The sequence below is a fragment of the Coregonus lavaretus genome (genome assembly GCF_964263955.1).
Source record: "Coregonus lavaretus genome assembly, chromosome: 15".
In the NCBI taxonomy this organism is placed as follows: Eukaryota; Metazoa; Chordata; class Actinopteri; order Salmoniformes; family Salmonidae; genus Coregonus; species Coregonus lavaretus.
Window position 1 is genome coordinate 50,983,768 of NC_140002.1, and position 132,059 is coordinate 51,115,826.

The 132,059-nt window shown below is 44.1% G+C and overlaps 1 protein-coding gene across 1 annotated transcript; it reads right to left on the reverse strand.

The window, feature by feature from the left end:
• Positions 1–50,169: 50,169 nt before the first annotated feature.
• Positions 50,170–120,310, reverse strand: st6gal1 (ST6 beta-galactosamide alpha-2,6-sialyltranferase 1; the record flags this gene model as incomplete). The annotated part of the gene is made up of 7 exons (XM_084178488.1): positions 120,101–120,310; positions 119,516–119,890; positions 116,814–117,078; positions 107,112–107,209; positions 66,814–66,915; positions 55,619–55,793; positions 50,170–50,447 (listed from the first exon to the last, which is right to left on the reverse strand). Exons 1-7 carry the CDS (start codon positions 120,290–120,292, stop codon positions 50,170–50,172), a joined length of 1,485 nt encoding a protein of 494 aa, XP_084034614.1. The 5' UTR covers positions 120,293–120,310.
• Between the last annotated feature and the right edge of the window lie 11,749 nt (positions 120,311–132,059).

The window sequence follows — 132,059 nt, forward strand, 5'->3', positions numbered from 1 at the left end:
GAGAGAGTAGCGGGAGAGAGAGAGCGAAGGTTGTGACGGCACATTACCATCTGTGTAGGGGCAGAGTGAGTAGTGTTGGAGGAGAGGGAGAGAGAAAAGGATACAAAGTAGTGGTCGGAGACTTGGAGGGAAGTTGCAGTGAGATTAGTAGAACAACAGCATCTACTAAAGATGAGGTCAAGCGTATTGCCTGCTTTGTGAGTAGGGGGGGACGGTGAGAGGGTGAGGTCAAAAGAGGAGAGGAGTGGAAAGAAGGAGGCAGAGAGAAATGAGTCAAATATAGACGTAGGGAGGTTGAAATCCCCCAGAACTGTGAGGGTTGAGCCATCCTCAGGAAAGGAACTTATCAAGGCGTCAAGCTCATTGATGAACTCTCCAAGGGAACCTGGAGGGCGATAGATGACAAGGATATTAAGCTTAAATGGGCTAGTGACTGTGACAGCATGGAATTCAAATGAGGAGATAGACAGATGGGTCAGGGGAAAAATTGAGAATGTCCACTTGGGAGAGATGAGGATTCCTGTGCCACCACCCCGCTGACCAGATGCTCTCGGGGTATGCGAGAACACATGATCAGACGAGGAGAGAGCAGCAGGAGTAGCAGTGTTTTCAGTGGTAATCCATGTTTCCGTCAGCGCCAAGAAGTCGAGGGACTGGAGGGTAGCATAGGCTGAGATGAACTCTGCCTTGTTGGCAGCAGAACGGCAGTTCCAGAGGCTGCCTGAGACCTGGAACTCCACGTGGGTCGTGCGTGCAGGGACCACCAGGTTAGAGAGGCAGCAGCCACGCGGTGTGAGGCGTTTGTGTAGCCTGTGCGGAGAGGAGAGAACAGGGATAGGCAGAGGCATAGTTGACAGGCTGCAGCAGATGGCTACAATAATGCAGAGGAGATCGGAATGAAATGAACTAAACATCTGGGAAAGGAGAGAGCGGGGCCTCCCTCACCACAACTCCCAAATATAACTCTCCCAACTTCCACCTCAGAAACTATAATTGTTGTAAACTACAGCGGTTCAATGTTTTCTAGGAATAGACTAACTTAGTTTATTCAGCTAGCTAACTAGGTGCAGTATTATTCCGTGAAAAACGTCCGGGCATCTCGTCATAAGACGCCACAGCCAGCTAGCATGCCGGTCTCCAACAACACGGTTTAGCGCCAATACTCCAGTGTATCAACACGCAAGCAGATCGTTCGTGTCCGTGTCTAACGTTGTGGGTTAGTCCCAACAGCTTGAGCGAGTCCGTCGTCAACTTATTCAGCCAGTTAGTTAGCTAGAATAGTTAGCAAACTAGCTAGCCATTGCTTTCAGACAAAGAAGAACCCCTCCTTTCACGGCACGAACACACAGAGAGAGCCAAACTAACGTTAACTAGTCACCCATGTCCTGAATTCCTTGAACGACTCGGGCTATCAATATGTAGAAAAAATAAATAAATAAACACAAGTGTAGGTTATGACTTACCCCTAGCAGTGACTGTTAGCTAGCCAAGTGCAAAGCTAGCCACTGAATTGACTCAGCCAGTTCGCGTCTGTTTGCTCGGTCGTTCCAGCTATTGTTTACTAGTAGCTATCCAGGTAGCAACAAGCTAGCTAAATTTCAAGCACAGTAGCCACTTGCTACCTAACGTTAACGGTTCAGACAATGAGGTTAGAAAACAGCTGAATGGTAGGCAATTATTGTATGTAATTATTGTAGGCAGCCAGCTGGCGTAATTACAGGCACTCTCAGGCGTGAAACAACTATACCGTTGCTAATAGCTACTCGCCAGCTAGTCCAGGTGGTGAGTTAGCTAGCTAGCTAGCTTCGTGCTACACCCGGCACAGCCGAATACAATACTAACCTACAATAATTACATACAACAACCCACGATACCTACCTACAATACCTAACTACAATCTAAATACATAGTTTAAGCATTACTCGACAAAGCCCATGCTATGTATAAAGCCAAGCTTACCCGACGCCAAGCTTACCCGACGACCTCCTCCTTCAAGAAATAAAAAGATGCGCTTGTTTTGAGATCAAAGCAAGAGCTGCATGTAGCTAAGTGTGTACATTTGTTTATATTCTTTGCTAGTAAGTGAGTTATTAGCCAAGTTATAGATACATTCTAGTCAGCAATGGGGGAGTGGTTGCCTCCTACAAGAGCACCAAATGTGTGCATTTCTAGCCATCTTTCAAAAGCAAGTCAAGTGAAGAGCTTTTTTTCTGTCTTAAAGGGGCAGTGTTGTATTTTGAGACGGTCTTGAATAAGCTACGTAGCCAATAGGCAGAGGGTAGCATCATTTGTCTGATTCTCTGTAATAATGGTATGGGAATAATAAAGCATTTTATTTTGTAAAGTGGTTTCTTGCATCAAACAACAAAACATTTTCAGTCACCTCCTGGTCTGAAGGACATGTGGATAAACAGGTTAATGTCAATCCCTACATGTCTCATGGAATGTAGGCCTACATTGAACACAACACATTGGTGTAGACTGAATGATAGAACAGCTATTTCCATGTGACAATGTTATGGGATGCATTTTCTCCATTGTGTTTTATGATAGGACACTCTGGTAGGCCTACATTATGATCAAATAGCCACAGTAGTCTACTAGGCGACTGTTATAACTGTAACTTAAAGCCGGTACAGACTCAGTGTTTACAGTAAACACGCGCCAGAAGTTGCACAGAATTTCCACAACATTCAAGTTTGCGCTCAGCAGACCTGAAATAAGCTTAGTGCTGGAAAAATTTGAGGGAACATTGTCAGTGAGTGGTTCTCACTTTTGAATACGTTTATTTTTTTATTTTATTTCACCTTTATTTAACTTGGTAAGCCAGTTGAGAACAGGTTCTCATTTACAACTGCGACCTGGCCAAGATAAAGCAAAGTAGTGCAATAAAAACAACACAGAGTTACATATGGGGTAAAAAAAAAACATAAAGTCAGAAATACAACAGAAAATATATATACAGTGTGTGCAAATGTAGCAAGTTATGGAGGTAAGGCAATAAATAGGCTATAGTGCAGAATAATTACAATAGTATTAACACTGGAATGCTAGATGTGCAAGAGATTATGTGCAAATAGAGATACTGGGGTGCAAAAGAGCAAAATAAATAACAATATAGGGATGAGGTAGTTGGGTGGGCTAATTTCAGATGGGCTGTGTACAGGTGCAGTGATCGGTAAGGTGCTCTGACAACTGATGCTTAAAGTTATTGAGGGAGATAAGAGTCTCCAGCTTCAGAGATTTTTGCAATTCGTTCCAGTCATTGGCAGCAGAGAACTGGAAGGAATGGCGGCCAAAGGAGGTGTTGGCTTTGGGAATGACCAGTGAGATATACCTGCTGGAGCGCAGACTACGGGTGGGTGCTGCTATGGTGACCAATGAGCTAAGATAAGGCGGGGATTTGCCTAGCAGTGATTTATAGATGGCCTGGAGCCAGTGGGTTTGACGACGAACATGTAGTGTGGACCAGCCAACAAGAGCGTACAGGTCACAGTGGTGGGTAGTGTATGGGGCTTTGGAGACAAAACGGATGGCACTGTGATAGACTACATCCAATTTGCTGAGTAGAGTGTTGGAGGCTATTTTGTAAATGACATCGCCGAAGTCAAGGATCGGTAGGATAGTCAGTTTTACGAGGGCATGTTAGGCAGCATGAGTGAAGGAGGCTTTGTTGCGAAATAGGAAGCCGATTCTAGATTTAACTTTGGATTGGAGATTCTTTATGTGAGTCTGGAAGTTGAGTTTACAGTCTAACCAGACACCTAGATATTTGTAGTTGTCCACATACTCTAGGTCAGACCCGTCGAGAGTGGTGATTCTAGTCGGGTGGGCGGGTGCTAGCAGCGTTCGATTGAAAAGCATGCATTTAGTTTTACTAGTGTTTAAGAGCAGTTGAAGGCTACTGAAGGATTGTTGTATGGCATTGAAGCTCGTTTGGAGGTTTGTTAACACAGTGTCCAATGAAGGGCCAGATGTATACAAAATGGTGTCGTCTGCGTAGAGGTGGATCTGAGAGTCACCAGCAGCAAGAGCGACATCATTGATATACACGGAGAAAAGTGTCGGCCCAAGAATTGAACCCTGTGGCACCCCCATAGAGACTGCCATAGGTCCAGACAACAGGCCCTCCGATTTGACACACTGAACTCTATCTGAGAAGTAGTTGGTGAACCAGGCGAGGCAGTCATTTGAGAAACCAAGGCTATTTAGTCTGCCAATAAGAATGCGGTGGTTGACAGAGTCGAAAGCCTTGGCCAGGTCGATGAAGACGGCTGCACAGTACTGTCTATTATCAATCGCGGTTATAATATCGTTTAGGACCTTGAGCGTGGCTGAAGTGCACCCGTGACCAGCTCGGAAACCGGATTGCATAGCGGAGAAGGTACGGTGGTATTCGAAATGGTCGATGATCTGTTTGTTAACTTGGCTTTCGAATACTTTCGAAAGGCAGGGCAGGATGGATATAGGTCTGTAGCAGTTTGGATCTAGAGTGTCACCCCCTTTGAAGAGGGGGATGACCGCGGCAGCTTTCCAATCTCTGGGGATCTCAGACGTTATGAAAGAGAGGTTGAACAGACTAGTAATAGGGGTTGCGACAGTTTCGGCGGCTAGTTTTAGAAAGAAAGGGTCCAGATTGTCTAGCCCAGCTGATTTGTAGGGGTCCAGATTTTGCAGCGCTTTCAAAACATCAGCTGTCTGAATTTGTGTGAAGGAGAAGCGGGGGGGGCATGGGCAAGTTGCAGCAGAGGGTGCAGAGTTGGTGGCCGGGTTAGTGGTAGCCAGATGGAAAGCATGGCCAGCTGTAGCAAAATGCTTGTTGAAATTCTCGATTATTGTAGATTTATCGGTGGTGATAGTGTTTCCTAGCCTCAGTGCAGTGGGCAGCTGGGAGGAAGTGCTCTTATTCTCCATGGACTTTACAGTGTCCCAAAACTTTTTGGAGTTAGTGCTACAGGATGCAAATTTCTGTTTGAAAAAGTTAGCCTTTGCTTTCCTGACTGCTTGTGTATATTGGTTCCTAACTTCCCTGAAAAGTTGCATATCGCGGGGGCTATTTGATGCTAATGCTGTACGCCACAGGATGTTTTTGTGCTGGTCAAGGGCAGTCAAGTCTGAGAACCAGGGGCTATATCGGTTCTTAGTTCTGTATTTTTTGAATGGGGCATGTTTATTTAAGATTGAGAGGAAATTACTTTTAAGGAACAACCAGGCATCCTCTACTGACGGAATGAGATCTATATCCATCCAGGATACCTGGGCCAGGTCAATTAGGAAGGCCTCCTCGCTAAAGTGTTTTAGGGAGCGTTTGACAGTGATGAGGGGTGGTCGTTAGACCGCGGACCCGTTACGGACGCAGGCAATAAGGCAGTGATCGCTGAGATCCTGGTTGAAGACAGCTGAGGTGTATTTAGAGGGTATTTTAGTCAGGATGATATCTATGAGGGTACCCATGTTTACGGATTTAGGGTTGTACCTGGTAGGTTCGTTGATAATTTGCGTGAGGTTGAGGGCATCTAGCTTGGATTGTAGGATGGCTGGGGTATTAAGCATATCCCAATTTAGGTCACCAAGCAGTACAAACTCTGAGGATAAATGGGGGGCAATCAATTCACATATGGTGTCCAGGGCACAGCTGGGGGCTGAGGGGGGTCTGTAGCAAGCGGCAACAGTGAGAGACTTATTTCTGGAAAGGTGGATTTTTAGAAGTAGAAGCTCAAACTGTTTGGGCACAGACCTGGATAGTATGATAGAGCTCTGCAGGCTATCTCTACAGTAGATTGCAACTCCACCCCCTTTGGCAGTTCTATCTAGACGGAAAATGTTATAGTTGGGGATGGAAATTTCAGAATTTTTGGTGGCCTTCCTGAGCCAGGATTCCTGAGCCAGGATTCAGACACTGCTAGAACATCAGGGTTGGCAGAGTGTGCTAACGCAGTGAATAACTCAAACTTAGGAAGTAGACTTCTGATATTTATGTGCAAGAAACCAAGACTTTTGCGATTACAGAAGTCATCAAATGATAGCGCCTGGGGAGTAGGAGTGATACTGAGGGCTGCAGGGCCTGGGTTAGCCTCTACATCACCAGAGGAACAGAGGAGGACTAGAATAAGGATACGGCTAAAGGCTTTAAGAACTGGTCTTCTAGTGCGTTGGGTACATAGAATAAAGGGGGCAGATTTCCGGGTGTTATAGAAAAGATTCAGGGCATTATGTACAGACAAGGATATGGAAGGATATGAGTAAAGTGGAGGTAAACCTAAGCGTTGGGTAACAATGAAAGAGATAGTATCTCTAGAGGCATCAATTGAGTCGGTCTCTGAGTGTATGGGGGGAGGGACAAAGGAGCTATCTAAGGCAGGTTTAGCTAGGCTGGGGGGTCTACAGTGATATAGTACAATTAGAAATAACCGAAACAACAATAAACTAACCATGTTTGGGCTGAGGCTAAACATAAACAGGATGTAGTACCGTAAAAAGGAACAGTCCAGCTGATATCAGCTGTATAGCTGAGTTATCATAAGGTCCGGTGGTGAAGCGCTAGTGAGTAAGAGGCCACGGCTAGCGTGTGCTAGCGGGCCAGGGCTAGCAGATGGATGGAATCTTCGTGGTTAACGTCTTAACCACATCAGACGATTTCGTCGGCAGACCAGTCGTGTAGGATCGGCGGGGCTTCGTGTCAACACTAGGTGGTCCCGTCCAGTTGACAGAGAGGTAGATAGCCGGGAGATGGGCCTAGCTCAGGATGATTAGCCAGACCACAGCGTCCGTTTTGTTGTAGCCAGCTGGTAGCGATGAATCCGGAGTTAAAGGTCCAGTGATTCAGTGATTCCGGCGGAAAAACTGATATGTTCTGGGTCGATAACGCGCTGTGCAGACTGGCCGAATATCCGGTGATCAATGTCCAGTGATTAAAATTAATCCTGCGGAAAAAAATCCAATGTTCTGGGTGAAACACCGCTAGCTGTGGCTAATAGCAAGTAGCTAGTTCAGTAGCTAGTTCAGTTTAGTGAGTAAGAGGCCACGGATAGCGTGTGCTAGCGGACCAGGGCTAGCAGATGGATGGAATCTTCGTGGTTAACGTCGTAACCACATCAGACGATTTCGTCGGCAGACCAGTCGTGTAGGATCGGCGGGGCTCCGTGTCAACACTAGGTGGTCCCGTCCGGTTGACAGAGAGGTAGATAGCCGGGAGATGGGCCTAGCTCAGGATGATTAGCCAGACCACAGCGTCCGTTTTGTTGTAGCCAGCTGGTAGCGATGAATCCGGAGTTAAAGGTCCAGTGATTCAGTGATTCCGGCGGAAAAACTGATATGTTCTGGGTCGATAACGCGCTGTGCTGACTGGCCGAATATCCGGTGATCAATGTCCAGTGATTAAAATTAATCCCGCTGAAAAAAATCCAATGTTCTGGGTGAAACACCGCTAGCTGTGGCTAATAGCAAGTAGCTAGTTAGCTGGCTAGCTAGTTTCAACTGGAGATTCTAGATTCTAAATAAAGGTAAGTCAATAATAGAATCCGTTCCACATTGAGTGAGGCGGGTTGCAGGAAAGTATATTTTGTAGAAGGATGAAAAGTCTGATAGGGAAATATGTACGAAAAATACAAAAAACAGGGTATTTACAGGCTATTTACAGACACACGACAGAAACAGGACTGCACTACTTCGCCATCTTGGATTGGATTGTCATCGCCCGATTGAAAACACATTTGATCTTCATTATTAATCAAATTGAATGTTGATGCAAGGATATCAATGAATCTACCAATGTCTTAATAGGGTGGCTGATAGAGGCATCCAATTACCACTTTTTTACCACCCAGAAAATTACAGGAGGGGATTTCTATGAAAAGAGATTCAACATCAATGTTATCAGATGTAAGTGAGAGGTCCTCTCTTACAAAGAATTGAAAATGTTTATGAACAAAAATGGACACTCCTCCCACTCTTGAGGTTCAACAGTGGTGAATAGCATTATATACAGTGCATTCGGAAAGTATTCAGACCCCTTGACTTTTTCCACATTTTGTTACGTTACAGCCTTATTCTAAAATGGATTTAAAAAAAGAATAATCTCATCAATCTACACACAATACCCCATAATGACAAAGCAAAAACTGTTTTTTAGAAATCTTTGCAAATGTATTAAATATAAAAAACTGAAATATTATATTTACATAAGTATTCAGACCATTTACTCAGTACTTTGTTGAAGCACCTTTGTCAGTGATTACAGCCTCAAGTTTTCTTGGGTATGACGCTATAAGCTTGGCACACCTGTATTTGGGGAGTTTCTCCCATTCTTCTCTGCAGATCCTCTTAAGCTCTGTCAGGTTGGATGGGGAGCAGCACAGCTATTTTCAGGTCTCTCCAGAGATGTTTAGATCGGGTACAAGTCCGGGCTCTGGCTGGGCCACGCAAGGACATTCAGAGACGTATCCCGAAGCCACTCCTGCGTTGTCTTGGCTGTGCGCTTAGGGTCATTGTCCTGTTGGAAGGTGAACATTCGCCCCAGTCTGAGGTCCTGAGCGCTCTGGAGCAGGTTTTCATCAATGATCTCTCTGTACTTTGCTCCGTTCATCTTTCCCTCGATCCTGACTAGTCTCCCAGTCCCTGCCGCTGAAAAACATCCCCACAGCCTGATGCTGCCACCACCATGCTTCACCGTAGGGATGGTGCCAGGTTTCCTCCAGACATGACGATTGGCATTCAGGCCAAAGAGTTCAATCTTGGTTTCATCAGACCAGAGAATCTTGTTTCTCATGGTCTGAGAATCCTTTAGGTGCCTTTTGGAAAACTCCAAGTGGGCTGTCATGTGCCTTTTACTGAGGACTGGCTTCCGTCTGGCCACTCTACCATAAAGGCCTGATTGGTGGAGTGCTGTATAGATGGTTGTCCTTCTGTAAGGTTCTCCCATCTCCACAGAGGAACTCTGGAGCTCTGTCAGAGTGATAATCGTGTTCTTGGTCACCTCCCTGACCAAGGCCCTTCTCCCCCGATTGCTCAGTTTGGCCGGGTGGTCAGCTCTAGGAAGAGTCTTGGTGGTTCCAAATGAATGAGGCTGTAATGTAACAAAATGTGGAAAAAGGGAAGGGGTCTGAATACTTTCCAAATGCACTGTAAGGAGATATGTCATAAAGCATGGCTCTCTTTAGTCAACCATGTTTCTGAAAGGGCAACAATGGAAAATCCATGACTGAGAGAAGACAAATAATGAACAAGGTGGTTATGATTTTTAGGAAGACTGGGAATGTTCAAATGAAAGGTAGAAAATAAGCTTGTCTTGGAATTAGATAAACTGCTATACAGGTTGTTAAATTGCTTAACATTATAGTCATCACAAGTGATAGACTCATCTCTGGTAAATCTCAGGAAATCAGAATCTGGCTCAACACAATCATTATACAGTCGCGGTCAAAAGTTTTGAGAATGACACAAATATTACTTTTCACAAAGTCTGCTGCCTCAGTTTTTATGATGGCAATTTGCATATACTCCAGAATGTTATGAAGAGTGATCAGATGAATTGCAATTAATTGCAAAGTCCCTCTTTGCCATGAAAATGAAGTTAATTACAAAAAATCTTTCCACTGCATTTCAGCCCTGCAACAAAAGGACCAGGTGACATCATGTCAGTGATTCTCTCGTTAACACAGGTGAGAGTGTTGACGAGGACAAGGCTGGATATCACTCTGTCATGCTGATTGAGTTAGAATAACAGACTGGAAGCTTTAAAAGGAGGGTGGTGCTTGAAATCATTTTTCTTCCTCTGTTAACCATGGTTACCTGCAAGGAAACACGTGCCGTCATCATTGCTTTGCACAAAAAGGGCTTCACAGGCAAGGATATTGCTGCTAGTAAGATTGCACCTAAATCAACAATTTATCGGATCATCAAGAACTTCAAGGAGAGAGGTTCAATTGTTGTGAAGAAGGCTTCAGGGCACCCAAGAAAGTCCAGCAAGCGCCAGGACCGTCTCCTAAAGTTGATTCAGCTGCGGGATTGGGGCATCACCAGTGCAGAGCTTGTGTGAGTGCATCTGCACGCACAGTGAGGCGAAGACTTTTGGAGGATGGCCTGGTGTCAAGAAGGGCAGCAAGGAAGCCACTTCTCTCCAGGAAAAACATCAGGGACAGACTGATCAATATGTAAGTCGCTCAGGATAAGAGCATCTGCTAAATGATGTAAATGTAAATGTAAATATTCTGCAAAAGGTACAGGGATTGGACTACTGAGGACTGGGGTAAAGTCATTTTCTCTGATGAATCCCCTTCCCGATTGTTTGGGGCATCCGGAAAAAAGCTTGTCCGGAGAAGACAAAGTGAGCGCTACCATCAGTCCTGTGTCATGCCAACAGTAAAGCATCCTGAGACCATTCATGTGTGGGGTTGCTTCTCAGCCAAGGGAGTGGGCTCACTCACACTTTTGCCTAAGAACACAGCCATGAATAAAGAATGGTACCAACACATCCTCCGAGAGCAACTTCTCCCAACCATCCAAGAATAGTTTGGTGACGAACAATGCCTTTTCCTGCATGATGGAGCACCTTGACATAAGGCTAAAGTGATAACTAAGTGGCTCAGGGCACAAAACATCGAAATGTTGGGTCCATGGCCAGGAAACTCCCCAGACCTTAATCCCATTGAGAACTTGTGGTCAATCCTCAAGAGGCGGGTGGACAAACAAAAACCCACAAATTCTGTCAAACTCCAAGCATTTATTATGCAAGAATGGGCTGCCATCAGTCAGGATGTGGCCCAGAAGTTAATTGACAGCATGCCAGGGCGGATTGCAGAGGTCTTGAAAAAGAAGGGTCAACACTGCAAATATTGACTCTTTGCATAATTAATGTAATTGTCAATAAAAGCCTTTGACACTTATGGAATGCTTGTAATTATACTTCAGTATACCATAGTAACATCTGACAAAAATACCTAAAAACACTGAAGCAGCAAACTTTGTGAAGACCAATACTTGTGTCATTCTCAAAACTTTTGACCATGACTGTATTTATCGTTCGCTTCATTAATATCTAGTGGGTTAAAGACCATGTTATCAGGGTTGAGATCCTGCCCAACTAAGAGAGATACACAGTCAGAATCATCCAGAGAGTGGAACGGAAACATAGAAGTGTATGCCTCACATATCCAATACAGCCATACATTTGTGTTAGTTTTATCAATAGGGGTGCCCTTCCTATGGAATGCACATTGACACAGCACTGAAGACTTCAGAGGGTTATGACATTTAGAGCAATATGTGTTTTTGGTCATGAGGTTAGGTGAAACACATGAACAAAGTATAATAAATGTGTGTGGGTGTGTGTGGGTGTTTGTGTGTCAAATCAGTTGACTATAGGGACGGGTGATATGGCCTAAAAATCATATCTCGATTATTTCAAGCTTATGGGCGAATCACAATATATATTTACATTTTCTTTTTTTCTTTAAAAAAGCATTGTTGTACAATTAAAGGTCAAATACACTGCATTTCAAACAGTCAGCAATAATCTAATGCATTCACGGCTTGTGAAGTTATACCTAGGCTAAATATAAGTCTTCCACAACCATAAGACCCACTAATAATAATTTAATGATTTAATCAAAATAGTTTAACCTGCTTTTTTTTTTGCAATAATCAATGATCTGGCTTTCAAGTCTGTCTATGAAAATGCTCTTTATTGTTACAAATTTAACTAGAACCATGCATATTGCACATTCACTAATAATGACTATCTTCTTTAAAAAAAAAATGTATTTCACCTTTATTTAACCAGGTAAGCCAGTTGAGAACAAGTTCTCATTTACAACTGCGACCTGGGCAAGATAAAGCAAAGCAGTGCGATAAAAACAACAACACAGAGTTACATATGGGGTAAAAAAACATAAAGTCAAAAAAAAGTACAACAGAAAATATATATACAGTGTGTGCAAATGTAGCAAGTTATGGAGGTGGAGGCTATAGAAAATCTTGTAGCAGGCATTAGGCTATAGAAAATTAACACAGGTCTCATCAACAATCTCTTAAGCCCACGTGCTAGTGAGTAGCCAGCTAATCTTTATATATCAAGTTTAGCCTACTTGGAACTATACTGAACAAAAATATAAACACAACATGCAAAAATTTCAAAGATTTTACTGAGTTACAGTTCATATAAGGAAATCAGTCATTTGAAATGAATTCATTAGGCCCTAATCTATTGATTTCACATGACTGGGCAGGGGTGCAGCCACAGGTGGGCATTGGCAGCCAGGCTCACCCACTGGGAAGCCAGGCCCAGCCAATCAGAAATAGTTTTATCTTTATTACAAACAGAAATACTCCTAAGCACCCTTCCTCAGACGATCCCACAGGTGAAGAAGCCAGATGTGGAGGTCCTGGGCTGGCGTGGTTACACGTGGTCTGCGGTTGTGAGGCCGGTTGTACGTACTACCAAATTCTCTAAAACGACGTTGGAGGCAGCTTATGGTAGAGAAATTAACATTCAATTCTCTGGCAACAGCTCTGGTGGACATTCCTGTAGTTAGCATGCCTATTGCACACACCCTCAAAACCTGAGACATCTATGGCATTGTGTTGTGCAACAAAACTGTACATTTTAAAGTGGCCTTTTATTGTCCCCAGCATAAGGTGCACCTGTGTAATGAGCATGCTGTTTAATCAGGTTCTTGATATGCCACACCTGTGAGGTGGATGGATTATCTTGGTAAAAGAGAAATTGTCACTAAAAGGGATATAAACAAATTTGTGCGCTAAATTTGAGAGAAATAAGTGTGATGAGGTGGTGTTGAAGGAGTCAGGTGCAGGAGGGTAAATCACAGAATAACAGGCTTTAATCCGCAAAATACAGGTTTACGCAGAAATGCGTCAAACATACTCCAGGGCACAAAACAGGCCCACTCGTTCCACCCGGACCCAGCTGCCAGAGTTCGAAACTCCAATGCGAATCCCTGCTGCAGTGTGTGCAAACCTGGTCAAGACCTACAGAAAACGTATGATCTCTGTAATTGCAAACCAAGGTCTCTGTACCAAATATTAAGTTCTGCTTTTCTGATGTATCAAATACTTATGTCATGCAATAAAATGCAAATTAATTACTTAAAAATCATACAATGTGATTTTCTGGATTTTTGTTTTAGATTCCGTCTCTCACAGTTGAAGTGTACCTATGATAAAAATGACAGACCTCTACATGCTTTGTAAGTAGGAAAACCTGCAAAATCGGCAGTGTATCAAATACTTGTTCTCCCCACTGTATATACCTCTGGCGCAGGGACTCAGTGACATATGTTTCCATAGCCACCGTTTCAGCCTGTAACAGGGGGTATATATGACTCCTGGGAGGTACAGCGTCTACCCGGAGGTTTATCGCGCAAACCCCCGCCTGATGAGGTGATAATTTAGTCGCCTGTGTTTAAGAGAACGCTTGCGCCAGATTGAGGTATTCAGGGTGAATGCACATGGTGGAAGTACTGTCTGGACTTTCCACCGTGGTTGCACCAACGGAAACACCTAGACACCTACCCTGACACCCCGTGAGAACCCTCTGCGGCCATGAGAAGGTGGGGTTGTGGAGTGCTAGCCAAGGGATACCTAATACCACAGGGAAAGAAGGAGACTCAATAATGGAAAAAGTAACCTGTTCACAATGAGTCTCCTGGGTAATCATGGTGACTGGTGCAGTAACTTCCTTAACCAACCCGGACCCTAATGGTCGACTATCAAGTGCTCTGATGGGGCGTGGAATGGATAGGGGAATCAATGGAATGCCTATACGGTGTGCGAATGCCCTGTCCATAAAGTTCCCAGCTGCGCCTGAATCGACTAGCACCTTACACTGGGGAACTACCATGCGCTCAGGAAAGGAGATGTGTATTTTACAGTGCGCAGCAGAGGGCTCTGAATGAGTGTGGGTGTTCGATACCTGGGGTGATGCGAGAGTGCCCTGCCTGCCGCCTCCAAACCCAGAAGAGCATTGATGAAAACGTGTGGTGAAATGTCCCTTCGCGGCACCAGTATGGCACTGGGGCTGTCGTTCTCCGCTCTCTCGGCTAGCGGTTCCACCCATCTCCATCGGTTCTGGATCCGAGTCCGCCGGGTTGGAAACGGGCAGACCCCTACAAGGACGTCCTCTGGCTGCCAGCAGGTTGTCCAAACGAATGGCCAAGTCCACCAGTTTCGTGAAGGACAACATGGTGTCACGGCAGGCTAGCTCCCGTCGGACGTCCTCTCGCAGATGGCCGATCAGGGCCCCCTTGTTCCACCCGGACCCAGCTGCCAGAGTTCGAAACTCCAATGTGAAGTCCTGCACAGTCCTCATCCCCTGCCTCAGGTGGACCAGCCGCTCGCCCGCCTTTCGACCCTCGGGCGGGTGATCGAAGACCGCCCGGAAGAGGCGAGCGAACTCCCCATAGTTCTCCAACGCGGCTCCTCCTTCGTTCCCCACCGCGTTGGTCTTTTAAAAATGTCACGGGGGTTTGGCTTTGTATTTTTGTATTTCTAACACAAGCAATTGCCCAATGATCACTGACTTCATTACAGAATATCCCAGTCTATGTGTATTTGTGAGGGGTGTCCAACAGCGTTGATATGTTAGGTGCTCTGGGATTCGTCTTGTAGGTGCATTAATTAATTGCGCGAGATTCAGAGTCATTCAGAAAGTCATACTTCTTAGCAATACAATGTCACATCGATCTTACTCTGGTAGGTTGAGGAATAACTTCCGCCAAGAGCAAATATGAACACACCAATTTCGCGGGATTCACTAAAAGGGCTGTCCCACAGAATTGAACATTCTTAGCACAGCACTTGCTTTACATTTGGCCTCATATCAGTAAATATCAGGGGTGCAATTTTCACTGGGACGGGGGGGGTCATGTCTCCCCCAGATTCTGAAATTACATTTTTCAATGTCATACAAAAAGTGGCAACGGTGTGCTTTAGGACCATGCGGACGCCTCCGAGCGGTCGGGTAGTTTGTTTGGAGTGTATAGCCAGCTGGATGAATAAGGTGAATGAATAAGCTACACTAGCTAGTAGCTACCACAGCCAGGTCAGCTCTGGCGTCTAGTTATCTGTCAGATAGTAATAATAGCCACCTCATATCGCTATGTATGCCTGCGGGACCTGCGGGTCCTGACAGAGATCATTGCGGTAAGGTCTGCATTTTTCATGCTGTGGGCGGGAGCGGGTGGCCAACAGATTATTTGGAAATGGTCCTCTTTCTGCTCTGTCTGCGTTAGCCTACCTATTGAATTAAAAACACATATTTTTTGTATTATTCACACACTCAGAATTCGCTGCTTCAACTTCTGTAGCCTACCTCTCATATTTGGGCCTAGTATGTGTGGTCTCATTGAATTAGAGTAGGCTGCATACATGAGCGGAGAATCAAGTGGCAGTTAACTTGAATATTAAATTAACTTAAATATGATTAGACTGTAGTTTCCTACAGTGTCTGTAAATAAATATTGATAATGGAAAGAAGTGGAGGGCGCTCAACCAACGTGAGTCGAAGTGCAATCAAAAAATGTAATTTTAATTGGAAAAGGCACAACGCGCACATAAACTCAGCAAAAAAAGAAATGTCCTCTTACTGTCAACTGTCTTTATCTTCAGCAAACTTAACATGTGTAAATATTTGTATGAACATAACAAGATTCAACAACTGAGACATAAACTGAACAAGTTCCACAGATATGTGATTAACAGAAATTGAATAATGTGTCCCTGAACAAAGGGGGGGTCAAAATCAAAGTACTGCAGTGCATCTCCTCCTCATGGACTGCACCAGATTTGCCAGTTCTTGCTGTGAGATGTTACCCCACTCTTCCACCAAGGCAACTGCAAGTTCCCTGACATTTCTGGGGGGAATGACCCTAGCGCTCATACTCCGGTCCAACAGGTCCCAGACGTGCTCAATGGGATTGAGATCCGGGCTCTCATGCACAGAACGAGCAGTATGGCTGGTGGCATTGTCATACTGGAGGGTCATGTCAGGATGAGCCTGCAGAAAGGGTACCACATGAGTGAGAAGGATGTCTTCCCTGTAACGCACAGCGTTGAGATTGCCTGCAATGACAACAAGCTCAGTCCGATGATGCTGTGACACACCGCCCCAGACCATGGCGGACCCTCCACCTCTAAATCGATCCGCTCCAGAGTACAGGCCTCGGTGTAACGCTCATTCCTTCGATGATAAACGCAAATCCGACCATCACCTCTGGTGAGACAAAACCGCAACTCGTCAATGAAGAGCACTTTTTGCCAGTCCTGTCTGGTCCAGCGACGGTGGGTTTGTGCCCATAGGCGACGTTGTTGCCGGTGATGTCTGGTGAGGACCTGCCTTACAACAGGCCTACAAGCCCTCAGTCCAGCCTCTCTCAGCCTATTGCGGACAGTCTGAGCACTGATGGAGGGATTGTGCGTTCCTGGTGTAACTCGGGCAGTTGTTGTTGCCATCCTGTACCTGTCCTGCAGGTGTGACGTTCGGATGTACCGATCCTGTGCAGGTGTTGTTACATGTGGTCTGCCACTGCGAGGACGATCAGCTGTCTGTCCTGTCTCCCTGTAGCGCTGTCCTAGGCGTCTCACAGTACGACATTGCAATTTATTGCTCTGGCCACATCTGCAGTCCTCATGCCTCCGTGCAGCATGCCTAAGGCACGTTCACACAGATGAGCAGGGACCCTGGGCATCTTTCTTTTGGTGTTTTTCAGAGTCAGTAGAAAGGCCTCTTTAGTGTCCTAAGTTTTCATAACTGTGACCTTAATTGCCTACCGTCTGTAAGCTGTTAGTGTCTTAACGACCGTTCCACAGGTGTATGTTCATTAATTGTTTATGGTTCATTGAACAAGCATGGGAAACAGTGTTTAAACCCTTTACAATGAAGATCTGTGAAGTTATTTGGATTTTTACGAATTATCTTTGAAAGACAGGGTCCTGAAAAAGGGACGTTTATTTTTTTGCTGAGTTTAGGTTAGGCTACTATGGTGAGCGAGCATTGCACCTTTCCATTTTCAATAAGTATTGATTACCCATTTATTTGTCTCTGCCTTTAAATCATCCTCCTAAAAGTTAGGCTATATCCTATAGGCCTATGCAAAACGTAGCAAGTGTCGCTGTCATCATTCTTGCTGCTTCCAGTTCAGTAGACATACCTGCAAGATCAGGTGCGTGTGTGGTCTCAATTAAACAGTTTTCGTTCTAAGAAAATGTAGGCCAATAATTAGGCTATAGTTTACTACATTGCCTAGAAATAGGCCTAAATATTGGTCACCCATATTTCTCAGTCTGAAAATCATTCCACTCCTAAAAGGTAGGCTATACAAATAGCTCAAGAGAAAGTGCAAGTCTCTCCAACTCTGCACTCTTCAAACTACATCTAGCATATTGGCTGATATAGCCCAGTAATACAATATAAGGGCCATGTGAGAATCTTTGTAAATGTAACCTATTTTGTAAGTTATTTTTGCACATTTGATATTGACTATAGGGCGCAAAATTGCTGGATCCATGTCTGGCAAGTGAGCTGCGTCACATATGCCTAAAATAATATTGTGGGACTGCGGTTGGGTTTGGGACCAGTTATTGCGGTAGCGGGCTGCGCACCATGACAGTGAAGCCTGTAACGTTAGAGCTGTTTATTACTGTGTCAGTGTGAAGAGTAGGGAATTAGATAGGGAAACTGACAGATCAATAACATTACATTGCCATACTGACTAATAAAACTCACATTGCACTGAAAAAATGTCAGAATATCAATTTTCAATCATTTGGCCGATGGTTTCATTGTTTGATTCAGGTATAGCTAGTGTGATTGAGGCAACAAGAATAGCTAATTTTAGCCAACTTTTGGCCAGCTCTCTCTCTAACAGTACTTCAACTGGCGAAAGCTAGCCAAGTTCATTTACTTTGAAACGGGACAAAACAAAGGCTACAAAACATTTCCGTATAAACAACAACTGTTAGATAGCGATATGAGGTGGCTATTATTACTATCTGACAGATAACTAGAGGCCAGAGCTGACCTGGCTGTGGTAGCTAATAGCTAGTGTAGCTTATTTATTCACCTCAGGAATGGAGCCCTCTAGTACAGTCAGTACACAACAATATGCTCATCATGTCTTAGCAGGATCAGATGGTGACAGGGGTACCAGCAGGGTCAGACAGCCAGGGAAGACCAGTCTACGGAGCTCAGGGGAACTTTGCAGTAGGCCTACATTAACAATATCAGTGAATGATACAAAGTTCCATCCTGAATTGATGGGTAGACCTACAGTAGCTACAGTACAGCAGCTTAAGCTTAAAGCTACAGTCTGGGATCTGGGAATATTGGTCATTTCAATTATTGAACCATTGACTCTATTCTTGGATAATATAATGTATAAATGTACACCAAGGTAATTCTTTGTCATGCATCATTTTAGGAAGATCAGATGGTGACAGGGGTCTCAGCAGGGTCAGGCAGCCAGGAAAGACCAGTCTGTGATGGAGGTAAGCTGATTTTTTACAGATACAACACTTTATTCTCTCTGTGCAGCAAACACTGGACAAGCCAGATGTTATTTTAAGGCAGTCTGACAAACCTCCAAAGTTGATTTCCAAACTGTATCAAGGGTTGATAGAGCCTTTTCCCGATGACACAAAACATGTGGTCCTCTGTAGCTCAGCTGGTAGAGCACGGCGCTTGTAACGCCAAGGTAGTGGGGTCGAACCCCGGGACCACCCATATACAAAAAAAAAAATGTATGCACGCATGACTGTAAGTCGCTTTGGATAAAAGCGTCTGCTAAATGGCATATTATGTCAAACAAAAATGTGAGGAAGACCTGGTAGAAGCTATTGATTATGATACATGGATACAGATATGATTGAATGCCTAGTCATATTCATATAATCTCAGACATAAATTACTACAGTTTAAGGCCATCCATAGAACATACTATATGCCAGTGAAACTGAATTACATGCACTCAGTAATGTCATTCCTCTGCTGGAGGTGTAAAACACAAAAGGGGACATATTTGCATATGTTATGGTCTTTTGAATGCTGGTAGAATTCTGGCAAACAGTATGTCCTTTTATCTCAGCATGTCTACAGATTCTCCCTTCTCCCTGTTTTTGTTTGCTTGGAAATGTTGATACTGGAGACTGTTATTAGAAGAAACGGTGTAACCTAGCATTTATAACGGCTAAGAAATGCATTGCCATTAATTGGAAGGTTGGTTATCCTTCCACAATGTCAAGTTATGTATCACTAGATTTGATTTATTACAAGATTATGGGTATACTGGGCAACTTTCATAAGGTCTGGATGCCTTATATGGAATACAGTACATCCTGTGGGTTGTCACTCTGGCCTTGGCCTAACACACCCAAAACCAATAATGAATGTTTCACTAAGATCCTAAAGCGGAGTGCGGTGTGTTGGATTGGGACGCTGCAGGTTTTGGACTCCTAGGGACAGGTCGGGGCGACCGAGCTATATTGTGTGCAAGTAAAAAGAGCTCTACAGCACTATTAGTACTATGCAATTAATTATATGGAGGATTTTCTGTTTCTGTGTTTTAATGTTATTTGAGGTGTATGTGGGGGTTTTTCAATTAGTTTTTTGTTTCCAAACCATTCCCTTGGGAATTAAAAACATTTAAGATGTGAACTGGGAAGGAAATTGTTTGGGAGATAGTGGAATTATTGACTAGACTGGTGGGGGTCAGGCGTGCAGGCAGCTTGGGCTGGCTGGTCAGTCTGGCAAAAAAGTTGATATAGAGGATGTCTTAACAAAGACAATCTAAAGCCTTTGTATTTTTTCAGGTGTTTGGTTAAAGGTGCAACACAAGGTTAATTATTGAATTACCTTTGATCTAGTTTAGTCTTATTAATCACTTAAACATATTTAATAATGATCTCTTCCCTAGCTTGATGAATGTGGGCATTCTTGCTTACTTTTTGTTCTAAATGGAGACGGCATATTGGATTGTGTAAAAATGCAGGAAATTAGCTTTAATTGCCCAAAAACATTATGTGGGAGGACCTCTAGACCCCCCGCCAGGTTATGTCCCCCCACTTCTAAAACCAAATATCATAACACCCAGTACAGTAGTGTAGCCAGAAATTCGTTGGTGGGTGGGCCGGCAGAAATTTGTGGGCCAAAAAAACCCAGCTAACTTCCTGCAATTCCACACATTCTGCCAAGAGAAAAATGTGCAGTTTTATAGCTAATCTCATGCTATTTTACACATTTTGCCATGGGGCTGAGAATTTTTTTTGCATTTTTTAAGCTAAAATATAGGTGTGTTGACTGTGATAAAGGCACTGGATTATGAGCTGTCTTGTTTGCTAAATGAACAAATGAAGTAGGCAGTGGCATGGTGCATATAGCCATAGAAGCACAGTGACATAATATGCTATCATATTCGTGGCTTATTGGCAGAGGTGGGTAGAGTACTGAAAATCTGTACTTAAGTAAAAGTACTGTTACTTTGATTGTAATTTACTGAAGTAAAAGTAGCCCTCTTAAGAAACTACTCAAGTAAGAGTAAAAATGTATACGGTCAGAAAACTACGTAAGTACTAGCTACAAATTTAGTTTGGTATTTTTTTACTCCTTATGGTAAACTGTGACAGCAAACAAAAAGAACAACAACTTAGTGCAATTAATTTGGCATTCATGTATCATTTAAGCCTACCAGCACCATCTTGCAGATGTCCTCCAATTAACACTGTACAGTTTCAATTATGGTCCTATTCAAAGTTGACTTAAAGTGGAACTGACAGCGTTTTAACTACTTTGTAGATATGAAACAAAGAGACAATCATAATATCAGTGAAAAATATCAAATTTATAAGAGGTTTTAAAAATAGGTTATATTTAACTCAAATTCCATGACGTACAGTAAGGCATTGTTGGCAGAATAGATGGATGCAGTTCAATGCATGATTAATATAATTCACTAATACATTTCTTGGTAGTCCAAATTTTTTTTGCTATCTGGTTGTAAATCACAGCTGGCCTGGTACAGTATGAAAATGTATGCACTCACTAACTGTAAGTCGCTCTGGATAAGAGCGTCTGCTAAATGACTAAAATGTAAATGTACATTGTTTGCTGCCTCCACCCATTCGGGATGCACCGTTTCAGTTTCAATTACTCAATATTTTGAACAAAAACGGCCGACTGTAAGGAAGGATGGGAATGTCAATACAATCACACTAGCAAGGGCAATGATCACAAGTCAGTCATAACATGGCTAATAGGCTAGCGCATGTGACACATTTATATCTGGCCGGCGCAATGATTTGGGTTGTCAATTCATCTTGTCCTGCTACCATACCACCCGCGATGCGCTGCACTACAAGTCACAAGCGAGTATAAATTAGTCAATAGTTGAGTCATCTACTTTATGAAATTACAGCCTGATGTGCTCGCATTGGTGAGTTCAACTTCAATTGTGCTTCTTTCGTGTGTCCCGTTTACAGCGCGCAGAGGGAACGTGTACAGACATGCCAGTCCTAGGTAGGCTACTAAAATGTTGCAGCTTTGGTTTTTAAAGCTTGACAATGAATAACCAAAAAACTAAACCTGCCACAAAAAACCATGCAAAGGACAAACATGTAGGCCTATTACAGCAACATTTGAGCAGTAGCCTCGGCTGGCTACTCAACTACATGACATTTTGAGTGAACCATACAGCAATACTGCGCTGATTTGAGTTTGACACCCCTGGGGTATCTATTTATGTCGCTATTTATTTAGCAAGCTAAAAACACGGTGCCTAACATTAGCTGGGAGGATGTCATGTCATTGGAGGAGTGGGTGACTGACCGACTTTTTCCCCTCATATCGTTTTTCAGTGGCTACAGCTAGAGATGCAGGTGTCATTTGGTTAGCTAGCAAGACATTTGAATCGCTTTGCTAGTGTGGTATCTGGACAATTTATGACTTTGCTAATGGTTGCAAATGGTCTTAGAGGATGTTGACTCAGCTTAAGGGAGTATCTGGAGAGTAGTTCTATAGGGGCACTCTAAAGCAGAGGAAGTCTGTTAGGTGGAGTCCTGGGATTAGTCTGTAGGGGAAAACACCCATATCAGGTTACATAGGATATATACTATGGTTTGGGACAAAGGACGGGGAGAATAACATATTAGAGATTGGAGCCGGTTATTCTCCAGATATCGGCAGATATCTGTAAATTGACGCTGGAATCCTTTGATATAATAAACCTTTATAATCAAAGTACAGTGTCAGCGGAACTCTTGTTCTCACAGCATCTCAGCATAGTTTTCTCGACACTACACTAGCTAGCTAGCTATGCTGAACTTGAACGACTGTTATCCACAGTTAGCATATCTCTTAGTTGTCAATCAAATGTATTTGGCATCAATCAAATGGGCGGGCAGGCAAGTTCCCATTCAGTTGTCAAAACGTCGGATGGGACAAGCTGCAGAAGGACGAGCAGGCTACTATTCCCCATTGTTTATTAGTGCAATTTTGACGGCCAACTAGCTGAAAAAGTTTGAGAGGTTTATCTAATAATGTTCCCTCGTTAGATTTTAGCTTATTTTGTTCTGGCTAGCATTAGTTGTTGATATTGTTGTTCTTGATGTGCATAGGCAACTGAGGGAGATAGAGCCTACCTTTTCATGGTTGTTTCATCAATAGGACCGTGAAGTTCCCAATTGTAAGAGCACTCCCATGGTATTTACATATCTGCAGACATCCATCCTGGTGTATTTTGTGGCTTTTGGCGAATTCGTTCTAATGACCTAAAGTGGTGCTGTTGCTACTGCCTGTAAACACACAGTCAGTCCAGTTCAAAGTGAATTATGGCTTGCCTGTGTGGCAAATGGCTTATTTGCATATAGGCCTACTGTAGCTCTGATTGGCTATGGCACACCGGTCTGAGTAGATTCCGGTCCTGGACAAGACAGATGTTTTTTATTAGGTTTAATTTACTGCAGTGTCTATTAATTATCCAAACGCACGACCGCTTTCCCACACTATATTGCTATAGGATTTTCACAAATGCCTTACTATACGTCATTCCCAAACATTCTATGAATTCATGCAAACAAGTAAATGACCTTATCTACAGTGTAAGTGCTCGCTTGTCAGAAAATCTTCCTGGGGGTGTATATCAACAGATTTGAATAGGATTTCATGTTGCTAAAATGCTGTCGGTTCCACTTTAATATCTATCAAATGTGCTTTATTTAATAAAAAGGTAAATGGTGGTCGAGACATTGGAATAATTTCACAATTTCAATAGCATTAATAAAAATGTGTTCCACAATATCATTTCAAGTACATGTGATGGTGAATGCGTACTAAAAAGATTTACATAAAGTGTGATGTTTCATTTTTTACTCAGAATGAGGATCAGGTAAGTGTTACAACAGTCAAACAACAATCAATATCAACATTTCGCTATCAATCATGTTACTAGTATGCAAATCAGACACATTTCAGCATGGAATTAAACGTCAAGGTAGGTATTCAGGTAAGAACCATGTGATAAGTCATAAATAATCAAACAGTGCAGATGTCAATTGTCATAGTCAACTCAATCATGTTACAAGTATGCAAATCATCAAGACACATTTCAGAATGGCTAAGAACCCACAAACAAAAATCTCCTCAGGGTCAAGTGGGTCAAGTGAAGACATGCGCTTCACTTCAAAAGCCATGGTGGAGATACAGGGTTTGACAGACTTTTAATCATGTTACAAGTATGCAAATCATCACGATACATTTCAACATGGAATTAAACATCTAGGTATGTATTCAGGGAAGAATCATGTAAGTAATAAATCATCAAAAAATGCAGATATCAATTGCCAGTCATCTCAATCATCTTCTTCTTGCCAAGGTAGGATTTACCCTCCATCCTCCTCTTCCAAACCTCTCCTTTCCATTTTGAAGGGTATTTTCTTTTCTTGGCTGGCCCATTCTCCTCCCCCTCAGTTGTGCCGCTAGAAGCTGTAAATAAAAAGAGACACACACAAAAACACTTCAATTCTAGTAGCTAGCTATATGGCACAAAAAGCTTGCTGAGATGATGCACTGTATGACAGGTGTGCTTATAGGCCTTGTCATAAAAACAGAATGACATTTAGACAAACACACACAGTGAGAGAGAGCAATGGCATGGGGGGGATGCTGCGCTAGGCTGACCTGTTGATCTAGCTAGCTAACTTTACATGGTTGACACTGCAGCTACCTAGCTTAGTCAGCATATCTAGTGGCAACCTAATGATAACTAATTAGCTATTGCCACACACGTGATTAATCTGTTCACTCTTTATGCCAATGACAAGGTGGCTAGTTCCCCAACAAGCAGAGATCATATGGGGAGCTAAAAACAGGAGATTAAACTTTGTCTGTCAGATTCTGGGTTGGCCAAAGCTAACTACAGTGGGGGAAAAAAAGTATTTAGTCAGCCACCAATTGCGCAAGTTCCCCCACTTCAAAAGATGAGAGAGGCCTGTAATTTTCATCATAGGTACACATCAACTATGACAGACAAAATGAGGGGAAAAAATCCAGAAAATCACATTGTAGGATTTTTTATGAATTTATCTGCAAATTATGGTGGAAAATAAGTATTTGGTCAATAACAAACGTTTCTCAATACTTTGTTATATTACCCTTTGTTGGCAATGACACAGGTCAAACGTTTTCTGTAAGTCTTCACAAGGTTTTCACACACTGTTGCTGGTATTTTGGCCCATTCCTCCATGCAGATCTCCTCTAGAGCAGTGATGTTTTGGGGCTGTCGCTGGGCAACACGGACTTTCAACTCCCTCCAAAGATTTTCTATGGGGTTGAGATCTGGAGACTGGCTAGGCCACTCCAGGACCTTGAAATGCTTCTTACGAAGCCACTCCTTCGTTGCCCGGGCGGTGTGTTTGGGATCATTGTCATGCTGAAAGACCCAGCCACGTTTCATCTTCAATGCCCTTGCTGATGGAAGGAGGTTTTCACTCAAAATCTCACGATACATGGCCCCATTCATTCTTTCCTTTACACGGATCAGTCGTCCTGGTCCCTTTGCAGAAAAACAGCCCCAAAGCATGATGTTTCCACCCCCATGCTTCACAGTAAGTATGGTGTTCTTTGGATGCAACTCAGCATTCTTTGTCCTCCAAACACGACGAGTTGAGTTTTTACCAAAAAGTTTAATTTTGGTTTCATCTGACCATATGACATTCTCCCAATCCTCTTCTGGATCATCCAAATGCACTCTAGCAAACTTCAAATTGTGTTTCTGGTGTCCTTTGACAGCTCTTTGGTCTTGCCCATAGTGGAGTTTGGAGTGTGACTGTTTGAGGTTGTGGACAGGTGTCTTTTATACTGATAACAAGTTCAAACAGGTGCCATTAATACAGGTAACGAGTGGAGGACAGAGGAGCCTCTTAAAGAAGAAGTTACAGGTCTGTGAGAGCCAGAACTCTTGCTTGTTTGTAGGTGACCAAACACTTATTTTCCACCATAATTTGCAAATAAATTCATAAAAAATCCTACAATGTGATTTTCTGGATTTTATTTCCTCAATTTGTCTGTCTTAGTTGACGTGTACCTCTGATGAAAATTACAGGCCTCTCTCATCTTTTTAAGTGGGAGAACTTGCACAATTGGTGGCTGACTAAATACTTTTTTCCCCCACTGTAGCTAGCTAGCTAGTTAGCTACCTAGCCATTTCATTTGCACTCGCCCTCATAACACAATTTCAACAGCAGAATTATATCTGAGAAATACTTATCATACTTCAGAAATACTGTATATAATATTACAAAGGCAGAAGGTAATTACAGTGCAACCTACCTCTGATCGCGTCTGGCTAACAACCCATGAACAAAATACTCCTCCGAGTCAAGTGAAGACGTGCACTTCACTTCAAAAGCCATGGTGGAGATACAGGGTTTGACAGTCAACTTTGAAAGCCAATGGACTAATACATTTAATTGGCCAAGTGGTCGTGAAAGGTTCATACAGACATAAAGGGGAACCAATAATATCGGTTAATGTAAAAAAATAAAAGTCACTACATTTGGAGGGTTTCATCTAACAGCAACGATATAATAATATAAATCTATGAAACTGAAGTGATTTGGTCAAATGTAACAGAGTAAAAAGTAAGTTACTTCCTTCTGAAATTACTTGAATAAGACTACAAGTACAGCCCACAAAGAGTAACTAGAAAAGTACTAGCTCCTCCAAAAGTGTACTTAAGTACATGTAACATGTTCACCCCGCTGCTGCAGTGAGTGAAGTGAATATATTAAATTGGTTCCTTGTTCAAGGCATTAATAATATGCTAGTACGGACTGTAAATTGTTCCGGGATTCATCCGATAGCTTTGAGGAGTTTACCACAACAGTCACAGGCTTCATCAAGAAGCGCATAGACGATGTCATCCCCATAGTGACTATAAGAACGTATCCAAACCAAAAACCATGGATTACAGGAAATATCCGCGCTGGGCTAAAGGCTAGAGCTACCGCTCTAAAGGAATGGAACACGGACATAGACGCATACAAGAAATCCCACTACAACCTCCGACGACATTTCAAACATGCAAAAGGACAATATAGGAGGAAGGTGGATGTTAAAGGAGGGGGTCGCAGTTCCGGAGCGACCCACTAAGTGTCATCCTCCGACAACCTTAGGCACCTTCTCACTCACAGTCTGGACTAATCATCATCCTATTGGTGTCACCTGTGTCTACCTGTTCACCTGTGTATTTATGCCCTCACTTCCCTGTGTTCCCTTGCTCAGTTTTCTCTGTTAGTTTCTCTATGCTCAGCTGTACTAATCAGTGTCTGATCGGAGAAGTATGTACAGGTAATCGAAGAGTGTTCTCCCTGTTTCTTTATGATTTCAGTCGTAGTTACTATTTCATATTTTGGCTGTCAGCCTGTTTTTGGAGACTTATTTGCTCCACCTTTCTTTTATCATGTTAAGGCCGTTGTTTTGTATCCTGGCCTTGGGACCACCAGGAAAGATCCTTGTTTCACCATCTCTGCCTACTGTCTATCCTGCACCGCACCTGGGTCACACCTCACACCAACCCTTACAGAAAACTGAGCCAATATGGACCCAGTGGAGGCAGCACAGTATCGGAGCTCATTGGCAATGCAGGGAGCTATGCTGAACTAACACGACCACAGCCTGCAGCAGATCACCGAGAATCTCCGCCAGCTGATGATCGCCGTGCAGAGCCGGGTGGACACCCGACCAGCCCCGGCAGCCGCCGGAGCGGAAACCCCGGCAGTGGCATCTCCAGTCTCACCTGCGACATCGCTGGAACCCCGCCTACCACCTCCGGAGAGGTATGAAGGACGTCCAGAGGGCTGCAGGGAATTCCTCACCCAGTGTTCCCTGGTATTCAGCCTACAACCCTCCTCCTTCCCGACGGAGCAGGTCCGGGTGGCCTACATCATCACTCTGTTGACAGGTCGGGCCCTTTCCTGGGCTACTGCTGAGTGGGAGAGCCAAACTTCGGCGTGAGCCGACTCCTACCAATTCCCCCGGGAGCTACGCAAGATGTTCGACACCTTTCGGGTGGTGTCGGCAGGGTGACCGTTTAGTGGCAGACTACTCCGTGGAGTTCCGGACCCAGGCTCAAGAGGCAGGATGGGAGGAGGCCGCCCTGGTCATCCTTTTACGTGCATCGGAGGGGATGAAGGACGAACTCTCCTTCAGGGAGCTGCCTGAGCGACTGGATGGCCTCAACGACCTCCTGGTGTGAGTAAACAATTGGCCACATGAAACCTGATGGACGCAAGGCTGGCCCAAGGGTGGAGCGTTCCGTTACTCTCCCTCTCTGAGCCAGTTCCGGTCATGGGCCTGGACGGACGGCCATTGGGGTCGGGCTTCATCACCCGGCGCACTGTACCCGTGCGTGTCCAGGTGGCAGGGGGGCTATGGGAGGATATTCAGTTTTTCATTGTGGACTCTCCGGAGTGTCCCCTTGTCCTTGGGCACCCCTGGCTGGTCGCCCACAAACCCCGGATAGACTGGTCCAAGGGGCGGCTCATCCTGGAGGGAGGATCCGCCCCCTGTCCTGTTACGGTCTCCACTGACCACTCATCAGCCCAAACCACCGTCCCAGACCACCTACCAGTCCTCACTTCTTCCTCAGGTCCCGCACTCCAAACCGCCTACTGCCCTAGCGGCGGTTGCAACCTGGAGGACGGCGGCTACAGACTCCGTCACCGGCCCAGACCTGGCAGGCGTTCCCCAGAAGTATTCGGATCTGGGGGAGTTGTTTAGTAAGAGGCGTGCCAAGGGTCTACCTCCTCATAGGCCATACGACTGCGCTATCGATCTCCTGCCGGGCGCAATGCCCACACGAGGGCGATTGTTTTCCTTGTCCCGACCAGAGACGCCTGCCATGAGGGAGTATATCAGCGAGGCACTCGTCAAGGGTCACATCCGCCCATCTACCTCACCCGCGGGCACGGGCTTCTTCTTCATGGGGAAAAAGGACAATGGCCGTGCATTGATAACCGGGCGCTCAATGACATCACAGTTAAGAACCGCTACCCACTCCCCCTGATGATGACGGCATTCGAGTCGTTGCAGGGAGCTCGGATCTTCACCAAGCTGGACTTACGAAATGCCTACAACCTGGTGAGGATTCGGGAGGGGGACGAGTGGAAGACGGCTTTTAACACACCCAGTGGGCATTACGAGTACCAAGTCATGCCGTTCGGTCTAGCCAACGCGCCTGCGGTGTTCCAGGCATTGGTCAATGACGTGCTCCGGGACCTCCTCGACCACAGTGCCTTAGTGTATTTGGATGAAATCCTAATATTATCAAAGGACATGAGTGAACACCAGCAGCACGTTCGGCAGGTCCTCCAACGCCTTCTCCGTCACCAGCTCTACATCAAGGCGGAGAAGTGCATGTTCCACACGGAGACAGTCTCCTTCCTGGGGTGGACCCAGCCAAGGTCAGCGCGGTACTGGATTGGCCCCAGCCCTCCTCCCTCAAGCAACTACAACGTTTTTTAGGGTTCGCTAATTTTCATAGGTGATTTATTTGCAATTTTAGCTCCCTAGCCGCTCCCCTGACAGCCCTCACCAAGACGAGCGTGCGCTCCTTCGCTTCCAGAAGTGGGGAAAGCATTCGATGCGCTTAAGCTGCGCTTTACAATGGCCCTGGTCCTAGGGCATCCTGATCCGTCCCTACCATTCATTGTGGAGGTGGATGCTTCAGACGTTGCAGTGGGAGCAATCCTGTCCCAGCGGTTCCTCACGGACGGTAAGACTCACCCCTGCGCGTTTCTCTCCCGTCGGCTGTCCCTGGCGGAGCGTAATTACGACATGGGGAACCGTGAGCTGCTAGCGGTCAAGCTCGCCCTGGAGGAGTGGAGGCATTGGCTAGAGGGGGCCGCCCATCCATTCGTCGTGTGGACTGACCATAAGAACTGTGCCTACATTCAGGGGGCCAAGAGGCTCAACTCGCGCCAGGCCAGGTGGGCGTTGTTCTTCACCAGGTTCCGTATATGGGTAAGAGACCTAGCTAGCTACATTTTCAGATATTATCTGTTTCTAATTTAGTCAGAAAGTCATTTTCATTGCAAGTTAATGCGTACTGTTAGCTAGCTAGCTAACGTTAGCTGGCTGGCTCGCTAGCTAACGTTACGTGTATGATCTGTGTAGTAATATTATTTGTATCTCAGAGCCATTTACATTGCTAGTTATAGCCTAATGTTAGCTAGCTAGCTAACACTGAACCTAGTTGGTTAGCTACCTGCAGATTCATGCAGGGTAGTAACGTTATGAGTTAGGATTATGGTTCATTGTTTAGCTAACTAGCTAGCTACATGTCTAAACAAAAGACTCCACTATGCAATTAACCATTTCACTGTACCGTTTACACCTTCTGTATCCTGTGCATGTGACAAATAAACGTTGATTTTATTTGATATACTATATATTTACCAGAGATGGTAATGTGAAGAACAACATGACCTGCACCAAAGTCAAATTAGGATATAATGTTAGGCCACCGAGACAGTGTCCAAGTTCTACAATTCTCCGGTAGAATGCCCTGCTTTTATTTCGTCACACTCACAACCGTAAGCTATTTTCTGTAATTAGCTTGCCATTAACTTGTAGTTAATGATGTTGGTGGGAGTTTATTTTCCTGTAATACTGAATACAAATGAGCTAAAGTTAAGATGTAGTCAGCTATATGATATGATAGATTGACATATACTAAATTCATTTTTAAACGGATGGTTATATTGGTGTTAAAATAAAACAGTTATGCTATTTTGGACCACCAGGCTGCTGATGTCACACGTGAATCCTTAAAGAGATGGGTGGGGCTAAGGCTTGTGAACAACGTTGAATGGGTGTAGACAAAGAAGAGCTCTTCAGTAGGTGTACCAAAGCATTCAAGGGCCATTTTCTCAAAAGTGGGGTTAGAAGTTTATCAACTTTCAAAGCAGAATAACTTTCCCATTGTTCCTGAACTTTAGTGTATGCTATACCATTTTCTAGCTCTGAGTCTCTACTTTTATCCAATGTAAAAAAAACTACATAAAACCGAATCAAGCCGGTTGGTCCCATTTTTTTGTATTTTAAGAGAACGGAGTTGAGCATTCTTCAGCTACTGTATTTCATGCTCCTGTCAATATATCACCTATTTTAGCACATGCATAAGGATGATCGCGCAATCTGATTTCCTAACAAAATCAGAATCATTTTTTGATGATAAACGAAGTGATACGTCATCATTTCAGCATGCCCACGTTACAACTGATAACCTGTAATTCAAAATATCCATTTTTCGCTGCGAGCAGGGTTCGAACCTGCGCGGGAAGATCCCATTGGATTTCAAGTCCAACGCCTTAACCACTCGGCCATCGCAGCTTATATTCTACAACGCTGTAATGATAAATAATGAACTACCCTTTTATGGCGTTGATGATTGCGTAAACATTATAAAACCAGGCAGTTTAGCTAGCTACTTTGATTATAGGCTACCATCCAACACAGTGGATCATATTTAGCTAAATAGCAATTGCACTGTCTGACAACAAAGAGCATGAACATCGCTGATCTAGCTAGCTACAACGTATACAGTAGCAAGCCTTGCTAACTTAACGTTAGGCGTCAAGAAGCTAACTTCAACAGTCTTCTGTTGTGCGCCACTGTGAACCTTGTTGACATCAGATATTGCAAAAGTGAATGTAGAAATGAAAGACTAAATGCATAAGGTCCTTACCAACCTGTTCAACAAGGTGCTATATCGGATAATGGGACGTTTTCGACAACATAAAACCTTCAAGCCAGACACTTTACAGGGACTAGTTTTAAATTGCTGAAGTACTGCTTCGATTACTATCACGTGGGGATGTAGCTCAGTGGTAGAGCGCATGCTTCGCATGTATGAGGCCCCGGGTTCAATCCCCGGCATTTCCATATTTTCCGAAGATGATATTTTTCTAATCTTCGTTACGTTATTTTACCAAAAAAATCACCATGGAATAAAAACGACAACAGAAATCCACATTCAACAAACTGCAATACTGTTATTGCTATTATTATTATTGTTACACAGACAAACTTTATACACGTCATTTAGGGTTCGCTTTGCTTGACCGTTTTTTAGACTATGCAGCATTTTCAAATAGCCTACAATTCAAGTTCAATTTAAAAAATGAAGACTCTTGGCTTTTCTTTTGCCCACTTGCATTTATGTATGTAATATTTACCATACATAATTAACAGCAAAACTGTTTAATCTTTAGTTTGACAAACATAAACGTCATAGCTACATTCAAGATTCAAGGCATTCACAGGGTTCATACACATTTGACAGATGGCATTTCATGATTACTTCTCGATAACTTTTAACAAAATGTCCATGACCAACAATTGGCGACATCTCTATGTACAAATAAAAAAGTAAGCATAATGTGGTATCGACACCATGGGTGGCTGCTCTCTCATCCCATGTACCACCTCATGTCACTGAGCAAGGCACTTAATCCCTCATGGTATAAAACATGTGGTCAATCCTCCATTTATGTCTTTTGAAATAATTTGCTCATTGAATATATCAAAGATGAAATGGCTATGGTAGGCTACATATCTTTTTATTCAGCTGAAGCAAGCCCACAGATTTTCTTCAGGAAATGTTCATTTTCTAGTTTAGTCATTTTTATTTTAGCTACCTCATAAAGATGGCGCCATACTGGATGGCTGCCGTTTTGAAAGCTCCGACCCAACTTCACTATTTTGTGATTATTATTTTTATTTTTACTTTATTTTCACTAAATGTATCCGCTATCATTTCTTACAACCAACAATAACTTTTGAACATCAGATCGGTAGTTACTTACTTCAATTCCGGCTTTGACTCTTCTGCCCTGGGCTCTCTCTGTAATTCCGACCCAATTTTCAGGCTACCCATGAGGAAACGCGGGCGTTACAAAGGCAAAAGGGCAGGGATCCTGGTGTGATTAAGGCGAAGGGAAAACCGGCCAACTGCAATATTCTTTGCTTTTCTGAAACATGGCTCTCGGACAAGGTACCCCCCATGGCTATCCAACTCGATGGATTCTCCATTCACCGGGTGGACAGGACAGTGGAGTCAGGGAAATCGAGGGGGGAGGGGTTTGCCTCTACTTCAACACCAACTGGTGTGCAAACTCCAGCGCGGTGGAAGTGTCGACCCACTGTTCATCAGTCTTGGAATACCTGCTGGTCAAATTCCGACCCTTCTACCTCCCAAGGTGGTGGTGCGGACAGCCCAGTACATCACTGGGGCCGAGCTCCCTGCCATCCAGGACATCTATATCAGGCGGTGTGGAAGGAAGGCCCGGAAAATCGTTAAAGACTCCAACCACCCAAGTTATAGACTATTCTCTCTGCTTTCGCACAGCAAGCGGTACCGGTGCATCAAGTCTGACACCAACAGGCTCTTGAACAGCTTCTATCCCCAAACAATAAGACTGATAAATAGCTAACAAAATAGCTACATCGACTATCTGAGTTAACCTTGTATCTTTATTGACCACACTCACAGGGCCCTACACACTCACACTCACTCCATCATCTGCTCACTCACACATAATATGCACATACATTTATACTGACTCTACCCACACGCACACCCACTCACATACAAGCTGCTGCTATTCTGTTAGTCTTATATCCTGTTGCCTAATCACCTTACCCCTATACATATATATATACACCTACATCACTCCAGAGTCCTTGCACAATATAAATATGGTATTTGAAAGGATGTAGCTCAGTTAGTAGCGCATGGTGTTTGCAACGCCAGGGTTGTGGGTTCAATTCCCACGGGGGCCATAAAAAATAAAAAATGTATGCACTCACTAACTGTAAGTCGCTCTGGATAAGAGCGTCTGCTAAATGACTAAAATGTAAATGTAAAATGAACTGACCCCGTATATAGTATGCTTACTTACTTTATTGTGTTCTATTCTTAATTTTAGTGTGTGTTTTTTTAGTATTACGTTGTTTTTGTTTAAAGTATTGTTGAGTTTTGAGTTTGCAAGAAAGGCATTTCACTGTACTTGTGCATGTGACATTAAAACTTGAAACTTGAAAGTGTTTACTTTGCAGGCTGATTAGCATCTATACATTGGATGCCCAAATCTACTGGAAGTATCTACAAAACAAGTTTTGAAGCCACATAATCCAAAAGAAAGGCTACATCTAATCTTTTTTCCTAAAATTAATGTTCAGAACTCACAAATTTATATTTTGATTCACATGATTCGATTCATCAAGATTGAACTGAATCCCAACTAATATAATGGCGAAGTGAATCGTTCGTTTCGTCAAAACGAATCGTTTAAATGAATCATATGAATCGTTCAAAATAGTAAATCAACTTTGTACTGCCTTTTTCGCGAGTGTCGGTGGAAAGTTTTTTGGGACATGACATGACGAAAACATTAATACATGCTACCAAACGCCAAACAGTTAACTACAGGGTAAAATATTTGTTTTGAATTGGCAACCTAGTTAGTCTGCTCTCTATCATACAGTACTTTATAGACTAGGCCTACCTGCTGTAGTCTCTCTCTCCTTGAGCAACAGCCTACTCGTCAAGCACACACGCAGGTGATGCTCGCAAACACAGGCGTGCTTGTGTCAAATCAAATCAAATCACATTTTATTTGCCACATGCGCCGAATACAACAGGTGTAGACATTACGTGAAATGCTTACTTACAGCCCTTAACCAACAATGTATTTATTTTTTAATAAAAAAGTAAAATAAAATAACAGTAGGGAGTCTATATACAGGGGGTTACCGGTGCAGAGTCAATGTGCGGGGGCACCGGCTAGTTGAGGTTGTTGAGGTAATATGTACAGTGGGGGAAAAAAGTATTTAGTCAGCCACCAATTGTGCATGTTCTCCCACTTAAAAAGATGAGAGAAGCCTGTAATTTTCATCATAGGTACACGTCAACTATGACAGACAAATTGAGAAAAAAAAATCCAGAAAATCACATTGTAGGATTTTTAATGAATTTATTTGCAAATGATGGTGGAAAATAAGTATTTGGTCACCTACAAACAGGCAAGATTTCTGGCTCTCACAGACCTATAACTTCTTCTTTAAGAGGCTCCTCTGTCCTCCACTCGTTACCTGTATTAATGGCACCTGTTTGAACTTGTTATCAGTATAAAAGACACCTGTCCACAACCTCAAACAGTCACACTCCAAACTCCACTATGGCCAAGACCAAAGAGCTGTCAAAGGACACCAGAAACAAAATTGTAGACCTGCACCAGGCTGGGAAGACTGAATCTGCAATAGGTAAGCAGCTTGGTTTGAAGAAATCAACTGTGGGAGCAATTATTAGGAAATGGAAGACATACAAGACCACTGATAATCTCCCTCGATCTGGGGCTCCACGCAACATCTCACCCCGTGGGGTCAAAATGATCACAAGAACGGTGAGCAAAAATCCCAGAACCACACGGGGGGACCTAGTGAATGACCTGCAGAGAGCTGGGACCAAAGTAACAAAGCCTACCATCAGTAACACACTACGCTGCCAGGGACTCAAATCCTGCAGTGCCAGACGTGTCCCCCTGCTTAAGCCAGTACATGTCCAGGCCCGTCTGAAGTTTGCTAGAGTGCATTTGGATGATCCAGAAGAGGATTGGGAGAATGTCATATGGTCAGATGAAACCAAAATAGAACCTTTTGGTAAAAACCCAACTCATCGTGTTTGGAGGACAAAGAATGTTGAGTTGCATCCAAAGAACACCATACCTACTGTGAAGCATGGGGGTGGAAACATCATGCTTTGGGGCTGTTTTTCTGCAAAGGGACCAGGACGACTGATCCGTGTAAAGGAAAGAATGAATGGGGCCATGTATCGTGAGATTTTGAGTGAAAACCTCCTTCCATCAGCAAGGGCATTGAAGATTAAACGTGGCTGGGTCTTTCAGCATGACAATGATCCCAAACACACCGCCCGGGCAACGAAGGAGTGGCTTCGTAAGAAGCATTTCAAGGTCCTGGAGTGGCCTAGCCAGTCTCCAGATCTCAATCCCATAGAAAATCTTTGGAGGGAGTTGAAAGTCCGTGTTGCCCAGCGACAGCCCCAAAACATCACTGCTCTAGAGGAGATCTGCATGGAGGAATGGGCCAAAATACCAGCAACAGTGTGTGAAAACCTTGTGAAGACTTACAGAAAACGTTTGACCTGTGTCATTGCCAACAAAGGGTATATAACAAAAGTATTGAGAAACTTTTGTTATTGACCAAATACTTATCTTCCACCATAATTTGCAAATAAATTCATAAAAAATCCTACAATGTGATTTTCTTGATTTTTTTCCCCTCATTTTGTCTGTCATAGTTGATGTGTACCTATGATGAAAATTACAGGCCTCTCTCATCTTTTTAAGTGGGGGAACTTGCGCAATTGGTGGCTGACTAAATACTTTTTTCCCCACTGTACATGTGGGTAGAGTTAAAGCGACTATGCATAAATAATTAACAGAGTAGCAGCAGCGTAAAAATATGGGGTGGGGGTGGGGGGGCAGTGCAAATAGTCTGGTTAGCCATGATTAGCTGTTCAGGAGTCTTATGGCTTGGGGATAGAAGCTGTTGTGAAGCCTTTTGGACCTAGACTTGGCGCTCCGGTACCACTTGCCGTGCGGTAACAGAGAGAACAGTCTATGACTAGGGTGGCTGGAGAATTTTGAGGGCCTTCCTCTGGTCCTGGATGGCAGGAAGCTTGGCCCCAGTGATGTACTGGGCCGTACGCACTACCCTCTGTAGTGCCTTGCGGTCGGAGGCCGAGCAGTTGACATACCAGGCGGTGATGGAACCAGTCAGGATGCTCTCGATGGTGCAGCTGTATAACATTTTGAGGATCTGAGGACCCCTGCCAAATCTGTTCAGTCTCCTGAGGGGGAATAGGCTTTGTCGTGCCCTCTTCACGACTGTCTTGGTGTATTTGGACCATGATAGTTCGTTGGTGATGTAGACACCAAGGAACTGGAAGCTCTCTAAATGTTCCACTACAGCCCCGTCGATGAGAATGGGGGCGTGCTCAGTCCTCTTTTTTCCCCCTGTAGTCCACAATCATCTCCTTTGTCTTGGTCACGTTGAGGGAGAGGTTGTTATCCTGGCACCACACGGCCAGGTCTCTGACGTCCTCCCTATAGGCTGTCTCATCGTTGTCTGTGATCATGCCTACCACTGTTGTGTCGTCGGAAAACTTAATGAAGGTGTTTGAGTCGTGCCTGGCCATGCAGTTATGGGTGAACAGGGAGTACATGAGGGGACTGAGCACGCACCCCTGAGGGGCTCCGTTTTGAGGATCAGCGTGGCAGATGTGTTGTTACCTACCCTTACCACCTGGGGGCGGACAGTCAAAAAGTCCAGGATCCAGTTGCAGAGGGAGGTGTTTAGTCCCAGGATCCTTAGCTTAGTGATGAGCTTTGAGGGCACTATGGTGTTGAACGCTGAGCTGTAGTCAATGAATAGCATTCTCACGTAGGTGTTCCTGTTGTCCAGGTGGGAAAGGGCAGTGTGGAGTGTAATAGAGATTGCATAATCTGTGGATCTGTTGGGGCGGTATGCAAATTGGAGTGGGTCTAGGGTTTCTGGGATAATGGTGTTGATGTGAGCCATGACCAGCCTTTCAAAGCACTTCATGGCTACAGACGTCAGTGCTACGGGTCTGTAGTCATTTAGGCAGGTTATCTTAGTGTCCTTGGGCACGGGGACTATGGTGGTCTGCTTGAAACATGTTGGTATTACAGACTCAGTCAGGGACATGTTGAAAATGTCAGTGAAGACACTTGCCAGTTGGTCAGCACACGCTCAGAGTACACGTCCTGGTAATCCGTCTGGCCCTGCAGCCTTGTATATGTTGATCTGCTTAAAAGTCTTACTCACATCGGCTACGGAGAGCGTGATCACATAGTCATCCGGAACAGCTGGTGCTCTCATGCATGCTTCAGTGTTGCTTGCCTCGAAGCGAGCATAGAAGTGGTTTAGCTCGTCTGGGAGGCTTGTGTCACTGGGCAGCTCGCGGCTGTGCTTCCCTTTGTAGTCTGTAATAGTTTTCAAGCCCTGCCACATCCGACGAGCGTCAAAGCCGTTGTAGTACGATTCAATCTTAGTCCTGTATTGACTCTTTTCCTGTTTGATTTTTCGTCTGAGGGCATAGCGGGATTTCTTATAAGCGTCCAGGTTAGAGTCCCGCTCCTTGAAAGCGGCAGCTCTACCCTTTAGCTCAGTGCGGATGTTGCCTGTAATCCATGGCTTCTGGTTGGTGTATGTACGTATGGTCACTGTGGGGACGACGTCATCGATGCACTTACTGATGAAGCCAGTGACTGATGTGGTGTACTCCTCAATGCTATCTGAAGAACACATGTTCCAGTCTGTGCTAGCAAAACAGTCCTGTAGCTTAGCATCTGTGTCATCTGACCACTTTTTTATTAACTGAGTCACTGGTTCTTCCTGCTTTAGTTTTTGAATATAAGCAGGAATCAGGAGGATAGAGTTATGTTCAGATTTGCCAAATGGAGGGCGAGGGAGAGCTTTGTATGCGTCTCTGTGTGTGGAGTAAAGGTGGTCTAGTTTTTTTTCCCTCTGGTTGCACATTTAACATACTGTAGAAATTAGGTAGAACGGATTTAAGTTTCCCTGCATTAAAGTCCCCGGCCACTAGGACCGCTGTCATTCCAATCCTGGCTGATATGCCGATTTTTATTTGATTGATAAAATATTTAAAAACTGTGCCTGAATAAATTACATTAACAGAAATTATTAAATACATTTCCATGACTTTTCCAAAACTTTTCGGATTTGATCATTTTCCAAACCTTTTCTAGGCCTGGAAAACACCATTTTAAATCCCATTACTTTTAGAGGATTTTCATGACCATATGAACCCTGCATTAAATTAAATTAATGTTCATGAATGTTGCATTTTACCTAATGAAACCCATTGCGTGTGGTAACTGTAAAAAAGTATATATTTATTTTTTACAGTCTATGACTTTACCCCAGGATACACATTATGGGCGGTAACTATAGAAACAAAATAGCTTTATTCATGTCAGGGGAATATAGCGAAACAAGGTTGCTATATTCACATCAGGGGTATTTAGCGAAGTGTCTACCTATTAGCGATGCACCTCCTTGTTATTGCATTTCCATTTTCGTGTGTTGCACTTACGTTCAAGACATTATGAAAGTGTTCATACTTATTTTAAATGTATGTAGTTCTGTCCTTGTGATGTACTTGTCTAATAATATTATGTATTATGTAATGTTATATGTTTTGTGTGGACCCCAGGAAGAGTACTGCTGCTTTAGTAGCCCAAAGGCCAGTTGATGGCGATATTGTTTCATTTCAAATCTTATCATCAAAAGGGCATCTATGCAGCTAGCTATACACTCCTATCCCCTATGGACCGGTTCGTACATAACACATTATCCATTCAGGCAGCAAATGTGTCGATTTCCTCCTTAACTCGATTTAATGGCGAGAAGGCAGGAAAAATATGCATACTTTCTTTATGAAACACAATTTTCCACCACATTGCTTACAACAATCAGACCAAAGGTAAACAACAGACGGCTGCAACCTTAGCCACTCTAGCATGGTGGTGGAAAATTATGTTTCATAAAGAATGTACGGTAAAACTATAATTAATAGCCCAGGCATTTATTTGCTTCAATCACTGAACACAACCGGCGATTATTATAGACAGGCTTCTATTTGAGCCAGGCATCTATTTCCTTAATGCACACAGATTTTGCTCAATAAAATGTTAAAAAGACTACCACACTGTTTATTGCGAGCAGTATAAACATTATAATAACAAACCCATCGCTGATCAGACGTGCTTTTAATTTAAGTTTTATGGTATGCATATTTTACAAAAATGTTCCAGTCTTCTCGACATTAAATCCAGTTAAGGAGGAAATGGATGCATTTGCAGCCTGAATGGAAATTGTTTTATGTACGAACCGTCCACAAGGGATCCGAGTGTATAGCCGGCTGCATAGATTCCCTTTGGATGGTAAACTGAAACTACTCAATATCGCCATCTGCAGGCCTTTATAATAATAATAATAATATAATAATAATAATAATATGCCATTTAGCAGACGCTTTTATCCAAAGCGACTTAGTCATGCGTGCATACATTTTTGTGTATGGGTGGTCCCAGGGATCGAACCCACTACCTTGGCGTTACAAGCGCCGTGCTCTACCAGTTGAGCTACTACTTGTTGACCTATGACTAACAATAACCTCTGTGCATATCAATAGCAAACTCTGTGTTAAAATAGTGTAGGCTGCCACCACCTAAGTAGAAACATGTATTAGTAATATTTTTATGCATCACATAACGTATGTATGTAAATTAAAAACATGGTTCCACTGGGGCTCGAACCCAGGACCTTCTGCGTGTAAAGCAGACGTGATAACCACTACACTATGGAACCACATGATTCGTAGCATACCGGTATGGGGTAAAGTATGCAATATACGGTAGCGCTTGCAAACGTAGCTACACATTTTTGAGTATTAATTCCACGTGGCAAGATGGATAACTAACTACTATCTAATTACTGTAGCTAATTAAGCCATTACATGCCATGAACACACAAATGTAAAGACATATATCCTTAGCTAGTTATTTCGGAGCTACCATAGAAGTAGTTAACACATGTGCATCTGCTGGGACACCAGCTATCTAACTAGTGACCGGTATCTATCTTGGCGTTAGAGACCTCTTTAACGCCCATAAAGCTCCGATTCAAACACCCATTCACCAGATCTGCAAGCATTTTAATGTCGAAATACGTTCGTTGATCACCAAATATGGAGTTTCGTTGGGCAACTATCTTCATTACTCTCGTTATGGCCTGTACTTCCAAAAAAGGTCTAAATAAAAATGAACAACAAACCAAAAAAAAGAGGCTATTCGGCCCCTCCAATCACTCATTACTGCCGCACCCAGGTCGGAAGTGAACAACAGTTCCAAACAATGGAACGCCGTTTGTCTTTGCGTGTCAAAAAAGATACACGTCAACGTGACAAATAAGTTTGTTGACCAATCAGGACCTGAATATGACTAACGTCACATAACAATTTAACACGTTCATACAGTTTTTACGTTGTTATTACACTATCACTCGTATTTCATGTCACGACTCATCGATATCTATGCTATGATGCTGGTAAAGTTTTGTCTCGCGCACCTGCCCTTCCCCAAGCTCTGGACAGTGCTGGTCATAAAAAAAAGCTAGCTATCGTTAGCTGATGGATGCAAACAATGTTCTTCCCCAAAAACATAGCAAAACGACATAATCTGTTTCAGTAGCTATAGTTAGCTAGCTAACTATCTAGCTAGGTGTCATCATCTAAAATACCCCTAATTTATAAAACTGTTCTTATTTGATTAATGGTGGTCGGACCCACCTGTGTGAAGCTAATAAGAACTAACCACAATAGTGGGATTTGCGGTTAGACTTCAAAATACAAGTCTGTAATTGACAGTGACGCAAATGAATAGAAATAGTGGAATTATGCCATGGATCATGCTAAACGAGGTTGGATTGTTATATAAATTCAACAAAATAAAATAATTTGTTAATTTGACAAAAATCTGATGAAATCACACTGGTTGTATTAGAGTTTAGAATTGCATTGAGGTCATATTTCTTTCACTGTACAGCCTTACCTATGGATTATGGATCAATGACATGGGGTATCAGTCGACTCAGTGACACCCAGAGAACATTGTGGGACTCTGAAACCACTGTGAATTGAGCCACATTTGTTGTACCAGTCACCCTACTATGTGTATTGAACACTATTCCAAAGGAAAAACAATACAACCTGGATGTTTTGGAGTCTGATAACTCTGAAGAGGACGTTGGGAAAAAAGCTCTTGGTACTGAGTAGACTGACACCCCATTTAATTGATCCCCAATCCTTAGGTAAGGCTGTACAGTGCAAAATGAATGTCAATACGCACAATAGGTTGACTGGGGAGGTGATTTCCTACAGTCACAGTCCCAAGATAAGAGCTACAACGCTAATATTTCCGTAAACTCTTCACAGTTGTGTTCTGTGGGTGTCACTGAGTAGACTGATACCACATTTCATTGCTCCACATTCCAACCTTGTTTAACATTATCTAGTCTAAATAATGCATGATTTCACCAATTGTAACAGAATTGCAGAACGCTGCAGCCCGTCTGGTGTTCAACCTTCCCAAGCTCTCTCATGTCACCCCGCTCCTCCGCACACTCCACTGGCTTCCAGTTGAGGCTCACATCTACTACAAGACCATGGTGCTTGCCTACGGAGCTGTGATGGGAACGGCACCTCCTTACCTTCAGGCTCTGATCAGACCCTACACCCAAACGAGGGCACTACGTTCATCCACCTCTGGCCTGCTAGCTCTGTCATGAACCCTGCGTCCTGAGTCGGTTCCTGCCTGTGTTGCCGTTTTTTCTGCTCTGAATCTCCTGTTTCCTGAAGGTTCTTGAACGCTCCCTGCCTGGTTGCCGGGCGACGTTGCTAGGCGGGAGATCTCCCGATTACCCGCACCTGCATCTCATCAGCGATCGGCACACCTGGTCCTGATCATCACCCTTCATAAGCTCTGACCTGACATCCATTCCCTGCCGGATCGTTAGCCATGAACAGTATGTTTGTCAGCGTATCAGCCTCTGAGTTACTAGCGTTAGTTTTGTTGTTTTGCACCTTGCCGTGTACTTACCTCCGTTTGTTTCTATCTACAGTCATTCTCCCGGAACCTTCACCCAACCCCTGCCTGGTTGTCGGCGGCTGCAGAGCCATTATTGGATCTGCCACTGCACCTCCACCAACTCATCTCCGCCGCCCGCTCTGTCCCCTGGATTATTCTGCATCGTTTTTTGAATCTGTTAATAAATACTCACCTTCGTTCAACTCACCTTGTCCTGGTCTGCTTCTGGGTTCTGGCTTAGAAAACCATGACAGAACGATCCGGCCAGAAATGAACCCAGCGGACCTGGACTCTGTTCGCCATGCCATTACCCATCAGGAGAAGATGTTGGGACAACATCGCACGGCGCTACAGGAGATAGCGTTGTCAGTTCGGAACTTTTCTACCAGTCTGACGAAGATCCAGGCTCAGCTCAGTTTGCTGGTGGAGAATCCACCACCGGTTTCACCCATCTCGCCTGCCGCTTCTGGAGCTGTGCCCTTCCGGGCTTCAGCCGTATGGGAACGACAGGACACCTGCATGGCTTCATACCAGGAGTTCACGGCAGAGATGAGGAAGCTGTTTGACCATCCAGTCCGAGGTAAGGACGCAGCTAAGCGCCTGTTTTCTCTTCGCCAAGGAACTCGCAGCGTTGCCGACTTCGTTATCGAATTCAGGACATTGGCTGTGGAGAGTGGGTGGAATGAGGAGTCACTGCAAGCGGCCTTTTACCAGGGGCTGTCGGAGCAACTCAAGGATGAGTTGATCTCCTATCCGGAGCCTAGTGACCTGGACAGCTTGGTAGCCTTGTCTATTCGGGTGGATAACAGAGTTCAAGAGAGAAGGAGGGAGAAGCAATGGGGCCCGTCCAATCAATCAGCTTCTCAGTTTCCAGTCGGGTCAGGAGGTGGACCAGAATGCGTCGATCATTGTCCACCACACAGGATTAGTGGAGAGGTCCTGCCTCCAGATTCTGAACCCATGCAAGTGGGGCGGCACGGGTTAACCAAGGAGGAGCGCCAACATAGACGTAAGACCAACCGCTACCTCTACTGTGGTAGTTCGGGACATTACATCTCCACTTGTTCCCAGCGGCCGTCAAACTGCTCGGCTCGCTAAAGTTGGGAGGACTTTTAGCGAGCCAGTTTCAACCTCTCAATACCCCTGTCAGACCCCGTTTCCCGGCTACCCTCATGAACAGGAATCAGAGTTTAGCGATTAACGCTTTCGTCGATTCAGGTGCCGATGGAAGCTTTATTGATGCCGACGTAGTGGAACAGCTGGGGCTTTCCAAGGAGCGATTACCGGAAGCCATTGAAGCTACCACTCTGAACGGCAGTAGTCTGGCACGTATCACGATGAGGACTGAACCGGTTAAGATGCTGTTGTCAGGGAATCATTCTGAGGTTCTCATTCTTCATTCTGCCTTCTTCCCATGTTCCTCTGGTCCTTCGATACCCCTGGCTGAAAGAACACAATCCCACATTCGATTGGGTGACTGGCAAGGTAACTAGTTGGAGCATTGATTGTCATGCTAACTGCCTCAAGACTGCCTGTTCCCATTCTGTTCCCAGTCAGGTGATTGAGGCTAAACCTGTTTTTTCTGCTCTGAATCTCCAGTTTCCTGAAGGTTCTTGAACACTCCCTGCCTGGTTGCCGGGCGACGTTGCTAGGCGGGAGATCTCCCGATTACCCGCACCTGCATCTCATCAGCGATCGGCACACCTGGTCCTGATCATCACCCTTCATAAGCTCTGACCTGACATCCATTCCCTGCCGGATCGTTAGCCATGAACAGTATGTTTGTCAGCGTATCAGCCTCTGAGTTACTAGCGTTAGTTTTGTTGTTTTGCACCTTGTTGGCTTGCCGTGTACTTACCTCCGTTTGTTTCTATCTACAGTCATTCTCCCGGAACCTTCACCCAACCCCTGCCTGGTTGTCGGCGGCTGCCGAGCCATTATTGGATCTGCCACTGCACCTCCACCAACTCATCTCCGCCGCCCGCTCTGTCCCCTGGATTATTCTGCATCGTTTTTTGAATCTGTTAATAAATACTCACCTTCATTCAACTCACCTTGTCCTGGTCTGCTTCTGGGTTCTGGCTTAGAAAACCATGACAAGCTCCCCTACCTCTACGGAAGCACAGTTCCCGCTCAGCCCACTCAAAGCTATTCGCTACTCTGGCACCCCAATGGTGGAACAAGCTCCCCCACGACGCCAGGACAGCGGAGTCACTGACCACCTTCCGGAGACACTTGAAACCCTACCTCTTTAAGGAATACCTGGAATAGTATAAAGTAATCCTTCTTCCCCCACCCCCCATAAAAAAATAAAATTAAAAAAAGGTGGTTATAAATGAGGCCCTGTGGTCTCATCAAACACCATCACCACATTCCACTCCGACACATCACTACTCTTGCTTCCTACCTTGGCCCTCTTTATGCTTTCTTTACTAGACGATCCACTGCTTTCTGTATCATTATCTTTCTTCTTCCTATGTCTTTCCACTTCCAACCATTCCGGCCCTTGACCCTCATCCTCCCGCTTCGTACCATCAGAACTGACACCCATCTTGTCCTCACTACTCGCCGCCATTTCCGACTATCCGACCCACACCTTTCTTCTAAATGCCCCTTTTCAATCGACAAAAAACTTGAAGACAGAGTGGGCGGCAAGAATTGGGGATCTGGAATCCAAGATGACTGCCTGTGATTGGCTGACCCCATGGTGTGATAAGGCACCTGGCAACCTGGTCCCTAACAGTTTGGTTAGGGCCAGAGATGTGAAGGGCCAGTTACATATTTTGTCTCTGTGAGAGGGCTGTGAGATGGTCTGCTAAGAGTCACTGGCTGGTAATTCTGTAACACCATTTGTAAAGCCGAAACTTGTATGGCGGTGATGGCTTGCGTCAGTTCCATTGAGGGTCTGGTTTGAATAATTTGGATTTAGTTTGATGTTTCTATTACAATCCATGAAAAATGTATTGAGGATAAGAGATATGTGGTCCTCTGTAGCTCAGCTAGTAGAGCACGGCGCTTGTAACGCCAAGGTAGTGGGTTCGATCCCCGGGACCACCCATACACAAAAATGTATGCACGCATGACTGTAAGTCGCTTTGGATAAAAGCGTCTGCTAAATGGCATATTATATTATTTAAATGCAATTTTATATAACCTGATTATTTCTATCAAATCAACATGACTTTTGATGCAAATCAAAGGTTGTAAAAGTAGGCCAGATGTTTTTAGAACAATTTGCACTCGTGTTGATGTTTCTATGACAATCAATGAAAATGTAATTGCGAACGAGATTTGAATGCATTTTTATATGATTTGATTATTTCTATCAAATCAACACTTTACTTTATCTGTCCGGTCCCTAACAAAAACATTCGCTCGTGAACGATCCTTCATAGTAATCAGAGAGGAATGGAAATTGTTGTCAACCTTTAAATAGGCTAACGGCGAATTTCTGTTGAATGTCTGATAGAAAACCTACTTTTCCTTGGTGGAAGACCATGCAGTTTATTAGGCTACATATGAAATACCTTTATGAACTTCACACGGTGGTGAATGAGCAAGGTGATGAGCTTGATGCTCCTTTCCAATAAATATTGAGGGTCTTATTCTGGTGACATGATGATCAATGCTTGGCTGCCATTTGACAAATATAAATAATATCGCTCTTATCCATAATAATCTCAATGTACTGTAGGTAGCCTACCCAAACCGCATCTTCCAGCTGTTGGCTAGAGCGCATGTGCCAAGACCAGAGTGGGCACATTTGCTATACAATACAACAGTTTTTGTGACAACCATCAGTAGAGTTGGAAATGCGATGGGAACCCATTGAACTTCATTCGGTACATGGGAATTTAATGGTAAAAGTTATTTTTATGTGCACTACGTCATCACACACAGCCTTTTATCCACAAATAGTCAGTTTGATGGAAACACATCTCTGGTGGGAAAATGCGCACATTGTTTCATGCAGATTTGTGAATATTCGCATGATAATCTGTCACAAATTGGATGGAAACCTAGCTAATGAGGCAAGTTGGGGAGAAGTTCAATCAACTTAAAATGTGGAAAAAATTTGTTGATGTGGAAATTATTTTGAAATTGAAATATAGATGTTGTAAAAAATTAATTTTGTTAAGACAAGTATATTAATGTTGTACGTAAAGTCCCTTTCGACACCTTTTTAGTTTGTCATGATCCAATTAATGGACTGGTCAAATCTGTCTTGACTAACCACGGACCATACAAACATGTACAACAATCTGAGGGCGGTAGGTAGCCTAACGGTTAGAACGTTGAGCTAGTCGCTAGTTCAAATCCCAGAGCCATCAAGCTGAAAAATCTGCCGATGTGACCTTGAGCAAGGCACTTAACCCTAATTGCTCCAGGTACGCCGTTGTTAATGGCTGACCCTGGCTGGGACCCCACTCTTCGAGCGTGTCTCAGGGGGTCTTGGGGTATGCAAAATACACATTTCCATTTCACACACTTGTACAAATATAAGCACCCACCAAATTTTTCAGGCATCGTATTTCAGTCTCTGTTGTATGTTTTAATTGTACACTAGTCCCTGACAATTAAATGTAATAACATTAGTGAAATATAATTTGCAGAAAGGCACATTGGGAAATGTGCATTTTCAGACAACAGTATTGTAAAGTGCGGCCCCAGCAAACTCAACTTTTTTCTATTTGAGTTGCAAAGGTTCACACAACAATTTGTTATTTTAAATTCTTTTAGCAAAATTATGTGGGTTAGTGGAGCATTCCATGTCAGCCAACTTGGACATTTAAGCTCTTTGGACTTTTTCAAAGTTGCATTTTTTACAGTGTAGCTAGCACATTATACTGTAGTATATATAAAGGTTGAAGCGTTAATTCACACTGTAGTTGAAGATATTTTATTTTCCAATGCCGCTAGATCTCGAAATGCATCTATGTATCTTTTCCCAGCATCTACATATGTTTCATTCTATACTGAACAAAAATATAAACGCAACATGCAACAATTTCAAAGATTTTACTGAGTTACAGTTCATATGAGGAAATCAGTCAATTGAAATAAATTCATTAGGGTCTAATCTATGGATTTCACATGACTGGGAATACAGATATTCACCCGTTGGTCACAGATACCTTAAAAGAAATGGGCCTCACAATGAGCCTCAGGATCTCATCACGGTATTTCTGTGCATTCAAAATGCAATTGTGTTCACTGTTCGTAGCTTATGCCTGCCCATACCATAACCCCACCGCCACCATGGGGCACTCTGTCCACAACGTTGACATAAGCAAACCGCACGCCCACACGGCGTCATACACGTGGTCTGCGGTTGTGAGGCTGGTTGGACGTATTGCCAGATTCACTAAAACGGCGTTGGAGGCGGCTTATGGTAGAGAAATTAACATTACATTCTCTGGCAACAGCTCTGGTGGACATTCCTGCAGTCAGCATGTCAATTGCACACTCCCTCAAAACTTGAGACATCTGTGGCATTGTGTTGTGTGACAAAACTGCACATTTTAGAGTGGCCTTTTATTGTCCCCAGCACAAGGTGCAGCTGTTTAATGATCATGCTGTTCAATCAGCTTCTTGATATGCCACACCTGTCAGGTGGATGGATTATCTTTGCAAAGGAGAAATGCTCACTAACAGGGATGTAAACAAATTTGTGGCCAAAATTTGAGAGAAATAAGCTTCTTGTGCATATGGAACATTTCTGGGATCTTTTATTTCAGCTCATGAAACATGGGACCAACACTTTACATGTTGCGTTTATATTTGTGTTCAGGGTAGTTACAAAGCAGCACCTTGTGGTACAAAGAAACCATAAAACAACATCTGTAAACATTCTATTGACGTTACTAAGCGTTAACACTGCAGATGTATGGGGGGGAAGGCTAGGGGTGAAAAAAACACCCCTAGCCTTGGTCTAAAAATAACAAAAACAGCAGATGGAATGTTATTGTGAAAGCTTTATTTTTTTTTTGCCTTACTTTCCCAATGTTGTGGCAACATTAGGAGAATGTTCTGTGCTGGTTGGGAAATGGTGGAATGTGGTGGATGTATGGATAGGCAGTGCTACAAGGCATACACCAGAAGCACATTCATTCAGTTGGTTTAACAAATCATCTGAACACAAATGCAAAGTCAATATACATTATTCGGATCATTCTTACTGTAGTATTTATGTTGAAAATGTATCGGCAACCCTACCATATTGGCAATGTTAGCAACCATTTCGTGCAATACTGGGTAGCAGCGTTTTGTAACGTAGGGGCGGCTAACGTGTGGGCAGTGTTACCGAGGTGAGCAGTGGTTTGTTATTAACAGGAGTCACATTAATGGTTAATTGTCACTGTAGAAGGTTGACTGGGGTTGTCTGAGCAGGATGGTATAGAATTAGCTTATGAGGGCAGAATGATGAGATAGAGTGTGTGAGTGTCTGAGTTAGTGTGCAGAGTTATCAGTTAATAAAATATACACTTTCTCCAAAAGATAATGTCACATCAAGAAGATAACAGGTAGATAGTCTGATGCTATGACACTTGACACGTAACAGGCAGGGTAGGGGAGAAAGGCTGGCAGGCAGGGAGCAGAAGTGCAAACAACAAGGGGTTTGACTGTCATTCTACTTATTTTTCCAATATTATGACATCAATGATTCTAAATCTATAAAGCCTCCTTGGAAGTGTAAATTAAGTTATTATGCATCTCAGTAAAAATGCAACCTAAAAATATTAAAAATAAAGCATTATTTGGTTCTCGTAGAGTAGGTAAATAAGTGCACAGTCCTAGATATCCTTTCTTCATTTGATTAGATCAGGGTTGCCATTTTGGATGCAGACCAGGGCTTTTTATTTACCAAAACATATTTTCTTCCTCCTGGAAGGAAATACAACAATCCAGTTTCGTTGTTCACCCATAAGGGGGCATTAGATGCCCACGAAATCCTCAGCCAATCCAGAACAACTGTTCTCAGTTCTCATTGGTCCATGGTGTGCTGGATGGTTGGCTCATTCATGAGCGAGAAGACTGCTAGTCTAGCTAGTCTGTGTGTGTGTGTGTGTGTGTGTGTGTCACCGCACAACCTCTGTGACCCAATGTATCTGGAGGTCCATGTTTGATGCAGTAATTTCTAGGTCGTCCTTAGTTGTCACGCATCATGGCATGAACTCCAGTCACTTCCTGCAATTAACCTTCACATGTTGCTCAGGGATTTATCTCCATCTGGTCTATGGTCGACTATATAGCATATCCAAGAGATGCCACTCTTCTTCTCAGAGCTTCATGCGGTCTCCTCAGTTTCTCTTCAAGTCCATTTTCAACTAGTCCATGTAGGGTACAGTAGGTTCGGTGTGTGGTAGTGCAGCTGAAGGCAGGCATGCAGAGACAATCTTCAGTAATGAGAGAGGAGCTGCTCTCTTCTCTCTGTCCCTCAGCCCTCAGTCACAACCTGAGAGAAAGAGACAGGACAACAGCGCCTCACAGTGGAGTGACTACGCTTATAGTTTATCTACACATAGGGGAAGAGGAATATCGCCATAGGAACTGTGTGTTTGTGGGTTTTTTGCAGACAGTCCATTGTATGATGTATGTGTGTGATTCCTTGCATGTGCTGTCACAAGAAATTCTGTGCACCTGTGCGTGTTTGAGCGAGTAAAGAGTATTTACATTAGTTGCAAGATTCCATTTAGCTATGGCAGTGTCAGACATGTGTACATGTCTGTCAATGTCCATCAGTCCATGATTTAGAGATTGTCTGAAGGGATTGCACATGATCAATTCGTCAGTTATATTGTTATACATGCTGAGCTTGCGTGTGAATATGATTGTGTTTTCTGTATTTACGACCTGTTGTGTGTTTCTGACTGTAATATGATCTCTCTTATTATCTCAGTCAGTCCTTGCTGGTACACTTTCAGCTCCCCGGGTGCAGTTGAGAGTGCTGAGCCCAGGCAGGGTTACCCGTCCGCGGGTGTAGATGTCCCTGTCGAGCCCCTGGTTCATCCTCTTGACCAGGTTCTTCTCGTAGAGCAGGGGGTGGTAGGCCCCCAAAGTGCAGGCTGCGTCGTAGAAGCGTTGGTAGTAGTGACACAGTTCCGTCTTCCTCTGAGATGGCAGGAACTCGTACAAGTGTACTACCTCACACAGGGACATCATCAAAACCGTACCTGGAGGGAGGGGAGAGGGAGGGGGTGTAGAAGAGAAAGAAGGGGGGGGGGGGGGTTCAGTTGAAAGTAAACTGGGGATAATCCGGCTCGAAGGACCATAAAGAAAAAATATCCAGGTTGGATTGTATGATTTTTAAAATGCAAATCAATTTATAACATTTTTGACATGCGTTTTTCTGGATTTTTTTGTTGTTATTCTGTCTCTCACTGTTCAAATAAACCTACCATTAAAATTATAGATTGATCATGTCTTTGTCAGTGGGCAAACGTACAAAATCAGCAGGGGATCAAATACTTTTTTCCCTCACTGTATATAGTACCAGTCAAAAGTTTGGACACGCCTACTCATTCCAGGGTTTCTTTATTTTTACTAATTTCTACATAATAATAGTGAAGACATCAAAACTATGAAATAACACATACGGAATCATGTAGTAACCAAAAAAGTGTTAAACAAATCAAAATATATTTTATATTTGAGATTCTAAGGAAGTCAATTTATAACATTTTTGACATGCGTTTTTCTGGATTTTGTTGTTGTTATTCTGTCTCTCATTGTTCAAATAAACCTACCATTAAAATTATAGACTGATAATTTCTTTGTCAGTGGGCAAACGTACAAAATCAGCAGGGGATCAAATACTTTTTTCCCTCACATACCCCTACCAGAAGCCATGGAATACAGGCAACATCCGCACTGAGGTAAAGGGTAGAGCTGCCGCTTTCAAGAAGCGGGACTCTAACCCGGATGCTTATAAGAAATCCCGCTATGCCTTCCTACGAACCATCAAACAGGCAAAGCGTCAATACAGGACTAAGATCGAATCGTACTACACCGGCTCCGACGCTCGTCAGATGTGGCAGGGCTTGCAAACTATTACAGACTCCAAAGGGAAGCACAGCCACGAGCTGCCCAGTGACACGAGCCTACCAGGTGAGCTAAATTACTTCTATGCTCGCTTCGAGGCAAGTAACACTGAAACATGCATGAGAGCATCAGCTGTTCTGGACGACTGTGTGATCGCGCTCTCCATAGCCGATGTGAATAAGACCTTTAAACAGGTCAACATTCACAAGGCCGCAGGGCCAGATGGATTATCAGGACGTGTACGCCGAGCACGCGCTGACCAACTGGCAAGTGACTTCACTGACATTTTCAACCTCTCCCTGGCTGAGTCTGTAATACCAACATGTCTCAAGCAGACCACCATAGTCCCTGTGCCCAAGAACACTAAGGTAACGTGCCTAAATGACTATTGACCCGTAGCACTCACGTCTGTAGCCATGAAGTGCTTTGAAAGGCTGGTCATGGCTCACATCAACACCATTATCCCAGAAAACCTAGACCCACTCCAATTTGCATACCGCCCCAACAGATCTACAGATGATGCAATCTCTATTGCGCTCCACACTGCCCTTTCACACCTGGACAAAAGGAACACCTATGTGAGAATGCTATTCATTGACTACAGCTCAGCATTCAACACCATCGTGCCCTCAAAGCTCATCACTAAGCTAAGAACCCTGGGACTAAACACCTCCCTCTGCAACTGGATCCTGGAATTCCTGATGGGCCGCCCCCAGGTGGTAAGGGTAGGTAACAAAACGTCCGCCACACTGATCCTCAACACGGGGGCCCCTCAGGGGTGCGTGCTCAGTCCCCTCCTGTACTCCCTGTTCACTCATGACTGCATGGCCAGGCACGACTCCAACACCATCATTAAGTTTGCTGACGACATAACAGTGGCAGGCCTGATCACCGACAATGACGAGACAGCCTATAGGGAGGAGATCAGAGACCTGGCCGTGTGGTGCCAGGACAACAACCTCTCCCTCAACGTGACCAAGACAAAGGAGATATTTGTTAACTACAGGAAAAAGAAGAGGACCGAGCACGCCCCCATTCTTATCGACGGGGCTGTAGTGGAGCATGTTGAGAAAGTCCTGTTCCTTGGTGTCCACATCACCACCAAACTAACATGGTCCAAGCACACCAAGACAGTCGTGAAGAGGGCACGACAAAACCTATTCCCCCTAAGGAGACTGAAAAGATTTGGCATGGGTCCTCAGATCCTCAAAAGGTTCTACAGCTGCACCATCGAGAGCATCCTGATTGGTTGCATCACTGCCTGGTATGGCAACTGCTTGGACTCCGACCGCAAGGTACTACAGAGGGTAGTGCGTACGGCCCAGTCCATCACTAGGGCCAAGCTTCCTGCCATCCAGGACCTCTATACCAGGCGGTGTCAGACGAAGGCCCTAAAAATTGTCAAAGACTCCAGCCACCGTAGTCATAGACTGTTCTCTCTGCTACCGCACGGCAAGCGGTACTGGAGTGCCAAGTCTAGGTCCAAGAGGCTTCTAAAGAGCTTCTACCCACAAACCGTAAGACTCCTGAACATCTAATCAAATGGCTACCCAAACAATTTGCATAGTTCCCCCCCCCCCCCCCCCCCCCACGCTGCTGCTACTCTCTGTTTACTATGTATGCATAGTCACTTTAATAACTCCACCTACAGTTGAAGGCGGAAGTTTACATACACTTATGTTGGAGTCATTAAAACTAGTTTTTCAACCACTCCACACATTTCTTGCTAACAAACTATCGTTTTGGCAAGTCGGTTAGGACATCTACTTTGTGCATGACACAAGTAATTTTTCCAACAATTGTTTACAGACATATTATTTCACTTATAATTCACTGTATCACAATTCCAGTGAGTCAGAAGTTTACATATACTAAGTTGACTGTGCCTTTAAAATTCCAGAAAATGATGTCATGGATTTAGAAGCTTCTGATAGGCTAATTGACATCATTTGAGTCAATTGGAGGTGTAACTGTGGATGTATTTCAAGGCCTACCTTCAAACTCAGTGCCTCTTTGCTTGACATCATGGGAAAATCAAAAGAAATCAGCCAAGACCTCAGAAAAAATATGGTAGACCTCCACAAGTTTGGTTTATCCTTGGGAGCAATTTCCAAATGCCTGAAGGTACCACGTTCATCTGTACAAACAATAGTACGCAAGTATAAACACCATGGGACCACGCAGCCGTCATACCGCTCAGGAAGGAGAGATTAATGTACTTTGGTGCGAAAAGTGCATATCAATCCCAGAACAACAGCAAAGGACCTTGTGAAGATGCTGGAGGAAACAGGTACAAAAGTATCTATATCCACAGTAAAACAAGTCCTATATCAACATAACCTGAAAGGCCGCTCAGCAAGGAAGAAGCCACTGCTCCAAAACCGCCATAAAAAAGCCAGACTACGGTTTGCAACTGCACATGGGGACAAAGATCGTACTTTTTGGAGAAATGTCCTCTGGTCTGATGAAACAAAAATAGAACTGTTTGGCCATAATGACCATCGTTATGTTTGGAGGAAAAAGGGGGCTGCTTGCAAGCTGAAGAACACCATCGCAACCGTGAAGCACGGGGGTGGCAGCATCATGCTGTGGGGGTGCTTTGCTGCATGAGGGACTGGTGCACTTCACAAAATAGATGGCATCATGAAGAAGGAAAATTATGTGGATATATTGAAGCAACATCTCAAGACATCAGTCAGGAAGTTAAAGCTTGGTCACAAATGGGTCTTCCAAATGGCCAATGACCCCAAGCATACTTCCAAAGTTGCGGTCTCCTAGACTTGAGTCAAGGTATTGGAGTGGCCATCACAAAGCCCTGACCTCAATCCTATAGAAAATTTGTGGGCAGAACTGAAAAAGCGTGTGCGAGCAAGGAGGCCTACAAACCTGACTCAGTTACACCAGCTCTGTCAGGAGGAATGGGCCAAAATTCACCCAATTTATTGTGGGAAGCTTGTGGAAGGCTACCCGAAACATTTGACATAACATTTGATTTGATTTGATTTGGTAGCCATGCTGGTTAAGTGTGCTTTGAATTCTAAATAAATCACAGACAGTGTCAACAGCAAAGCACCCCCACATCATAACACCTCCTCTCCATGCTTTTCGGTGGGAACTACACATGCAGAGATAATCCGTTCACCCACACAGCGTCTCACAAAGACACGGCGGTTGGAACCAAAAATCTCCAATTTGGACTCCAGACCAAAGGACACATTTCCACCGGTCTAATGTCCATTGCTTGTGTTTCTTGGACCAAGCAGGTCTCTTCTTCTTATTGGTGTCCTTTAGTAGTGGTTTCTTTGCAGCAATTCTACCATGAAGACCTGATTCATACAGTCCCCTCTGAACAGTTGATATTGAGATGTGTCTGTTACTTGAACTCTGTGAAGCATTTATTTGGGCTTCAATTTCTGAGGCTGGTAACTCTAATGAACGTATCCTCTGCAGCAGAGTTAACTCTGGGTCTTCCATTCCTGTGGCGGTCCTCATGAGAGCCAGTTTCATCATAGCGCTTGATGGTTTTTGTGACTGCACTTGAAGAAACTTTCAAAGTTCTTGAAATGTTCAGTATTGACTGACCTTCATGTCTTAAAGTAATAATAATAAATAATAATATGCCATTTAGTAGACGCTTTTATCCAAAGCGACTTACAGGATGGACTGTCGTTTCTCTTTGCTTATGTGAGCTGTTCTTGCCATAATATGGACTTTGTCTTTTACCAAATAGGGCTATCTTCTGTAGTCCCCCCTACCTTTTCACAACACAACTGATTGGCTCAAACACATTAAGAAGGAAATAAATTCCACAAATTAACTTTTAAGAAGGTACACCTGTTAATTGAAATGCATTCCATGTGACTACCTCATGAAGCTGGTTGAGAGAATGCCAAGAGTGTGCAAAGCTGTCATCAAGGCAAAGGGTGGCTATTTGAAGAATCTCAAATATAAAATATATTTTGATTTGTTTAACACTTTTTTGGTTACTACATGATTTCATTTTTGTTATTTTATCGTTTTGATATCTTCACTATTATTCTACAATGTAAAAAATAGTAAACATAAAGAAACACCCTGGAATGAGTAGGTATGTCCAAACTTTTGACTGGTAGTGTATATATTTTTCTCTCTGCATTGTTTGGAAGGGCCCATAAGTAAGCATTTCATTGTTAGTCTATACCTGTTGTTTACGAAGCATGTGACAAATAACATTTGATTTGACAGACTATTGAGATCCACCCCTGATCTGCCTTGATCTCTATATGGTAACCAGAAGGTTAGTAGAATTCACTGTATAGTTTACCTAGCAGTCCAGAGGAGGGCGGGTTCTTCTGGATGGGCTCGGCCATGTTGTCCTGGATTCGCTGCCATAGCTGCCACTCAAAGCAGGGGTGCAGGATGTAGAAGGGCTGGAGGGGGTGGAGCCTCCTGTACCGCTGGTACTGGGCGAAGATGGGGTAGTCAGTCTTGTTGTACCACTGAAAAAGGGCAATGGGTGGGGGCGGGGGGGTGGTAAGGGAGAGAGGGAAGGAGAGGAGAAAGTGACAGGGAGCAAGTTGAGAAGAGAAGAAGAGGTTTTTGTGTTGGTACTTTCTGTCCATGTTGTTTAAGTTCAATATTCAACAACATCTACCACTCCCTGGTTAGGATTTGGCACCCTCACTGCCGCGGCCCGGGTTCGATTCCCAGTCAGGGAACTACTCTTTTAAGCATTATTTTATACTGTGTACACACTACGCTGTATCCTGTGCACATGACAAGTAAACTTTGATTTTATATTCATATTACTTTTTCACACACATAAGGACACACATTTATTTCTTTGGATATGAAAAGTGGTAGGAACATTGTAAACAAAACGGTGGACTCGTTTATTTAACCTTTATTTAAGCAGGGAGTCATGCTGAGTCCACGGTCTCTTTCATAGATGAGCCCTGCATGATATGGAGGACCAAAGCTGCTGCAATTAGAATGAAAGGAATAAATAGATAAATGCACATAAGTAGATAAAAACATGAATAAGTAACTAAATCCACACATAGATATATACATATTTTTAAATAACACATAAATAGATAAATAATTATTGAAATAATTAATCCCACTTTCTTTAATTTGATTCATTTATATTATTTCTTCATTTATTTATTTATTTATTTCTGTATTTCTTCCTCCAATATGATTATGTGGGGGTGTCAAGCAAACATATGCGGGTGTTATCTAACACACCATTGGTTGATCAATACCCCGACGCGATGATCGATTGCATTTGCCTGGGCTGCATTCAGTATGACAGAAGGTGTTCAAAGTTTAAAGGCCATGTTTCACATTAGCACCCCACAAACAATAATGTGTAGCACATATAGCTATGTATAAATATGATATGTCACTTTCTGGAGGGAAATTGGAGATACAATCTATTATATGCTGCTGTGCTGCACGTGCATCATAAAAATACACAAAAATAACAAATTGAACACTGAGCCATTAGGTGCAGCTTTGGAACACTGAGCCATTGACTGCACCAGGTGGGTGTGTTACGAGTGGGTTGCTTTTGACAATAAGGCACCGGACTACAACCATATAGTTTTGAACCTAGAAGAAGACCAAGAGACGAGAATAGGCAAGAAGGAGTCGACTGGGATTGGCGAGACGAATGTCCTGAAAAGCATGGTAAGCTAACATTACTGAGTATCAAGCTAGCTAGCTTGGCCACAACTGATAAAGTGGAGTTATCTAGCTAGCTGCGTTTTACAGCCAGACTCAGTTTTACACTTAGCTAGCTAGCTAATGAACTAAACTGCAATTATCATAAACCATTATTTTCTAGGTAGCGGGGAGGGGTTGGGTTGTGGGTTCAAATTGCACTGCTGCCCTTTAAATACTTGCTTCAAGCGCCACCACGGCACACCCACCAAAAATGCTTCAAGCGCCACCACGGCACACCCACCAAACGGAGCAAATGTATCTCAGTCTGTTCAAGAACGTACAAGAATGTTTTGGGGAAAACGCATCCCTGGTGTGGTGCCTAGTTGAAACTAAATCCTGCAGTACCTGCGGCACTCCAGGAACAGGGTTGTCTACCCCTGCTCTAGGGTCCTGTGGTGAAAGGACTGCTGTGCAAGGTATTGGGCAACAGCTTTCTTCCAGGGCCCATATTCACAAAGTGTCTCAGAGTAGGGATAGTGATCTAGGATAACCTCCCCCTTGTCAATGTAATTGTACTCGGTGTGAAGGCAAAACTGATCCTAAAATCACTACTACTCTGGCCTGTCAGCAATGCCACTCCACCTGAAATGCCACCAAAACATGAATAAGAATGATCTTAGTCAGTCAGTTAATTTAGTTAATGAAACACTCATGTAAATGTGCACAAGCCCCCTAATCAGCCAAATTATATGAAAACAACACAGCCTATTTGCAGTAAAACAAGGACGGGCATTTTTCATGCCAACTTTCAGCCACAAAAGCATAAATAAACAGGCAAGGGAACAAAGTAGTTTGACAAAAACTGCTCAAATTGTCAGTAACTAGCTACCAATATAATTACCAATTATCTAGCTAGTTTTTCTATTCTAGAAACCTAGCTAGAGTCGACTTAGCTAGCTAGCTAAAGTTAACTGTTGGTGGGAGTAAGCTAACGTTAGCTAGCTTTCCCCCAGCAGTTTCAAGATAGCAGGCTAGTTAATGGCATTTTTATCAACTTTATCAAATCAGATGAATAGCTATCAAATATATTCGTTCACCTATGTGTCCCTTCTTCTTCGATGAGGTTTAATGGAGGTTGGCATCAAATAAATGTTGCATTACTGCCACCTACTAGACTGGAGTATACCTCCCTTATACTTTGCTTTAAAAAACAAAAAACAAAAAAATCTACAAATACCCTACAATCTAACCCTACACTCACTAAAAACCCACCACCCACTCCACTAATTAAATCTATCTAGTCCTACCTCAGGCCAACAGCCTGAAAGGACGGGCACCACCACTCAACACACCCTGTAACTCTTCTGACGTCAAGTCTCGTACACACACATTCCTCTCTGCAGCTGCCACCACAAACTCAATTTTCTGCGACTTACGTTCCATCCCTGCAATACAGTTGATAACCATTGTTATAAACGCTAAAAATCTAATCTTACTGAAGCATTTATAACTTGTTGGCCTATCCCTCTGTACTGGTACAGAGCTACTACTCACATCACTCCTCTCATGATCCCTCCCCCTTGCCCCATCTTCCTATACTTTCTTCACTGCCTCAGCAAACAATAACTTCTGCACTACTCTAACCCTGGAAACTTCAACATGCCTCTCTCGCACGGGACATTTCTGATCCCCAGCCCCATGAGCACCCCTACACTTAACACATACCACTACTCTCTCCAATGCTACAAATTCCTTTGCCTCATGCCCTTCTGCACACTTCTCACACCTAGGAACATCCCTCCTACACACTGCTGCCACATGCCCATAAGCTTGACACCTGTAACAACGTAATGTATTCGGTACAGGATAACTTATATACCCTAACATCACTTTGTCAGGCTTTCTTGAGAGCAAAACAATTCACATCTCTTGTCCCCATTCGTTTAACACGGAGCACCTGCTCCCTCTGACCAGCAGAAACACAAACAATTATCACCAGATCACTTCTGGTTACCCTCACTGATTCCACAGCACCCAACTCTGTTTTCACCCAACCTGAAACCACAAATGGATCAGCCAAAAGGTAAGGGTCCACTCTTTCCCGAAATGTCATTTCTACCGTCAGACTCCTCTTCATCCTGACCCTCGGTGCGAGCCAAGGGCCCCGAAAACTTCACCACACCTACCACCTCCGATACTTCGCCTTCACTCGCTTCCATTTCTCCACCTGTCTTCAAATCGGCATACAGCTCACTCTGCTTACACGTTCTACCATTCTTCTTTAACAAATTCAAATTTTTCCCGCAAATTTTAACCGATTCAAGCTCACCCTCTTCCTCCCTCTATGCGACCTCCTCTGCCTCTCTTTTTCCCTCCATTCCTCCCCCGTATTCCAAGTTTACGTCTCCTTATGATAATACTGTACTTCTCCTGACATACATCTTGTTCTTGCCCACTCAAGGGATGCCATTTTCCCCTGGGCTAATCCTTTCTCCTCAATAACTCTGCACGTGCACTGGCTATGTGTCCCTTGTAGCAGCTAGCTGACCCAAGCTTTTGATGCATGCCTCCACACGGAAAATCAGCTAATCTGGAGATGCGTCGTTTTCAGCAGCGGCCAGCACTGTATGTGAAGTTAACCACTCTAAAGATTAGCCACAATAGTGGAATTTGCGGTTAACCTTCAGAATAAAGGTCCTGCATTGAAACGGACACAAATAGTGGAATTATGCCATATTTGCACTAGATAATGCTTAACAAGTTTGGAATGTTATATAAATTCAGCAAAAGACAATTGATTAATTAATTTCAAAGGACAAATCAGTTTAAATCCAAATGTGGATGTATTAGACTTCATAATTGCATTGGGGGCATACGTATATTTTACTGTACAGCCTTACCTATGGATTGTGGATAAATGAGATGGGGTATCAGCCTATTCAGTGACACACACAGAACACAACTGTGAAGAGTTTACACACATTAGCGTCATAGCTCTTATTGCAGGACTTTGTGGGAAATCACCTCCCCAGTCAGTCTGGTGTGCGTATTGGACATTCTTAATGCAATTATCCAGAGCAACTTACAGTTAGTGCATACATTATTCTTTATACCCCCCGTGGGAAGCGAACCCACAACCCTGGCGTTGCAAACGCCATGCTCTACCAACCGAGCTACATCCCCACCGGCCATTCCCTCCCCTACCCTGGACGACGCGGGGCAAATTGTGCACCGCCCCATGGGTCTCCCGGTCGCGGCCAGCTACGACAGAGCCTCGATTCAAACCAGGATCTCTAGTGGCACAGCTAGCACTGCGATGCAGTGCCTTAGACCACTGCGCCCCTTGGCCTTCCCAGAAGAGTGGAGGCTGTTATAGCTGCTAAGGGGGGACCAACTGCATATTCATGCCAATGATTTTGGAATGAGAAATTCGACGAGTAGGTGTCCACAAACTTTTGGTTATGTAGTGTATGTCCCTCTCTCTCAGGACTGGTGGAGAACTTATCTGATCTGTGTCTGGTGCCACAGAATTATAAATCTGACTGCATGCGGGAGCACCCAGGACAGTCTATGAAACATCTAGAATCTCTCGCCATGGCTTAACAGTAGTGCGAACTATGAAAATGCAGCGTTAAAGTGTGCATACAGGCTATAGGAGTTAACCATCTCTAAAGAATAACATTACTTCAAAACACTGCTGCATCCAATGCAATACAGGCACTTATAAATGACATGCACATGGAGTATCTGAAATATACATAGACTGCAGCAGTACTATACAGCTACAGACTTACATTTTACATTTTAGTCCTTTAGCAGACGCTCTTATCCATTTTTTTTCATACTGGCCCCCTGTGGGAATAGATGTAACAAGGTAATTGCTTGCAGTCAATCACCATAACGTAGCATGAACCTTCCCGACAATAACCCCCACAACTCACTTCTTGAATGCACACACAATCTTCCTAAAATAAACACACTGATAACTTGGTCGGCAGCCAAACGTCCGACGTCTTCTTCTTCGGGATTGGGTTGGCGGATCGCATCCAACTTTTAAGGTGCATAAACCGCCACCTACTTTATTGGAGTGTGAGGCCAGTCACAGCCTACCTACATTACATTCTCTTCATTAGTCCTGTTCCTCTAAGAAAGTTAAAGAACCCTAGACACCACTTCCCTCCCCTTTCCTCTCCCCACTACACCACCCAAACCCCAACCCCGTCCAGCCTCTGTAACCCTTTCACATAATCTCTCTCTATCTACATCACACAGTTCACAAAATATGCTCCACCGTTTCCTCCACTAAACACTCATCACACAGACAGCTTGCGTCTTCATCTGCCGACAACGACCTGGTGTGGGAGTGGTCAGAGTCCAAATGTGCATCCGGGCACTCTTATTGGTGGAAACCAGGAAGCTGTGATAGAGCGATTTCTCCCCTTCTCAGCTGTCTAACGGGACTGTGGGGAATGTCACGTGCACAGGCATGGCTTTTTTTTTCTTTGGATCCATGAAATGGGGTATCAGCCTACTTAGTGACACTCAGAGAACACAACTGTGAAATGTTTACACATATTAGCGTCATAGCTCTTATTGCCGGACTTTGGCTGGGAAATCACCTCCCCAGTCAGTCTATTGTGCATATTGGACATTTATATTGCAATGTACAGCCTTACCTATGGAATGAGGCTGATACCTAATTTCATGAACCCAAGATCCATAGGTAAGGCTATACAGTGCGTTCGGAAAGTATTCAGACCCCTTGACTTCTTCCACATTTTGTTAAGTTGCAGCCTTATTCTAAAATGGATTGAATAAAATGTTTTTCCTCATCAATCTACCCACAATACCCCATAATGACAAAGCGAAAATAGGTTTAGACATTAATGAAACGTTTTTTTATATATTTTTTATCTGCAGCATTGAAGATCCCCAAGAACACAGTGGCCTCCATCATTCTTAAACGGAAGAAGTTTGGAACCACCAAGACTCTTCCAAGAGCTGGCCGCCCGGCCAAACTGAGCAATCGGGGGAGAAGGGCCTTGGTCAGGGAGGTGACCAAGAACCCGATGGTCACTCTGACAGAGTTCCTCTGTGGAGATTGGAGAACCTTCCAGAAGGACAACCATCTCTGTAGAAAACAGGGCTTTATGGTAGAGTGGCCAGATGGAAGCCACTCCTCAGTAAAAGGCACATGACAGCCCGCTTGGAGTTTGCCAAAAGGCACCTAAAGGACCCTGGCCATGAGAAATAAGAATCTATGGTCTGATGAAACAAAGATTGAACTCTTTGGCCTGAATGCCAAGCGTCACGCCTGGAGGAAACCTGGCACCATCCCTACGGTGAAGCATGGTGGTGGCAGCTTCATGCTGTTGGGATGTTTTTCAGCGGCAGGGACTGGGAGACTAGTTAGGATCGAGGGAAAGATGAAGGACCTCAGACTGCGGCGAAGGTTCACCTTCCAACAGGACAATGACCCTAAGCACACAGCAAAGACAGCGCAGGAGTGGCTTCGGGACAAGTCTCTGAATGTCCTTGACTGGCCCAGCCAGAGCCTGGACTTGAACCCGATCGAACATCTCTGGAGAGACCTGAAAATAGCGGTGCAGTGACACTCCCCATCCAACCTGACAGAGCTTGAGAGGATCTGCAGAGAAGAATGGGAGAAACTCCCCAAATACAGGTGTGCCAAGCTTGTAGTGTCATACCCAAGAATACTCAAGGCTGTAATCGCTGCCAAAGGTGCTTCAACACAGTACTGAGTACAGAGTCTGAAATGTGATATTTCCGTTTCTTTATTTGTAATACATTTGCAAGAAATTCTAAAAACCTGTTTTTGCTTTGTCATTATGGGGTATCACTAAGCTAAGGATCCTGGAACTAAATACCTTCCTCTGCAACTGGATCCTGGACTTCCTGATGGGCCGCCCCCAGGTGGTAAGGGTAGGTAACAACACATCTGCCACACTGATCCTCAACACGGGGGCCCCTCAGGGGTGTGTGCTCAGTCCCCTCCTGTACTCCCTGTTCACCCATGACTGCATGGCCAGGCACGACTCCAACACCATCATTAAGTTTGCAGACGACGCAACAGTGGTAGGCCTGATCACCGACAATGATGAGACAGCCTATAGGGAGGAGGTCAGAGACCTGGCCGTGTGGTGCCAGGATAACAACCTCTCCCTCAACGTGACCAAGGGAAAGGAGATGATTGTGGACTACAGGAAAAAAAAGAGGACTGAGCACGCCCCCATTCTCATCGACGGGGCTGTAGTGGAACAGGTTGAGAGCTTCAAGTTCCTTGGTGTCCACATCACCAACGAACTATCATGGTCCAAACACACCAAGACAGTTGTGAAGAGGGCACGACAAAGCCTATTCCCCCTCAGGAGACTGAAAAGATTTGGCATGGGTCCTCAGATCCTCAAAAAATTCTACAGCTGCACCATCGAGAGCATCCTGACTGGTTGCATCACTGCCTGGTATGGCAACTGCTCGGCCTCCGACCGCAATGCACTACAGAGGGTAGTGCGTACGTTCCAGTACATCACTGGGGCCAAGCTTCCTGCCATCCAGGACCTCTATACCAGGCGGTGTCAGAGGAAGGCCCTCAAAATTGTCAAAGACTCCAGCCACCCTAGTCATAGACTGTTCTCTCTGCTACCGCACGGCAAGCGGTACTGGAGTGCCAAGTCTATGTCCAAAAGACTTCTCAACAGCTTCTACCCCCAAGCCATAAGACTCCTGAACAGCTAATCATGGCTACCCAGACTATTTGCACTGCCCCCCCACCCCCATCCCATCTTTTTACGCTGCTGCTACTCTGTTCATTATTTATGCATAGTCACTTTAACTCTACCCACATGTACATACTACCTCAACTAGCCGGTGCCCCCGCACATTGACTCTGCACCGGTACACCCCTGTATATAGCCTCCCTACTGTTATTTTATTTTACTTCTGCTCTTTTTTTTCTCAACACTTTTTTGTTGTTGTTGTTTTTTTTACATTTTTATAAAAAATAAATGCATTGTTGGTTAAGGGCTGTAAGCATTTCACTGTAATGTCTACACCTGTTGTATTCGGCACATGTGGCCAATAAAATTTGATTTGATTGTGTGTAGATTGATGAGGTGAAAAAACAATTTAATCCATTTTAGAATAAGGCTGTAACGTAACAAAATGTGGAAAAAGTCAACGGGTCTGAATACTTTCCAAATGCACTATACATTGCAATTTGAATGTCCAATACGCACAATAGACTGACTGGTGAGTTGATTTCCCACAGTCAAAGTCCTGCAATATGAGCTACACACTAATATTTGTGTGAACTCTTCAGTTACGAACAGTTCATGGATCCAAGATCCATAGGCAAGGCTGTACAATGCATACAGTATGCCCCCAATGCAATTCTTACTTTTTGGCCAATTTATCTAATTATTTGCTTTTGGTGAATTTATATAACAACAATCCAAACGTTTTAAGCATTATCCAGTTCAAATATGGCATGATTCCACTATTTGAATCTGTTTGCGGCAGTTTCAATGCGGGACTTTTATTTTGAAGGCGAACCGCAAATTCTACTATTGTGGCAAATCGTTTTTGTGGCTAGCTTCACATAGGTGGTGCAAAATCAGACGAAAGCAGTTGAGCAACATGCCGTGACATTGATTAACCAATGGTGTGTTAGATACCACCCACAGCCTTTTGATTGACACCCCTTCATTATCATTGTGGAGGAAGTAATACAGAAATTATAAATATATAAATGAATAAAATGAATTAGTTAGAATAATTCAAATCAAACTTTATTTGTCACACGCACAGTGAAATGCTTACTTACAAGCCCTTAACGAACATTGAAGTTCAAGAAAGAGATAAGAAAATATTTACCAAATAAACTAAAGTAAAAAATTATAAAAAAGTAACATAATAAAATAACAATAACGAGGCTATATACAGGGGGTACAGGTTAGTGTGTGGGGGTACAGGTTATTCAAGGTAATTTGTACATGTAGGTAGGGGTAAAGTGACTATGCATAGATAATAGACAGCGGGTAGCAGCAGTGTAAAAACAAATGGATGGTGAAGGGGGGGGTGTCAATGTAAATAGTCCGGGTGGCCATTTTATGAATTGTTCAGCAGTCTTATGGCTTGGGGGTAGAAGCTGAATAATTAGATAATACATTGATTCATAATTAAATACAGATATGTACAGAAAATGAATACATTGTCAGTATTTGTGTATTTTCTTGCTCATTTATTTAATCATATATTTAGTTATATTTATATGTGCATTTATTTATTATTAATATTTATGAATTTAATTCTAATTATGGCAGGTTTGGTCCTCCATAGTATGAACCCATCCATAAACAATTACACATTATTACATATCAGTGGAGGCTGCTGAGGGGAGGACGGCTCATAATTATGGCTGGAACAGAGAGTATGGAATGGCATCAAACACATGATGTATTTGATACCATTCCACTCATACTGCTCCAGCCATTACCACGAGCCCGTCCTCCCCAATTAAGGTGCCACCAACCTCCTGTGATACATATCTATATACACAATACATGAAAAGCAAACAAAACACGAACAGCTAAACACAATCATATGAAACAAACACATTCTTCAGTAAAAAGGCCCTCTAACATGAATTGCCCTAGAGGCACCAACTCCACCAACTTCAAGGAGTTTTTGAAATCATGCCACATGAGGAGCAAAAAAACTAAAAGCAGATTTAGCCAACTCGGTGGAGATTGAAGGGATCTCCAGGGTTAGCCATCCCTGAGTCTGGGTCTGGTAACTTATATGTCTGAAGGTTAGCAATGAGGTAAGGAATGGTGGAAGTTTATGCAAGAGGGCTTTATAGACAAAAAGAGTGCAATGCATCGAACTACGAGACTTCAAAGAAGGCCAGCCTACTTTCTGATACAAAACGCAATGATGTGTAACAACCTATTGCCCTATTTCCCGTAATAAAGCGCTATGATAAACTGCATCCAATCATTTCAATTCAGTGGCATCTGCATTCATATAGACAATATCGCCATAGTCAATAACCGTAATGAATGTTGACTGAATTATTTGTTTTCTGCTATTTAACGAAAGACAGGACCTGTTCCTATAGAAGAAACCTATTTTAATTCTTAATTTTTTAAATAACTAATCTTATTGAAATATGTTTTTCATCAATCCAGATGCCCAGATAGTTATAAGCGGCAACACGATCAATGAGGGCACTATCCAAAGTACGTATGCATAAATCCTCAGATATATTTTTACGTGATTTGGGAAATAACATATACTTGGTTTTACCTGCATTAAGTACCAATTTCAGTTCAACAAAGGCTTTCTGCAGGGCAATAAACACAGATTGAAGCTCTGACAGAGCCTGGTCAGCTGTGGGGGCAATAGCATACACCACAGTGTCACCTGCATACAGGTGAAAGTTTATTTAATTTATTACAGATAAACCAATATTGTTAATGTAAATAGTGAAAAGAACCAGACCAAGAATCGATCCCTGTGGGACACCCTTTGTTATGTCCAGAAAACCTGATTTAACACCATCAGTAAATACACACTGTGTTCTGTCCTTTAATAGCTTAAACAGACAGATTTTGATGGGGATTTTTTTTATTAAGCTAATTAGATTTCCGCGGGGCACGGACATTGACTCTAGGGGGTAATGATCTTTACTGGTCTTGAATAGTCTTGACTGGTCTTGACTGGTCTTTTCACTCAATCCTTAGAGGTCTTGAATAGTTGTTACTGGTCTTGAATAGTATTTACTGGCCTCTAATGATCTCTACTGGTCTTTACTCTCCCCAGTCTCACCTGGCTGAGGTCAGCAGAAAAGGGGGCAGGGTCCCAGGCCACCAGAACACCTGTGCTGTACAGAGAGCTGGACAGGAAGCGGTGGTCGTCGGACGCCATCACCTGCAGGACAGGTAAAAACACAGCTTTGTATCACCTATTACAGGTAAGAACAAAGCTTTATATACATTTACATTTGAGTAATTTAGCAGACACTCTTATCCAGAGCGACTTACCTTGCATTCAGAAAGTATTCAGACCCCTTGACATTTTCCACATTTTTTGTTACGTTACAGCCTTTTTCTAATATGGATTAAATAAATAAAAATCCTCAATCTACTCACAATACCCCATAAAGACAAAGCAAAAACAGTTTTTTTGAAACATTTGCAAATGTATAAAAAAATAGAAATACTTTATTTACATAAGTATTCAGGCCCTTTGCTATGAGACTTGAAATTGAGCGCTGGTGCATCCTGTTTCCATTGATCATCCTTGAGATATTTCTACAACTTGATTGGAGCCCACCTGTGGTAAATTCAATTGATTGGACATGATTTGGAAAGGCACACACCTGTCTATATAAGGTCCCACAGTTGAAAGCGCATGTCAGAGAAAAAACCAAGCCATGAGGTAGAAGGAATTGTCTGCAGAGCTCCGAGACAGGATTGTGTCGAGGCACAGATCCGGGGAAGGGTACCAAAACATTTATGCAGTAGTGAAGGTCCCCAAGAACACAGTGGCCTCCATCATTCTTAAATGGAAGAAGTTTGGAACCACCAAGACTCTTCATAGAGCTGGCTGCCAGGCCAAACTGAGCAATCTGGGGAGAAGGGCCTTGGTCAGGAAGGCCAAGAACCCAATGGTCACTCTGACAGAGCTCCAGAGTTCCTCTGTGGAGATGGGAGAACCTTCCAGAAGGACAACCATCTCTGTAGCACTCCACAAAATCAGGCCTTGATGGTAGAGTGGCCAGATGGAAGCCACTCTTCAGTAAAAGGCACATGACAGCCCACTTGGAGTTTGCCAAAAGGAACCTAAAGGACTCTCAGACCATGAGAAAGAAGATTCTCTGGTCTGATGAAACCAAGATTAAACTATTTGGCCTGAATGCCAAGCGTCACGTCTGGAGGAAACCTGGCACCATCCCTACGGTGGAGCATGGTGGTGGCAGCATCATGCTGTGGGGATGTTTTTCAGTGGCAGGGACTGAGAGACCTTGATGAAAACCTGCTTGACAGCGCTCAGGACCTCAGACTGGGGCGAAGGTCTCCAACAGGACAACGACCCTAAGCACACAGCCAAGACAACGCAGGAGTAGCTTTGGGACAAGTCTCTGAATGTCCTTGACTGGCCCAGCCAGAGCCCGAACCCAATCGAACATCTCTGGAGAGACCTGAAAATAGCTATGCAGCGACGCTCCCCATCCAACCTGACAGCGCTTGAAAGGATCTGCAGAGAAGAATGGGAGAAACTCCCCAAATACAGGTGTGCCAAGCTTGTAGTGTCATACCAAAGAAGACTTGAGGCTGTAATCGCTGCCAAAGGTGCTTCAACAAAGTACTGAGTAAAGGGTCTGAATACTTATGTAAATGTGATATCAGTTGTTTTATTGATAAATTAGCAAACATTTCTAAAACCTGTTTTTGCTTTGTCATTATGGGGTATTGTGTGTAGATTGATAAGGGGGAAAAAAACAATTTCATCCATTTTAGAATAAGGCTGTAACATAACAAAATGTGGAAAAAGTCAAGGGATCAGAATACTTTCTGAATGCACTGTAGGTAACACAGATTTATTTAACTGCTAGCATGGTAACAATACAGTAACATTACAGTAGCGCTAGCATTTGTTTTCATAGGTAAGAGAACTGTAAAAGTTGGTGAGATCTAAAATATCATGCAATCTGCTTACGCTACCAAGGTTAAGTTATTGCCCATTATTGTAAATGCTATTCAGCTAGCTAAGTTCGTTAGCTAGCAAACGTTAGCTAGATGGCTATGTAAACAGCTTACAGTATGGTCCCGCATATCATTTGCTAACGTTACAGTAGCATTCACTTTTAATGGAGGGAGCTGTCAGAATTAGTGTCACCTGCTTTTCTTTTGACTAGCTAGCTAGGTAGCTATATTATTATGCCAGCTAAGTTCGATAATGCTTTGATATCCAGGGGACGAACCTCTCCCTTGTTATAAACATGTCTAGCCATAGATAACGTTAGCTATATACCTATGTATTTGTTTATGAATAAAACAAATCAGTCAGTCCATGATATAGCCTAAATAGGCTCTATGCACGCATCACTTCCGCATTGGCGTAAGGATGCTTGGGCATTTCCGGTTACCGGAAAAAAACATTAGACAGTGACAGTAGACCGTTATGATGGCAGAGATGAAGTTTACAAGGTGTTTGCTGGAGTTGCCTAAAGTATCTGTTAATGATATACGGAGGGTCGTCCGGACATCCAGTACGACACCACGTAGCAAACTGGATAAAGGCTTCAAATTTTACGTTTCTTCTTTTCTTTGCAACTTTGAAGGTAATATGCTAACGCTAGCTAGCCTGAGCTAGAAGCCTTGCTTTGGTGTTTTAAGTCATGACTCCGTCCTGCTTCAGGTTAATCATGCTTTAAATAAAGTTTAATTATGTGTATATACCTCTCACTTCATGTGTTTGTACTTTTATGAAAGTATCAGGTAAAAACAGGGCTACAAATGAGATCTCTGTGAGAGCCCACTGCTACCGCTCAATGAAGAAACTAAAGCCACCCCACCAGCTGAGAGTAGGACTAGATTAAGTGACACGTTCAAAGTTCTGTTGAACTTGTTCAAGGTTCCGTTCAACACATGTTTTACTCGTTTAATGTTACCACAGCTTTGATTGCCATTGCTAAGAGAACACTTTATAACTTTAGTGGTTTTCACAATAGCTGAACAGTGGTAGCCTAATACAGACCAGGGTAGCTGAGTGGGAATTGCCATGCTTTGTTTTTGGGTCTGTTGTAAACAAATTGGAGTTTAGTTTGAAATGTAAACAATAATGAGATTACTACTTTTTCCTGACTTGATGACTGCAATGACAGTAACATATTCCACTCAGCTATTCTTCAAACTGCTGATGTTCTACTCAAAACTGTCCTGTCATCTTTACTTCTTTCTTTATAAACATATGGCCCAACTTCCTTGCTTTTGTACTTGATGTTTCTACTTTTCAAGAGGAATTAGGAGCAAAACCTTCACTCTACTGTTGTTATTGGTACTAGGCTACAATGTTGCACCACTCACCTACTGCTCTGCCAATACTGTTTGAAGGTAGGTAAATGGCACAAGACAATAGGTAAGTGGTGGGAGACAGTATAGCCAAGTGGTGCAAGACAGTAGGAAAGTGATGCAGAAAGCACAAAAGTGACACGAGACAGTAGATAAGTTGCTTACACCAGTAAAAAGTAGAAATAACAAGTTTTGCTCCTACTCCTGCTGCTGTAAACCCTCGTCTTTCAAAACCCATTAAATTATGCTTCTGTGTATTTCAGATGACATTGCGTGATTCACAGCCAGTTGTGCTTGTTAAAAGCTACTGTTCCTGTGTGGCTGGGTGTAGGATATGCAATCATTTGGTTGCATTAGCCAGTAGCCATTGTGTGCCGGGTGTAGCACGAAGCTAGCTAGCTAGCCGTTCTTCAAACAAAGTCAACACAGTGGCCATTGCTAGCTACCCAACACGACCAGCTAACTGTACTGTAGTAGCTAAATACAATATACTTGTCCTAGCTAGCCAACGTTTAATCATTGCTGCGTCATGAAAGGAACTTGACACAGACACGAATGATCTGTTTAGTGTGTTATCACACTATTGGTGGTTTGTTGTGACCAAGTGTTGGTGCTAAACTGTGTGTTACTGGATGCTAGCATGCTAGTTAGCTAGTTAACACACTATTGGTGGTTTGTTGTGACCAAGTGTTGGTGCTAAACTGTGTGTTATTGTTATTGGATGCTGGCATGCTAGTTAGCTATGGTGTCATAGTTAGCTAGCTGAATAAAGTGGGTTGAGTCTATTCCTTTGAACATTGAACCGCTGTGGTTCACAACAATTCTGATTTCTAAAGGTGGAAGTTGGGAGAGTTTTTGTTCGGGTGGTTCAGTGAAACAATTTTAGTTTCTGAGGTAGAAGTTTTTGGTGAGGGAGGCCCTGCTCTCTCCTCTCCCAGATGCTTAGCTCATTTCATTCCGATCTCCTCTGCATTTTTGTAGCCATTTGCTACAGCCTGTCAACTATGCCTCTGCCTATCCCTGTTCTCTCCTCTCTGCACAGGCTACACAAACGCACCACACCGCGTGGCTGCTGCCTCTCTAACCTGGTGGTCCCTGCACGCACCCCACACCTGGAGTTCCAGGTCGCAGGCAGCCTCTGGAACTGCCGTTCTGCTGCCAACAAAGCTGACTTCATCCCAGCCTATGCCAACCTCCAGTCCCTCGACTTCCTGGCGCTGACGGAAACATGGATCACCACTGAAAACACTGCTACTCCTACTGCTCTCTCCTCGTCTGACCATGTGTTCTCGCATACCCCGAGAGCATCTGGTCAGAGGGGTGGTGGTACAGGAATCCTCATCTCTCCCAAGTGGACATTCTCAATTTTTCCCCTAACCCATCTGTCTATCTCCTCATTTGAATTCCATGCTGTCACAGTCACTAGCCCATTTAAGCTTAATATCCTTGTCATCTATCGCCCTCCAGGTTCCCTTGGAGAGTTCATCAATGAGCTTGACGCCTTGATAAGTTCCTTTCCTGAGGATGGCTCACCCCTCACAGTTTTGGGGGATTTCAACCTCCCTATGTCCACATTTGACTCATTTCTCTCTGCCTCCTTCTTTCCACTCCTGTCCTCTTTTGACCTCACCCTCTCACTGTCCCCCCCTACTCACAAGGCAGGCAATACGCTTGACCTCATCTTCACTAGATGCTGCTCCTCTACTAATCTCACTGCAACTCCCCTCCATGTCTCCGACCACTACTTTGTTTCCTTTTCTCTCTCGCTCTCCTCCCACACTACTCACTCTGCCCCTACACAGATGGTAATGCGCCGCCGCAACCTTCGCTCTCTCTCTCCCACTACTCTCTCCTCTTCCATCCTATCATCTCTTCCCTCTGCTCAATCCTTCTCCCTCCAATCTCCTGATTCTGCCTCCTCAACCCTCCTCTCCTCCCTTTCTGCATCCTTTGACTCTCTGTGTCCCCTATCCTCCCGGCCGGCTCGGTCCTCCCCTCCAGCTCCGTGGCTTGATGACTCATTGCGAGCTCACAGAACAGAGCTCCGGGCAGCAGAGCGGAAATGGAAGAAAACTAAACTCCCTGCCGACCTGGCATCTTTTCACTCCCTCCTCTCTACATTTTCTTCATCTGTTTCTGCTGCTAAGGCCACCTTCTACCACTCTAAATTCCAAGCATCTGCCTCTAACCCTAGGAAGCTCTTTGCCACATTTTCCTCCCTCCTGAATCCTCCCCCCCCTCCCCCCCCCCTCCTCTCTCTCTGTGGATGACTTCGTCAACCACTTTGAAAAGAAGGTTGACGACATTCGATCCTCGTTTGTTAAGTCTAATGACACTGCTGGTCCTGCTCACACTGCCCTACCCTATGCTTTGACTTCTTTCTCCCCTCTCTCTCCAGATAAAATCCTGCGACTTGTGACTGCAGGCCGCCCAACAACCTGCCCGCTTGACCCCATCCCCTCCTCCCTTCTCCAGACCATCTCCGGTGACCTTCTCCCCTACCTCACCTCGCTGATCAACTCATCCTTGACCGCTGGCCATGTCCCTTCCGTCTTCAAGAGAGCGAGAGTTGCTCCCCTTCTCAAAAAACCAACACTCGACCCCACTGATGTCAACAACTACAGACCAGTATCCCTTCTTTCTTTTCTTTCCAAAACTATTGAGCGTGCCGTCTTTAGCCAACTCTCTTGCTATCTCTCTCAGAATGACCTTCTTGATCCAAACCAATCAGGTTTCAGGACTGGTCATTCAACTGAGACTGCTCTTCTCTGTGTCACGGAGACTCTCCGCACTGCTAAAGCTAACTCTCTCTCCTCTGCTCTTGTCCTTCTAGACCTGTCTGCTGCCTTTGATACTGTGAACCATCAGATCCTCCTCTCCACCCTCTCCGAGCTGGGCATCTCCGGCGCGGCTCACTCCTGGATTGCGTCCTACCTGACCGGTCGCTCCTACCAAGTGGCGTGGCGAGAAGCTGTCTCCGCACCACGTGCTCTCACCACTGGTGTCCCCCAGGGCTCAGTTCTAGGCCCTCTCCTTTTCTCCCTATACACCAAGTCACTTGGCTCTGTCATATCCTCACACGGCCTCTCCTATCATTGCTACGCTGACGATACACAACTAATCTTCTCCTTTCCCCCTTCTGATAACCAGGTGGCGAATCGCATCTCTGCATGTCTGGCAGACATATCAGTATGGATGACGGATCACCACCTCAAGCTGAACCCTGGCAAGACGGAGCTGCTCTTCCTCCCGGGGAAGGACTGCCCGTTCCATGATCTCGCCATCACGGTTGACAACTCCGTTGTGTCCTCCTCCCAGAGTGCGAAGAGCCTTGGCGTGACCCTGGACAACACCCTGTCGTTCTCCGCTAACATCAAGGCGGTGACCCGCTCCTGCAGGTTCATGCTCTACAACATTCGGAGAGTACGACCCTGCCTTACACAGGAAGCGGCACAGGTCCTAATCCAGGCACTTGTCATCTCCCGTCTGGATTACTGCAACTCGCTGTTGGCTGGCCTCCCTGCATGTGCCATTAAACCCCTACAACTCATCCAGAATGCCGCAGCCCGTCTGGTGTTCAACCTTCCCAAGTTCTCTCACGTCACCCCCCTCCTCCGCACACTCCACTGGCTTCCAGTTGAAGCTCGCATCCGTTACAAGACCATGGTGCTTGCCTTTGGAGCAGCGAGGGGAACGGCACCTCTGTACCTTCGGGCTCTGATCAGTCCCTACACCCAAACGAGGGCATTGCGTTCATCCACCTCTGGCCTGCTGGCTCCCCTTCCTCTGCGGAAGCATAGTTCCCGCTCAGCCCAGTCAAAACTGTTCGCTGCTCTGGCACCCCAATGGTGGAACAAGCTCCTTCACGACGCCAGGACAGCGGAGTCACTCACCACCTTCCGGAGACATTTGAAACCCCACCTCTTTAAGGAATACCTGGGATAGGATAAAGCAATCCTTCTACCCCCCCCCCCCCCCCCCCCACCCCACAGCGGAGTCACTCACCACCTTCCGGAGACATTTGAAACCCCACCTCTTTAAGGAATACCTGGGATAGGATAAAGCAATCCTTCTACCCCCCCCCCCCACCCCCCCCCCCCAAAAAAAAAAATTGTAAAGTGGTTATCCCACTCGCTCTGGACTAGAGCGTCTGCTAAATGACGTAAATGTGCCCTTGAGCAAGGCACTTAACCCTAATTGCTCCTGTAAGTCGCTCTGGATAAGAGCGTCTGCTAAATAACTAAAATGTAATGTAAATGTATATCAGACTGCCCATTACTCTGAATGTGGCATGTATGTCGTCTCTCCTGTACTTTCGTACGTTTACACGTCATTGTGTTATAAGTCAAGACGAAGTATTACAAGTAAAAACATTAACATAAACATTAAGATAAACAACAACAACTACGAAAATTAACCGTTTCGGATGTTTTTGACGACAAGCATTCAATGCTAGCATACGGTAGCACGGCGTTCTACGATAACCGGAAGTTTACATCCGTCCTGAGATTTAACCGGAAATACGTCATGCTCGCCTGTGCATATCGCCTATTGACTAATTTGCCATGATACTTGATTTGCATTAATTAACATAAACCCATTTAGCATCTCCAGGCCTCCACACATACAAGCCGCTGATGCGCGCCTTTGGAACATCTACATTTAATCAATTTAATATACACCACCAGAATAAGTCCATTATTTATTTTGGATTTTATGTTGTATAATTACACAAAATCTTAATAGTTCCCATGCTTGATATTAGTGTGCATTCCTTTTGTTGTTGTATGTGCCCTTCTTAATGTTGCACACTTCCTTCTACTCCTGTATTCCCCCTCATAAACATCCCCTGCCCCCCTTACCTTTTCCCGTTCTACTGTATCCATGTGGAAGAGGTAGGTTAATGTAAAATTGGCCCATGAAAATCCTCATCAATCCAATGTTAAAACACAGATATTGAGTTTATATAGTCACTGACATTGTAATATTATGGTCTTCTACCAGTATATTGTGATTTTATGCATTTCATGCATTTATGAACTTTTTATCTGTTGATTTGTGAATGCTGTACATGCTAGCTAGTTACTGTACTTTTCTCTGTACATGTCGTCATTGGGCTAGCATGGCTATTCATGTCCCCTGTTAATTTGTACTTTAGAGGAGTTGGTGCATAAGGGCAGCACAACATTTCATTTATGGATGTTTGTTTCTTTATCAGGTATGTCACATGTTTTTGTTTGTCTAGTTATGTTGACAATATTTACTGTCCATGGTTAGCTAGGTTTGCAAGTGCATGTCACTAACTGTACGTTATGCCTGGCTGTCATTTATCAAAGTTTGCTAGCCCAGGCCCATAGGCTCTACTGTACATTACATTATACATTTTATACTGTCTATTGCACTATATTGTATATCATTGTCAAACGGGATTATTGTTATTTGCGCCCTTTCTACTGTATCTACAGTGAGGGAAAAAAGTATTTGATCCCCTGCTGATTTTGTACGTTTGCCCACTGACAAAGAAATGATCAGTCTATAATTTTAATGGTATGTTTATTTGAACAGTGAGAGGCAGAATAACAACAAAAAAATCCAGAGAAACTGATTTGCATTTTTTAAATGAGGGAAATAAGTATTTGACCCCCTCTCATCAGAAAGATTTCTGGCTCCCAGGTGTCTTTTATACAGGTAATGAGCTGAGATTAGGAGTACACTCTTAAAGGGAGTGCTCCTAATCTCAGCTTGTTACCTGTATAAAAGACACCTGTCCACAGAAGCAATCAATCAGATTCCAAACTCTCCACCATGGCCAAGACCAAAGAGCTCTCCAAGGATGTCAGGGACAAGATTGTAGACCTACACAAGGCTGGAATGGGCTACAAGACCATCGCCAAGCAGCTTGGTGAGAAGGTGACAACAGTTGGTGCGATTATTCGCAAATGGAAGAAACACAAATGACCTGTCAATCTCCCTCGGCCTGGGGCTCCATGCAAGATCTCACCTCGTGGAGTTGCAATGATCATGAGAACGGTGAGGAATCAGCCCAGAACTACACGGGAGGATCTTGTCAATGATCTCAAGGCAGCTGGGACTATAGTCACCAAGAAAACAATTGGTAACACACTACGCCGTGAAGAACTGAAATCCTGCAGTGCCTGCAAGGTCCCCCTGCTCAAGAAAGCACATATACAGGGCCGTCTGAAGTTTGCCAATGAACATCTGAATGATTCAGAGGAGAACTGGGTGAAAGTGTTGTGGTCAGATGAGACCAAAATCGAGCTCTTTTGAATCAACTCAACTCGCCGTGTTTGGAGGAGGAGGAATGGTGCCTATGACCCCAAGAACACCATCCCCACCGTCAAACATGGAGGTGGAAACATTGCTTACCTCATATGCTATGAAGCCCAGTCTGCTGCCAGCCAACTCCACCAAGCAAAAAACGTTATTTTGATAAGTGTCATTCTGAAGGTAATTGGTTGCACCAGATCTTATTTAGGGCCTTCATAGCAAAGGGGGTGAATACATATGCACCCACCACTTTTCCGTTATTGATTTTTTTGAAACAAGTAATGTTTTTCATTTCACTTCACCAATTTGGACATTTTGTGTATGTCCATAACATGAAATCCAAATAAAAATCCATTTAAATTACAGGTTGTAATGCAATAAAATAGAAAAACACCAAGGGGGATGAATACTTTTGCAAGGCACTGTATATACACAATTTTAAACGTGACCGGGATTGCACAATAAAGTATGGGAATTATTTCCATTGTGGTCCCTACATTTGCTGCAGCATATGCTACAGTAATATAAGGACTGAATGCATGTCTAATTTAAACATCTCCATCTGGCTTTCTGGGGGGTCACCTTTTTTATTTAATTTCAGCTGCAGTTTTAAAACAGCATATTACTTGAATATCGTTGCTTTAAATCAGTGCGCACACAAGCACTCTGTCATAGTCTCTCTCTCTCGCTCTCTCTCCATCAATTCCATTCAAATTGGATCCGAGAGGTAGAGACAGACAGACATTGAGTGTACAAAACATTGAACACCTGCTCTTTCCATGACAGACTGACCAGGTGAAAGCTATGATCCCTTATTGATGTCACTTGTTACATCCACTTCAATCAGTGTAGATGAAGGGGAGGAGACAGGTTAAAGAAGGATTTTTAAGCCTTGAGACAATTAAGACGTGGATGTGTACATGTGCCATTCAGAGGGTGAATGGGCTAGACAAAATATTTAAGTGCATTTGAACGGAGTATGGTAGGTGCCAGGCGCACCGGTTTGTGGCAAGAACTGCAACGCTGCTGGGTTTTTCACGCTCAACAGTTTTTCTGTGTGTATCAAAAATGGTCCACCACCCAAAGGACATCCAGCCATCTTGACAACTGTGGGATGCATTGGAGTCAACATGAGCCAACATCCCTGTGGAATGCTTTCGACACCTTGTAGAGTCCATGCCCCGACGAATTGAGGCTGTTCTGATGTCTAAAGGGGAGGGTGCAACTCAATATTAGGAATGTGCTCTTAATGTTTTGTACACATACTGTACATACTTGTACATACATGCATGCATGCATACATACAGTATATATCCTAGCCTACCTCTTTCAGGTAATATATTAAATGCAGTTATTAGCCTTATATTTAGATAATAAATGATGGGCTATACATAAGCTTCTAACTTATAGCCTCTGCCTCTTGCGCAATACGCAACTGCACTAAGCTGGCCTCTCTCCTTATTAAAAAATGCTACTTAGCTCTTGGAGTCCCAGGAAAAGCAAGACTAGAATATCTTGCTGGATTTTTTTGTTGCATTTATTATACTAATAGACTATTTTAAGAAGGATGCAAGCTCTTGTTTTCTGAATGTTAAATACAGCAGCCAATAGAACTCACGGCCATGGGCGGGGGAGTTTGAAAGAAGAGAGAACGTGGGATGGCGGTAGGCTATAGCAGTAATTTGTTCAGACCCATAACCATTCAATCTTCATGAAAAAATGTAACAATTGCTAGTCCTATATTATTAAAGCATGTCATTACAATGATGACGATCAGGACAACAAAACGTATTTAATTTCACTTTTGAAAACGAGGAAGGAATGAAGCAACAATCGAGAGAGAAAGAGGTAGGATAATATGCATGTCGCACAACACTAGGGGAAATATTATGAAAGGTATGCTATTAATGATAAAAATGTCAAATATAGGTCAAAATTACTTTTTAGTCAGCATGGCCTGCACCTGCATCACGTTATCTCCCAGCTTTATGGTTTGTAAGAGGGTCTAATTCCAGTCCATATAATACAATACAGTAACAGTCCACACTCAAAAAGATTAGCTTACTGGAGCTTGTTTTACTTACCCAAGAGAGCATAGCTACATCTGAGGGCTTTTATATTTTTCTGTTGTGCATAATGTGTGGTAGCATACAATACCGGTCAAAAGTTAAAACACCAACTCATTCAAGGGTTTTTCTTTATTTTTACTATTTTCTACATTGTAGAATAATAGTGAAGACATCAAAAATATGAAATAACACATATGGAATCATGTAGTAACCAAAAAAGTGTTAAACAAAATATATTTTAGATTCTTCAAATAGCCACCCTTTGCCTTGATGACAGCTTTGCACACTCTTGGCATTCTCTCAACCAGCTTCACCTGGAATGCATTTCCAACAGTCTTGAAGGAGTTCCCACATATACTGAGGACTTGTTGGCTGATTTTCCTTCACTCTGTGGTCCGACTCATCCCAAACCATCTCAATTTGGTTGAGGTCGGGGGATTGTGGAGACCAGGTCATCTGATGCAGCACTCCATCACTCTCCTTCTTGGTAAAATAGCCCTTACACAGCCTGGAGGTGTGTTGGGTCATTGTCCTGTTGAAAAACAAATGATAGTCCTACTGAGCCCAAACCAGATGGGATGGCGTATTGCTGCAGAATGCTGTGGTAGCCATGCTGGTTAAGTGTGCCTTGAATTCTAAATAAACCACAGACAGTGTCACCAGCAAAGCACCACCACACCATAACACCTCCTCCTCAATGCTTTACATTGGGAAATACACATGCGGAGATCATCCGTTCACCCACACCGCGTCTCACAAAGACACAGTGGTTGGAACCAAACATCTCCAGACCAAAGGACACATTTCCACCGGTCTAATGTTCATTGCTCGTGTTTCTTGGCCCAAACAAGTCTCTTCTTCTTATTGGTGTCCTTTAGTAGTGGTTTCTTTGCAGCAATTCGACCATGAAGGCCTGATTCACACAGTCTCCTCTGAACAGTTGATGTTGAGATGTGTCTGTTACTTGAACTCTGTGAAGCATTTATTTGTGCTGCAATTTGTGAGGCTGGTAACTCTAATGAACTTATCCTCTGCAGCAGAGGTAACTCTGGGTCTTCCGTTCCTGTGGCGGTCCTCATGAGAGCCAGTTTCATCATAGCACTTAATGGTTTTTGCGACTGCACTTCAAGAAACGTTCAAAGGTCTTGAAATGTTCCATATTGACTGACCTTCATGTCTTAAAATAATGATGGACTGTCATTTCTCTTTGCTTATTTGAGCTGTTCCTGCCATAATATGGACTTGGTCTTTTACCAAATAGGGCTATCTTCTGTATACCACCCCTACCTTGTCACAACACAACTGATTGGCTCAAACACATTAAGAAGGAAAGAAATTCCACAAATTAACTTTTAAGAAGGCACCCCTGTTAATTGAAATGCATTCCAGGTGACCACCTCATGAAGCTAGTTGAGAGAATGCCAAGAGTGTGCAAAGCTGTCATCAAGATTTGTTTAACACTTTTTTGGTTACTAAATGATTCCATATGTTATTTCATAGTTTTGATGTCTTCACTATTATTCTACAATGTAGAAAATAGTAAATATTAAGAAAAACCCTTGAATGAGTAGGTGTTTTAACTTTTGACCGGTAGTGTATATCACAGCTATATTGGGCTTTTTTGGGCTAAATAAAATGTATTTAATGTATGGATCATCGGGCTCAGGTAGTTTCTTTGTAGTTTTTCCTTATTTTACCAGATAAAATTGACTGACAACACTTTCTCATTTACAGCAACGACCTGGGGAATAGTTACAGGAGAGAGGAGATTGAACATTTGTAAAATACCGGGAAGATATTCAACCCTTGTCTGTAGCTTATTCTTTAGATGTTTGGGGCTGCTGGTGAACCATGATGTGCAGTTATAATAAAGTAACACTAGCGCACTTGCCAGAGTCTTTAGGCCGGGGTGTCTATAGGTTTCCATCCAATTGCAGACAGATTTCCAATTGCGAATATTCTAAAATCTGTATAAAAACAAAGTTTTTATTTTCTTATAGATACACACACTACATTACCAAAAGTATGTGGACACCTGCTCGTCTAACATTTCATTCCAAAATCATGGGTATTAATATGGAGTTTGTCCCCTCTTTTCTGCTATAACAGCCTCCACTCTTCTGGGAAGACTTTCCACTAGATGTTGGAATATTGCTGCGGGGACTTGCTTCCATTCAGCCACAAGAGCACTATTGAGGTCGGGCAGTGATGTTAGGCGATTAGGCCTGGCTCGCAGTCGGCGTTCGAATTAATTCCAAAGGTGTTCGATGGGGTTGAGGTCAGGGCTCTGTGCAGGCCAGTCAAGTTCTTCCACACCGATCTTGACAAACCATTTCTGTAAGGACCTCGGTTTGTGCAGGGGGGTATTGTCATGCTGAAACAGTAAAGGGCCTTCCCCAAATTGTTGCCACAAAGTTGGAAGCACAGAATTGTCTAGAATGTAATTGTATGCTGCAGTGTTAAGATTCTCATGGCATCCACCAAATCTAGATTCGTCCGCCGGACTGCCAGATGGTAATTCATCACTCCAGAGAATGTGTTTCTAATGGCGGCAAGCTTTACACCTCTCCAGCCGACGTTTGGCATTGCGCATGGTGATCTTAGGCTTGTGTGTGGCTGCTCGGCCATGGAAACCCATTTCATGAAGCTCCAGACAAACATTTTCTGTGCTGATGTTGCTTCCAGAGGCAGTTTGGAACTCGGTAGTGAGTGTTGCAACCAAGGACAGACAATTTTTACTCGCTATGCACGTCAGCACTTGGCAGTCCCGTTCTGTAAGCTTGTGTGGCCTACCACGTTGTGGCTGAGCTGTTGTTACTCCTAGACGTTTCCACTTCACAATAACAGCACTAACAGTAGACCGGGGCAGCTCTAGCAGGACATAAATTTGATGAACTGACTTGTTGGAAAGGTGGCACCCTATGACGGTGCCACATTGAAAGTCACTGAGCTCTTCAGTAAGGCCATTCTACTGCCAATGTTTGTCTATGGAGATTGCATGGCTGTGTGCTCGATTTTATGCACCTGTCAGCTAATTTGAAGGGGTGTCCACATACTTTTATAATATATACTGTATGTAATTAAAATAAAATACAAATAGTTGGGGAGGGGTCATGGTGAGGAGGGGGATTATTTAAGATACTCTTTCAAAAGGTAGGGTTTCAGGTGCTTTCAGGAAGATGGGCAGGGACTCTGCTGTCCTATCTTCAGGGGGAAGCTGGTTCCACCATTGGGCCAGAACAGAGAAGAGCTTGGACTGGGCTGTAGGGGTGGAAGGGCCAAGAAACTAGAGGTGGCAGAACGGAGTGCTCGGGTTGGGGTGTAGGGTTTCAGCATAGCCTGAAGGTAGGGAGGGGCAGTTCCTCTTGCTGCTCCGTAGGCAAGCATCATGGTCTTGTAGTGGATGCGAGCTTTGACTGGAAGCCAGTGGAGTGTGTGGAGGAGCTGTGACATGGGAGAACTGGGATGCAGCGTTCTGGATAAGTTGCAGGCGTTTGATGGCACAAGCGGGGAGCCCAGCCAACAGCGAGTTCCAGTAGTCCAGACGGCAGATGACAAGTGCCTGGATTAGGACCTGTGCCACTTCCTGTGTGAGGTAGGTTCTTACTCTGCAGATGTTGTAGAGCATGAACCTGAAGGAGCAAGTCACTGCTTTGATGTGTGCAGAGAACTACAGGGTCCAGGGTCATGCCAAGGTTCTTTGCACTCTGGGAGGGTGACACTGTGGAGTTGTCAACCGTGATGGAGAGGTCTTTGAGCGGGCATTCCTTCCGCGGGAGGAAGAGCACCTCTGTCTTGTCGAGGTTGAGCTTGTGGTGGTGGGCCGACATCCAAGCTGAGATATTTGCCAGGCATGCAGAGATGCGTGTCGCCACCTGGGTGTCAGAAGGGGGGAAGGAGAAAAGTAGATGAGTGTCATCCGCATAGCAATGATAGGAGAGACCATGTGAGGATATGACGGAGCCAAATGATTTGGTGTATAGAGAGAAGAGGAGAGGGTCTATAACCGAGCCCTGGGGGACACCAGTAGTGAGAGTACGTGGTGCAGACACAGATCCTCTCCACATCACCTGGTAGGAGCAGACTGCCAGGTTGGGGAGAGCCTCCGTGACACAGAAGAGCAGTCTCGGTTGAGTGTCCCGTCTTGAAGCCTGACTGGTTAGGGTCAAGAAGATCATTCTGAGTGCGATAACGAGAGAGTTGATCAGAGACAGCACGCTCAAGTGTTTTGGTAAGAAAAGAAAGGAATACAGGTCTATAGTTTTTGATGTCAGATGAGTCAAGTGTTGGTTTCTTGAGGTGGGGAGTGACTCTTTTTGAAGTCAGACAGGATGCAGCCAGTGGTCAGGGATGAGTTGATGAGGGAAGTGAGGAATGGGAGATGGTCTCCAGAGGAAGAGAAGGTAGAGGGAGCGAAAGGATGATAGGGCCTCCAGAAGTTTAGTTTTTCTCAATTGTCACTCAGCTGCCCGCAGCCCTGTTTTGTAAGCTTGCAATGAGTCACTCAGCCACAAAGCAGGGGAGGGCCGAGCCGGCCGGGAGGAAAGGGGACAGTGCTAGTCATAGGATTTGGAAAGAGAGGAGAGTAGGGTCAAAGAGGCAGACTCAGGAGACAGGAGGGAGAAGAATTTAGCAGAAGGGAGAGATTATAGGATAGAAGAGGGGAGTAGTGGCTAGGATTGGAGGAAAGGGAGACAGAAAAGGAAACAAAGTAGTGATCAGAGACCTGGAGGGGGGTTGCAGTGAGATTAGTAGGCGAACAGCCTCTAGTAAAGATGACGTCAAGCGTATTGCCTTCCTTGTGAGTTGTAGGGGATTGGGAAAGGGTGAGGTCAAAAGAGGCAAGGAGGGGAAATAAAGAGTTGGAAAGAAATTAAAGGCAGACATCGGGAGGATGAAGTACGAAGAATGGTTAGCCATCGTCAGGAAATTAGCTTATCAAGGTGTCAAGCTCATTGAGCTTATCAAGGTGTCAAGCTCATCAAGGAACTCTAAAAAGTGCACCTGGTGGGCGATAGATGACAACATTGTTAAGCTTGGGTGGACAAGTGACAGTGACAGCATGGAATTCAAATGAGCAGATGGACAGGTGAGAGAGGGAGAAAAGAGAAAATCTCCAGTTAGGAGGAATGAGTAGACCTGTGCCACCACCGTGATGATCAGATGCTGTTGGACTTTGAGAGAAAACGTAGTCAGATGAAGAGACAGCAGCTGGAGAAGCAGTGCTCTCTGGGGTGATCCATGTCTCCATCAGGGCCAAAAATTCAGCGTAGGCTGAGATTAACTCTGCGTTCTTGACTGCAGATCGGCAGTTCCAAATGCTGCCAGAGACCCAGAATGCCACATGTGTTGTGGGCGCAGGGTACACTAGATTAGAAGGGTTGTAGCCAAGGGGTGGGAGCATTTGTAAAGCCTACATGGACAGGAGCAAACAGGTATAGAAAACACACACACACATAGTTGCCAAAGCTACAGAAAATAACTAGGTAAGATACTCAAGTGAGAGAGTAGTGTTGGGCTGTAGTGATGTCTGGTAGATATCTGCGTAATTAATTGGTTATGTGTGTCATCGTCATAACCGGAGGTGACTAACCTAGCAATGAGGACTAGCAGATAGTATCTCTGTGGACTGCAGGTTAATTGCCTGACTTAAGAGTTATTAAACATAACTAAACCGGATAACTCACAGCCTGGTCTCCATCATAACATGGTGTCAGAATTAAAGAACTCACACGCTGAAGATTAGTGTGGAAAATGACGCAATTCAAACCACCGGAGCTTTTCGATTTCTCGCAGCCGTCAGCCGATCCGTTTTTTTAGTTTTCGAGTGGCATCAAAACTGGATAACCACCGTGGTGCAGGTGAATTCAGTACTTATGCAATGGGGAAAGATTCAGAGATCGTCTACAATGCATTCTCCTTTGATGACTCTAATGATGAGTTCGACTATGATGTGGTGATAAAAAACTGAATGAACATTGTGCCACGGCTCAACGTGATTCACAAACGAGCATGTTTCCATAAACGGATTCAAAAAGGGGGAGAGACAGTGGAATCTTTTGTGAGGAATCTGTACGAGCTAGCTGAACACAGTGAGTTTGGAACTACAAAGGACAAACAAATAAGGGACAGGTCTGTGATTGGCATTATGGACAGTGATGTTTCACAAAAGCTACAGCTCGAGCCAGACTTGACACTGGAGAAGGCGATACAAATTGCGCACCAGTCAGAGCAGATAAAGAGGCAGCACGTGGACATATGCGCGGGAGCTGAGAACGACGTTGATGAGGTCAGATGCAAACATTCTAAGTAGACTGCAGGCGGCCAGAACAAACAATTTCAGTCAAAACAGGAAAATTGCTCACGTTGTAACCGCAGCCATGATGACAGTGAAAATTGTCCAGCACGCAACAAAAGACACAGGAAGTGTAAAAACAAAAATGCCATTTCTGCATGCAAAACAAAAATGGTCAAAGAAGTTACAGCTGAGGATGAAGAGGAAATGCAAGGGGCATTAGTTTCTAAGCAGTCTGATTCAGAAGATCAGTGGCATGTTGGGCTCCCAGTGAATGGCACACGTTCAAGATTGACACTGGTGCTGACATTACAGTGATGTCTCAGAAACTTACCAGAGCTTGCCACAGCTCCCCTGCTGGTTAACATTGAAACTGACGTTCGCAGCCCAGGTGGCAGGACTGATTGTATGGGAAAATTCCTAGCCACGCGTGAAAGAAATTGAGAAAAGTACTAATTCTGGATCTTTGTGATTCGAGGACCATATGCTAATAACCTACTTAGCAGAACCGTTGCATTGAAGATGGGTTTGGTCCTCAGAGCAGATGAGATCAGCACAGACATGTTTATAGAGATAGGGCTACTGAACTGTGAACCGGTCAAGATTGAGCTTAGGTCCAATGCAGTCCCCTATTCTCTGACTTCGCAATGCAGAATTCATTTTCCACTCCTTCCAAAAGCGGAGGAAGAATTGGACAGAATGGAAAGAAATGGCATCATCAAGGGAGAAACCGAGCCTACAGACTGGTGTGCTCTGTCATGACTCTCATGTGATGGTCCCACGTGAGAAGCCCAAGATCAAAATACAGAGAAGCAACAGTTATGACCACTCGCGCCAATCCTAAATGTTTTGCATCATACGATTCCTTGTTGGCCCCAAGTATTGGTGATCTGAATGTCTCTGTGTTACAGGGACAGATTGCCGCCCAAAAACTCTAAACGACCAAAGGTGGACACTGGAACAGTATATTTCAACATCCGAATGTTGGCAATGATGAGAGAGGGAATATGGAAAATTAATGTCTATTTTGTGATCTCATTAAAACTTTTATAAAAACTTTATAACGAAAATATTGTAACTTGAAGAGCTTTCATACTGTGCATTGCAAGTTTGCATCCGTTACATTGTGTAGGAAATATCCAGGAGGAAGATCATATTTTTGTAGAGATAGGATGATTATTTTGGTTCTCTAATGAAATCATAGTGTTCAGAATACTTTGCCCCAGTAACTAGCCACGCCCACGGGGGCTCAGAAAGAGTGTCCGCATGACGTAAACGCCCTCTTTACCAGAGTGTATAAAAGGTTGAGTTAAGAATCAACAGGTAGACTAGATGGACCTGAAGCTGCAGCTAGGTTTTTTTTAAACATTTTTAGTCATTTAGCAGACGCTCTTATCCAGAGCGACTTACAGGAGCAATTAGGGTTAAGTACCTTGCTCAAGGGCACATCGACAGATTTTTCACCTAATCGGCTCGGGGATTAGAACCAGCAACCTTTCGGTTACTGGCACAACACTCTTAACCACTAAGCTACCTGCCGCCCCAGGTCTATATTGGTCCCGACCCTGAAAACCAACACGCGGTTGAAGAAGACAAAGGAGCCTCTAACAGTCAATGTTCTAAGAACTGTATCTTAGAAAGTGAATTTAAGTAGGACCATCCGGCTACTCTCTTCAAATCATCGTCAACGACACTGTTCTCATCACCCATCGACACGGATCATCGACACGGCTGATTAGCCGTCCTCAGAAGATCACTCTACCAGAACAGGGAGAGTGAACATCACCCTGTTAGTCCACAGACTACAGAACCAGACAACTATCATCCAGAACGAGGAGAAGACCCCATCGAGCCCTTTCCACGGAGACCTGGGTCCAACAGAGAGACATGACACGTAAATACATGCCTTACTTCTTACCAAACGGCGGCAGTTCGGGGCAAGATATTAGGACTACTGTGAGCGTAGTTCCATGTGTATCCGAGTGTTCTCTCTCTGTCTCTCTCTTTAACTCTGTTGTAACAAGTGTCATATTGTGTTAGTCCGCTAGGGACCCGTTTTCATTGTATTAAGTTTCTAAATCCCTTACCTATACCATGTATGTGTTGTATCTTGTGTTATCATTTTAATTAGTTAGTAAATAAATAATTAAATCAATTTGTGTGGTACGGAATAATCAGTAAGACCCGGGTTTGTGCTGATTTAAGGAGTCTACGACTTTCAGAATGAGACTTGAGGTAAATGATTAATAAGTGACAGTTTAAAGATATCTAGATATCTCATATGATTTGAGTTAATTAACGTTTCCCGTGGTGCCCCAAATTCCTAATGAGTTAATCGTTGCAGGATTAATTTAATCTAGTAACAATTAAACATAGTAGGTAATTATTTGATAAATAACAGTCATCACATTAATGAAAGTCACGTCACGACAGCTCGCTCCCATGGTGCTGGTGATGAAGAGAAATGGCAAAGTGAGAACATGCGTAGAGTTAAAACGACTCAACGAAGCAGGAGAGGTTCATCTTACCCACCTTGGAGGATATAGCACCAAAGCAAGAGTCTTCTCCACACTCAATGTGCCTAGCAGTTTTGGGCAGATACCCCTTGAACCCAGCTGCTGAAAACTGACAACTTTCATCACTCCTGTGGGGATATTCTGCTTCAAGTGCCTTCCATTTAGAATAACCAGTGCGCCAGCTCCTGAGAGGACACAATCGTCATTTCTTTAAACATTTTTAGTCATTTAGCAGATGCTCTTATCCAGAGCAACTTACAGTTAGTGAGTGCATACATTTTTCATACAGGCCCCCGTGGGAATCGAACCCACAACCCTGGCATTGCAAGCACCATGCTCTACCAACTGAGCTACACTGGGCTATGTCATGATGGATGACATACTGGTCTACAGTGCAAACAAGGAAGAACACAACAGGAATCTGAGCAAAGTGCTACAGACCATCAAAGAGTCAGGACTAAAGGTGAACAAAGACAAGGGCCACTATGGGAAGTCAGAGATCCAGTACTTCGGTCATGTGATAGGAGCAGATGGGATAAAGCCGGATGACAGCAAAGTGAAAGCCGTCTCCGAGATGCCCAGTCCAACAAACATCGCTGAGCTTCGCCAAATGCTGGGACTGGTGAACTACTTGGGCAAATTCTTGCCGGGCCTGTCATCAGTGCTACACCCCATCACTGAGCTGTTGAGAGTGTGTATGTGGGGAGACCCACAGGAGAAGGCCTTCCACAAGGTCAAGGCTATGTTAGTGTCAACACAGGTATTGGCATACTACAATGCCGGCAAACCAACTGTGGTCAGTGCGGACGCGAGCAGCTCTGGCCTCGGAGCTACACTCTTACAGGAACCAGAGGGTGGTGAGCTCCGTCCTGTTGCATGTTGTTCATGCACACTAACAGAGACGGAGAAGGTACGCGCAAATCAAAAAAGACTGCCTGGCCGGTGTATGGGCATGTGAACGATTTTCCCGCTACCTGCAGGGCATGGACAGCTTTGTTTTACAGACAGACCATAAGCCACTTGTTCCATTGATCAACACGTACAACCTGGACAAACCACCAGCGACTGCAGTCAGCGACTGTTCATGCGCCTCATGCGTTTCAATGTGAAAGCGGTGCACATTTCTGGGAAGCAGTTAGTGGTGGCTGACACACTGTCAAGAAACCCACTGAAAGAAAACACGTCAGACACAGAAGAAAAAGTCAAAGCATATGTGGAAGCTGTAGGGGACAGCAGACCAGTGTCTGCACACAGGCTGGATGATATCAGAGAGGCGGCACACAACGATGCAGACCTCCAAATGGTCATGGGCTACACCCGAAAAGGCCGTCCTCAGAATGGCGCAGCTACCCTACTCGCTACAGTGATACCACACAGGGAGAGCACATTTATCGGAGCAGGACGGACTTGTGCTATATCAAGACAGGATTGTCATCCCTGCTTCACAGAGACAAGAAGTTCTACACAAAGGTCACATGGGGGTGACAAAGTGCCAAGATGTCGGTGTGGTGGCCGGTCATCAGCGCCCACATCGCGAGAAAAGTGATGTCATGCAGGTTCTGTACAGAGAACAAACCAACTCAAAAGAGAGAACCACTTGTTATGACACCTTTAGCTAAGGGGTCTGTGGCAGAAGATTGCAGCGGACCTATGTGAGCTAGTGGGCAAGAAATACCTCATAGTGGTGGACTACTATTCTAGGGACATAGAAATAGCTCACCTGCCAGCAGGTCATCACCCGCCTCAAAAGGTATGTTTGTAAGATGGGGTATACCTACAAAGCTGGTTAGCGACAACACTACTCAGTTTGTCTGCACTGAGTTCAAGGAGTTCAGTAGGAAGTATGGTTTCGCTCATACCACCTCCAGTCCACATTACCCGCAGGTAAATGGAGCTGCGGAGAGAGCTGTACAGACAGTTAAGCGAATTCTTAAACAACCAGACCCACACATGGCTCTGATGTGCTACCGAGCCACGGCCACCATCGTAACAGGAGCAAGCCCAGCACAACTCATGACAGGATGTCGGATCCGGATGACAGTCCCTGTGCTGGATGGGAAACTCCAACCAAAACGCATCAGCCACAACAGTGTTAAACAGAAGGACCAGAAAGCCAAACAAGCTTACCAGTTTTTCTATAACAGGAGGCATTCAGTGCACACCCTGCCGGAATTACACCCTGGACAGAAAGAAAGGATGGAAAACACCAGCTGCAAATGGATCTCCAGAGCCAAGATCCTACGTTGTGGAAACTGAACACAGCACCATCGCTCGGAGAAACAGGCGACACTTTGAGGCTTTTCCAGGATAAACTGGATAAACTCACAGCCTGGTCTCCATCATGACAGGAGCCTTCCTCTCTTTCCTTCCTTGAACAACTCGGTAGAACAACTCTGCAGAACAGTCTCTGTTTCGGCGACGGTCTTAGTTTTGCCGACGAGACCTCTGCTTACAGCTACTGCTGAGAAACAAAGGGAGACTGAAGTACTAATACTAATTGCTAATTACCTAGCAGAGGTTAAGAGCACACCTCCCTGTACTAATTGCTGATTGCCTACGAGAGAAGTAACCCCTCCCTCTCCAATGCAGCCACTGATTACCAAAACAAGTCACAAATTGCCCTGCCCCTTAATCCTGGTTGATGTGTCAACAATCATCTGCAAGTTATGAGCAGTCCGCAGTTCACACACCAAGTAGGCTACTGGGAAGACAGACAGCTAGAAAAAAGACAGTACTAGACAACATATATCAAGACAAAAATTATACTTAATACTCCTAGATACATCAGGAGTCCTCTAGCTTTCGAATGAAGCACCATACAGTGCATTTGGAAAGTATTCAGACCCCTTGACTTTTTCCACAATTTGTTACGTTACAGCCTTATTCAAAAAATGTATTAATGTATATATTTTTCATCAATCTACACACAATACCCCATAATGACAAAGCAAAAACAGGTTTTTAGAAAATGTTGCTAATTTCAAAAAAATACAAACTGAAATACCTTATTGACATAAGTATTCAGACCCTTTGCTATGATATTCGAAATTGAGCTCAGGTGCATCCTGTTGCCATTGATAATCCTTGAGATGTTTCTACATCTTGATTGGAGTCCACCTGTGGTACATTCAGTTGATTGGACATGAACTGGAACGGCACACACCTGTCTTTATAAGTTCCCACAGTTGACAGTGAATGTCAGAACAAAAACCAAGCCATGAGGTAGAAGGAATTGTCCGTAGAGCGCCGAGACAGGATTGTGTTGAGGCACAGATCTGGGGAAGGGTACCAAAAAATGTCTGCAGCATTTAAGGCCCCTAAGAACACAGTGGCCTCCGTCATTCTTAAATGGAAGTACGGAACCACCAAGACTCTTCCTAGAGCTAGCCGCCCGGCCAAACTGAGCAATCGGGGGAGAAGAGCCTTGGTCAGGGAGGTGACCAAGAACCCAATGGTCACTCTGACAGAGCTTCAGAGTTCCTCTATGGAGATGGGAGAACCTTCCAGAAGGACAACCATCTCTGCAGCACTCCACCAATCAGGCCTTTATAGTAGAGTGGCCAGACGGAAGCCACTCCTCAGTAAAAGCCACATGACAGCCTGCTTGGAGTTTGCCAAAATGCACCTAAAGACTCTCAGACCATGAGAAACAAGATTCTCTGGTTTGATAAAACCAAGATTGAACTCTTTGGACTGAATGCCAAGTGTCATGTCTGGAAGAAACCTGGCACCATCCCTACGGTGAAGCACGGTGGTGGCAGCATCATGCTGTGAGGATGTTTTTCAGCGGCAGGTACTGGGAGACTAGTCAGGATCGAGGGAAAGATTAATGGAGCAAAGTACAGAGAGATCCTTGTTGAAAAACTGCTCCAGAGTGCTCAGGACCTCAGACTGGGGTGAAGGTTCACCTTCCAACAGGACAATGACCCTAAGAACACAGCCAAGACGCAGGAGTGGCTTCGGGACAAGTCTCTGAATGTCCTTGAGTGGCCCAGCCAGAGCTTGGACTTGAACCTGATCAAACATCTCTGGAGAGACCTGAAAATAGCTGTGCAGCGACGCTCCCCATCCAACCTGACAGAGCTTGAGAGGATCTGCAGAGAAGAATGGGAGAAACTCCCCAAGTACAGCTTGTAGCGTCATACCAAAGAAGACTCGAGGCTGTAATCGCTGACAAAGGTGCATCAACAAAGTACTGAGTAAAGGGTCTGAATACTTATGTAAATGTAATATTAAAGTTTTTTATTTAAAACGTTTTTACTTTGTCATTATGGGGTATTGTGTGTAGATTGATGAGGGGAAAAAAGTATTTCATCCATTTTAGAATAAGGCTGTAACGTAACAAAATGTGGAAAATGTCAAGGGGTCTGAATACTTTCCGAAGGCACTGTATATATTGTTAGATTATAGGAGTAACTCTGGTAGGCCTGAAACATTCATCCTCACTTCAAGTTCAACTGTCGGAGTGAGTTGGAGCGCCGGATGCGCACTGCCTTCATATCATAGGCGTGCAGTAGCTAAACGCTTAATAATACACACCAGACCACACCAACCTTCACAAAAGCTTCTAAACTTTATTAGGGTAATATCAAAAGTAAGTCAAGCCATTGTTTAGAGGGAAAACAGGCTATTATATTGTGGCAAACAGCATTACAGTTAATTTAATTTGGCCAAAGAAAATGTCTCAACAGAATTGAAACAAAACACTTGCGAACTGGTTTACACCTTCGCAAATGTTTTGAACAGGCTATATTGCAGCAATGACCAACAAAGGCAAGTGCCTCCCATAACCAACAAATGACAGAAATAGGCTAATGTAATTTAGACTATAAATACAAAAGTATGTGGACACCCCTTCAAATTAGTGGAGTTGGCTATTTCAGCCACAAAAGTGGAAGATATTTTTGTTGTTGTCAAATGGCAGCCAAGCATCAATCACCATGTCACCAGAATAAGACCCTCAATATTTATTGAAAGGCGCATCAACCTCATCACTGTGCACTTTTACCATCCTGTGAATTCATCATAGCATATATCATCTGTAGCCTAATAGACTGCATGCTTTCCCATGATGTGGTGACATTTTCTATCAGACATGTAGGCTACTTTACTCGCATAAAAAGGTTTGATGGAAACCTGGTTAATGTCATGCCATTTTGAGGATGCTGGAATTATATTTTGGATGAACTTTTGAAGTAGCCTTTAAAAAGTTAAATAATAAATATTTAGGCTATGTTGAAGCTTTAGGTTCTAGGTGCACGAGGAATAGCTGCTCAGATTATAGAGGAGGCATATGGTGTATTAAGCTTTTCTGTGTTAAGCTTTTCTGAATAACTGGTCCTACCGGGAGCATATGTGGCCACATTATTATAGGAGGACTTGGGAGAATGATGATCTGCAACAGACAGCGCATTCAGTATCAGAAGTAAAAATACATCCAGTCTGGCCTGCTACTGTGCCCTTCTAGACATTATAAACTGTCCAGAGTAGACCCACTACTGATCCAATTGGAATGAAATATTCAAATCACAGGGCTTTTGATCGTTTATTCAAATGACATTTTCACTGCAGACTAGAGTAGAATGTTGTACTCATTTAAAAACAATAATTCAATTATTCATTGCATTGTGGTGTTGTAGGCTAGTCTAGGTAGGATAATTGTATTGTACCTAAACAAGATCAATAGGGGAGATTTTTGAGCTGTGTGTCTCATGTCTTCACTATTATTTCATGCGCAATGATGCACCTGGCCTCTCTGCCGCCTATCAGCTATTCCCATTTGTTCTTGTCGATTCATATAAAAAAATTAAGCAGCTTTGAATTATTTTGTGTGGTTAGCCTATTGCAGATCTGGACAAATGACCTACCTACCACTATTGTCACTATGAATGGTGGATAGAAGGCAGGATAGACCGTTAGACTGGTAGACTATACTGACCTGTGGTACAGTAAAAGTTAGCACATGGAAAAGCGTAGTGCATAAGGGAAGTACCAAAACATCTTGATATAGGGGAGGCACATGCAAGCGGATGAGGTACTTTGGCAAGGATGGAAGAAATTATATAGTAAAACCTGCAAAAGAGGGAATTTTAATTCAGGGGGGGATAAAATGCACCACCCTCTCCTGTGCCCAATAAATAGACAACCCTCCAAGGGGAAAAAAAAGTGACAACCCTCCCCTATTTTGGACCACCCCTCCCCCCACGAAACTGTGATCTGTCCCTTACCTTATTTTTGGTGTTTATCCAAAAACTCTATTCAATTTCCCATAGGCTTTGTTCAACAAACAATGGCAGAGTTAGTGCCTACAAGAATATGCCATTACTATTGCTCTCTATAATCCAGCAGTTTGTTTGTTTTTCCCTTTGGAAATGAAAGCACTATGTATCTAGTCCCCCCATGTATAGAAGTCATAAGTATTTGGACACATTCACTTATAGTGTCTCAACGTATTGAAAAGTTTAGTATTTGGTCCAATGTTTTTTCCTTCCTAAAGCAGAATAGAGGGCCGCATTTTACTTTCATAAACCATCCTACATTCTAAAACTACTCGGGGGCCATTAACCATTTGTTTACATTGTTCAGTCATGTCTGGGATGGGCTACAAGACCATCGCCAAGCAGCTTGGTGAGAAGGTGACAAGAGTTGGTGCGATTATTCGCAAATGGAAGAAACACAAAATAACTGTCAATCTCCCTCGGCCTGGGGCTCCATGCAAGATCTCACCTCGTGGAGTTGTAATGATCATGAGAACGGTGAGGAATCAGCCCAGAACTACACGGAAGGATCTTGTCAATGATCTCAAGGCAGCTGGGACCATAGTCACCAAGAAAACAATTAGTAACACACTACGCCGTGAAGGACTGAAATCCTGCAGCGCCCGCAAGGTCCCCCTGCTCAAGAAAGCACATATACAGGCCTCCAAGTACTAAGTCATGTTTTGCAGAGGTGTCAAATACTTATTTCCCTCATTAAAATGCAATCCGGTTGGCATTTCCACTCCCTGCCAAATATGGTGATGAGGAAGCCCAGTGGATTTTGGCCGACATTCTGTGTATTTTCTCATCAATTAAACGTTTGATCTCAATACAGTTTCTGTTCCCAAAACTACAATCTGTTACGAACAGAATGGACTAAGTTTTGTAGACTTCACCCTTTGCCAAAGTAAAACAATTCAGTTGTTTAGAAAGAATGTAAGGGTGAACTGAGTTATTGCACACACGCATTTCAGCGTAGGTGTTCCCTAATGGTAAAATGCAAATAATGCTAGTACGCGCCAATAGGATCTCGCTAGCTCTCTGCCCACCTTGTTTGTTCTGCCCGCTATGATTAATTTGCTCCCATTGGAAACGACAGGCTGTGGTCTATCTTGGGTTAGTTATAAAGATCTTTGATACAAGGTTGTTATTTGAGTGGTTTTGTACACCACCATATTTTAGTGTCGTGTAATCACTAATTAGCTGAGAGCTATATCATATTATGAGGTACAGTATGTCAGAGGAAAATTGTTTTTAATGTATTTGTGAGAAAGAGATGGTTACAGTAGGTAGTCTAATTCTCAACTGCCTTTTTTATATTCTTGATTCTCTTTCCTTGCGGGAATCATGTAGCTTGGGATGATGGAAGGATGGAGGAGGGAACACAAGGAATGAGTCGGTAGCTATGTTTTGCAGTCTTCAATATGTCTCTCTCTCCGTCTTGTCTGCCAGATTGCTGAGGGGCAACATAGTCAAGTCTAACTTAGTGAAGGTCTTTTGTAGTATCTAGATTAATGAACTAAATAGTTAAACATGATTAATCTGTCTAGTTCCTGAAACATGTCAATGACCTGATGCATGGCCTCCACAGCAGTCCATGGCCACCCACTCAGTGACCTCACAGGGAAAGGAGGGAGCAGAACCACCCCTCCTTAAATTCAAAGTCATTGACAGTAAATTGTGTGCTTTTGTTTCTTAGATACTCTGATCTTCAATGTGTATTAGTTCCTACCAACCAGCTTGGTAAGAGCTAGGTCTGTATTAGCTAGGCTGATGATCTTTCACGTTTTATTCTCTGCATCAGGTCTCACTGATACTGGATTCCCCAAGAGACATGCTATTCAGCTGCCCATGATTGCCTGACATTAGTGGAAGTAGATCCAATTGAAATAGCACCACTTCTAATAATATAAGTTTGTAAAGCAAATAAAATCTTATTTTAAACTTGTCCTTTTACCCCCCTTTTTCAGGTGCAAACCCTTGTGTCCCGATTCAACAGACTCCTCCCTTGGTGAGTCGTGGAGGTTCACCCTTTTCTTTCTCTTGCTCACTCAAACTCACACACGTGCGCAGTTGCAGAGAATGGGAAGAGATTTGCCAATTACATCCAGTTCTAACAACACGCATTTCTTATCTTTGTGTATGCCAGACATTATTGCCTGATTTGTCCTTCTCAGATTTTCAATGCAGTATGCCGTCTTGTAAGTCAATGGTGCAGAAATCTGATTGATGAAGATAGCTGCTTGGCAGAGTATGTGGACGACAACCTTTCTGTGAATGTCTGTGTGGTTCTTGTTAAGAGCACAGCAGAGTTTTAGTCATTAAGACATTTTACGGTTTTAAGAATAAAGAAAATGTTCAATGCTATTTGATACTTATACTATAGACAATGTTTATTTTTTAGTTGGCATCACTCCTCAACCTGCCACCATGTTTCCTTCCGAACTGAACTAAGACATTGAGCAAGCAAATCATTTGATTTGATTTAATAACTGAAATAACTCAGATAAGGGATTCATTTGAGGTCAGCCTATCTAATTTACGAAACACTCAGTTTAGTCCGTAGTCTTTCTCCTCTAACCCCCAGCTAATCCCCTTTCCACCCCCAACTTGGACAGGTCCGTCCCTAATCGCTGGTAAGCTGGCTGGTAGTAGGAACAGCTCTGTCACATTAAATGAGGATCGCTCTGGCAGTGAAGATCAAATCAAAAATCTAATCAAATTGTATTTGTCACATGCGCCGAATACAACAGGTGTAGACCTTACAGTGAAATGCTTACTTACAAGCCCTTAACCAACAATGCAGTTAAGAAAAATAAGTGTTAAGAAAGTATTTTTATCAGACTCATTAAGCCCTGGCCTACTCACCAAACTGATGTCGTGGCCGTAATTTACCACCATGCAGTGTTCATTGTGGAAATGTTAATCCATTTAGAAAATACCAAAGAATAGTCAGAATAAACGAAACAGAATGTCTGTATGTCGAAAAATACAGATTTTGGTTTGTAACCCTGAAAACAATTTTTTCAAATCGGCAAATTGAGCCCTGTTTCAAATGATCACTCTTTGAGAACAACTATTCCTGACAAAAGATACGCATCTTCGCACTGGCAACTTTTTGGATATGGAAAAATATTCTGTTATATTTTATTCTATTATATTACATCGTGTTTTTTTCTATAACATAGGTGTGTCTTGACTGTGATAAGGGCTCAGGAAATAAGAGCGTCTTGTCTGCTAAACTAACAAAACAAGGGTATGACGTTGCACAACCATAGGCTTCTACAAGCTCCACTGCTGAGGTTACTGACTTATGGAAGAATGTGGTCCACAATATAAATAAGCAGTTGATATTACGGATTCAATAAATTCATCTTAAATGGCACTTGTATTTTCTATTGACGGAATATATATGGGGCAATTTAGCAATTAGGATTTGTTATCTGTAATGGTTATGATAAATTTGGCATTGTTGCACACTGTTGGCATTGATAAATGCACACATTCTTTTCCAGTGCAGGCCTTGTGTTCTAAAAATATATTATGTTGCTCCATTCGAGTACTCGAAAAAATTGATATGTGAGTACTTGAACAGTCAAAACATCCCTGATAATGATACATAGGTTTTGAAAATGGGCCTTGGAATAAATCAGTTAGGCTTACCAATTTGCCATCGACATTAGTCTACTGGCTCAATGGCCAAGGTGCATAAAGATGTGGCTTGCATGATAAACGTCACTCAGCTCTATTGTTTCTGCCATAACACCTCCACACCTGTACCACAGTGCAATGCAGACCAGCGTTGATTCAGTAAGACTACAACAAGACTTTGCAAGTCACGTTACACTGTGGTACAGGTGTGGAGGTGTCATGGCAGACATAACTGCGGGAAGTAGTTTGGGGGTGGGGGTGCTGTGATTTTTTTTGTAATTTTGATTTTGTTGCAGAACCCTCAGCACCCCTACATCCTGTGGCTATGATGGCAGACACATGCAAACCACACCTTTATTGCACCTCGGCCATTACCCCTGCATAGAAACCATTACAATTCTAGGCTTCAGGGTTTTACTTTAATGGTGGTAAGACCACTTAACATTAGTGAGTAAATACTGAATTTACACATTGTCTAAACACTTTTTGCATCCTTTTCCCAACAGCATTTCTAATTCAATTTCTGTATTACGTTGCAGACTCACCATCTCAGTCTGATAGGTGAGGCCAACCTGGAAGTGTGCGAGGCAGGTGATGAGGAAATGTAAAATAAATTAAAATATATATTTTTCTTGTATGTTGTTAGTGTTGTTATGCAATCTGCTAGAACAGAACATTTGACTGTTGAGCTTCATCAGCAGCGCTTAATTCTACACTGAACAAAAATAAACGCAACATGCAACAATTTCAAAGCTTTTATTGAGTTACAGTTTATATAAGGAAATCCGTCAATTGAAATAAATTAGGCCCCAATTCAGTGTTGTAATACTCAACCCGTCTCGAGACCACATATTGAGTGTCTCGGTGTGGGATACATTTGTACTCCATCTTGACTAGGTCTTGGGCAGTGAGGACTCGTAATTTCCTCCGGAGACCAGCGGAGTAAAAAGAAAACTCATAATTATCAGCTTCCATTCAGTCAGGATATCTTAACAGCCTTATCTGTTATAGACATGTTTGCGCAGTGGCGAACCTATAGGCCTTCAGTGTGTGACAGGTTTGTGATTCTGAAAGGACTGTAACCGTAATACCAGGAGAGTAGGAGAGTGCACTTTTTGTAAAAGGAGGTATAAGACTTTTTAAAAATTTTAGTGTGATTTTGAGAGTGAAAATCTGAAAAATCTATAGGAAAATGTAGGATATTTCACACACGGTGCCTTTCCTTGGCTGGGTGGGCCGTTTGGGAACTTCTGGGCAAAATTAGAGTATACCCATTTCACTGCATAGGGCCAATGGAAAGACAGCAGTCACACACAGCATGCTGTTAAAGGATAAGCAGTCCATAAACTCGGACATAATAAGCCAGTAGGTCCCAATCATAAGAATACAAAAACACAACCATTAAGCATTTCCCAATCGAAATGTACAACTTTTACTTCCCATTGCAAAAAACATTTCATGTTTAGCACACAAAGTAACCGGTGACCTAAAGTTTGAAGGGGAACTGACACCGTTTTAACTGCTTTGCAGATATTAAACAAAACAGACAATCATATCAGTCAAACATATCAAATTCCCAGTTTATGCTACAAAAATCACTTTAAAAGAGGTTTTAAAAATAGGTTCTATTTGACTCAATGTTCCATGACGTACACTAAGGGCATTGTTGGCCGAATAGATGGATGCATTTCAATGCATGGTTAATATAATTCACCAATACATTTCTTGGTAGTCCAAGAAATATTGCTATCAGGTTGTAAATCACAGCTGGCCTGGTACATTGTTTGCTGCCTCCATTCGGTATGCACTGTTTCAGTTTCAATGGCTCAATTGATGTCAATTTGTTTGCTAACGTCAGTCAATTGGATTGCTATTACCTTATTGTTTATCAGTTTGCCAAGAATTTCAGTGGGGTTTGGAGCTTCAGTGTTGCTAAATTACACAGGTAGCAGGCAGGCCACTGCAGTGCCAATCAATATGTCCACCTAAATAATACATTGGCAAATTATACAATCACGGACAGTGTGCATAGTTACTAATGTAGGGCAATTTACTTAGCTTGCTAACTAACGTTACCCTTAAACTGCCTGCATTTATTTGATTGCCAATATATTGGTGATAGCTAGCAAACTATTCAATGTATTATTCTTTAAATTTTAAATTTTTAGTCATTTAGCAGACGCTCTTATCCAGAGCGACTTACAGTTAGTGAGTGCATTCATTTTCATACTGGCCCCCCGTGGGAATCAAACCCACAACCCTGGCGTTGCAAACACCATGCGCTACCAACTGAGCTACACTTCCATTAGCAAATTCACTCTGGCTATCTACTCCGATTTCAGAGCACTCTCCTTTGAGTGTGCCAGAGCGCAGAACAACTGATGAAATTACGAACACGCACACCCGCTGAATATGACCGGTATCAGTAAACGTAGGCAAAAAAAAGTAATAGTTAGTCAAGAACAGTCTAGATAACATGTACAGTGTATTGGCGAAAGTATTCACCCCCCTTGGCATTTTTCCTATTTTGTTGCCTTACAACCTGGAATTTAAATGGATTTTTTGGAGGGTTTTATCATTTGATTTACACAACATGCCTACCACTTTGAAGATGCAAAATATTTTTTCTTGTGAAACAAACAAAAAAGAAGACAAAAAAACTGAAAACTTGAGCATGCATAACTATTCACCCCCCAAAGTCAATACTTTGTAGAGCCACCTTTTGCAGCAATTACAGCTGCAAGTCTCTTGGGGTATGTCTCTATAAGCGTGGCACACAAAAGCCACTGGGAATTTTGCCCATTCTTCAAGGCAAAACTGCTCCAGCTCCTTCAAGTTGGATGGGTTCCGCTGGTGTACAGCAATCTTTAAGTCATACCACAGATTTTCAATTTGATTGAGGTCTGGGCTTTGACTAGGCCATTCCAAGACATTTATATGTTTCCCCTTAAACCACTCGAGTGTTGCTTTAGCAGTATGCTTAGGGTCATTGTCCTGCTGGAAGGTGAACCTCCGTCCCAGTCTCAAATCTCTGGAAGACTGAAACAGGTTTCCCTAAAGAATTTCCCTGTATTTAGCGCCATCCATTATTCCTTCAATTCTGACCAGTTTCCCAGTCCCTGCCGATGAAAAACAACCCCATAGCATGATGCTGCCACCACCATGCTTCACTGTGGGGATGGTGTTCTCGGGGTGATGAGAGGTGTTGGGTTTGCGCCAGACATAGCGTTTTCCTTGATGGCCAAAAAGCTACATTTTAGTCTCATCTGACCAGAGTACCTTCTTCCATATGTTTGGGGAGTCTCCCACACATTTTTTCTTTAAGCAAAGCCTTTTTTCTGGCCACTCTTCCGTAAAGCCCAGCTCTATGGAGTGTACGGCTTAAAGTGGTCCTATGGACAGATACTCCAATCTCCGCTGTGGAGCTTTGCAGCTCCTTCAGGGTTATCTTTGGTCTCTTTGTTGCCTCTCTGATTAATGCCCTCCTTGCCTGGTCCATGAGTTTTGGTGGGCGGCCCTCTCTTGGCAGGTTTGTTGTGGTGCCATATTCTTTAAATGTTTTAATAATGGATTTAATGGTGCTCCGTGGGATGTTCAAAGTTTCTGATATTTTTTATAAGCCAACCCTGATCTGTACTTCTCCACAACTTTGTCCCTGGCCTGTTTGGAGAGCTCCTTGGACTTCATGGTGCCGCTTGCTTGGTGGTGCCCCTTGCTTAGTGGTGTTGCAGACTCTGGGGCCTTTCAGAACAGTTGTATACATACTGAGATCATGTGACAGATCATGTGACACTTAAATAAAGTCGACCTGTGTGCAATCTAACTAATTATGTGACTTCTGAAGGTAACTGGTTGCACCAGATCTTATTTAGGGGCTTCATAGCAAAGGGGGTGAATAGATATGCACGAACCACATCTCCGTTATTTATTTTGTATAATGTTTTTAAACAAGTTATTTTTTTAATTTCACTTCACTAATTTGGACTATTTTGTGTATGGCCATTACATGAAATCCAAATAAAAATCAATTTAAATTACAGGTTGTAATGCAACAAAATAGGAAAAACACCAAGGGGGATGAATACTTTTGCAAGGCACTGTAAACAGCTTAACCAGCTCTGCTAAGGTGAGTAAAATGTAAACACACAGTCCAGTTCAAAGTGAATGATGGCAGGGCCTTGTGGCAAATTGCTTGTTTGTATAAAGGCCTACTGTAGCTCTGAAATTGATCAGGTCTGCGATATACAGCACTTTGACTGCCCAGCCTGTTCCCCCGGCATGCTTGCAGTGTCAGTGGACAGGAACAAGAAGCTGTATCGATTCAAAAAAGGGTATGTAAAACTATTCATAATTGATCAAATAACACCATATCATTTAAACAATCCAAACAGGGTTAGCCTTTTCTCTGTCCAGTGTGAAAGTCTTCAAATGCAGTTGAGCTCATTTTTAGCTTAAATGTTTAGAGTTTGTAATGAAATGAATTATTAACATAGTCAAGTGTCCCACAATCAGTTACTGAGGTTGATTTGATATTTGATATGTCATATATATCATGTATTTCATGTATCTTTTCAAGGGCTGATGACAAATGATTATTTGATGGCTATTTATCTGCAAGGATGAGGATGTGTCTGACTTTGTGAACTATGTCCGTACAAAGACTAAACATGTACGTTTCCTGTGTATCTTCTAATCTGTTAAATAGGACTGTGTTGCCCTAATACAGTTGAATGGCAGATGCCTTTACCTAGCTTCTGATGGCTTAGCCAATGGCTGACTTAGCTAGCTAGATGTATCTTCTCAGAGACCACCAAAGAAAAATCCTGATTGGATATTTTTTTCTCTTCAGTGTTAACCCTTTCCTTTCCAACAAAAACTAAAGAGATTAACTCAGAACATCATTGAAAATAATAATATCATTATATTATTATAATATTTATTTTATAAATCCTTAGCCCTTCTCTGAAGGCGTAAAGGCCCATTGTTCCCCACTGTGTTTGAGTTAGTAATAATTTGTAGAGTGGCTCTATTTTCCCTCAGCATGCATTTTTTCACTATTCTGAATGTCCATATGTTGTTCTGAAATATGAACACAGAAATACTGGACATTGAACTCTTATTATGGTGGTGATTTGACAAAATTACAATCATGGTCTTAAATTGGACTCACATTTTTCTGGTCTCGGTCCACCTACGGTCTTGGTGTTGACTCGGTCTCACTTTAGGTGGTTTCGAACACAACACTGCCCCAATCTATGGATTTCACATGACTGGGAATACAGATATGCATCTGTTGGTAACAGATACCTCAACAAAAGGTGGGGCGTGGATCAGAAAACCAGTCAGTTGCTGGTGTGACCACCATTTGCCCCATGCAGCGCAATACATCTCATTTGTATATAGTTGATCAAGCTATTGATTGTGGCCTGTGGAATGTTGTTCCACTCCTGACAGGTGTGAAGTTGCTAGACTTTGACGCGAACTGGAACACGCTGTCGTACACGTCAATTCAGAGCATCCCAAACATGCTCAATGGGTGACATGTCTGGTGAGCATGCAGGCCATGGAAGAACTGGGACATTTTCAGCTTCCAGGAATTGTGTATAGATCGTTGCGAAATGGGGATGTGCATTATCATGCTGAAACATGAGGTGACGGTGGCGGATGAATGGCACGACAATTGGCCTCAGGATTTCGTCACGGTATCTCTGTGCATTCAAATTGCCATCGATAAAATGCAATTGTGTTTGTTGTCCATAGCTTATACCTGCCAATACCATAACCCCACAGCCACCATGGGGCGCTCTGTTCACAACGTTGATATCAGCAAACCGCTCGCCCACATGATGTCATGTCTGCCATCTGCCCGGTACAGTTGAAACTGGAATTCATCCACGGAGAGAAAACTTCTCCAGCATGCCAATGGCCATCGAAGGTGAGCATTTGCCCACTGAAGTCGGTTACGACGCCAAACTGCAATCAGGTCAAGACCCTGGTGAGGACGACGAGCACGCAGGTGAGCTTACCTGAGACAGTTTCTGACAGTTTGTGCAGAAATGATTCGGTTGTGCAAACCCACAGTTTCATCAGCTGTCCGGGTGGCTGGTCTCAGACGATGGTGGACATTCCTGCAGTCAGCATGCCAATTGCATGCTCCCTTAAAACATCTGTGGCATTGTGACAAAACTGCACATTTTAGAGTGGCCTTTTATTGTCTCCAGCACAAGGTGCAACAGTGTAATGATCATGCTGTTTAATCAGCTTCTTGATATGCCACACCTGTCAGGTGGATGGATTATTTTGGCAAAGGAGAAATGCTCACTGACAAAGATGGAAACAAATTTGTGCAAACAATTTGGGAGAAAGAAGCTTTTTGTGCATATGGAAAATTTCTGGGATCTTCTTTTTCAGCTCATGAAACATGGGACCAACACTTTAAATGTTGCGTTTATATTTGTGTTCAGTATATCTGGATAAGGGGCATGAGTTGACAATAGAGATAGAGGACTCTAGTGCCCAAAAGCCAGTTTGAGGTTGTTCAGCAGAGTGGCAAAATCAGCAAAGCAGGGTATACATTTGTGATACCACTCCACCACCCCCAGACACCTCTGGAGATTTGGTAGGTTATGGGGAGTAAGGTAGTTGCAGTCTTCTCTTTGCTATTCTCATCCATCTCAACTTGCCAGTTGCCAGACTGGAGGTCCAGGGTGCTAAACCAACTTGCTAGTAGCCAGACTGGAGGTCCAGGGTGTTAAACCAACTGGCACCATACAAAGATTTTAGGATTTCATTTATGAAGGGCATTGGGTAGGCATCGAGAGGCATCTTGGCATTCAAGCCTCTGAAATCGGTGCAAAACCGATAGGAGCCATCAGGTTTGCCAACCACCACCACAGGGGCTGCCCATGAGGATTGGGATAGTTCGAGGACATCATTCTTTTTTTTTTCATTCTTTTTTTCACCTTTATTTAACCAGGTAAGCCAGTTGAGAACAAGTTCTCATTTACAACTGCGACCTGGCCAAGATAAAGCAAAGCAGTGCAATAAAAACAACAACTCAGAGTTACATATGGGGTAAACAAAACATAAAGTCAAAAATACAACAGAAAATATATATACAGTGTGTGCGAATGTAGTAAGTTATTGAGGTAAGGCAATAAATAGGCCATAGTGCAAAATAGTTACAATTTCGTATTAACACTGGAATGATAGATGTGCAAAGATGATGTGCAAATAGAGATACTGGGGTGCAAATTAGCAAAATAAATAACAATATGGGGATGAGGTAGTTGGGTGGGCTAATTTCAGAAAGGCTGTGTACAGGTGCAGTGATGGGTAAGCTGCTCTGACAACTGACGCTTAGTGAGGGAGATAAGAGTCCCCAGCTTCAGAGATTTTTGCAGTTCGTTCCAGTCATTGGCAGCAGAGAACTGGAAGGAATGGCGGCCAAAAGAGGTGTTGGCTTTGGGGATGACCAGTGAGATATACCTGCTGGAGCGCAGACTACGGGTGGGTGTTGCTATGGTGACCAGTGAGCTAAGATAAGACGGGGATTTGCCTAGCAGCGATTTATAGATGACCTGGAGCCAGTGAGTTTGGCGACGAATATGTAGTGAGGGCCAGCCAACAAGAGTGTACAGGTCACAATGGTGGGTAGTATATGGGGCTTTGGTGACAAAACGGATGGCACTGTGATAGACTACATCCAATTTGCTGAGTAGAGTGTTGGAGGCTATTTTGTAAATGACATCGCCGAAGTCAAGGATCGGTAGGATAGTCAGTTTTACAAGGGCATGTTTGGCAGCATGAGAGAAGGAGGCATGGGCAAGTTGCAGCGGAGGGTGCAGAGCTGGTGGCCGGGATAGTGGTAGCCAGGTGGAAAGCATGGCCAGCCGTAGCAAAATGCTTGTTGAAATTCTCGATTATTGTAGATTTATCGGTGGTGACAGTGTTTCCTAGCCTCAGTGCAGTGGGCAGTTGGGAGGAGGTGCTCTTATTTTCCATGGACTTTACAGTGTCCCATAACTTTTTGGAGTTAGTGCTACAGGATGCAAATTTCTGTTTGAAAAAGCTAGCCTTTGCTTTCCTAACTGATTGTGTATATTGGTTCCTGACTTCCCTAAAAAGTTGCATATCGCGGGGGCTGTTCGATGCTAATGCAGTACACCACAGGATGTTTTTGTGCTGGTCAAGGGCAGTCAAGTCTGAGGAGAACCAGGGGCTATATCTGTTTCAACATTTTCTCCATATGTTTTCCAATTAGCTCTTTCTTAAGGGGTTCAGCCTGGACCGAACCGTGACCGAACCCAAATTTGTTTACATTCCTCTTAGTGACCATTTGTCCTTTGCCAAGATGATCCATCCACCTGACAGGAGTGGCATATCAAGAAGCTGATTAAACAGCATGATCATTACACCTTGTGCTGGGGGCAATAAAAGGCCACTCTAAAATGTGCAGTTTTGTCACCCAACACAATGCCACAGATGTCTCAAGTTTTGACGGAGTGTGTAATTAGCATGCTGACTGTAGGAATGTCCACCAGAGCTGTTGCCAGAGAATTTAATATTCCTTTCTCTACCATAAGATGCTTCCAATGTCGTTTTAGAGAATTTGTCAGTACGTACAACCAGCCTCACAACCACAGACCACGTGTGGGCGAGCGGTTTGCTGACGTCACCGTTGTGAACAGAGTGCCCTATGGTGGTGGTGGGGTTATGGTATGGGCAGGCAGGCATAAACTACGAACAACGAACACAATTGCATTTTATCGATGGTGATTTGAATGCACAGAGATACCGTGAAGAGATCCTGAGGCCCATTGTCGTGCCATTCATCTGCCGCCATCACCTCATGATTCAGCATGACAATGCACAGCCCCATGTTGCAAGGATCTATACACTATTCCTGGAAGCTGAAAATGTCCCAGTTCTTCCATGGCCTGCATACTCACCAGACATGTCACCCATTAAGCATGTTTGCGATGCTCTGGATAGATGTGTACGACAGCATGTTCCAGTTCCCATGTGTCGCTCTGCATGAGGCAAATGGTGGTCACACCAAATACTGACTGGTTTTCTGTATCCATGCCCTTACCTTGTTTTTAAGGTATCTGTGACCAAAATCCACATATTTGTATTCCCTATCATGTGAAATCCATAGATTAGAGCCTAATGAATTTATTTTAATTGACTGATTTCCTGATATGAACTGTAACTCAGTAAAATCTTTGAAATTGTTGCATGTTGCGTTGATTTTCTTTTCCAGTATAGTATGGTCTACAGCTTATCATACAGCATATCATAAGGTAATATTAGAGATTGCGCACCACCCCCCATGAGTTTGCCCAAAGCTGCCGTTCTGTCCTGCCGATGTATAGAAAAAACTGCTAGATTTAAATTGTCCATGTCCTTGTTCAGCCATGACTCGTAGAAACATAGGATATTACAATTCTTCAGATCACCTTGATAGGATAGTCTCCAATGGAGCTCGTCCAGTTCATTCTCCAGTGATTGCACGTTCGCCAATAGAACGGAGGGTCGAGGAAGTTTATCCACTTGCAGACGTAGTCTCGTCAGGTATCCCGCACGCCGGTCTCTATAAATGCGCTTCCTCCTTCTTCGCGTGTCGGGGATTTGGGCCTGGTACGGGATGAGCAGCATTCGCCTCCGACTCATTGAAGTTGAAATCCTGATCCAAATCAAGGTTAGTGATCGCTGTTCTGATGTCTTTTCGGCCATAGGAAATGATGGCGGAAATATAATGTTTAAAAAAATTAAGATCAGCTCCGTTTAAGATCAGCTCCGTTTTACAGGAGCCTGTAAAACGGCTGCTATTCCCTCCAGCGCCATGACTCAGTTCAGTAGAAATCATATTGCAGGTGTTTGCCTTGATTTTTTAAGTTGACTCAACAACAACAACAAATGACAGTGTAGGTATGTGGTTGTACCTGGATACTAGGCGTGTGTGTGTTTACCTGGGAGTTTAGGAGACGGATGGTGGTTTTGGAGCCGACGTCTTTCTCGTACCCCACGGTGGGCGCTGCGTTGAACCGCAGCACTGCATCATGGGAGTCTGTGATTAGACAATGATACAAAAAGTACAGTATGTATATATATATCATTCATTTGGAATCACTGAAGTTACAGATGCTGCACTAAAGTGGGCTTATAAGCTTTTTTGGATGCATTTCTGAGTTGCCCATGTATTTCAGTTTTGCGTCCAAAGCTGTATTTAGATTCAGGTGGAGTGTATGGTTGTATATTGTGTTGTGTTTGTAATGGACAATATACCACACCCCCTCGGGCCTTATTGCTTAATTAACCCCCTAGAGTCGATTGACAGCCCGATGAGTCAATCTAAGTTACATAACAAAAAAATCTGTCAGTTTAAGCTAGAGATATCTTTTTTTTTCATTACATTTTCGTCACTTAGCAGACACTCTTATCCAGAGCAACTTACAGTAGTGAGTGCATACATTTTCATACTTTTTTCGTACTGGTCCCCCGTGGGAATCGAACGCACAACCCTGCCGTTGCAAGTGCCATACTCTACCAACTGAGGCAAACGGGACCCATGGGATGCGTCTCAGTCCACCGCATCCGGCAGTGTTGCACTTCCACATCTGTGGTGAAAGGCGGCAGAGCTAGAGTGGTGTTTGTCAGACCATGAGACATCCCGAAAATCGGTCTCCTCACGAAAACGTCTGTAGCGTCCGAACGGTTTGACCTACAAAACTATTAAGGAAAGGGGAGACTCTTTGCTCTATAACCCCCACAAGTGTCACGGGACTCGTCTGAAGGTATGTGTCTAACCAAAAAACTGGGTTAAATGTGTGTAAAAAATATATACAGTGCCTTCAGAAAGTATTCAGACCCCTTGACTTTTCCCACATTTTGTTACATTAATGGATTAAAATCTCAGCAATCTACACACCATACCACATAATGACAAAGCAAAAACAGGTTTTTAGAAATGTTTGTACAAAAATCTAAAAATAAATTAAATAAAGACCTTATTTATGTAAGTATTCAGACCCTTTGCTATGAGACTCGAAATTGAGCTCAGGTGCATCCTGTTCCCATTGATCATCCTTGAGATGTTTCTCTCACAGACCTGTAACTTCTTCTTTAAGAGGCTCCTCTGTCCTCCACTCGTTACCTGTATTAATGGCACCTGTTTGAACTTGTTATCAGTATAAAAGACACCTGTCCACAACCTCAAACAGTCACACTCCAAACTCCACTATGGCCAAGACCAAAGAGCTGTCAAAGGACACCAGAAACAAAATTGTAGACCTGCACCAGGCTGGGAAGACTGAATCTGCAATAGGTAAGCAGCTTGGTTTGAAGAAATCAACTGTGGGAGCAATTATTAGGAAATGGAAGACATACAAGACCACTGATAATCTCCCTCGATCTGGGGCTCCACGCAAGATCTCACCCCGTGGGGTCAAAATAATCACAAGAACGGTGAGCAAAAATCCCAGAACCACACGGGGGGACCTAGTGAATGACCTGCAGAGAGCTGGGACCAAAGTAACAAAGCCTACCATCAGTAACACACTACGCCGCCAGGGACTCAAATCCTGCAGTGCCAGACGTGTCCCCCTGCTTAAGCCAGTACATGTCCAGGCCCGTCAGAAGTTTGCTAGAGTGCATTTGGATGATCCAGAAGAGGATTGGGAGAATGTCATATGGTCAGATGAAACCAAAATAGAACTTTTTGGTAAAAACTCAACTCGTCGTGTTTGGAGGACAAAGAATGCTGAGTTGCATCCAAAGAACACCATACCTACTGTGAAGCATGGGGGTGGAAACATCATGCTTTGGGGCTGTTTTTCTGCAAAGGGACCAGGACGACTGATCCGTGTAAAGGAAAGAATGAATGGGGCCATGTATCGTGAGATTTTGAGTGAAAACCTCCTTCCATCAGCAAGGGCATTGAAGATGAAACGTGGCTGGGTCTTTCAGCATGACAATGATCCCAAACACACCGCCCGGGCAACGAAGGAGTGGCTTCGTAAGAAGCATTACAAGGTCCTGGAGTGGCTCTAGATCTCAACCCCATAGAAATCTTTGGAGGGAGTTGAAAGTCCGTGTTGCCCAGCGACAGCCCCAAAACATCACTGCTCTAGAGGAGATCTGCATGGAGGAATGGGCCAAAATACCAGCAACAGTGTGTGAAAACCTTGTGAAGACTTACAGAAAACGTTTGACCTGTGTCATTGCCAACAAAGGGTATATAACAAAGTATTGAGAAACTTTTGTTATTGACCAAATACTTATTTTCCACCATAATTTGCAAATAAATTCATTAAAAATCCTACAATGTGATTTTCTGGATTTTTTTTCCTCATTTTGTCTGTCATAGTTGACGTGTACCTATGATGAAAATTACAGGCCTCTCTCATCTTTTTAAGTGGGAGAACTTGCACAATTGGTGGCTGACTAAATACTTTTTTTCCCCACTGTATGTCAGCATAGCACCCAATATTATCGGCCAATATTAGTCTTTCACAGAAATATTTGTATCGTTCTTTATTCCTCAGATAAAGGACTGATATTATATACATATAATGAAATGTTCAATGGTTGCCTGAAGAGGGGGCTCTACGAGATGGTAGCATCCACATTAATGTAGAAGTCTTTGGAAACATATTCAAGTCTTATTTACAATAAAAGTGACTCCAAAATGACACAATACATTATTTATCATTCATTTCTATTCGGCACAAAATAATCTGAAACACAACCAAAACAAACAGCAAATGCATCCAACAAGTTGTAATCATTGCGTGCTAGGAATATCAGACCAAACTTTTGACTACTTTAATACACATTAGTGAATTTGTCCCAATACTTTTGGTCCCCTAAAATGGGGAGACTATGTTCAAAAACTGCTGTAATTTCTAAACGGTTCACCCGATATGGATGAAAATACCTTCAAGTTAAAGCTGACAGTCTGCACTTTAATAGTTCTATTGTTTCAAATCCAAAGTGCTGGAGTAGAGAGCCAAAACAACAACAAAAATGTGTCACTGTCCCAATACTTTTGGAGTTCACTGTATATTTAGCTAAAAAGCCTGTTGATTAAATTGATTGTTTCTTTGTAGTTAACTAGCTTGGTTGTAGGCTGCAGGCTACCGTAGGCTAGCACAGTAACGTTAGAGTAGCTAGCTACACCTTTACTGAATGACAACAACGTAGCCTGAACACTATTCTGTCTAGCTAGTTGGGCTTGGAAATTGATAAATGAACATATGGAGAGATCACACATTCATGCAGCTGTTGTGGTGTCACTCTTTTAGCTATCTACCTGCTTTAAAGAGTGAACATTATCAAGCCTTTATCCATACCAGAAGGTCTCCCATGAAAGTAATGTTGATTTCAATGGGGCAACCAGGTAATTAAAGCTAATATGTTGTGTGGTCTCTCTCACTATATAGAAATGTGTGGTTCAGTGGCAGATTTTCAAAAGAAAAAAGACAAAGATCAGATGAGGCATACCTGGTCTCATTAATTTACAGATGTTACTTAGATTGAGAATGATTTCCATATCTGTTATTGCTCATGGTGTAAATATGTGCTGTTGTTTTAAACACACAGCAAACCAAAAGCTGCAACCATTGCTGTGGGTGCCGTTTAGACAAAGGTGATGTATATCTCATTCAAATGGAATATAATTCATAAATGCGGCAACTTCATTTACTGTGTGGATATCTTTATAAATTATGCATACTTATTGTAAATATTCCATTCCAATAGTCCTCGATTCCGGAACGTGAACCCGCCTGACCCTAGCAGGAAGGACCAAGAAAAAAGTGCTGGCTTAAGGTACTGTATGACTTTGTATTGAGTAAAATTAAGATCACTCAAGTTAATATTTAGATTTAGAGTGACTGACATGAATTGGAGCATAAACAGGCTTAGTCTACACTCAGGTGGAACAACGGATATGCAATGCATTTGTCAACAATGGTTGTGCCAATTCATTATATCACAACGGTTGAGAGTGCGTACACACTTGCAATGTAGCCTACATCCGTTGTTAAACTCGACTGATTGACTAAGCCCTAGAGGTTATGTAACTTCACATGATTTAGCCTACGTCAATCCAGATCTGAATGTTTGATATTCGTTTTACTGTACACTGTTTATAGTAATTGACGCCAAAGCTTATCACTGGAAAATCCTACTACAAGGACTCGGTCAGGTTGACAAACATCTGTGTCATATAAACAAAGACACACACCAGGGATTGCCAGGGTGAGTACACTGAGCAGTCCGGAAAAGCTCCTAATGTGCATTTAGTGACTGAATACAACAAAAAATAAACAGTACAGCGACATGATCACACAGTTGACAGTTCACTCTCCGCCTCTCAATCACATGCTCGCTTGCTCACTCGCTCACCCACTCACTCGCTCACTCGCTCACTCGCTCACTCGCTCACTCGCTCACTCACTCACTCACTCACTCACTCACTCACTCACTCACTCACTCACTTACTTGCATAGTTTAGCTTTATGATTATTGTCATTTAAGGTTATTGGGCCGCTATTTCAGGAGAGGAACAACATGCATGACCTTCTAGCTCTCCTCTCTGCTGAGACAGCTCTAACAGTGGTCCTCTCTACAGGCTGTCCTGCTCCGCTCCCCTTTGGCACCAGCTCCTGCCACAACAAAAGAGGAGCGGTCTAAAGAGTTCCTGCTGGATACAGGTCATTCAAATGATATCACACGCATACGTATGTGTGCAGGCACGAAATCATTCTGTCTCTCTCTCTCTCTCTCTCACACACACACACACACACACACTGCATCATTCGTGGGAGACAACATGTTTACTGTTGCCTTGTTTTAGGATTGGAGATATTTAGGCCTACAGATTCTGTCATCCATTTCCCACAATGGACATGTGTCCGCTAAGTGTTGCAGTTGGGCTTCCTCAGTTGGTGGATAGGGCATAGTTAGGAGAGATGGGTGACTGACAAGGACAAATAAAACACATGCACACACACACTCTCTCTCCTTCTCTGTCATTCTGCCCCTGAGCAAGGCAGTTAACCCACTGTTCCCCGGGCGCCGATGACGTGGATGCCGATTAAGGCAGCCCCCCGCACCTCTCTGATTCAGAGGGGTTGGGTTAAATGGGGAAGACACATTTCAGTTGAATCCATTAAGTTGTACACTAGGTACACTTGACTAGGTATCCCCCTTTCCCTTTCTCTCTCTCAAACACACACATTCATGTGTTAATACATTGTAATTACTTATTTATTTGATGTATTCTCTCTCTCGCTCTCTCGCTCTCTCTCTCTCTCTCTCTGGAGATATCTAGGACTGGGGAATCAGTCAGTCTGATATTGTTACAGAGTTCTAGTGCAACTCTCGAGAGTGCAGTGTTAAAAAGAAACTGAAGGTTTATCATTAATAACTTTCTATAATGAATACATATTATTTTAATATTGATTGTTGAGAGTTTTAATTACTCAACAAGTAGTGTCCCAGGGTGGGATCAAATAGTGTCTCAAAAGCAGGCAGAAAAGGTCATATAAGGGCACAAAAAACATGCTATGGCTATACCCGACCGGCCGGGGCGTGTGTAACAAGATGGCGCCGAAAGACATGGCAGCTCTGCTTCTAGCTCCTAAGCAATTTTGCAGTATTTTGTTTTTTTGTGTGTTATTTCTTACATTACTAGACCAGAACTTTTTTTGTGTTATTACATACAGCCGGAAATAACTTTTGGATAGCAGAGCAGCGGTAACTCACCAGCATTACGACCAAGAATACGACTTTCCCGAATTAGATCCTTTGTTCGTACCCCCCAGGGCAATTGAACTTATCCCAGAGGCTGCTCCAAGACGCCGATGGTGGAGAAGAAGTATTCGGAGTGGACTTCTAGTCCGACTCAGGAGGCGTGCACACCATCCACTGCTTCCGAGTATATTACTCGCTAATATTCAGTCTCTGGACAATAAAGTACACGAGCTCAGGGCGAGGATCTCCTCCTAGAGAGACATCATGGCTCTCTCCGGATATACAGTCCCCGTCCATACAGCCAGCTGGGTTCTCAGTACATCGCGCAGACAGGAATAAAGGACTCTCCGGGAAGAAGATAGGCGGTGTTGTATGTTTCATGATCAACTACTCATGGTGTGATTGTGATAACGCACAGAAACTCAAGTACTTTTGTTCACTCGACCTAGAATGCCTCACAATCAAATGCCGACCGTATTACCTCCCAAGACAATTCTCTTCAGTTATAGTCACAGCCGTGTATATTCCCCCTTAAGCTGATACCACGACGGCCCTCAAGGAACTACACTGGACTTTGTGCAAACTGGAAACCACATATGCAGAGGCCACATTTATTGTAGCTGTGGATTCTAACAAAGCAAATTTGAGATAAACGCTTCCGAAGTTCTATGAACACATTGACTGTAGTACTCATGCTGCTAAAACGCTTGACCACTGTTACTCCCCCTTCCGGGATGCCTACAAGGCCCTCCCCCGCCCTCCCTTCGGCAAATCAGATCACAAGTCAATTTTTCTCCTCCCTTCCTATAGGCAGAAACTCAAACAGGAAGTACTCGTGCTAAGGTCTATTCAACGCTGGTCTGACCAATCAGAATCCATGCTTTAAGCTGTTTTGATCACGCGGACTGGGATATGTTCCGGGTAGCCTCTGAGAATAACATTGTCGTATTCACAGACACGATGACTGAGTTCATCAGGAAGGGGATGTTGTTCCCACTGTGACTATTAAAACCTACCCAAACCAGAAACCGTGGATAGATGGCAGCATTCGCACAAAACTGAAAGCACGAACCACCGCATTTAACCATGGCAAGGTGACTGGGAATATGGTTGAATACAAACAGTGTAGTTATTCCATCCGTAAGGCAATCAAACAGGCAAAACGTCAGTACAGAGACAAAGTGGCGCCACAATTTAATGGCTCAGACACGAGACGCTCTCGTTATCCGTGGCCGACATGAGTAAGACATTTAAGCATGTTAACACTTGCATGTCTGCCGGCCTAGGCAGCATCCCTAGCAGCATCCTCAAAGCATGCGCAGACCTGCTGGCTGGAGTGTCTACGGACATATTCAATCTCTCCCTATCCCATTCTGCTGTCCCCACTTGTTTCAAGATGTCCACCATTGTTCCTGTACCCAAGAAAGCAAAGGTAACTGAACTAAATGACTATCGCCCCATAGCACTCACTTCTGTCATCATGAAGTACTTTGAGAGGCTAGTTAAGGATCACCTCTACCTTACCTGACACACTAGACCCACTTCAATTTGCATACCGCACCAATAGATCCACAGACGATGCAATCGCCATCACACTGCACACTGCCCTATCCCATCTGGACAAGAGGAATACCTATGTAAGATTGCTGTTCATTGACTATAGCTCAGCCTTCAACACCATAGTACCCTCCAAGCTCATCATTAAGCTTGGGGCCCTGGGTCTGAACCCCGCCCTGTGCAACTGGGTCCTGGACTTCCTGACGGGCCGCCCCAAGGTGGTGAAGTTAGGAAACAACACCTCCACTTTGCTTATCCTCAACACAGGGGCCCCACAAGGGTGCATGCTCAGCCACCTCCTTTACTCCCTGTTCACCCATGACTGCGTGGCCACGCACTCCTCCAACTCAATCATCAAGTTTGCAGACGACACAACAATAATAGGCCTAATTACCAACAATGATGAGACAGCCTACAGGGAGGAGGTGAGGGCCCTGGTGCCAGGGGGATAACCTATCCCTCAAGTCAACAAAACGAAGGAGCTGATCGTATAAAACATATGTGGCCAACCCTCCGTCTGGAGAGTAACTGGGTGTGCAGGCTTTTGATCCAACCCTGCTCAAACACACCCGAGTCAACTTATCAAGGAACTGTTGAGCAGCTAATTTTTTACAATGTGTTAGAGCAGGGCTGGAACAAAACATGCACACCCAGTAGCTGTCCAGGACTATCCTGGAGGGTAGTTGGTGACCCTGCAACATTACAATTACAACCAAATACTTTTTATGTCTTTATAAAATAATTCCCTCATTCAATGAACCAGGGATCAAATGGCTAAGGTGAGCAACTTCAAAGCAAGGTAGCTAACTAAGACATGTTAATCTATTTGTAAGGGTAAAATATTCCGTTTTCAGGGGAGATCTTGACAGCATAGGAGTTACTGTACTTGTCAATTAGGCTATTCTAAGAATATTTTTTACTGAATAGAAGAGAATCCCAGGTTTCAGAATTATTTCTCAACACCAAATTTTCAGTGCTTGAGAGACGGTTTACAACTGGAGTATGAAGCATTGGTTCATCAACTGCGCACCCGTATCAACTGTCTGACGGCCATTTAAGGTTGTACATGAGCGCCGGTGGAAAGTTGTTTAGGGCATTGGACATGACAATGACATTAATACATGCTAAATAGTTAACTAGCGAGATAACTAGTCAAACACTGGCACGCATGCAGGTGATGCACACCATTACTTTTCCAGGATTTTCATTGCTGACCAAATATTTGCTATAACTGGGCAAATAACTCACTAACTAGCAATGAATATCAACAAATGTGCACACACCCGCTTTGATCTCAAAAACGCATATCGCGAATGCATGATTGAAAGACCGCTCATGCCTGTCAATGCAGACCTACAATAATTATACTGCAATGCGCTCTGCAGAAATTGGGAGGACATCGCATCCAAGGGACACTGATCCAATTCTGTTCGGAGTAGCCTAATTGTTTGATATTGTGATTTTTTGTTTTACTTTTCCATTCGGACAACTTAAATCTGTAATCTGCTTGTCCGACATACTTGCCCCGGACAAATGTTAACGTCGAACCCAGCATTTGTATATTAGAAATATAAAAATAGGTATACATACGTCACGTGTGGCTCAGTTGGTAGATCATGGCGCTTGTAATGTCAGGATTGTGGGTTTGATTCCCACAGGGGACCAGTATGAAACTGTATGCAATCACTACTGTAAGTTGCTCTGGATAAAAGCGTCTACTAAAATGTAAATAAGATATGTTCATCATGTACCATTATTTTGCAACTAAATTAGTACTCCAAAGCTAATTAAAGTGCACTTTTAGTATATATGGGATATGCTAGTGACATTATTAACACACTTCTGATGCAAAATAAATCTAAAATAGCTTAATCTTCATGACTAATGTTCAAACTTAGACGTCAAACAGTATCAAGGTTCTGGTCTAATGCTTCTAAAAATGCTAGGCATAATCGTGTTCATGGAGCCCTCAACTAGCCTTACACCTCAGATTAGGGTGGTTTTTCTGTTGGTGTAACGTAACATTTTGTTTCCATACTACTTGAGAATAGCTTTAACTGTCACTAAAAGTATATTTTAAGTGTGTATAGAGTACATTTCAAATGATGTCTTACAAGTACACTTTAATTGGGTGATTTTAGTACCTAGAAGTACACTTAGGTGACTTTTAATAGTACTATAACACAACTTCTATACAACTTTAATGTGTTTAGTACAACTAAAGTTGTTCCAAAATAACACAATTAAATGTACACATGAAATACATGTGTACTAAGTATATTCAAAATACAAAAAATTAAGTATACTAAGTATACTTTTTCCCGCTTGGGTATGCCTCACCACACGCCCACACTTACCAATCTCCTTGCCCAGTCCAGAGTAGCGTAGTGACCCAGCCGACGACACCACTGCACAGCTCTTGTAGGGTCCAAGGTCAGAGGTTATGGGATGTAGGGGCAGCTGGGACGCCCAGGGCAGAGCGGAGAAGGGCTCGAGGTCAGGGGTCAGGGTCGCAACTTCTACCTTGTCCTTCAGCTGGCACAGCAGCTCTGAGCCGCTCACCTTAGGACGAGTGTCCACGCCCCCAGGACCAGAGAACTCCACACCATACTTATTCATCGCCTGGGAGAGAGAGAGAGAGAAATGGATTAAGGAAGACAGATTATGGGGGGAGAGAGAGAGAGAGAGAGAAATGGATTAAGGAAGACAGATTATGGGGGGAGAGAGAGAGAGAGAGAGAGAGAAATGGATTAAGGAAGACAGATTATGGTGGGGGGACAAGAGGGAGAGAGAGGGAAAGATAATGTTGATGGAGAGGTTTTAATAACTTCACTGAATGTTTCAAGACTCTTAATAACACTGCTAGCTTATTTTGTGTTAACTTATTTTTTTACATAAAAGATAGGACACATGGAAATGCATTTCCTTAGGCATTAATACATGCAAACACATTTATTTTTTACTGTGACACAGCATCAGTGAGATTCAAACCTATAATATTCTGTTCCCCATCCATGGAATTAGTCCACTGCGCCACCAGGATGGAGCTAGCATGCCATGTTGTTTTTACACATACAACGTTTTTCATTTTAGTCTATTCAAACAGACCCCATTTCAAAGGAAACAAGCACTCCTTAAGATCAGTTGTGGCCAATTAGTGGGTGCGGCCAACACACCTGAACACACTTAACAAGATAAAGGCTAGAGAGAGTTTTGTTGATGCTGAGAACGGAATTTAAATGTTTTTAAATAACATTCTTAGAACGTTTTCTGAACATTACAAAAGTTTTCTTATGGTTTTTATGGAACGTTTTCTTAACGTTCTCGGAACAGCAGTTGAAACAATAACAAATTGAACTCCCCACCACTGTTTCGCTAAAAAGCTGAGGGATGGGGCTCGAAAAATGTAACTCTCAAATTCATAGACAGAGCTATGGATGCAAAGACCGACTATCCATGATACCAAAATTATAATTTTAACCATGTTTTGAGGCTACACCGTGTTTGTTTACATTTATTTTGTTTACAAACGTTGGAGTAAAACAAGCTTATATTTGGGGTTCTGATGGGGTACGACAGTTGAACTAAGCTCACGATGCATTTGTAAGTTATATTCTTCAAGAATATATTATTAATTTATAAGTCCAAAAATGGATGCAGCTACTGCAGATTGCCCCTTTAAATGAAACCTGTAGGAAACGTTATGCTGAAGTACTGAAATTCCCACAGAAGAACGTTGTTTCTTAACGTTCTTGGAACAATTTGAGAACATTACTTTAAAGCAGGGGTGTCAAACTCATTCCACAGAGGGCCGAGTGTGTGTGCGGGTTTTTGTTTATTAAGACCTAGACAACCAGGGGAGGGGAGTTCCTTACTAATTTGTGGCCTTAATTCATCAATCAAGTACAAGGGTGGAGCGAAAACCCGCAGACACTCTGCCCTTCGTGGAATGAGTTTGAAGCCTGAGTTTTTACTCACCAAAGTAACAACACAGTGTGGTCAAAAACTTAGCTGCAGTGGCTACTGATAGCTAGCATGAGGACAAAGATGACCTTTTTTAAGAGAAAAAAAATGAACAGTATTTCAATGTCGTCGATGTATCAGTGTGGATAAAGGTACAATTTGGAGTACAGTGTATATCCCATCCCTGCATTATATGTTTTCCGACCCATATCTCGCACCGGTTTCACAGTGTTTTAATGTAACCTTGATTGCGTTCCGACCCCAGTGCAGCTCATTGTAAACAAGCGTGATGGTAGGGTCGGTATCTTCTGGCAACAGTACAGGCAGCTCTGACTTCTCCTGCACCACCGGCAGACTTGCCTCTGGCTCAAAAGGAAAGTGGAAAATCATTCCTGCCTGTTCTAATTGTTTAGTCTGTTCTTCATTTGTTTTTCGTCCTCCAATTTGTTTGGTCAACTTTTCGGCCTGTTCTCTGTTAGTAGGCTACCAGCGTTTTTCAAACCTGGCTTAGTACTAGCGCGCTACAGTAGCTGACTGACTGTGCTGTTGTGATAATTTCCATCTGCTGGAGCCTTCCGATCACTGTCTTATTGTTCACTCTTCCCCTCGTCTCCTGTGTCCAACGCAGCCTCTGGATTATTGCCTCTGGAATCTATCGATTTTGGATTTACCTCACTATATCACTGTTGGTTTAGCTGATTCTCCCTCGGTATCATTATTTGATAACTGGTTAGATGGCATTTTGTATTTCCAAAACGTTGGATTACTTTAATGTAAGCTACTGATAGCAACTGGTTGACTCATGCAGTCAAGTAACGTTAGCAGGCTGGTAGGGCTACAATTAGCAGGTTAGTATGGCTAACATTAGCAGGCTAGTTGGCTAACAACCTTTGTTTAATTTGAAGTTATTTCTGTTGGGAGTTTACATTATAGGGAACAGGCTGGCTTGCCGTGTCCTCCGCAAAAACATTTTCCGGCATGACTTTGGCATTCTGATCGGTTTTATGTTCCTTTTAGGAAACGTTCCGTTAAAGTAATAAACGTTATGTGCTAGCTGGGCTCTTTCTCTCTTCTCTATCTCCCTCCGCCCCCTCACCTGATAGTTCTGCACCACTTTCCTCAGCCTCTTCCCCAGCATTTTACTGGACATCTCGTCGTCCCAGACCTCCCCCAGAGCTCTGTGAGGACCAAAAAATTCTGCATCCCCGACTGTTCCACTAAGCTCCCCCCGACGTCGGCCCCCAAACAGGGTCTCCATGGCCCGCATGAAGGGGCGCGGCAAGAGCCAGGCGAAGAATCCCGATGACTCTCGCTCTCTCATGGGGTGTTTGGGGTGTGACTCCTTAGCTGTGACTTCCTGTGTGTGGTTTGGGGAGGAGAGGACTGGGATTGGACGGTGGGGGTTGCCAGGGACGACGCCGGGGAGCTTCTGGGGGTCAAGGTACATGGGCTTGGCCCCGCCTCTCAGCACCTGGGGAAGAAGAAGAAGATTGCATGAAATAGAAGAATGGACAGAGTCTACTGTATGATACAGTATGAGGATTCATGAGCCTATGGCTATGAGTATGTCCGATGGGTTCAAAAGTAGTGCACTAAATAGAGAATAGGCCATTTCGGACATGCCCATGTTCTGCTGCTGATGCTCCCTGACCCCTCTAGAGAGACAGACAGACAGACAGACCTTGATGATGGAGTGTGCCCGGGGCTGGGCGCGGGTCCGTGCCCGCACCCCAAAGATAGCATCGGTGACTGGTACGCTGTTCTCGGCGCAGAGGGCATAGAGCATTGCCATGGAGATGCAGAAGAGGCCCATACACAGCGCCCCGCGACGGGCCCGACGACGTAGACGCCACAGCAAGCTGACGCGGTCCATCGCTGCCCCGGGGTACTGGAGAGGCGGTCGGGTGGATGTAGAGGGGGGAGGAAGAGGTGGAGAGGATGGAGGGGGGAGAGAGGGTTGGGCAGAGGGGGTTCGATGGAGAGAGGGGGAGAGGGGGAGCGGAGAGAGGTAAGAGAGAAAGGGGTGCAGAAGGAGGGGTAGAGAGGAGGGGTGAGAAAGTGTGGAATTTGGGGTTGGAGAGAGAACAGCAAAGAGGTAGGGAAAGAGGAGAGAAGGGGGAGAGGGATAGGAGAAGGGGGTTAGAGTGAAAATTGGGGATGGGAGTCAGAAAGAGAAGGAAAGAGCACCATGATGAGAAGATGACAGTATGAGCCTTCCGACAACAAATTGTTTACTTTCAACAGCCCATGGCAACGCGAACAACACAATACTGTACCACAGGAGGAGATTAACATCAAAAGACCAGACTAGCGGAAACACACCTCCAGTATGCTATATATACATGGGCAAAATACATATTTTGATGTCTCACCCCTTTTCACCTACAGTATACTGTATATTCAAACAGTATGGGAAAACACATATTTTGAACGCTCCCTTTTCATCTACAGTACAAGAGTGAGCCTGCCCTTTCTACACAGTGTTATATTAACATAACAAACACAGACATGTTTTTTGTTAAATGCTGTGAGTCAGGTTGATACAGAAACGAGGGATGAGAAAGGAAAGAAGAGTCAGACTAGAAAGGAGGATAACAATGAGGTGCAGCGATGAAAGAAGTAGAACATATTGCGAGAGGAGGAAGAGAAAAGCGAGCCTCGTCACTGAGACTGCCTTGAGCCAGTCGGGCCAAGCGAAGGATGGACACTGGAGAGCGAGGAAGTGGAGGAAGGAGTGGATGACCTACAGAGAGATGTGGGTTGAAGGAAGGAGGGAGAGAGAGGGAATGTCCTATGAGGAAGAGAGAAAGAGCTTGATTCAGACTGACCTATGGAAAAAAATCTAAACAGGAATGAGATGTAATGATGGAGAGAGAGAGTGGAGCAGGGCCAGACAGAAACAAAGAGAGAATACCGTCAGAGAGATGGGGGAGGGGGAGCTGTGAGTTGGCCTTTAAACAAGGCTGGACTGGACACTGAAGCGGAGGAGGAAAACTGTCTTTCACTCAGAAGGGGAGAGAGGGGCTGAATTCTGATTCTCTACCCTTCTCTCTGTAGTGTGCAGCTGCCCACTTTAAAAGCATTGGATTGATTTAAGTGTGAGCAAGGAGTTTCCACCATATACAGCATCTTACATCAGCTCACTCTTTTGAAATTGAGTGGGATTGAACGACTGCAAGGTTAGGGAACAGGTGCACACTCTGAAGAGAGCTGTAGGGAATAAGTGCACACTTACACTGCATTCGGAAAGTATTCAGACCCATTGACTTTTTCCACATTTTGTTACGTTACAGCATTATTCTAAAATTGATTAAATAAAGAAAAGTTATCATCAATCTACACACAAAACCCCATAATGACAAAGCGAAAACAGGTTTTTAGAAATGTTTGCAAATGTATTACAAATAAAAAACAGAAATACCTTATTTACATAAGTATTCAGAACCTTTGCTATGAGATGTGAAATTGATCTCAGGTGCATCCTGTTTCCATTGATCATCCTTGAGATGTTTCTACAACTTGATTGGAGTCCACCTGTGGTAAATTCAATTGATTGGACATGATTTGGAAAGGCACACACCTGTCTATATAAGGTCCCACAGTTGAAAGCGCATGTCAGAGCAAGAACCAAGCCATGAGGTTGAAGGAATTGTCCGTAGAGCTCCGAGACAGGATTGTGTCGAGACACAGATCTGGGGAAGGGTACCAAAACATTTCTGCAGCATTGAAGGTCCCCAAGAACACAGCGGCCATTATCATTCTTAAATGGAAGAAGTATAGAACCACCAAGCCTCTTCCTAGAGCTGTCCGCCCGGCCAAACTGAGCAATCGGGGGAGAAGGGCCTTGGTCAGGGAGGTGACCAAGAACCCGATGTTCACTCTGACAGAGCTCCAGAGTTCGTCTGTGGAGATGGGATAACCTTCTAGAAGGACAACCATCTCTGCAGCACTTCACCAAACAGGTCTTTATGGTAGAGTGGCCAGACGGAAGCCACTCCTCAGAAAAAGGCACATGACAGCCCACTTGGAGTTAGCCAAAAGGCACCTAAAGGACTCTCAGACCATGAGAAACAAGATTCTCTGGTCTGATGAAACCAAGATTGAACTCTTTGGACTGAATGCCAAGCATCACGTCTGGAGGAAACCAGGCACCATCCCTACGGTGAAGCATGGTGGTGGCAGCATCATACTGTGGGGATGTTTTTCAGTGGCAGGGACTGGGAGACTAGTCAGGATTGAGGGAAAGATGAACGAAGCAAAGTACAGAGAGATCCTTGATGAAAACCTGCTCCAGAGAGCTCAGGACCTCAGACTGGGGCGAAGGTCCACCTTCCAACAGGACAACGACCCTAAGCACACAGCCAAGACAACGCAGGAATGGCTTCGGGACAAGTCTCTGAATGTCCTTGAGTGGCCCAGCCAGAGCCCGGACTTGATTCCGATCGAACATCTCTGGAGAGACCTGAAAATAGCTGTGCAGCGACGCTCCCCATCCAACCTGACAGAGCTTAAGAGGATCTGCAGGGAAGAATGGGAGAAACTCCCCAAATACAGGTGTACCAAGCTTGTAGCATCTGTCATGAGCCTCTCACTCCACCGGGTTACCACCTTAATTTTCTTCCACTCTGCTCACCACTCTCTCTACTCAGCCTAACTAGCTCCACCTGTCTGCTCTGCTCTGCTCTGCTCTAATTACTCTGCCAGCTGCGCTGCATTACCCACTACCTCTCCCAGTATTTAAAGCCCTGTCTTTCAGCTCTCCTTTGTCAGATCGTCTGCAAAGCTCACACCCGGAACCTGTTTGCTCGCGCTTCTGGCTCACCCTGGTTTTGTGTTCCCGGACCTGCCTGATGTTTGGATACTCTTCTGCCCCAGGAGATCCAGACCTGCTTTTTGCCATAACGACTCCTGACTACTCTTCGATCCCGGACTTCTGGACCACCCACCACCGGCTTCATAGGACGCATCGCTGCCACTGGGGGGGGGCACAGACCCAGCACATTGGACGGGATCCCTGTTACCCCTGGAGCCTTCACTCACTCCCTACTTCCCTTTTCCCTTAAGTTTTAATAAACTTTCTGGTGTGACGCAATTGTGGTCCTCTGGTCGTCTGTCTGAACCGTGACAGTACGATCTGACCATTATGGACTCAGCGCACACTTCCCCCGACATGGAAACCGACGAGCATGAGCAGCAGTTCCAGCAGCAGCAACAACAACTCGCCATGATCATTCAACTCCTCACCAACCTTACCCCAGCCAGTCTGCCCACCAGCCCTGCCCCCGAGTTACCTGCCCCGGTCATTGCAGCCGCTGCTCCGGAACCCAAGATTGGAAACCCCGAGCGGTTCAACGGCGATTCAACCCAGGTCCGGCCATTCCTGACTAGCTGCCGACTTCAGTTCTCCTTGCAGCCAAGGACCTTCGCCACGGAGGGGGCTAAAGTTGGGTATGCCATCACTCACCTGACGGGCCGAGCTCGACTCTGGGGAACAGCAGAGTTCGAACGTCAAACCCCCGCATGTGCAACCTTCGACCTGTTTGCTGAGGAGATGCTGAAGGTGTTTGACCTGGATTCACCAACCGCAGAGGCGTCTCGTGAACTGTTCAGTATTCGACAAGGCAGACGTACAGTCGCAGACCATTCCATCGACTTCCGAACCCTGGCTAGACGAAGTTCTTGGAACACACCATCGTTGGTGGACGCGTTCTTCCATAGTTTGGCTGACTATATCAAGGACGAGTTGGTCTCCCATGAACTGCCTTCCACTCTTGATGAAGCCATCGCACTGACTGTCAGGATCGACAGAAGGATACAGACCCGTCGTCGTGAGAGGGGGCGCCAAGGTCCACCTACTACCGGCATTCGGAGAGATCCGACTGGGCTCCTGTCATCTACTGCCACTCACCCAGGTCAGCTTGATCAGTCTGAGCCTATGGAGATTGGGCGAGCCTCTCTCACTCCTGCAGAGCGCCAGCGCCGCTTCACCTCAAACCTCTGCCTCTATTGTGGAGGTGATGGACATCGTGTGGTAACCTGCCCTTTAAAGGGCCGAAGCTCACCGGGCATAGGGGGAGTCCGGTTGAGTTCAATGACCATCCAGTCCTCCGACCGCAAACCCCTGCTGCAAGTTCACCTCCGCCTCTCTGACTCAACTCACACCCTGGCTGCTCTGGTGGATTCTGGCGCCGAAGCCAACATAATGGACATCAAGCTGGCACGCCAACTGGGACTGGAGAACCTCCGTTTGACACCTCCTATTCCTGCCCGGGCACTGGACGGACACTTACTCGGATCGGTCACTCATGTCACGGCCCCGGTCTCGATGGGTCTGTCCGGAAACCATCAAGAAACTATCCAGTTTCACCTGCTCCCCTCTCCAGGCCAACCCCTCATCCTGGGTTACCCATGGCTCCGCCGGCACAACCCTCAGCTCGACTGGGTGACCGGGGTGATCAGGGAGTGGGGAGAGGACTGCCACCGAACCTGCCTGCTTGCTGCCGCACTACCCCCTCGGCCAGTACCTACTAACTCCGCTCCTGACCTCTCCAATGTCCCAGAATGCTACCATGGTCTCAGAGAAGTGTTTAACAAAGCAAGAGCCACATCTCTGCCCCCTCACCGACCGTACGACTGTGCCATCGACCTCCTCCCTGGAACAGCCCCTCCAAAGGGCCGTCTTTATTCGTTGTCTGCTCCTGAAAGAAAGTCCATGGAGGACTACATCAATGGCTCTCTGTCCGCAGGATTAATCCGTTCATCTTCATCTCCTGCTGGTGCTGGCTTCTTCTTTGTGGGGAAGAAGGACGGATCTCTTCGCCCCTGCATCGACTACAGGGGACTCAACGACATCACAGTGAAAAACCGTTACCCTCTGCCTCTGCTCACCTCTGCTTTTGAGTTGCTCCAGGGAGCCACTGTTTTTACCAAGTTGGATCTCAGAAACGCTTACCACCTAGTGCGGATCCGGGAGGGAGATGAATGGAAAACCGCATTCAATACACCAACAGGCCACTACGAGTATCTGGTTATGCCTTTTGGCCTCACCAATGCTCCTGCTGTGTTCCAGGCTCTAGTGAATGATGTACTGCGGGACATGTTAAACAAGTTTGTCTTCGTTTACCTGGATGACATCTTAATCTACTCCAGAAACCTGTCTGAACACACCCGCCATGTCCAGCAAGTCCTTCACCGTCTTCTGGAGAATTCCCTCTACGCCAAGGCAGAGAAATGTGAGTTTCACGTCAAGACAGTGGCCTTCCTGGGGTACATAGTGGCAGAGGGAAGTATCCAAATGGATCCTGCCAAAGTATCAGCAGTCACTTCATGGCCAGTTCCGGAGAACAGAAAGAAGCTGCAACAGTTTCTGGGGTTTGCTAACTTCTATAGAAAGTTTATCCGGAACTACAGTACCGTTGCTGCCCCTCTCACTGCTCTAACCAGCACCAAGCAACCCTTCACCTGGACCCCAGCAGCCGACAAAGCCTTCAGTACCCTCAAGGTGAGGTTCACCTCCGCTCCCATCCTCCAGATGCCTGATGTGGACCGGCAATTCATTGTGGAGGTGGACGCCTCGGATGTGGGAGTTGGTGCTGTGATTTCTCAGTGGGCTGCGGAGGATAGGAAGCTCCATCCCTGTGCCTTTTTCTCACGTCGGTTGTCCCCCTCTGAGTGCAATTACGACATAGGGAACCGTGAGCTGCTGGCTGTGAAGCTTGCCTTGGAGGAGTGGCGTCACTGGCTGGAGGGGTCCACCATTCCATTTCTCGTTTGGACCGATCATAAGAACTTGGAGTACATCCGCACGGCCAAACGGTTGAACTCCAGGCAGTCCCGCTGGGCCCTGTTCTTCACCAGGTTTAATTTCACTCTGTCATACCGGCCTGGATCACGCAACACCAAGCCAGACGCCCTCTCCCGTCAATTCCAGAAGGATGACACCCCCTCCAAGGACCCTGTGTCGATTCTGCCAAGTCCCTGCATCGTAGCAGCTCTGACCTGGGCTGTTGAGGAACAGGTGCTGGAAGCTCTCCGTAACCAGCCAGGTCCCAGCACTTGCCCAGCTGACCGCCTTTTTGTCCCCGAAAACCTGAGGTCCCAGGTCGTTCAGTGGGGACATGACTCCCGCCTAGCTTGTCACCCTGGCTCCACCCGCACTTACAACCTGCTCGCCCAGAGGTTCTGGTGGCCCTCTCTGAGAAAGGATGTACGGGAATTCGTCCAAGCCTGCCCCATCTGCAACCAACACAAGTCGTCCTGCCAGCCCCCAGCCGGATTGCTGCAGCCCCTGCCTGTGCCCAGACGTCCCTGGTCTCACATCGCCCTTGACTTTGTCACGGGGCTGCCCCCTTCAAGTGGCATGACCGTCATTCTCACCATAGTTGACCGATTCAGCAAGATGGCACACTTCATTCCCCTCCCCAAGCTCCCAACCGCCAAGGAGACCGCCCAGGTGGTCCTGGAACACGTCTTCCGGATCCACGGACTGCCAAAGGATGTAGTTTCTGACCGTGGTCCACAATTCTCCTCCGCTTTTTGGAAGGAGTTCTGTCACCTGCTGGGAGCCACAGTCAGTCTGACTTCCGGATTCCATCCCCAATCCAATGGGCAGTCAGAGCGGGCAAATCAGGAGCTCGAGAAGGCACTGCGATGCATGACTTCACGCAACCCCCACTCCTGGTCGCAGCAATTGACATGGGTGGAGTACGCACACAATTCTCTGACCTGCTCTGCCATCGGTATGTCCCCTTTCCAATGTGTTTATGGATACCAGCCTCCTCTATTTGCCAGCCAGGAAGAGGAGGTTACTTGCCCATCTGCACTTGCTTTTGCCCGTCGATGTCGCCGCACCTGGTCACAAGCCCGAGCCACACTCCTCAGATCCGTTGCCAGCTACACTACCGGGGCCAACCGTCGGAGAATTCCTGCTCCCACCTACCATGTTGGTCAAAGGGTGTGGTTGTCATCGAAGAACCTGCCACTCAGGGTGGAGTCGCAGAAGCTGGCACCTCGGTTCATTGGCCCATTCCCTATCATAAGAGTGATTAGCCCAACTGCTGTCCGGCTCCAACTGCCTAATTCCCTGAGGGTGCACCCCACTTTCCATGTGTCTAAGATTAAGCCCATTCATGAGAGTCCGCTGGTCCCTGCTGCGCCTTGTCCTCCTCCTCCACGGCTCGTCGATGGTGGTCTGGTTTACACCGTCCGCCGCCTGCTTCGGTCCAGACGGAGGGGTAGGGGTCTCCAGTACCTCATTGACTGGGAGGGCTATGGACCTGAGGAGAGGACCTGGGTGCCAGCTAGTCGGATTGTGGATAGGACTCTCATCACCGCCTTCCACCAACGGCATCCTGATCAACCTGCAATCCGTAGGGGCCGCCCCAGAGGGGTCCCTAACCGTCCTGCCCGCTCGGCTTCCTGTCCTGTGCCTGATCCTGTCTCGGGACCTGTCCCATCTCCCGACCACGGCCCTCCGGCTTCCTCCGAGGATGAGGACGTTCACTCGGACCGTTCGGAGGAGTTCTAGCCCTCCTCCGGCTCCCCTCCTCCCGCCCGGCGTGGTGTTGCTCTTGGGACTTCTGGGGCCGTCCCTTGGGGGGGGGGGTTCTGTCATGAGCCTCTCACTCCACCGGGTTACCACCTTAATTTTCTTCCACTCTGCTCACCACTCTCTCTACTCAGCCTAACTAGCTCCACCTGTCCCTGCTCTGCTCTGCTCTAATTACTCTGCCAGCTGCGCTGCATTACCCACTACCTCTCCCAGTATTTAAAGCCCTGTCTTTCAGCTCTCCTTTGTCAGATCGTCTGCAAAGCTCACACCCGGAACCTGTTTGCTCGCGCTTCTGGCTCACCCTGGTTTTGTGTTCCCGGACCTGCCTGATGTTTGGATACTCTTCTGCCCCAGGAGATCCAGACCTGCTTTTTGCCATAACGACTCCTGACTACTCTTCGATCCCGGACTTCTGGACCACCCACCACCGGCTTCATAGGACGCATCGCTGCCACTGGGGGGGGGCACAGACCCAGCACATTGGACGGGATCCCTGTTACCCCTGGAGCCTTCACTCACTCCCTACTTCCCTTTTCCCTTAAGTTTTAATAAACTTTCTGGTGTGACGCAATTGTGGTCCTCTGGTCGTCTGTCTGAACCGTGACAGCATCATACCCAAAAATACTAGAGACCGTAATCGCTGCCAAAGGTGCTTCAACAAAGTACTGACTAAAGGGTCTGAATACTTAAGTAAATGTGATATTACAGTTTTTTAAAATAAATTAGAAACTATTTCTAAAAACCTGTTTTTGCTTTGTCATTATGGGGTATTGTGTGTAGATTGATGAGGGTGAAAAAAACAATTTAATCAATTTTAGAATAAGGCTGTAACGTAACAAAATGCGGGAAAGGTCAAGGGGTTTGAATACTTTCCGAATGCACAGTGGTGGTCAGAGGCCATACCAACCAGAGAGGTCACATGAGTCTGAATTTAGAGAGTTTACACTGTTTAATCTGCTGATTGTTGCTTTCATTATGTGGTTAGATACTGTTTACTGTCTGTATATATATAGAGAGAGAGAGACTAATTAAAGAGAATAATTAAAGAGTTGACGAAAATAATGAATTGGGAGCAGGTCGAGATCTGCTTGCTTGTTATCTTACACAGACACATTAGCTGAGCTAAAGCTACATGGAACTGTAGTGAACCTTCGAAATCAATATGTTCATGTTACATTATTTATCTGCTGTAGCGAACAGGCGCCCTTGCCCTGAGCAGAGCCACAGGCTTAGTAGGTCTGTGTCCCAAATGGCACCCTATTTCCTACATAGTGCACTACTTTTGACCAGAACACTATGGGCCCTGCTCAAAAGTTGTGCACTAAATAGGAAATAGAGTGCCATTTGGGACGCAGACCTAGTAGCTAACACTGGACCCTCCCTCAGCCATCCTCACATTCACAATGTACAATGTACATCCAGTGTATAGGCCTACTCCAGCCAACCCACTGACCTGGTAACACAGCCACAGGCCTAATGGCTATTGCTCCCTATTCCCTATAGTGCACTACTTAAAAAAAAAAAAAAGAAGTAAAAGAAGAATCCAGCGAAATGGCACAAGTAAGTCAAAGGTTTAGCCAACAAAGCTCCAGACTGACCTATGAGAAAAATCTAAACCGAAACGAGATGTAATGGTGGAGAGAGCAAGTAGAACAGGGCCAGACAGAGAGAAAGAGTGAATACAGTCAGAGGGATGGGGGGAGGGGTAGCTGTGAGTTGGCCTTTAACCCTAGAACCACCTGGCCTTTCAGCCTTTAAGTACCCGCTAGAGAACATTGCCAGGCGTTTTCCTTTAGCATATGCATTAGATGCATATCAACCCGCAAGGTGCAGCAAACATAAGCAAAAACGCTTGATAAATAGTGCATAGACTATTATAAAGATTAGTTGGATGTAGAAATATTTGTGGAAATATATCAATAAAAATAAATAGTTATTTGCTTAGATAGTCAATTATATGTTTTGTATAATTCTACAAAGTCCTATAAAAAATTTTTATAGCCTATTTTCGTTTTCCCTTACAATAAAAACATTACAGTGTCATCCATTTGATCAACTTTATTTGTAGATTCGATTAGACCTAGTAATAGGGTTATAGTAATTAATAAAGTCCAGTTACAGCTTATTTTGTCAAAGTAGAAACTAAAAAGATAATAATAATATAACCAGCCAGGTCACAGGTGAAATTATTTGCCGTACTACTAAACAAAAGCACCAGTGCATGGACAATTGTAAAGAATGAATTGCATAAAGAAATATTTGTGGAAATATATTCATGACAAGATATACAGTAAAAACAGTCATTTACTGATTGTATGGGACACTGTATTGTGTGCCCTTATATGCGTGCCTTTACGCATGAATCAATCTCGTCTTCTCTTTATGATTTGGGTCCACAGTCAGCACACAGCTTCGGGGCTTTATGTGAGCAAGCCCCACAAACAAATCGGTTGCACTGCACATAGCTTTCATTGGCCTTGTTTCGTGTGTACCTGCCGTAGGTGTCGCATCATCTCTCTGATGTGGTTGCGTGTCATGGTCTCTCTGAAAAAGTCCACCCCATACCTATCAGACCAAAATGACTCCACATCCATGCTCTTTCCGCTGTATGCTCAATATCTGATCCTCCATCCGACTCCAACTCATCTAAATTCTGCTGTCAGTGCGTCCATTCGTTTGGTTCGGCTTGCCATTGTGAACTACACACATTGTATGTTGTACTCAGTGTCTGATTTGACTCTCCAAGGGGAACTTATATACAATTTCCAGCCTTTCATTATAAAATAATTAGACCGCCCACAATTCTTCATTATTGCACTATTGTTCTAAATGTATTTATTTATAAGGGACAATGCACATTAATCAACATCAATATTACAATAATGCAACATCCATATAAATGTGCCGGGTTAGCCAAAAGCTAATTTGCACCCGTAGTACCTGGGCAGGTAAAGGCAATTACACAGCCACAATACAAATACTCACTAAAACAATACAAAATACAAATACATTACATCCAATGATATATCATTCTAACAACAACAACTTAATCGTAATAAAAACACTATCATCAACTGTCGTCTTACATATGAGGAACTGTACTCATGTGTACAGGTTTGGAAAGAGTTGAGCCATGTTTTCAATTTACATTTAAAAGTACCATAATCAGTGCAACTTCTCAAGTCCATGGGCATTGCATTCCAATATATTGTAGCTCTAACAGAGAAGGCCAATTGACCGAATTTACTGTGTCAAAATGGGACAACGCAATCCCCTCTGGTTACTGCACTTGTTATCCTGGAGGTGCTTTCCTTGAGCATGATATGCCGGCATAGAGGTGGAGGGGTAAGACCATGCACGATCTTAAAGACAAGGCTTGCATCTACATACTGCTTAAAGCTATCAAGACTGAATAAATTATGTTTGTGAATGATGTGACAATGGTGGTAACTGTATGGTTTGTTATCGAAAATCTTAAGTGTTTGTTTGTAGAGTGATTCAATTGGTTTCAGAATAGTAGCTCCTGCTTGAGACCAGCATGTGAGGCAAGATATCACATGTAAGAAGATCATAGCATGCATATATAGTTTGGAGGCCTCCAGAGGAAGGTAAGGTCTTATAAACCAAAAGTTGGATGGTCCAAACTTGACAGTGTTAACCACCTTCTTCACCCGTTTCTTCAATGTAGAGTTGGAGTCCAAAATTATCCAGAGATACTTGAAGTTAGACACAACTTTAAGTTTCTCCCCATTGACAAGAACAGCTTGTTGGGAAGAATCAATGGATTTCTTAGAAAAGTACATACAAACAGTCTTGTCGATATTTAAATGCAGGCAAGAATTAGTCATCCATTTAGAAATGTGTACCATAGCTTCAGTTAACTTGTTAACAACTTGTTTATTTTTTTAGTTTACATACAGGACTGTATCGTCTTCATACATCTGCATGTTAACTTGTGGGCAAGCAAGTGGGAGATCATTTATATAGATGGTAAACAGAAGGGGGCCTAATATTGACCCTTGTGGGACGCCAATGTTATAGTAAAGAGAGTCCGACTGAGTGTTCCCAAAAATCATCCTTTGACTTCTGT